Source organism: Mus musculus, chromosome 7 (assembly GCF_000001635.26).
Source record: "Mus musculus strain C57BL/6J chromosome 7, GRCm38.p6 C57BL/6J".
Lineage (NCBI taxonomy): Eukaryota > Metazoa > Chordata > Mammalia > Rodentia > Muridae > Mus > Mus musculus.
This window is the reverse complement of record NC_000073.6, coordinates 136,597,795-136,728,874: the sequence shown is the minus strand read 5'-3', so window position 1 is coordinate 136,728,874 and position 131,080 is coordinate 136,597,795. Positions and strand designations below refer to the sequence as shown.

General features: G+C 43.6%; 2 long non-coding RNA genes and 1 pseudogene across 3 annotated transcripts; 2 read left to right on the top strand and 1 right to left on the bottom strand.

Annotated features, from left to right (window-relative positions):
• Nucleotides 1-18,270: 18,270 nt before the first annotated feature.
• Nucleotides 18,271-60,920, top strand: Gm6249 (predicted gene 6249). The gene is made up of 6 exons (NR_046021.1): nucleotides 18,271-18,711; nucleotides 19,789-19,902; nucleotides 20,029-20,509; nucleotides 22,299-22,404; nucleotides 43,085-43,201; nucleotides 58,866-60,920. It is a non-coding gene; the product is annotated as a predicted gene 6249 (long non-coding RNA).
• Nucleotides 48,431-51,784, top strand: Gm29978. 2 transcript variants are annotated; one of them, XR_378583.2, is made up of 3 exons: nucleotides 48,431-49,100; nucleotides 50,255-50,412; nucleotides 50,554-51,784. It is a non-coding gene; the product is annotated as a predicted gene, 29978 (long non-coding RNA). The 2 variants fall into 2 exon arrangements; XR_378584.2 differs by having other exon boundaries at nucleotides 50,255-50,706; nucleotides 51,494-51,784.
• Nucleotides 60,921-70,604: 9,684 nt separating the features above from the next.
• Gm5904 (predicted gene 5904) lies at nucleotides 70,605-71,666 on the bottom strand (annotated as a pseudogene).

Below are 131,080 nucleotides of genomic sequence, written 5' to 3'. Positions count from 1 at the left end.
ACTCACAAACAGTCATTGTAGGTATTTAAGGTACGTAGACTATTGTTTAATATACACACAGCTATTTTGATGAGCCCTTTAATACAGATAAGGAACATGTCTGTTTCCACGAGGGGGTCTTCTCTCAGCAAACGTCAAGCATACCACAAACTGCTTCTTCCCCTGTCTCCTCATGTCACTGTGGTCTCTGGAGCTGTTCCTCATCCATGGAAAACGTGAGCCTGTTGACTGACCTTGCTCCATCATTTCTTCCCTTTGGTCCCAGTGGCTACACACCTGCATCCACTCAGTTTCTGAGATAGACATTTTAGATTCCTTCTATTCATGGGTGTCCCGGTTTGACTTCTGTTCTATGATAAACAATATGATCAGAAGCAACCTGGGGGAAGAAAAGGTTTATCTGGATTGCATGTTATAGTCTGTCATCAAGGGAAGTCAAGGCAGAAACTCAAGGCCTGGAGGAACACTGCTTTCTGGACTGTTCTCAGGCTTACATTTAATTACCTTCCTTAGAATGAGGCCTACTTGCCTAGGAATGGCACCACCCTCGGTAGGTTGGGCCCTCCTACATTAATTACTAATCAATAAAAAGTCCCAACAGGCATGCCCATGGGCCAATCTGATGGAAGCAATCCCACAGTTGAGATTTCCTCTTCACAGGTGTGTCTAGTGGATAACAGCAGTTGGCCATCACAATGGGGCCAGAGCTTGTTTATTGCTCTTAGACTTTGCCCTCCAAGTTAATCTTTGCTGTTATAATGTCCCTCCTCTTTCAGGGTTGAACATGATTTATATTGATGTAGATGTATACTCCATTTTCTTTCTCTATTCATTGTGTGTCAGTCAGTTAGGTTGTTTCTATATCTTGGCTGTTGAGGATACAATAGTGAGACTAGGGTGTAGATTATTTAAGTGAAGGCTGGGCTATTTATTTCCTTTGTGTAGTCAACAGAGCTAGTTTTCCTTTGTTTTCTCCCTAGTATCCCTGGATCTGATTGGTGAGGCCATAGACCAATTAAGAGTTGGCTATCCCATGTCTACTTTCTTATTGACAAAGAAGTGACTGTGTAGATTGGAGGCCTGTGTATGTCATATTTTATAGTTCTTACAGGCAGTTTTTCTCTCAGGGTATTGTTCCTGGTCACACTGTAGTCCCAGAGAACAGCAGCCTGCACCTCTCATGCAGCCTCCCCAGGGATCCTCTAGAGACTAAGATGGCTTAATTATGACCAAGGAGCTTCTGTCCCTTTGGATATACTTGGCCTTTATTCTATTTAATTTTAGTGCCTGTCACACAGAATGTGCTAATATTTTTCAGTGTGTGTGTGTGTGTTTCAGTGTGTGTGTGTATGTGTGTGTGTGTGTGTGTGATATGTGTGTGCTCGCTTGTGTGCAGCATGTGGGTACCCACAGAGGCCATTAGAGGGCATCGGTTCCCATGGAACTGGAGTTAGAGGCAGTTATAAGCTGTCCATTGTGGATCCTGGGAACCCAGCTGTGGTCTTTTACGGGAACAGCAAATATTCTTGACCCCTGAGCCACCCCCAAAGCCCTACGAGGTATCATTTTTCTCCAGACTTAGAAGTATCACAGAGAACCGGGACCAGTCGTATATTTTTCCTATGAAATAATTTAAAGATCCATTTAAACATCATGACTGGGAGTTGGGCTAGTTATTAGTTAACCTCTGAAGTTGTCATCTGATCTCCTCTTTGTTTTCTACTCCAATCTTGACTAGTTGATATCAATAAGCTATCTGGTCTTTTTAGAAAGCGGTATAGATAGCCACGGTGATAAACATCTATAACCTAAGATCTAAGGAAGCTGAGGCAGGAGGATCTCCTCCAGGAGATAATTCTAGGTTACTGTGATTGAAAAACAAACACTTCAAGATAACAAAAAAGTAGTTTAAATCGCACGAGCTCAGCATCTTTAACAGTTAGTTGTTTTGACATGTATTTATGATCACTATAAATGTTTCATATATACATATATATGCTTATATATGTACCTATGTACAAATACACATACATACATCTCTGTATTCACCATTGATTGCTGAGATGAGACAAACTCTGTACCGCTTTCCCTGCCTAAGGCTCCGGTCCACTTGCCTGTCATAAGCAGCTTTGGATTTTCTGGACTTTATTACTGAACTGGTGTGACCTATCTGCCTGCCTTTTAAGAATATTGTGGCTCAGCCCTTCTGTTGGATGTCACAGCTCCCACTCATGTTGAAGACCTCCCTCCCTCCTTCCTAACCATCACCAGCTCACATGCCACCTCTTTCATGCAGCTGTCCCTGTGGTCCAGATGGAATCAATCTCAGGGCTCTGTACTTCTCTACTCTAGGAGGTTTCTTTTTCTGCTTTGTTATGGTTCCTACCATCTGTCTCCCTCATTGGGAGGTAAGATTCTTGGAAATAGGACAATGTGCCCTTGTTCTTTCTGTGTGCCCCTGGGCTTCGGGCCTAGATACTTGCTCACTAAAAGAATGGTGGAAGGGTCTCTAGGTGTCCCTGATCATTCCCTCACTGCAATGTCACTGCCCTGTATCATTTCTGAGCCACCTACACCAACCTAAGGGACCCATGGACCTGCATGGGTTGTCAAGTTCAGAGAATGATGGAGACCATACTTAATGTCATTTATTCTTTATTCACCCTGCTTAGGGGACTTTTCTTCTTTCCTTTTCACATGCAGATGTAGGGTATACCTGGGTGGGTTGTAGATATGGGTGCAAGTGTGTGTGCACACATGTGGAGGCCTTAGGACCCTTCCCCCACCCTTCTCAAGGCAACTCTTATAAAGGCAAACATTTCATTTTGGTTGGTTTACAGCTTCAGAAGTTCAGTCCCTTGTTATCATAGCAGAAAGCATGGCAGCAGGCAGGCAGACATGGTGCTGGAGCTGCTGAGAGTTCTACATCTTGATCTGAAGACAGCCAGGAGGAGACCATTCCGTACTTCATGGATCCTGAGTATAAAGACCTCAAATCCCGTGCCCACAATGACATACTTACCCAACAAGGCCACACCTACTCCAACAAGGTCCTTCTCCTGAATAATGCTTCTCCCAATGGGCCAAGCATTCCAATACATGAGTCAATGGGGGCCAAGGCTATGCAAACCACCACAAAGCCTCTTACTGACACCCGGAGCTCATGGATTCAGCTATACTGGTTGGTCATGTGCTCCACCTTCCCAGCCCTGGACTTTTTGTTTCGGACTGTGCTTGGATCTTCCTGCTTATAAGCCAGGTACTTTAATGATCCAAGCATCTTTCTAGGCCCATTTCAATGACCAAATCTTCATAGCTGGCAGGTATTCTGACTGCTGTGTAGACAACCTCTCGTTCACTTGGACAAATTTGTGCCATGTACTGGGTGTTGAACTTTTCACCTGCAGTGATGCACTGAGACTCATCAGCATCTCTGGTGTGCTCCCCGGGGGGTCCCGGGGAGTCCTGGGGGGTCCTGGGGGGTCCCGGGGGGTCCCGGGGGGTCCTGGGGGGTCCCGGGGGTCCCGGGGGGTCCTGGGGGGTCCTGGGGGGTCCCGGGGGGTCCTGGGGGGTCCCGGGGGGTACCGGGGGTCCCGGGGGGTCCTGGAGGGTCCCGGGGGGTCCTGGGGGGTCCTGGGGGGTCCTGGGTGGTCCCCCAGTGGTAGATGGTGATCTATGCAGACTTGCTGCCTTGAAACTGTGGCTCAATACATTTGAAAACAAGGGAAACTCCTAGCCTGTCCTTCCTTGAGTCACGATCTGTGATTTCACTTAAGGGCTTGTCTTGGATGGTTGTTTCTGGTGCATCACTCTGGTCACACAGACCTCTCATTAAGCCGAGAAGGCTGGCCGTCAGCCTTTCTCGGAGGACTATCTCCTTGCCTGTCTTGCTCTTTTCTCTCATGTGGTGTCTTTGATCATGGCACATGGCACCTGTCCTGGAGTGTGTGGACATTTTGATAGTTCAGACCACAGCGTATGTTACTGGACGAGGGCCATGTAGACCCCAGGGGCCCGGCTGCCTGTGCTGTACCTGTCCTGTGGCTGATGAGCCTTCACCGGTGAGTGGAGATTGGGAAATTGCAGTAATGACTCCTTTGGTTTAGGCTATTTCGGCTCCAGCCCTCTTTGCTTTGGTTATGTCATCGAGGGCTTTAGAACCCCGTGAAATGAGCAGAATTATCCAAATTTCCATTCGACATTTTCCTTTACAATTGTTTTGACATCTCCATTTATAAATTTCTTTTCTTGTTAAAGCTAGATTGGAAGGGTGAGTTTCTAGACAATTCTTCCCTGGCTAACAGCCCGAGGGCCTATGCTCAGCTTATTTAATTGGAGGGCGCCTTGTCCGGTCACTGTCCATCAGTGATGAGGACTCATGTGCTCAGAGTCCAGGAGCCTACTCTCCCAGGCAGGCATTGCTGGGCATCTTCTTACTGTTGGTTTCTGGGGAGAAATGCAGGCTCCACTTATTTGAGAACCCATCTTCCTCTGTAGAGGGAATGAGCATCCAGAGGCAAAGTGCTCAAGTGTGTCCACGGGTGGCCCTATGACATGCTGCAGAGATTACCAGATGTACCCTTCTATTCCTATGATGGCACCTTGATTTCTGTGGCTTCAACAATCAACAGCTGTATCTCGTGATTTAATCTCTGTCTGTCTCTCTCCTTTTTCTGTGTGTTTACCTCTGCGTGTAGAGTGTGTGAATCGGTATACATGTTCACATGTGTATGTGTATATGTGTAATGTGTGTATACAATGTTTGTGTGCATGTGTATGTAGAAGCCTGGATTTCACACCAGTTGTCTGTCTCAATCACTCCTGATTTACTGAGTCAGGGTCTTTAAGTGAATGTGGAGTGCACAGATTCCAGCCAGTCAAGCTAACCAGCTTGCTCCAGGGATGATCCGTCTCTACTTCTCAGGTACTGAAATTGCAGGTAGGTACCTCTCCTGCTTGGTTTTAGGTGGGTACTGGAGATCTGAACACCTGTCCTCATGCTTACATAGTAAGGCCCTTATCCACTGAGCCATCTCCTACAGCTCTTGTCCTTCCCTCCCCCTCTCCCTCTCTTATCACCCCATCCCTCCCATCCTTCCTCCCCGTCTCACACTCCATCCATCCGTCCTTCCAAATTCCTTTTCTGCCCCACCCCGTCCTCCCCCTCTCTCCATCCCTCCCTCCTTCCATCTCTCTATCCCTTCCTCCCTCCCTTTCCCTCCATCCCTCTATCCATTCCTCCCTCCCCCTCCCTCCATCCCTCTATCCCTTCCTCCCTCCCCCTCCCTCCATCCCTCTATCCCTCCCTCCCCCCCTCCATCCCTCTATCCCTTCCTCCCCCCTCCCTCCATCCCTCTATCCCTTCCTCCCTCCCCCCTCCATCCCTCTATCCCTTTCTCCCTCCTCCTCCCTCCATCCCTCTATTCCTTCCTCCCTCCCCCTCCCTCCATTCCTCTATCCCTTCCTCCACTCATGTTTTGTTTTGCTTTGCTTTTGTTGTTTTTGTTTTGTCTTGTGAGGAGGCAGGGTCTCTCACCACCCAGGCTAACCTCAGACTCACCGTGCAGCCAATACCCAAGGACGGCGTTGAGCTTCTCCTGATATCACCTCTAAAGTGATGGGGTTGTGGGGTGTGCACCACCACACCTAACTGTTTCAAGTGGTGCTGGAGCTCAGATCCAGAGCTTCATGCATGCTAGGTGAGTAGTTCAGGGAGTTAATTCCACGTGTTTCTTTCCGCTACCAACTAGGCCTCCTCTTATTATACAGCTCAGAGTCTGTGTCACATCCTTTCAAATGTGTCCTCTCTTCCAATGGGATGATTTTGCTCCCCCACAAGCTGCTTAATATGTACTCTAATTACGGGAATAGCTGTTGCAATAGGGAAGGAGGTTGGACTGGCTCTAGGCTCACAATAACACAATTGTCTTTCCTGCTGAAATTTCAAGCATTAAATTGGTTCTTATTGCTGTTAGTATATTTAGGAAGAGCGTAGGAAGAAACTGCCTTTTTCTGGCCATGGTTAGTGTGCTGTGATTTTCCCATTATCACAGCAAGCACCTTTAAGGCTATCTCCTCCTGATTCTTTAAGGCATTAATTATTCAAACGAAACAGCTGTGTGCTCCTACTCGCCCAAGAGTCTTTGTGTTGCCTTCTGTCCATCCCTTTTCTGGTGACCTTTCTGATAAATTACACTTCCCAATTCACCACAAGGGCGTTTCACGGTCCCTGTGAGTTTTGCATATTATCTCGGTTTTCACAGCCATCATGAGTGGCAGGCATGTTTACATCTCCTCTTATGCTTTAGGGGAGGGACATTGCCTGGAACAATTGACTTGTCCAGAACTATTTGCTAAGAACGTAGACCTCAGAACTCAGGCATTGAACTCTGTGCCCAACCACCCTGATTAATAAGTCACGTGACACCAAGACTTGCTCAGTACAATGGCCTGGATAGACTCTTGGTGGTAAGACACAGTGGCTGCCATTTGAAGTTACCACATTGACAGCTCTGAGAAGCTCTACGCCGGGGATTTACCAACTGATTTGGAGAGTTTCAAGTCCCCTGTCCATCTGTAGTGTTGTTGCTGGGTGTATAAGCCAGCCTGTTTTCTTGCTAATAGTTATTTTGGTGTATGGAAACTTACACACACACACACACACACACACACACACACACACACGTAAACATAATACTATAGCAGACCCCAGTGCCCCCAGGCTCAGCATGGACCTTTATAAACATTCCAGTTACCGGCCCATCCTCTTCCCACTCTTTCTCACAGTTGCATCAGCAACAGTTCATAAGCTAAGACTTATCTGTTCTTATTTTAGTGTGATGATGGTGGAATCAGGGTCTTGAGCATGCTGGGCAAGTGCTCTACATGTGAAGTACATCCCCAGCCCTGAAGTTTGCACATGTGAAGAATGGCATTCTGACATCTTCCTCTGGCTTGTTGCTTGTACCCCTGGCTCACACAGACCACCTCAGTATGCACTCCTCCCAGTTAGGCCAGACTGCGGCTACCAGAGTGTTCCCAAGCCACCACTCATGACTTCTTTTCATCTTAGAACTTGCTAGAAGGGTGGTCTGCAGGACGTGTCTTTTGGAACTTAGCTTCCTTTGGCAACACGTTCTCCAAAATGGCTGCTGAGATGGACGGTTAGGATGTGGCTCCGTTTCTTTGCCCACTTTTGGTTTGGCCTGCTGGGCCCTGTCCCACAGTGTGCAGTGCTATCCCACTGTGATAATTACTTCGTATCTTTCTAAGGACTAGTGAGGTTGAGAAGCCAGCCTCCTACCTCTCCAGGTGAGACCCACCTGCTCCATTATTCTATTATCTTAATTTACTCGTATTGTCTGATTTTCTATCATCACATGGTAGGAATCATTATATTTGGGGTATAATTTTTGTTTGGCAAACGTTTTGCAAATATTCATGATTTGCTGATGTAACAATGTCTTGAGGTGACTGACACTTACGTAAATGTGGTTCCTCATTTTCTCTTTATGGCATTGACTTACTGTGCTCTGTCTAATAACCTCTCCATAGGCAATGATAACAGATGTAGCCTGTGCTCCTCCTTTCTCAGGCTGTGGTTGTAGGGAGCCAAGATGACTTTTTTTTCCATGTAGGCATCCATGGTTCCAGTACCATTTGTTGAAATTTAATATCCTTTTAATAGTTTGGTACCTTATTGAAAGTCAAACTTGAATACACACACACACACACACACACACACACACACACACACACACACACACACACACACACCTATCTGCTTCTCTTTATTGTCCCCTTGATCATTCCCTAACTCCCATGACCTTACATACCTCAGTTCTCATCGCTTTGGAAAAGTCGGGAACTTACTTAGTCTGGCATTCAAATCATCAGCTATCTTTCTCTTTTAGGCTTTCTTTCTTCCTGTTTTACAGTTTTGTTTTACATTTAAATTATTATTTAACTTTAGAATCAACTTATTAATTTTCTTAAATATTTAAAATTATTATTTAATATTGGTGTGTGTGTGTGTGTGTGTGTGTGTGAGAGAGAGAGAGAGAGAGAGAGAGAGAGAGGAGATGTATATGAGAGGCATCGCAGCTCACATGCACAAGTAAATGCCAGAGAACAACTATGTGCAGTCCATTCTCCCCTGCCTCCATTACATGGGTTCTGGGGATTTAACTCATGTCTCTTGGCTTTCACAGCAAAAGCATTTATCTACTGAGCCATCTCTCTGGCCCTTGTTAACTTTTATGAAAAACAGGACTGTGGACACCCATAGGGCTGTGCTGAACCAGTAATTCATTTGCAAAGATGTGTCAGCAGCCTTAGCCTTCTAATCCAGCAATGCTATTTTGACATCTGTATCTCCTTAAGATTTCTCACAGGAAACTTCTGATTTAATGATAGAGGCTCTTCAGATCTCATTGAGCTTGCTCCTAAATGTCATGTTTTTGAAGTTATTGTGGGTGGAATTATGTCTTTAAGCTTCCATTTGTAACCATTATTGCTAAAATATAGGAACTGATGAAAAGAGAGTCTAAGGAGGCACAGGGTATGTACAACAAGCTATGCAGTTGACACTTGCAAATCACTACATACACTTGTCTACCTGGAAACCCATGTTACCATTACGACCCAGGTCAAGCACCTCACTGTAGAAAGCTTCGTTGCATTCCTTGCGAACTTTTCCATCTCCTCTTTAAGGGTCTATCCCTTTCTATCTCCGATGACCAATAGACACTCCTATCCCTTTAAGTGTCCCATCTGTGGATCCAGAAGAGCATATCCCTTCCTGCCCAGCTCCTCTCACAATGCCCATCATGCTGAATTCAACTACTGTATTGTGTGTGGCAGTGCTGGTTCCTTTACGTTGCTGGGTCATACTTCATGACTGGTTCCTGGACTGCTTTCCTTTTTAGCTGTTGATGAACATCTGGATTGCTTCCAGCATGAGATTATTGCAAATAACCCTGCTCACTGCTGTATAGACACCTTTGTGTGAGCTCATTGCCGTTCCTTTCAGGTAACCGTCTAGGCACAGTCTGGCTAAAGCTGACCAAAGGTGTATGTTTACTATCTTAAGAAAAATCTGAGCTAGGTTCGGATGCTTGTGCATGCTGTATTTCTACCAGCCATGTGGAAAGTTGGGTTGCTGCACATGTTTGCCTGTGGATAGGCTCTGTTGTTTAGCCATTCCAGAGGGTTTGTGGTGGTAAATCACTTCCATTTTCATTTACATTTCCCTGATGCCAAATGATGCTGAGCATCTCCTAATGCCTGTAACAGCATAACTGCAGTCCATAAATCTTCTATGGTGTTGTCTATTAAAATGTTGGGTTTTGTATGTGTGTGTGTGTATACCTATATATGTAGATATACATATTTGGATATAGTCTATATATACATGTGCGTATATACGTGCATACATAGTCTCACTATGTAGCCTTGACGAGACTGCAACTCTTTATGTTTACCAGGCTGGACTTGAACTCACAGGCATCCAACTGATTCTGCCTCCCAAGGGCTGGCATTATAGGTGTGCCCCACCATGCTCTGCTCCTTAAAATCTTTTGCCCAATTTGCAGTATTTGCTGCCCATATATAGAATAAAACTGATTTTCATATATCAACCTTAAATTCTGAAACCACCCACAATTATTTACTGTAGCATCTTTTGTCTTAATTGGTAGATATTATGGGGTCTTTTGAAGAAATAACTATGTCACCTCAAAATCAAATACAGTATTTTAATTTTCTTTCCTTTTAATTTCTGTTTTTAACAGTTTCTTTGAGAATTTTATGCTTGAGCACTGCCTCTACAACACTCCCAGCTCCTGCTCTCCCACCTCCAACTCCTGTCAAATTAATGATCACTTCTTTAATTATTAGTTATATGGATATACATATATATTTATATATGCATATATATCTGAGTCCGTTAACTTTGTTCCCATGTGCACATATCCAGAACTGACCCCTATGTATGTCACACAGCCTATGTATGAGTTTGTCCCTGGAAGAAATTGCTTCTCCCTCTCTCAGCAACTTTCTGAGTTGCTATTCACTTTGTTTGGCTCTTTATCTAGGAGTGGGACAATGTGGAGTTTTCCATTTGCTTTGGCATATTAGCTGATGTTGTCACTATGCAGGTTTTGTTCAGATGAGCATATTGTTGAGAATTCATAGATGCAGCCTTCCTGTTGTGCCTAGGGAATACCATCCATTGGTGTCCCGTAGTCCTGGTTCTTATACTCTTTTCACCCCCTCCTACATGATTTTCCCTGAGCCTTAGTTTTCGGGGTTTTTGTAGATCAGTCAGTTGGGGTACATTTTGACAGTTGTGGCTTTTGTAAGAATAGTCTCCATCTGTTGCAAAGACAAGCTTCTTTGATGAGGGGTGTGGGTATCATGAGAGGTATTTAGAAAACAGGAATCATACCGAAAAGTAGCTGTAGAAGATTTTCCCAATTTCTTTTTTTTTTTTTTTTTTTTTTTTGCTTGAGCTCCCTGGTTAGAAACTCCTGTGCATTGAGCAGAGTTGACCTATAAAAACACTCTTAAGCCATCCATTACCTCCGTGAGACCCACTTGATCTTCTGTCATGAAGGACGCTGGCAGGTGAAGGAGGGTCCTGTTCCTTAGGGGGCGTGATGTTCCCCTTTCTCACGTGTTTTCTAAGAGTGTTTTCAAAATTGTTATTTAAATCAACAATCAGTGTGAAATTTCGTTGTTGTTGTTCTACAACCTTGAGATGAACTTAATTTTTCTTTTCTAGTCTGGGAATACAGTAAATTACATCGGACTGATTTCCAAGGGTTAAGCTGTCCTTCCTTTCTGGGCTAAGCCCCACTAGGCCAGGATGTATTATTCATCGAAGTAATTTTATATTCAACTTGCTAAAATGTTGTTAAGAGTTCTTGCATATTTATTAAATGAGTGGTTTTGGTTTATTATTTACTTCGTAATGCCTTCGCCTTTCCTTTTACCTGTACAAATTTTATTTTCTTGGTTGCAATAGGATCTTCAGAATTGCTTCTGGTATGTAGTGTCATGTTTGGTGTTGACAAAAGATTTTAAATGTTATTTTATTTCCTTTAATGCTCATAGGATTTGGGTCCTACAATAGTTGAGTTGTTTGGCCCCATCAGCCTTTGGATAATTTCATCAGTTTTACTAATCTCTTTAAGGATGGTCTTCTGACTTTAATTCTTTCTATAATTTTCTGCTTTCAATCTTATTGTATTTTATTATTAAAAATATTGTTTTTAACTTATTTTAAGTTTTTGGTTATTTACTTCTTTTTTTCTAGCTTTTCTACACAGAAAGTTAGATTCCTGATTTTGACTTAGAAAACAAAAGCAAACAGACAGACAGACAAATCAACCAACCTCTCCCTAACGTTAGCATTTAAGCTCCATGTCCTCCTCCACACTTGCTTCGGCTCTGGGCCACACATTCAGTATCCTGCATTTTCTTCATTATGTGTGTTGTTTGAGATGCTTTCTGATCTCTCTTGGCTTTTCCTAGTCCTGCCTGTTAAGAGAGATGCTTTCCAATTTCAAATAGTTGAGGTGCTTAAAACGACCTTATTGCTTGTATTTCAAACACAGTCCTGTTGTGTGGCCTATGGACATGAGTCAGATGTTAATCTTTCCACCAAGTCTTCCCAAGTCAGTGTCCATTCTCATGCAGATAAAGGATTCTGTTGCTCAGAGTGCTTCAGTATGTGAAACAGGTCCTATGTTTAATATTTATTCTCATTTTCGGCAGGTGTTTAATAGTTCCCTATGCTGGTTTAGATAAGAATGGTTTCCATAGGCTCATGGGTTCAAATGCTTGGTCATCAGGAAATGGCACTACTTGAGAGGGGTTAGGAGGTGTGGCCTTGTTGGAGTAGGTGTGGCCTCATTGGAGGAAGTGTGTCACTCCTGCCTATCTGTTGACAGGTTGGCCTGGTGCTGTTATGTATTCAAACGCTAAATACCAGTTCTCAAGATCTGGTTGCCCCCAACAAGCAGATCCAATGATGCTGTGTAAACTTTGTTCATCTTATTCTCAGACTGGTTAAATAAATATGGTTGACAGCAATTACTGGGAGAATAGAGGTAGGAAGGGTTTACCAGGCTGGGAGTTGCAGGAAGGGCCATGAAGAGGAAGAAGCAGGAGAGAGAGGAGATGGTTGAATAGGAGGTCTCCATTAGACATGATAGACATGGCCCAATGAAATGCCCTCAAAGGACAGACTAATGGAGCAGAAATAACCCAGGCTAGTATTTGGGGAGCTCAGCTGGGAATTAATAGTCTAGCATATAGAAAGATAGATTACGCCCAGTAATTGTGCTAAAGCTGATTAAATAAATTGTTAGGACTTTGCCTTCATGATTGGTGAGGGGAAGTGATCAGATCATATTAATAACTATGGAGTTAATAACTTTTAAAGCAACACTTGCCATCATACTTCCCACCATAATGAGAATGGACTAAACCCCTGAAACTGTAAGCAAGCCCCAGTTAAATGATTTCCTTTATAAGAGTTGCTGTAGGCAGGGCACAGTGGCACACGCCTTTAATCCCAGCACTTGGGAAGCAGAGGCAGGCAGATTTCTGAGTTTAAGGCCAGCCTGGTCTACAGAGTGAGTTCCAGGACAGCCAGGGCTCCGTAGAGAAACCCTGTCTCAAACAAAACAAAACAAAACAAAACAAAACAAAACAAAACAAAACAAGTTGCTGTGGTCATGATGTCTCTTCACAGCAATAGAACAATGACTTTCTGTGACTATGTCTAGTGTAATTATTTTAGATATGAAGTATCTGGGTCTCAATATTCCTTCAATTTCAGTCTTTACAGGACTAATTTTTGGTTGGAGTTTTCAGCTCATTTACAAGTTTTATGTGGTCAGGTATAAGTCTGATATTTTGCTATTTTTTTTCCTGCTTGTTCCATCTGTTTGGGGAAAAAGCTGGGCAAACCTAAACATTGCTTTTTGGTGGTTAGCAGACAGTTTGCATGCTTGGTGAAGGTTCAGAGGGTGGCTTACAGTTCTGGTGATTGGAAGGTGGCAGAATGTGAGGATCTCTGTGCAGCTTGTGCTGAGGTTGTGGGTGGGCAATAGGAAGGAGAAAATGTCAGAAGCTTGCTAAGAGAGAATAATTATTGAATTTATTATGACAGTCAAGAAAGCCAGCCGTTTAGAAGTCAGTTCAGACTATGAGTCACAGTAGCTGTCCCTTGTTTATTCTTTTATCAATCGTTAATTCCACAAAGAGATGAGTACCCTTTGTGGCAGAAACAAGCATGGCCCAGACCCATAAAGTCAGGAGACTATTGCCACTGGCAGACAGGAAGGCACGTGTGCTGCACTCTCAGCTAACAGGTAGATGCTCATGAGACAGTGGGAATGGCATTTCCACAGGAACAGGTCACAAAGGCCCTGGGCCACGAGGAAGTAGGAACAACACATCGCAGCCAGAGTGTGCTCAGTTCAGTGGTGTTGGGGTGATGTTCAGGTGCACAGGATGGTCTGTGAAATGCTCTGAAGCCTCCAGAGAACAAGGCAGTGAGCGACTTTGGCCAGATGCAGAGTCTGTGGTGGGGAAGAGAGAAAGGAGAGGGGACTCCTTAGCTTTGGGTAGGACAATGCTGGGATATTCACAACTTGACCAAAAAGCCTGTACCAATAATGAGGGTGCTACAGAACCGTTGATTGATTGATTGATTGATTGATTATCCTTGTTACAGTTCCTCCCTTACCAGGGTTTCTCTGATGTATATTAAATATAACTGATAAAATTGGGTTAAAATGGATGATCCTAACTTTCCACAGAACGAGTCATTGCCAAATTTTCCTATAGTCAACTTTATCTCTGTTTGAGGGAAAATAGGTAATTAGAGAAGACGAAGCTCCGCCTCCAGGTTTTAGAGTGGATCCCATCCAACCGTGGGGAGGCCCTCAGCAAAAGCCAGATGTTCTAATACAGACATAAGAGGACAAATACGAACGAGGGGTGCTGCAGTAACACACTGCAGGCATCCTTCAGGGGAGGGGTATCCACAGGGCAGGGAGGGGGTGGTACTGCAGTGACAAGCTGCACACAAGGGGTACCACAGAAACATACTGTAGACATCCTTCAAGGGAGTTAGGGGGAAAATACCGTTGCAAAGTTATCCTATGAAGGTCAAAGTTGTCCTTCCAGATGAACTAGCAGAACCTAGAAATATGTCTGTAGGTCTCCACCCACAGTGTCAGACAATCCAAGAAGAGTAATGGGATGTTGTCCATATCTGAACACTACTACGCCTGGTACCTGTTCTTGTCAGAGAAAGATGCAAAGACAAGTCCCATAAGGAGTACTCCCTGTGCACTGGAGGATCATACTTCACACAGGGGCTGTGATGCTGGCTAGAAAGGGTGAGATCCAGCGTAAAGCTGAGGGAAAGTGTGGGCAATGGAGAAAAATCAGAGCTTCTTAGGGTCAAGAAGGAGAATGGAGGTAGGTTTCTATTGCTTTTCTTCCCATTTAAATATTTTCTAAAAAAAAAAAAAAACAAAAAAACCCCCAAAAAACTATGCACGTTTTTTGTTGTTTTGTTATGTTTTTTGAGACAGGGTTTCTCTGTGTAGCCCTGGCTGTCCTGGAACTCACTCTGTAGATCAGGCTGGCCTTGAACTCAGAAATCTGCCTGCCTCTGCTTCCCAAGTGCTGGGATTAAAGGTGTGCGTCACCACTGCCTGGCTAATAAACAGAATAATGGGCTAGTTGTTTAAGTCACCCTTGGCTACATAGTGAGTTGGAGACCAGTCGAGGCTGCATAAGACCTTGTCTCAAAATCACAGAAGAAAATAAAAAGCCTAAGTAAAAAACAACTCTAAAAAGGAACAAACAGGTCCCAAGTTTGGGAAAGAGACAACATTGTGCCCTCCCATGGCAGGGTGAATTCCCTTTGTTTGTGTTTGGCTTTGGGTCATTTCAAGGTATACTGGCTGAAGTTTCATCTTCTTCAGTCAGCCTTCTGCAGAGGTACTAATAGTTACTGTTGTCGGTTCCCTTCGGGTTTTCTCCTTTAAGAGTTAAAAAGTGTGTGTGTGTGTGTGTGTGTGTGTGTGTGTGTGTCTGTGGGGAGAGGTACATTCTTGGGAAACTGCAGACAAATTCTTAAGTTGGAAATCACATTGCTAAATTCTTTAATATAAAAAAATAATGCTTTAAATTGTACTTTGGACAAGATGTCCATTTTTTTTGGCTCAACAAACAAACCCGAATTGTTTTTAGCTTTCTGCTCTGGCAACTCACAAAGTTTTGCCTAAAATCCTTGGAGATTTGCTGGAAAAGATTTATTTATGTGCATGCTGAAGAGGAAGCCAAGACCCCGCCGCTCCACACATTTCAACACTCCTCTAAATTAAAAAGCTGGAGAGGCTGAGTGGGGGAGATGCCGGTTTGATTTTCTGTACTGAGAATGCGTTCATTTCCAGAAAGCAAAGCACTGGGATGGAGTGACCCCAGAAAGCTCAGTGGACACGGCCGGAGCAGGAGACTGGCTTTGTCTGCTCTGAAGCCCTGCTTCTTCTGAACAAGTGTTTCACACACAAGAGGGTCCAGCATCCAGGTTTGGTGAGTTAAGCAGACAGAGCCCAAACCACCTACCTCCTGCACAAGCACACAGAACCACCCCACCCCCCCAGACGTTGCAGTGCCAGAAACGTAAAGTGACTGATAGACTATGGCTGTTCCAAATATTTTATAGCTCGAGTGCACGGTTAGAGCGGACAAAGAACACCTGCGATGAAGCGTAGAAGAGGAGTGGAGAAGGGAAGAGGGGTGGAGAAGGGAGAGCTGAACGAGTTGGAGACCAGCTACGATGTGAGAGCTGGGCACAAATGCCCTGTATCCCTACATCCTAAGACAAACAAACAGATAACAAAAACCTTTACACATTCACATTTAATACTTCAATGCTGTTTCTTCTATGGAACGCTTCTTTATTAAAAAGACAGAAAAAGGTTGGGGTCAGTAAGATGACTCAGTGAGTGAAGGTGCTTGTCTTCAAGTCTCAGGGTCTGAATTTGATCCCTGAGACCCACAAGGGAGAAAGAGGAACCAATTTCTACAAATTGTCCTCTTGCCCACGCACGCGCACAGTCGTGGCATTTGCGCGCGTGCGCGTGCACACACACACACACACACACCCCACATGTGTATGCATAAATGAATCAGTCTTGTAATAAAACTTGAAAAAGGGTTTAGATGAACCCGTGACCATGTATGCATCTCTGCAGTGTGATTCCTCCCTGCGACTGTATCTATACTGTGGTACAGGTAAGCACCGAGCAGCTAAAATGCATTTGGACGTACAAAGTGTTGCATTCATCGTTTCCTAACTTGAAGACAAAACAAACAAACAAACAAAAAAAACCTTTCAAGTTTTGTTTAATTTCACTGTGCTGCATGGCAGGTCTTCCGCAAGGCAGACTTCTTTAACACTCACGTATGCGTGTGGCACCGTCAAGAATCCCCGTGCCCTCAGAGAGCCCCACTCTGATGGCCCAACTGCTTTGACTGATGGTCTCCGTGGTAGCAAATTTCCCCTGTGCTTCTGTGATATAACCACTCTCCTAATCACTGCGCTTTATGTTTTTTATTTACACGTGATCATGAATACATCAGAGTGAAACGGGTAGAGAGAAAATCATTTCTCCAAGAACCGGAAAACAACTGCTCATCTTTATTCTCCTTTTCCTGGCATGAGGGAGTGGGGCCTTGGGGTGCCGATGCGGAGTGGGCACAGAGGGCGGACTGAAGTCCTGTGATGCTTTTCTAGAGTTATCTTGTCAAGGACCGTGTTGGATTTGAAAGCTTCCAATTCCATGGCATGAAAGGCAGCAATGTAGCACTGTGGGCGGCTTTGGTCCATAATGAAGTTATTCTAGATGTCAAAGTGGTCCACGGTTTGAGGATAAGTACCAACTGCTCTCTGCCACTCCCAGGAGTGAGAGAGGCTTCCATGAATCTGTTTTGATCTGGACAGCCGAGGAGCACAGAAGAGTGGCCCAACAGCGCTGGTTTGAATGTGCTTTGCTTCCGTGGAGGAGATGGAGATGATATAGGCAATGATGTGAGCCAAAAGGTCGGACATTCTTTCTCAAACTTCAGCCCAGAGTTCTTACATTAAACCCTATAATCAAGCACGTACCGTTTAAGAGATAGTCAAGATTCTTTTATAGGCAGCCACTGTGCCTGGCATGGTGGCTCATACCTGTAATCCTAGCACAGGGGCGGCTGAGGAAGGAAGACTGTTGCATGTTCAAGGCCAGCCTGTGCTTACATGATGAGTTTTATGTCTGCTTGGTTATAGACTAAGATTCTTTTCTAGCCCCATCCCCCACCCAGCTCATCCTGCCTGGTATTAGTGGGTGTGTTGACTCATATTTGTGATCCTAGAGCTTATAACAGGAAGTTGCAGTGGGTTCATAAGTTCAAAACCAGCATGGGGAACATAGTGAGAGCCCTGTAAAAAACCAACTACCTTGAATATCTACCTGAGGACTGGCTGCTGACCTTGTGGGTTGGCTCAGGTCCTTGTTCCAATCTTCAGGTTTCCTTGTGAAATAGGGTGAAGGTGGGGTGCTGATCTAGCAGAAAAAAGAAAGAAAGAACGAAAGGAAGAAAGAAAGGAAGGAAGGAAGGAAGGAAGGAAGGAAGGAAGGAAGGAAGGAAGACCATGGGCATGAAAAACAAACAGAAAATAAAATAAGCCTCAATGAAAGCATTTAATTGGCTCATCTCACCCTAAACTTTTTGTGGCATGAGCTTTAAAGCCTTCTAATTTATGACCCAAGCTAGAGACTCATGAGAGTAGAAAGCGTGGGCAGAAACCAGAATTTTTGGGGGAGAGCTGGGGTGTGGGACTGCTCTGTCCAGGAGGAAGGCAAGCAGAGGGAGGCTCATGGGGGCAGAAACAATGAAGTAGGGGTGGGGCCTGGGAGGAGGAGGAGCAGGAGCGGTGGTGATGAGAACCAGAAGCCCTGAGGCAGATGGGGTCCTGTTCCCAAGCCAGCTGATGTGGACTACCCCATGTTTCTTTAAAGGGTCAGGGTAAGGAGACAGAAAACTATTCCCCACAGACCCTGTTATATCTTTGGAACCTGCTTTTGTCCAAAAACAACAAATGGCTCCTCTGTGAATTAAATACCACTGAGAGGTTCCGGATTTGTGACTTCCTCAAATAATTTCTTGAATCGCCTTACAACAGTTTTCAAATAGCACATCCTGGCCATCCCAGGCAAGAGTGCTAATGTGAGGGCCAAGAGTTTTGGAGTAGAGGCCTTGATAGCACTAGATAGCCTGATTGCTGAGTCTATTTCTACCAAAGGATAAGGCACACATCTATATGGATACCGCATAAAAACCACTCATGGAGGTACAGAGGGAGGCTCTTCGCGATTGCTTTGATGCTACGTGACGAGGATTATCTGCGCCAAATCTGCAGAAAAGGAACCTGGCAGATCATGTTCCTTAACCAGATGCGAAGAAAAGTCAATGACATAGAAGGCTGTGGACCACCTAGAAATGATGGGGATTGGCTAAGTAGAAGAAAATTCATGTGGCAGCCATGGTGGGAGCTGAAAGAGAAGATTCGCCACAGTTGGGATCTGTGTGTTCCGTCCAGGAGGAAGATGTCTTGTGGATTCTGAGGAGAGCCGTGTGAGTGGTCACCATCGATAGACAGTGGTCTAGATGGAGACTCAGACCCCAGGCAGGATCAACTGTGGCTCCCTAGGCCCTTGCTACATCGCACAGTGAGGACCTGGCCCACTGGGCCAAACTATCTATTTGAGACTATCTTCACAGGAGGCCTATAGTATATCCAGTTTGGAGGCTCCTCTTTCCATCACACCAGTAACTCACGGTCTACCCGTGGTGTGAAGCAGCTAAGTGGGATATTCCAGAAGTGAAGTGTTAATACAGTTAAGAAAAGCTTATAAGAGAGTGTCGCAATGGCTGCTCCTTTTATTATTAATTGCTGCTGTTTGCCTCTTATTGTGACTAATTTATAAATTCAATTTTAGCATGCCAGCGTATTCGGACGAGGGAGCCAGAGGCAACAGCCTGACTACTGGGTCCAATGCAGTGGCCCTGGGCACAAAGCAGAATTGGAAGGGACTCTGTGACTACTGCGGGCTGTTTGGCACTGCATTTCAGGCAAAATGACTATGCAAGAAGGTCACTTTTTAATTTTTTTTATTTTTTTGGCTTGTTTTTCTATTTGGGGCAGTGCTGAGGGTGGGATTCAGGGCCCCTTGTTTGCTATATCCCAGGGCCAGTTTTAATTTTCAAGCTTAACTGGATCTGGTAGGTCTTAAAGATGTGTCCTGGGATAGAGTTCCACTGGCCAAATTGATTTGATAGTAAGCCAAAGGAATGACAGTAAATGCCTGCCTGGTCCTGTCAGAAGAAAGGTGACATGCTGATGAGTGAGAAAATGACAACAGGTTGCCCTGAGCTGTGGAGTCTGACTCCAAACATGAGATGTTATTCAAATCAGTGCCTATGGTTCTCCATGTAGCCGAAGGGAGACATGGGACACTCATAGCCACTGCTCTGCAACCCCCCTGTTCGGTTGCTGTGGTGGTAGAAGCTTGATTGGTGGCGCCTTCTCTGTGGTTCTTTTTGTGCCTGGTCCGTCTGCTGAGTCAGAACTGTTTCTTGGTTTCAGTTGTCACTTCTTTATGGATGGCATAGGCCTTGCTGAGTTTTTTTAAACTGTGCTCTGTGTCCCAGGGCTGCTACACTGACCCAGGAGCCTGACTGGCCAGTGTCATCCTCTTGCTGTCTTTCCCAGCCAGTCTGCAGCTCCCCAGAGGACCCACTGTTACTTATCTCCTGGGCACCTAGGTAGGTATCTTTGGAGTCCTCTCCAACCGGTCCTCTGGACTCCTGCGTGGTGGCACACAGGCCCTGGCACTGACCTGTTAGTCACAGGACCCATGTAACCAGCTCTTCCTTTCCTTCCCACTGCAGTTCCTGCCTGCAATATCCTTCAGCTTAGACTGACTTCATTTCGTGATATCCTTTACCCAGAGTCCTTTTTTTCACACCTCACAGACCATCACCAGAGGAAACAGGCCGAATGCAGTCTTCAGGCAGGGAAGTTCTTTTGTTCTTTCTCATGTTTTTGATTTTTGATCAGCTTTGGAATAGGACTCTGGCTCAGTGTGTGTTACACTTTAATTAATTGGTCTGTATATGCATCTCTCTCTCTCTCTTTCTCTGTGTGTGTGTGTGTGTGTGTGTGTGCAGGTGTGATGCAAATGTGTTTTTGGTGGCTGGAAATTGACACCAGGTGCCTTCCTCAGTTGCTCTCCACCTTATTTTTTTCAGACAAGATCTCTTACTGAACCTGAAGCTCCTTGATTCAGGGGGTGTGGCTGGCCAGCAAGCCTCAGGGATGCCCTTGGCGTCCCGGGTACTAGGATTAGAGGCACCAGCTTCCACATGAGTGGTGGGTACTGGAAATCTGAACTCACAGCTTCATATTTGTGTAGCAAGGGATTTCCAAATTGAGCTATCTCCCTGCCTGTCTTTATCCCCTCCCCCCACTTGTTTAGTTTAACACATGTGACCCACAGAGCCGAGGCCTCCCGGGGAATCTTGGGCCACTTTTTGACTGCCTGTCATGAGCTCATCTTCCCTCTCTGCTTTCTTGGAAAGCCACATCCTAGGAGTTACTGGACACTGTCAGTCAGTGAAGAATTTCCAGTCGTTCCTAGGCATGCTTGCTTTTCCTCCAGAGCAGGCTTCCAGAACCTTCCCTAGCATTCCTCCTGTCATTCCCACCCTGTGTCACATTTCATTACTTTTCACTTCATAAGAGTTTTGTTTTTCCTCCTGGATTTTAGATATGTGGAAGACAGACATAGGCTTTAACTCCCGACCACAGTGTCTGTTACAGAACGAAAGGAAGCCTTGCTTTGGCTTGTTTGACTCCAGCAGCTACACTTGGCCATGGAGAAAACAAAACAAACAAAACTTATCGACCATTCCCTTGGAAATAGAAGCTTATTAAGTCGAGGGATATGAGAAGGTGTGAACGCTCAGACATATGGACGCTGAGGTGTCGTTGTTGCCAGAGCTGGAAAAGATCCACACCGCGGTTTGGTTTAGTTGAAAACACGTTGTCTTTAGGAGGCTGTAAGATTTAGTAAAGGCATAAGTTGATTTTTTTTTCCTAGGCATACATAGATGACTCAACTCTTCCAGGAAGGCAACACTCCTTGAATGGGATTACACATGTGCAAGTGTTTTCGGAGACTTGAAGCTTCAGAAACAGATGGGGTTATTGCTATTACTGATAACAGCTCCCATCATTAAGCAGTAACCTGAGAAAGCAGAATAGAGTGAGTGGTGACATCATGCTATTAAAATACTCAGCTCATCTTGGCTGGAGAAGGAGAGGGTATCCCCTCCTCTCCCCACCTCACCGCTCCCATCCAGCTCTCCCACTCCACTCCACTCCAACCCACCCCTGCCCTCCAACTCCCCTCCACCCTACCCCTCCTCCATCTTCCTCTCCTCTTCCTTTCCCCCTTCCCTCAATTGTCACTTCTTGGAAAATGATTCTTGACAAATATGATTTGACCAAGCACAAGAGTGTGTTTGTTACCATGCAGAGATCGCAAGGTGAGGGGTGGGCGCTGTGGCCAGTCTGCTCTTGAGGACTAGGCTTTGGGAAGGTAGTTAGCTGAGTATTGCTTGAATCTGACAGAGCAAACTGTTGGCGACCACTCTTTTCATTAGTGTTTTTTTTTTTTTTTTTTTTGTTTTTTTTTTTTTTTTTTTTTTTAAGAAAGTTGAAGTTAGCTTAATAATTCTGTGAGCTGAAGGGGCAGCTCATTATCACACTACCGACACACTCTGGAGAAACAGCGTCATTAGGGAGCAAGAGCCACTGAAATGTAAACACGTGAATAATTTACACTTGCAACTGGTGTTAAATAAAATGTTTTAATCTAGACAGAGATCTGACAATAAATATTCATTTCTCATTTTCAGTGAGTAAACTTGATCTATTTTGAAAAGCTTTTTCATTTGATTTTTTTTCCCAGACAATAATGACAAATTTGACATGGACACATTTGGGAATAAAAATCTCCCTCTGGTCAACACAAGCATGGAAAGTTATTATGAAAATCAAAATTTGCAATAATTGCAAATGCTGTAATTAGTAGCCATTTTGAGATTCTTACGTACTATTACCCACAATGCTTACCTTCTCATTTCCATTTTCTTAGGGGAGGTGAAGGCCAAGAGGAGGTGAGGAACTGTCTCTCCAAGTGCAAGCTGATGGATGTTTGCCAAGCCTGAAACACTGCTAAGGAGACAGAGGCATTGCCTTCTGTGAGTAGCCAGGGTTTGTGTGCACATAAGGCAGAGGGCCAGAGGGGACAGTGTGATGTTAGATTCTCAAAGCCAGAGAGACCATGTCTGCTGAGCTGTGAGTTGCTGGGCTCCAGTGACTGTGGATTCCCAGCTGGCCTGCTTCTCCAATAGGAGTTCCCTTCCCACCACATATGGCATTTATATCTCCTGTCAGTATGGGCAGTGGTTCTCAACCTTCCCAATGCTGTGACCCTTTAATACCAATCCTCATGCCATGGTGACCCCAATCATAAAATGATTTTGTTGCTACCTCTTAACTGTAATTTTGCTACCATTGTGAATTGTAAAATCTTATATGCAGGGTATTTGATATGAAATCCACAAAGGACTGCCTCCATGCATAGGTTGAGAACCACTGGGGTAGAGTAAGGCTTCTAGTGCTGCTTTTGCATTTTGATAAGGGACTTCTTTTTCTCCTCCCTCCCTCCCTCCCTCCCTCCCTCCCTCCCTCCCTCCCTCCCTCTCTCCCTCCCTCCCTCCCTTCCCTCATTCTTTCCTTCCATTCATTTCTTGCCTTGTTATGTAGCCCTGATTGGCTGGCATTTATTGTCATACCCCAGGCTGGCCTTGAACTCACAGTAATCCTCCTGCCCCAGCCTCCGAAACACTGGGATTGTAGTCATATATCGCTACATTTGGTATCAAAGGTGGTTTTCTTAAAGTGTAGTTTATCCATCACAAAATTACTCTTCAGAAGTACGGAGTCCAGTTGTTTATTGGTGCATTTGCAGAGCTGTGTGACCATTACCACAGTCTAGTCCTAGAACCTCCACACCTCCTAGGACAGGAGTCCAGTGACATGGCTGCTCCTTCCCACCATCTCTGCACTTGTGTATATGGTGACTTTCTTCACACCTTGGTGCTTACGTGGACTTAGAGGAGAAGGGGCAGTGAAGCACCCAGTCAGGTTGATTCCAGCATCGTTCGCCATGGTCAGGAGAACTGGAAGCATACCACATGCCTGTCACTGGATGATTTCACAATGAAAATGTGATATATTCAGTGAAGCATTATTCAGCCATTAAAACAACGAAATCCTGTCACTTATGACCACATACATGGAACTAGAGATCATTAGCTTAAGCAATTTGAGCCAGGCACAGAAAGACAAGTATCACATGATCTCACTCATGTGGAATCTAAAAGGGCTGAGCTACTAGAACCCGAGTACAGGAGAGTAATGGGCAGAGGCTGGGAGAGTGTGGGTGCAGGGTGGGAACAGGATGACGTGATGGGGGGGCTGAGTTCCAGCTAGACAGGACAAGGATATCGGGAGTGTCATTTCAAAGGAAGGGGACTGTGAACAACAATAATCTACCATGTATACCACAAAGCTAGAAGAAAATGATCCGTGCTTGAGGAGAGAGAAACATTCGACCTCATGTAGCAGAACACAACAATCCATAAACGTATATTTCACGTTTTTGCTTATCTGCTCAGTCACAAGCTTGTAGGATGGAGAGTTGGCTCAGCAGTTAGGAGTGGAAGCTGCATAGGACCCAAGTTCAGTTTTCAGGACCCGTATCAGTCAGCTCACACCTGCCTGGAACTGCAGCTCAAGGAACCCAACTCCTTCTCCTGGCTGTCACATGTCCCAGGAGATATACACATGTTAGCACACGCCTAAAAATAGTTTTAAAAAATCTTAACATTTTGAATCTTGAAAGGTCTCAAACAGGAGTAAATTTGAGTATCTGAAAGCTCGTTATGGAATTTGGAGGCTTGCAGTCTTCGGAGTGGATATGGGTCTTGAACTCCCATTTTGTCTAGGTGCCTCAGTTTACAGCCCAGGCCACTGACCAGAGAGCCACCTGGTGAGTAAGGGGACTAACCCCAGTTACCTTGACCCATTGGGATTCCAGACCATGGATGGAGGTTCCCCAGACTGAGGGAGACCCTGGTCCAACAGAGACCTTTGGATTTACTTCCGTGCTTTTGATGGACTGCAGCCTGACAGTGGTCCTTTAGGAGCTGATTCCCACCATGCTTCCTTCCCACCATGCTTCCTTCCCACCATGCTTCCTTCCCATGGTGCTCGGGTTTGGTAGACTTGAGGGAATGTTAGGTTGTAAGCACTGATGGCTTAGATCAATGTTCGCTATCTTCTCCTGTCCTCTCAGCTCCTAAATCTTGGTTTCTTCTTAGTTCTATGTTGTCTTCCTCTCTTGAGTCAGGTCCTTTTCAGGCCACACACACATGATGATAAGCCACCAGGGAAGTCACCTCGTCAGCCCTGGACATTCTCAGGACTAGGATAGGAAAGAGGCATGGCTATCTCCTCCAGACCTTTTTGGAAGGAGGCAGTGTGGAATCACACGGCCAGAGTCTGTTCTCACTATTCAAGCCACAGAATATTTGTGACCCAAATTAAACAAGCTAGTTTCCAAACAACGCTCTTTCTCTAGTTTGAGACGTTTGTTTACTATCCAAGACCAGATTACAAATTGGCAAATAACTCAACTTGTCTCCAAAGCGGCATGTGTAAGATCCCACTTAAAGGGCAATGTGTTGCTGTAAAGAGTCATGCCACTTTCAACGATAGTTCAGACCGGTGGATCCAAGCCACACACACCAATCGTGATTAGATTATGCAGACTAAGTCAACTGTGGTTTACCTGAAGGTGATGCACTTAGATCCTAAGACTTAAAAAAAAATCCTTTGATTGAAAAGTCAATAACTAAAATTGTCTCCTCTATATTTCCCTATTGATATTTCCTGTTAATAAATAAGCATAATCTTCACCGTTATGCTAAAAATATTTTATTTCTCATCTTCCTAAGCCAAAGAAGGATAAACAAAACCATGTTAATTCTAAATGCGTATCCGAACATCAATAGTAATCATATATCAGCCATAATCAGCACAATCTGAAAAAAAGAGACTATTCATGAAGCTATGTAGAATATGAAAGATCTGAAAGATGTTAGCTAGAATAATATAAGAAACCAAGAGAATACACTGCAATTTTTTTGCCAAGAAAATAACAAAAATAAAGCTGAAGAGACAGAAGACTTTTACTTGTTCTGGATAGACAGGTGTAATACAGATGAGGTGTATTCTCTTAGGTAAATTGCAACATATTCAAAATATATTTTAGAGCATGCTCTATTTGATTGGCAGTTGAGTGTTCATTAGATTCTGGTGATAGAGTCAAAGTCCCCAACTAGCTGGAGAATGTACCATACTCAGTGCTGCTGTAGACTGGAAATGGCTTTGGGAGAGGACTGTGACAGTGTAGCTCATGGGAACCTTACAGGGACCCATAGTCTAGTCCAGAGGGATGGAAACCTCTGTTGATCTAGACAAATGCAGAGAAAAAGTCCTAGCAGTGAAGAGGATCCTGAAGAACATGCTCAGCAAACATCCTCAGCTCGACAGGATCTAGAACCATCTAGAAAGCAAACCTCTGTGCATGGATGGGAGGGAATTTGTACTTTGGGTTAATTGAGATGAAAAGACCCACTCTTAATGTGGGTGGCACCATGTCATGGTCACAATGTGGGAATGAACAAAACGGAGAAAGTGTAACAGACCCCCAGACCTTAGCACAACTGACGCCATGTTGGAAGCACCATTCTGATCTTAGAGCCCAGCATGTAGGTCCCAACAGTTGCCAAAATGGGAATAAGGATCTAATCCACCAAAGACCTGGTCCATAATGCCAGGATCCAAGAAAGTCCCTAAATTACTAACCTTGCTTTTTTGGCTTCTGTAGTTCTGTTTCTTGCTAAATGTTCTTGCTAACTGAAGTGTGTCAATCAGGATATGGGGTTTTTGTATGTAAAAGACAAAAAGCCTTGTGAGGATTAGGGCTGTGTGGTTTGGGCAAGTTCCCTTGCTGGCAATCTAGACTTTCTATTAGGCTTTAAGAGTCTCCAAGCACTCTCTAGTGGGGTTACCTGGCAACCGAAGCAAGCTGAACACAGCATTTCTCTCTGCTTCCTGACTGCCGATGCAATGTGACCACACATCTCAAGCTCCTCCCACCATATCTTCCACCATGATGGACTGTACCCTCAGAGTGTGAGCTCAAATAAATCTTTCCTTCAAATTAAGTTGTGTTATCAGGCATTTTGGCAAGAGAAAGTAGCGAATCCAGCATCCAGACTTCACAGCTCCAGGAGAGCCACATCCCGAAAGCCATGTGGGAAACTGGCATATGGAGCAGCGACTTCTCAATGCCAGGCTTGCTTTGATGTGAGAGAAGAAACTCGGATGGACATCATGATTTCCATGCTGGTGACAAGAGGAACCAAGGCAGGATGCTGGCTCAGTGACCTGCTGGCTGCCTGCTTGAACTGGATTTGGAACAATCTGTTCCCAACAGGCTGGTCAAGCCATTAAAACACGGACAACCTCAAAGAGACATGACTTAACTCTTTTACAAGAGCCACGAAATGACTGTGGCATGTAGTGAAGATAGGACCATGGGCACAAGTCTGAATGCACTATTCAGAGTTAGCTAAACTTAATTAAGATAACGACTAGCACTTTGAAAGAGCAGAAAAGAACAGAATTATTAGATCTGAGGACGAAGCAGAAGAACAAAGCAGGAAGGGATGATAAAGGAAGATCTCACGTAGGATTTAGAAGGAAGAAAGAAAACTTTCAGACACAAAGACTTAATTGCAGGAAATGTGGGAATGGGTATATCTTTAAAAGACTCGGAGAGGGAACAGAGGGGAGGACAGGGGGGAAGAAGTGAAGGAAACCTGATGGAAATCAAAAAAGAAATCAAAAGGAAATGATAAATAAAGGAGCTGGACAAAGGAGATCCAAAATACACTTAACGGGAACCTTCAAAGACAGAAGCCCGGAGAACAAAACAAAATGTGAATTAAGATTTAATAAAATGTCCTGAGATAAAGGGAGCCTTTACACATTGGAAAGGTCACTCTGCAGATGAACAAATTGACCCAGAGTGGAAAACCCCTAGATGTGGCCTATTAAAAGCATTGGACTTCAAAGATAAGAAAAACATCCTTTGAAAGCCTAGGCAAACTACCCCAGTAACTTATAAGGAAAGCAAGGGAGACTAACACCCCTGTTCTGGGAAAGTATTTTATACAAAAGAAAGAAAGAAAGAAAGAAAGATAGAAAGAAAGAAAGAAAGAAAGAAAGAAAGAAAGGAAGGAAGAAAGAAAGAAGGAAAGAAAGAAAGGAAGAAAGAGAAAAAGAGAGAGAAAGGAAGAAAGAAAGAAAGAGAGAGAGAAGAAGAAAGAGAAGAAAAGAAAAGGGAAGGAAAGGAAAGGAAAAAAAAAGAAAAAGAAAGAAAAGGAAAGAAAAGCACTATTTTAAAGACTCTCAAGAAAAGAAAACTCAGCTGAGGTTGCTAGAGCAGCCCAGCTTTCCTTCCGTGTAAAGGCCGTGTATAAATCATGAGAGCACGCCAGAACTCCAGGGCAAGGGCTCCTGGGAGACTCTCCTGGGCAGCTGTTGGGAGGTTTACCTTAAATCACAAAACCATCAGGAAAGCAACAACACAAGGTGTTGGAGAAGTCACTGAGAAAAAATGCCAGAAAAAAAGAGAAAAGCGAGGAGAAACTAGTTGTCCCTCAAGAGGAAGTGAACACCATGAGCCACTGAGCACAAAGACAAAGAGTACTGGTAGCTGATGATTCCATGGAGGGGAGGGAGAAAGAGTAATATTGGTAGCTGATGATTCCATGGAGGGGAAGGGGGGAGAGACAGGAAGGGAGTGAGGTTGTAGCCCATGTCCATAAATGGAACACAGAAACATTTTCTCACCCTCAAACAAATTTAGCCACTCAGAAAACAACTTGATTTTTTTTTTCTGTGTCCCAAGCATGTACCAGCCTAAGAGATACCGTTTTGGTTTCTAATTGGTTATCCTAAATCCTGATTCTCTGGCCAAACCTAGGTTGGTGTGACTGAATAGTCCCATGAAAGAGACCTACTATACCACAATATTAAGGAAACATTAGAGTAAATCTCAAAGATTTCCAAAATAACAGAATTTAAAAGAAAAAAACAGGAAAATAAAAAAGAATCCTGTGATGGAAGCCTTTGTCTGTGTGCATCTGTAACAATTGCATACACGTCTAGTCACCTCCATGCATGCAAATGTCACGTGTCTGTCACATTGCATGACTTTGCAGTGTGGAACTGGCACGTTATCATAGCAAAAAAAAAAACAAAAACTTCAACTCAATGACCTAGAGAAAGATGACTGATGTGTAGATAAGCCAATCACAACTCAATTCTATAGCCAAGAGGTATTTCTGGTGTAGAGCAGGAGAAGAAGGTGACATGATGCTGGGGAGAAATGCAAATAGAATGAGAAAGAAAGCAGGCACAGCCAGCCTTCCTTTCCATAGGTAGGGTGGTAGGCACTCAAGCCAGTCAGGACCAGAATTCATGGTGAGGATATAAAAGTTGTTAACATCTACACTCTGGACTAACAGAAGATAGGCAGACACGCTGAAGTAGAAGAGATCAGGCGTGCAGGAAGGGTTTCTTTACCCTCATGGATCTAAAAAGGCTGAAGAGCAAGTAACCAATGGCTGGAGCTACCCTTGCCCACTCATCTCTCAGAAGACCTGACAATGTAGCAAACAAAACTGGCTTTCTCATGGACCTCAAATTCTGATGGGAAGTACTGTCTACCCATGCGTGAATTTCCCCAAAGTGTCCATATATCAAGCAAAAAAAAAATCACCTCAATAAATTAAAAAGTATAATGCAGGTCACCCTTGTTGATAGAAAGCTATAAAACTGGAGAAGGACAAAATGGATGAGAACAAAATAAACAGGCTTCTCTACCTGGAAGAACAAAGCCAGCATTAAACAGCCCCTGATCAGACATGAGACATAAAATTGCAAGATTTTAAGACTGGGGAAGTGTCTCAGTAGTTAGGTGCTTGCCACACAAGCATGAGGACTGGGTTTGAAGCACCAGCACCCATGTGTTTTTGCTTTTGTGGGTTTTTTTTTGAAGTCAAGAAAGGCACTGCGTGCCTGCAATCCTTGTGCTGGGGAATCAGAGAAGAGAATAAGAGAATCCCTGGGGCCACCTGGCCAGCTAGAGAATCTGGGTCAAAAAAGGCAGTGGAGAGCAGCTGAGGAGAGCGTTGACTAGCAACCTATATGCTCGCTCACTCCCTTCCTTCCTTCCTTCCTTCCTTCCTTCCTTCCTTCCTTCCTTCCTTCCTTCCTTCCTTCCTTCCTCCCTCCCTCCCTCCCTCCCTCCCTCCCTTTCTTTCCTCCCTCCCTCCCTCCCTCCCTCCCTCCCTCCCTCCCTCCCTCCCTCCCTCCCTCTTTCCCTCTTCCTGTCTCCTCCCCCCCCACACACACACACCATACGTGCCTACCTACATGCACACACTCACAAAACAAAATAGCTTTTTTCTCCATTAACTTTTATGGAAAAGTTAATATATAAGAATCTATGGGATTCAGTTAAACCAAAGCTCAGAAGAAAAGCTTCTGTCCTTACATCACCACACATTAAAATACACAAATTAAACACGGGACCCCAAAAGTCAGAAAAGACCACGAGGAATGCCAAGAAGTTCCTGAAGGTGTATGATGCTGCAGAGAGAAGGAGCACTCCTGCATCCTTGATTGAGAGGAGCACTCCCACATCCTTGATTGAGAGGAGCACTCCCACATCCTTGATTGAGAGGAGCACTCCCACATCCTTGATTGAGAGGAGCACTCCCACATCCTTGATCAGAGCAGTTACATAGAAAAGAGATGTCTCAGCTGAGGATGTGGTGGAAACATTGGCACAGGTGCCATATAATTTGGCTTTCCCATTTCTTCTGCAGACACTGGTGTTCCAGGTCTCTGCTTTTATTCCCTCAGCCTGTTGTGGAACATCCAGTATGTTTTAAATCACCAACAAATTACTTGGAAAAGTTTAAACCCTTTAAAGAAGTTTAAAATATGAATTCATCAGTCCAAAATTGCCCATTGTGTTGTCTCCGAGAATTGGCATTATGAAGCAGCTATTTCCATGGCTCTTTGTCTCACATCTATTCTTGGAAAATACGTAAAACATTCTGGCTATTTTGTGGGTCTTTTCTGTGGATGCTTTTGTTTCTGTTGTTCAGATTCTCTTTGAGTGTTGACATACTTTTTATTTTCTCAATTACATCTTAACTCCCCCCTCTCTTTGTACTGTGGACATTCCATACAGCAAAGTGGGGGAAATCATGTGCATAGCTCTTAGCCTGTGATGAGCAACCACCTAGAGGTTTCAGGAACCAGTGTTTCCTAAGCCTGTCTCCACTGGCAGCTCCTTTCTGACCTCTGGGCTGATCATTCTCTTGGCCTGACTGTGCCCTTCAACAAGTCTCTCTATTTTCCCTGCCCCAGTTTTGCCACTTTAGCTTTGGATTTAGAGTCAGATGGCATACTTCATTTTACCCTTGTTTCTTCAGAGGTGTTCATGTGCCATACTGAACATGGCTGTCCTTGATTCATTTCTGAGGCCAAGCAGCCCCTTTCTGTAAACATTTCAAGTTCTTTCTCCTGTTGGAAGGCACATGGACCACGTGACTTTTGGGACATGGAAAATAAAACGTGCGTGGCACAGATTTCAGCTCCGTTTCCTGGTGTTGCAGTGAGCAAGTTCCTCGAAGAGCAGAAGGGCTGGACCACAGGACTGTGCTTGTATGTGCATGCATGGTACACCGAGCTTCCAGTGACACCACCGTGTTGGTGATAACAAGGGCGGCTCTTGGCCTCTGATTTCTGTTCTTCATCATCTCAGAGATTCTCAAACTCTCAGACCTCTTGGGGTCCAGGTCCTTTTAGTGTATCAGCACTTGGCCTGCCTTGGTGAATCTCTCGGTTGGATTTTGCACTAACTGGTGCTTATCAATCGGATTAACTTTCTCTACATCGAATGATAAAGTTATCCATTTCTTTCACTGTTTTCAGGGGATGGATTGCTCTACGGACCTGAGGATGGCATCTCAGACAGGCTAGCCTCTGTTTTTGACAGAATGACTTCTTCATGTTTACTTGATGGATTTTAAATTATCTTTTCTAACTTCTTGAGACTATTCCTCTTATGTTCTGGAAATCCATTCAAAGTTCTCCCTGTCCCTCAGAGGACAGCGTTACCCATGCTCACGGGGTTTTCACATGCAATGCTTTTATTATTAAGCATTTTTAATTTTGGTTTTTATTTTCTCTTGCATTCATAACTTATTTAGAGGTTCTGTCCCACATTTTTTGAGTAGGTTGACATTTTGGGGCCAGCCTTTGGTGGTTTGTTGCTAGTTTTCTAGTGTGGGCTCAGATGTGCTGTGCTTTCTATATTTGTGGGAGGGGTCTCTGGAGTTTTCTTTATGCATGGAAACATGGGAATGCTTTGAAATAAATATTTCACAATTGTATCAAGGATTCACAACATCCCCACGTGTGTAGACAAAGTATTCTACACCTTCCCACTGGACTCAAATTGACCTCCTCATGTTCTGCCTTGTTGTTTGCTCCTCGTGTAGTTTCCAGAGCACCCCTGGATGACACTTCATGGCTGTGAACAATTTTCTCCTGCATTACGTGTTTTTAAAAAACATACTCTGTATTATACATTTTCTATATTCTATAATATACGTTATTGTTTTCTGTTTTCCTTGGTTTTATATACTTGATAGTATAAATTTATTACTAAACATATAATGTATTTCTCAATATGCAAGACTTGTAGTTTTAGCAAAAGAGTTTTTACTTTTTACAAAATATACTTTCTCATCTTAGATATCCCTTTTCTCTTGATTTTGGCCTAGCCTTCAGTTCTGTCTTTCCTTAAAAACACATGGTATTCATACTCAATCTCTATTCCTCCATCCTTCTTATCTCACTGGTATAATACTCACTTTAGTTATATATTAGTATCTGTATATCTGTATCTTAAAAAAATAACTCCAACTATGACTCTGTTATCACAACAATTCCATCTTTTAAAGTCACATCCTGGGGGTATTTCTCTCAATATTATTTCTTATACTCATCGTCTTTTTCTTTATCAGATTCATTTTCAGAGTCACAAAAGCTGATCTTTGAAAGGCTGGTGTACATCCTGAATGTCTGCAAGGATGTTCATTTTGCTTTTCACGTGTCTCACATCTGAATGTGAGTGAGATACACTTTTGCTTGGTCCCTAAGTGTTGCTTGGTTCCCTGAGCCCTGTTCCTGAAACCTAACTGGACTTTCTCGTCAGCACTTCAGACGGATGATGGAGATTTGTTGCCACCTCCCTTGTTTTTCATTTATAAAAACTTTAAAATGTATTCTTTGGCAATTCCATACACAAATACAATGTGTTTAGATCATACACACTCTCACCTTTTCTCACTCTGACACTGCTAGACTTACCTCCTATAATCGTTCTCTCAAATTTATGTCCTCCTCCTCCCTTCCTCATTCTTTCCCCCTCCTCCCTTCTCCTTCTCCCACCCCTCCCCTTCTTATCTTTCCCTTCCAGTTCCTCCTTTTCATCATCCTCTTCTTCTTTCTCCTTTTTCTATAAGTCTTTGATTATTCTTTTCTTGTACAGAACATGATAAGCTCTTTCAATGTGACAAAACTCAAGATGTTCTGAAATGTTCTTTACTAGGTAGGTGATGGAGTCTTGTGCGGTTTCAAAAGTTCACTCATGAGTTTCACCTTTGATCTTTTAGAGTTTTTGGAACACTCTGTTTTCCATTATCCTTGCTTGTTATTTAGCTTTGTATTTTTATTGCTTAGGTTTTTTTTTCATACTGGACATTATATTAGAGTCTGCTTAAAATTAAAATGATTCAGAGGTCTCCTGTAATATTTCTGAGTCCCATAATTCTACTTATTTCTAGCGTTTTCTCTGCCCATCCTCACTGCACCCCCCCCCCCATAGCTCTCTCTTTTATGCTGTTTTCTTTCTATACAGGGAGAATCACAGTCACTCGCTTCAGAGCTGAGCAAGTAGTCAAAGGGACAGGCTTGCTGCATGTTGTCGTGACAGTGAATGGAGATTCTGATTTGAGACAAACTTCTGTGATGCTAGGCATGGGTGGGATTAAGGGCTCAGCCACAGGAGCCTTTGTGTGAGCAGTGGTCTGAGAAGCTTGGCATCTAAGGGACTCATTCGCAGGGCAGCACAAGTTCCCTGAAGCATCTCCCAGCCTCTTTAGCCTGAGGTCCTGATTGTGAGAATCTCCTTAGCAGATATACCACTCAGGAGAGCTATACTTTCTACTCTGTTAACTCTGCTTTCCAGGCTGTGGCCTGGGTGTGCAGTGGTCAGAGATGTGCAGGGGCTGAGAGATCAAGGATAGACCCCTCACTCACCTAGGGTCTTGGCAGATGCTTGGAAAGGCTGGGACTCCCCTTTTCCATGCAGCCCCAGGTGTCTTTTCTACCAGGTCCTGCTAGGTAATCTGTTCAGGATGTCTGCTGGCTTTCCTCACATCACCTCTTAGTTATGGTGAGCCAAGGCCTACCCCTTCTCCTCTTCTCCTCCCTTCTCCTTCAACTTACCTAAATTCTAGCTTCTTAGAATTTACCATTGGTCAATTTCCATGTGTTCTGCATTACACTGGATTCTTCTTATGTTTGGATCTATTGGTGTGTTTTTTTTTTTGTTTTTTTGTTTTTTTCCAAACTGCCAGGATTTAAAAAAAAATCTATGTCATTTCAACAGGATTTGAAGAGGAATGAGAGACTCATATTCAGTCAATAGTTTAATCAGCACAGCAATCTGAGCATTCTGTCCTCATCTTGAATAAACAATACTTGTTCCTTTAGATAATCAGAAATTCTTGAGTACACACACACACACACACACACTTTAAAACACCTTTGCCTCTGCTGTTTTCTATTTCATTTCATTATATTTTCTTTTAAAGGAAAGTACTAAGTGTTTTTGCATTCTTATTTATTTACATATGTTTAAGATTTCCCTCTATCCTATTTATGCAGTTTCATTTCCCCTCCTTGCACCTGATAGCAAAGGCAAACTCTATTCAGGAAGGAGTTATTGGGGTTTTGAAAAATTAGGTTGGAGAGAGAGATGCAGGGGCTATGGAATTATAAGTGACAATAGTTTTCTGGCCACTCTTGCCATAAAATTGACTGCATGATGTCAGTGGTAGACCATAAAAATCCAAACCAAACCAAGCAAACAAACAAACACCTTCTAGGCACGTTGGTGAGAACTTTTCTAGATAAGAGTGAATTAGGGTGGGACAACCTACCCTTACTGTGTGGGCAGTACCCTTTATGGGCTCAGGTCCCAGAATGTATAAAAAGGAGACATCAAGCTAAATACCAGTGTCCCTTTCACTCTGCCTGATGACTATAGATCCATGTGACCTGCCATCTCACTTTCTAGCCACCATGCTTTCCCCACCATGACAGACTGGACCCTTGAACTGTGAGCCAAGATAAAACCATCCTTTCTTGAATTGCAAGTATCAGCTCTTTTGCTGAAGCCATGGGAGCAGTAGCTAGTTCAGTTGCTTTGGCTCCGGAGAGCCTAGCTGACACCAGCTTGTGTATAAAGAAAACTTTACCAAGTTCAGCTCGCTCGACAAAGTGCCCAGAAATCTGTCTCCCTCAAAAGCACTAGATGACAGTATCTAGTGTGAGTAGCAGATTAGGTCAATGTCTCTCAGTTCTGAGCTGCTAGCAAAAATACCAGCACCTGGGAAGGAAGGCTGGGGTGGATCTCTGTCACCTACCACTCAGTCCTGGAACCACAGGGCTGTCCTCATCCAAGTCTCTTGTCAGTGCATTCTCAGACTTTCCCCTAACTGCACTGAAATGTTCTCTACTTTCTCTGCTTTTTTCAGATTGTCTTTTTCTTATTGACTCGTAAAATCCCTGTGTATTAAGACTATTAATCTTTAACCATGTTATTCTCTGTCTCCTCCAGATTCATTTGCCTATCTTATCTGAAGACACAAGTCATCGAGTCCATTCACATCTTCTCAGCGATTTTTCTTCTAGTTTGGCACATTCATGTTTTCATTCATTCATTAATTTTACAAATCTATGGGTATGAAAACGACAGACCTCATTCCCTCTTGTGGAATTTATAGCTTGGAAATGTAAAACCTAAAGTCTTAAGTTTTTTTTTTTTTTTTAAACTTCCATATTTGTTTAGTATATACTTGCTTGGTTACCTTTATCCATCTGGAATTTATTTGGTTATACCATATGCCAATATCCTGAGACAGATTTATTTAACGAATGTGCATATTTCCTCATGCTATTTATTAAACGTGGCTGTTTGTATACTCATTCCTTTCCTGTGGTCTCTGAGTCGCCCTTTAAAATGGAAAAGCCATTAGTTAAATGAGAGTCTTTGTGACAGCGAAAGCTTCCCTCCATTGTTCTTTGTCTCCCAACAACTTTGTAGCTGTTCTTAGTTCTTTCTTTAGAACATAAATTTTAGAGTGGCTGTCAGGTGCTAAGCTGTGCCTATGGATGACACTCGTCCTTTCCATTGGCTGGGAAACAGTTCCTTGTCTCTGCACCTAGTCTCTCATGGCGCTAGCCTATAAAATTTTAGTCCCACTCAGAAAGTATTTGTAGTCTTCTTACTGTGAATTTAATATGTCTTGTCTGAATTTTGCATCTTGTTTCTTACGAGCGTTATCTTCTCCAGTGATATCTGTAAGTTACCAGTTTTCTTCCTATAGATAACTTGATCTGACTGTTAAATATCCATATTAATCCTGAGAGTTTCTGTGCATGTGGCCATACTACATTGATGATAATAGCTCTGTGGTTTTTATTTTCCACATATTTATTTTTGAGACAGACTCTCCATGGAGTTCAGGCAGGTTTGGTAATTGATGTGTGCTATGTTTGAGGATGGTTTTGAACTTATGATCATCTTGATTCTGCCTCCAAGGTGGTGAGATCATAGGACAGGTGTCCCCTTACCATGCTTGCCAATCACTCTCGATTTGTTTCATGTTTGAAAATGGCTATATGTTGCTGTGTCTGAGAACTCAGAATACTATGTCTAGTGAGTAACCATTTCATGACAAAACAGGGAGGTTGGGCTAATGTGCTTATTTTCTACTGTTTAAGTGTTTGATCCATAGAAATGAAGGAGTGTGATTGTTAGGGACCAGGTGTGTCTTCTGCTTCCAGTCCTCAGTGCTGGTTGATCCTATCTTGAAACCCTGTGTCTTCTTTGCATTTAGAAATGTCTCACCTCTTTTCAGTTTCCACTTTGCAAAGTGAACCAGGGAGACATTATAGACTCTATTGTTTCAGACTATTGACTCCATTCCTGTTGACATTGGGTGGAAAACACGCTATCTGTTATTACTATGCCTTTATTCCCGTCTCAACAGGAACAAAGCCATTCTTATTGTACTAAAAGGCAGCTTTTCTCCCTTTGCAAATGGTTGGCAGGGCAGGAACAGACAACCAGTGCAGGAATTCCAAGTACATATGACAATATTTTCTGGTCTTATGACCCAAATTCAAGCCACATTGTCTCCTAGTCTATCCACCTTTGTAGGTTGTAATGGTAAGAAACTGCTTGGGTTTGATTTCTGCTGAGCAGTTTCTGTCTTTGAATGGGGCTGGACAGCTATAATGGGTAAAACTAAAGCCACTGTCTTCCCTCTACTAAGCGGATCCAGGAGGAGCTGCTCTGTGCAGTCGCTGGTTGTCCCAGGTCATAACACTGGTGGAGGCATCAGGGACAGGTGGGACATCTTTTCGCAGGAGACAGGCTGGTGGGTCAGATGGAAGCAACCTGTCCTTGTTCACAGGTTGCTTACCAGACTCTTCCAGCTTTGCCTGCAACATCCGCTACACACAACCAGAGTCTCAGGTAGTGCCATATGGTTTTGTTCTTCTTAATGCAACCCTTCAGTAACACCACATATTTGTTTCTCAGCCTCTTAGACAGAGGCCCATGGCTGTAAAGAAAATACTTCCAGGCAGTCTCCGGAGAGGAGCTGGTGTGCGACCATTTCATGATAAAAGGGACTATGAGCATCAAGGCCCCATGCACTCACTTCCCTGGCTCCCGTGCAATCTTGTTTGATGCCATGTTTCACATTGGGAAGCAGATCCCTCCTCTGCTTAAAAATGAGGACCAAACACCCAGCTTCTTGATCGAACCGATAAAGCCAGCCACAATAAAAAGAAACAATACATAGCATTCATTATACTGCTGAGTGGGGAGTTTGTTTAAGACTTGGGCCCTAAATGGTCTTTCATCCCAGGATGCAGGGTTTGTGATGATGGGAGAGAGCCAGCTCGTCCGTCCCTTATAAAATCAGTGCAAATACGAACAGAATAAAAATGGTTAAAGGAATCTTGTTACAGATTCTGTTTATTCCACAAGGATTTGGGGACCGGCCGTTAGTCATTAGGCAATGACTCTATTTGGGGCTTGTTCTTGGAAAAGGTGCCTCTTATGGAGGGAAATCAAAGGTTAAAGAAGTAAACAGAATTTAAATATAGTGAGTTTTATTCAGTTTTCTATTGTTTGACTTAACTGCCTTCTAACGGAATAAAAAAAAAAAAAAAAAAAAAAGACAAAAACACAGCCTGCTGGATCTAGCCCAGGGTTAGGAGAGGCAAGCTTTGGAATCTTGCTGGGGCTTATATATAAAATATTGTTTTGATTTGGGGTCCCATGAAGTGCTTTGGGTTTCAAATTACCATAAATCTCAAAGACTTCTGCCCACTTGTGCCCCTGATGGGCACCCCGGCTGCAGGTAACAGGGCCATGATTAAGAGAGTGCAGGATAAGGAGGAGAGGGAGGGGGAGCGGGAAGGGGAGGGGGAGGGGGAGGCACCGGGTTTTCTTTGGGCACCTCGAGGAGCTCAATGTTAGCTCAATTATTGGTTTTCTGAAATATGCCCCCGTGCTTTATTCCGATCAGATTTCCTGCATCACACAAGCCTCTGGTGGATAACGGGACAATAGCCCAGAATAAATCTGTCCTTGAAATGTAATCTCCACGCCTGTGTGCGGTTAAGAAGAACACACCTCCAGTCCTCTGATAAGAGCTGTAGATCTTCCCTAACTGAAGTGGGTTTTGTTCGTTAATTATCTGTCATAGAAAACTCGCAAACAGGCAAATGACTAGGCAGTTGGTATTTATCAGCATGTTAAAGTAGTGCTCTCGCTAGCCCAGTGCGATGAAATGCTAATTTCTTTAAAAAAAAAAAATCCTCCACTGTGGTTGTTTTGGGAGCTAGGAGTCCACTATCTGCCCTTCCTGGTTGTAGAATTTCTAACATCATTCTTTTCAAAATCTCTAAAGCTTTGCGGTGGTGTAGTATGTGGACACAGCCCCCACCCCTGCCCCCGCCCCCGCTCCAGCAGCTCTTGGCATTTTTTTGTCCCCCTTTCCTTTTCAGCTTCAAGAGGTCCCCATAGAGAGGAGGTTAGTAGATGACACTGGACTCAGAACTTTTTCCCAGTGATGGGGGCCACGAAAGCAGGAAACAGGGAACACTTCTGCTGTGTACAGAAATGGGGGGGGTCGCCTGTCTCCTGAACGATGGGGTGTGTTTGTGCTGAACGTGAGCCATCAGATAGAAGTCCTATAAAAATAGGATGGCTCTCTGCACTGTAGCCTTGGCGGGGCAGGATTTCCTAAGTCTTTCTCTGTATAATAGCCAAGGGGGGAAAAGCCAGCAGCAATTCACAGAAGAGGTGCAGGCAGCCTGCGCCTTGTTTATGAGGAAACAGACCATCTTGAAGTCACCTTTTTCCTTTCTTTCTAGAAATCGTATTGTCTGGCTGAGGCCAACCCTTCTGATCTGGGTGTGTACCTCTTGGAACAGACTCATATCCTGAGGAAGTATCCAGGAAATGTTTATTCTTTATTTCAAAATTAGCTTTTTTTTTTTTAAATCAGAACTTCTCATTAGAAAAGAAGCAAAGAACACAGAACAACATGTTAGATAAAAAGTTACCGCCTCTCCCGCGAGTCCCCATCCATCTGATTACCAGGGGCAAAGCTCTGGTCCCTAGAGGTGTCCAGTGCTGGCTGCTGCCTCCCGCTGCAGTCTTGCACGAGAGAGGAAACGTCACATACATACCACACTAGCCCCTGCTCTTCCTTTTTGACTAACATTTCTTAGATTGTTGCTTTTTATCTATTTATTTAGTTAGTTTTCATGTCTCCCTGTGAACTCCACCCATCGGTAAATAACGTTTTTTAGCACTCAAGACTGATATACTTAACGTGAATATAGTGATATTGAGTTATTTTCAGTTCCCATTCTTATAAAAATAGGCAGGTAAGAAAAAGCAGCTCCAGGTCTGGCAAGAGAGCTCAGCAGACAAAGCCACACAAGCGTGATGAGCCAAGTCAGAGCCCAAGAACCCACATAAAGGTGGAGGAAGAGAATCAATGTCACCAATTGTCCTGTATTGTGCTGCGGCACAGTGTACTCCACCCCTACATCATACACACACAATAAAAAGTGAAGAGGTTTGAAAGCTAGTACTTAGGAACTTGGGTTTTAGGGCAAGCAGTGTGTTCGGCTTGCTCAGTTGCCACGGGACTCTCCTTCCTTTTTGGTTTCTGCATCTGCGGCATTGTCACCAAAGAAACATCTGTCATGTGGCTGTTGGCTGTTGAGAGGATGACACTGTGAAGTGTGAGTGCTAGAGTAAGCTGTGTGTGTGAACCAGAGAGAGACAGGGAGGGGTGGGGGGAAGGGAGGGAATGAGGGAGGGAGGGAAAAGAAGGGGAAGAGCATGTTTGTATAGTAAGGAAGTACTTGTGAAAAACTAAGTCTTGTGGTAGAAAATTTAAAGCAGTGTTCGCAGCTGACCCTATGTGGTCGCTGGAACAGTCCAAGGGTCTCTTTGCAGGACCAGATGTCCCACAGCTTTGGCCAGGGACGATAGTTACCAGTGGCTGGTTTTGCCCCGCCATTTGCATTCATGCTCTTGTAGTACTTCTGCATCTTTATTGAATTACCTCTCTTGACAGCTCGTTCATCTCCTTAGGCATTTTACCTTTGGGTCTGCCAAACCCATGGACAAACACGTGTCAGACACCCCACCCCCACAGCCTCTAAAACATCCCCTTAACCTGCCATCAGTGCCTTTAGGAGACCTCCAGATCTTTGCGCCTTGACTTGTGTAGGGTCTAGAACTTGGCCCACCCTCACAGAGTTTTCCACATGTTATGTTAGCTGGCATCATCAGTTGCTTCCTTGTTTTATCTGTTTAGCTTTTGAAGGAGAAAAGGGGACAATTATAACCATTTTAGGCATTTCCAGTTTAAGAAACTCATGGTTCTTTAGGAACCATTATAATTCCATTTCAAAAGCCCAAGTGTTTGGCCCAAGTGAAGTTAATTCTGGTGTGAAGCAGAGGCAGTGACTCAGTGCTGGCTGGCTGCCCTGACACCCTATGGCCTCTTTCCCCTTCACTGCTTGGAATGGTTCTATGCAACATGGAAATCCCTGTTTTATTATTTCTGGGTTCTATTATTTTCTGTATATTTACTTAATTATTCCTATGTCAGAATCTTACTGCCTTTTTGTCCCCAAGAAAATGATTTTTAAGTTATTATCATGCTACAAAAATTGAATTTTGTATTGTCTCATGAATTTAACCTCATTGTATATAGTAGCTCAAATGGCTCAAAATAGTTCCAATTTGCCATATGTCTTGAATAGAATCCTTGTATACGGCTGTTTTAGAATGATGCTTGAAAGTTCTGAAGGAATTGTGATTTTTTTTCTAACGCATTAATTTGGGAAAACCTTTAAGTGTTCAGTGTCCACACTGTGTTCTATTTGTTTATTTCCTCCCAGCCATCTTGACTGAGCCTCTTCCTGGCTTCCTCCTGGCTAAGTTTACACCTGAGAGTCTCACCTGGATTCTTGCTGCTGTTTGTGGCAATGATGTTTTTGGTCTCTCTGTTTCTGTGGAAACAGGACTTCTTGAATAGTAATTTCATAGCCAACAAGCTCCTACAACCGGCATATTCCTAGTAGTTGTAGTGCTTTGATGAAATGTCCTCATCAGCATAAAGTAAGGCTGGCCCCTTCCCTCGCCCCATCCTACCTAGCCCTTCTTCCTGCAGATTGTTTTTATTGTTTGAATTTTTTTCTTCTAAAGTTACATGCATTCAGGTATCTATTTTTCCCTTTCAGGAGTGCTTTCAGATACATACTTTAAGATATAACTTTTTTTTCTTATTCACTGTTGAATATGATATTCTTCTAATTCATAATAAACTAGTAAGGGAGATGATAAATAATAATAAACCTCACTAATTTTCTTTGATCTTTTATTTCTCATTTCCACTTTCCTCTACTTTGTGGATGAGCAGACCTTCTGTGTCTGTTGTTTGAAGATTACTTACCACTTTTCCTTTCTTTCTCTAGGAAAAAACAAGGAATAAAGATCAGGCCACCAGTTACTTCTTACATGGAATCATAGTCTAAGGTTGGCATTCCAAAACATGGCAAGACACACGAGGCTGTGCACTGTCTTTCTGGTTTAGTGCTGGCTTCTTTAAGCATCACCACTGTGTGTTTTGGTTTCTCTTCACCTGAGGAGTACATGCATGTGTATGAAGGCAAGGCTAAACCTTGGGTTTCATCCCTCCCTTCCCCCTCTTCTCCCTTCCCTCTCTTCTCCCCTTCTTGTTCCTCTCACCCATCTCCCACCCCTAATCCTTTCACTGACCTGGAGTGGACTGATTAGAGTAGAAGACCCAGGGACCTACCTGTTTCTGCGTCCCCAGCATCTGGATTGAAAGTGGCTGGTTAGTACAGCTGGCTCCTCACAAGGGTTCCGGGAGCAAATGGAGCTCTTCATGCTTCTAAGGCCAGCCCATTACCAACCCAGCCATCTCCTTAGTCCCCTTAAAGAACTGTTTTACGTTTTGAATTCAGTCACCCCCCTGGATGTATTTTGATGTTGACAGTCTTGTATACCTCTCAGCCAATGTGTTTTCAGAAACTTGATTTCATATGTATTGGGGACTCTTTGAAGAGTCAATGGTAGACTTTGGGCATGTTGGGTTAGACTCAAGGATAGCACTCTGCTTGGTTCCCATGCACTTTCATTTAGCTCCACATGGCCCTCAGTGCTCCTGAGTAGCATTTCGTAAACTTAGGGGGGAGCTCTTCAAGTCACTATCAGTAATTCATCCAACCCACAGGTTGCTTCTGCTTGAGGCTTGCTTCCAATTGTCCATTGGAGCTATGCTGTGTCTTTGAGTACACAGAGAGGCAATCACTAAAGTGCTTTTACTGGGTAATGGCTTCTTCCTCAATGGAGGAGGAAGGTTGGTTGCAGTAAGGAATTAAGCAGATGGATTTAAGGCCATCACTCCTCGGTTCTTTTGGCAGGGACAGTGCCCTGGATCATTCTGATGGCATCGTCACCAAGTCCTTCAAGGCTAAAGGGGAACAGAAGAGCAGTCAGAAGAATATGACAGGAGAAGACTCTACTGCCCATTGCTGGGTGTAGAGGTGAAAGATGCGGTCATATGCCAAGGAAAGCTTGTGACAATCGCAGAGACAGCTTCTTTCCTATAGCCTCAAGGAAGTCAACCGTGTGGACATTACATCATCAGCTCTGAGAGGCTCACATCTAATTTCCAGCTCACAAACTTGGAACTAATAAAGATGCTAGTTTCGGCTGTTTTGTGTTCTTTATTTCAGCTGCAGTAGGAAGGGAGCATTTGGGTGCAGGCACAGAGAAGCTGACTTGTAGCTGGGTCTCTATGCTGGCTCTAACACCTGGAAGGGTGCCTGTTCACATCTGGGCTGGATGCAGTGGTGAGTAAATGTGTGGGTCTTGGATCTGTGTTCAGGAGTGCTTAGTGCTTGGTTTCTCAGCTGTTGTACCTGCTGGGAGGAGAGGTTGATGGAGGAAAGCTATCCTCACTCAGCCTAGACAGGACCCAGCACCTTTGCTGGGAGGACTAGGAAGATCAGTTCATCTCATCTCATCTCATCTCATCTCATCTCATCTCATCTCATCTCATCTCATCTCATCTCATCTCATCTCATCTCTGGATGCTTATTCATCTCTAAAACCACCAAAGGACTGTGTGGGTGAGACTGGATAAGGGTTCTGGTATTCATATGAGTTTCGGCATACATGTCTGTAGTTGGGAGTAGAACATCCTTGGCACAGCTTTGAGTGTTATCACTTTTGTTTTTGGCTTCAAAATTCCTGCTTGATTATCTAACGCTAATAGTAGCTCAACAGAAGAAACATGCATGAGCCTGTTCACATATGTGCACGTGCATAGGGGCATACATATGTGCACACAATTCCGCACACACAAGTACATAAAGTCACAAGAGCACATGCAGAATACACACATGTACACAAGTGTATATTTGTACATACCTGCACACACATGCATAAACAGGAACCTGCAGACATGCGTACACTCACTTATACATGGGCATCCTTAGCGTTCTAGCAGCTTCCAGGGTTTAGATCAGCCACAGCTGAGCTCTTTGGCTGCTTGCACACGGAGCTTTTCTAGTGTGCTGTAGCACTGTAAAGCCAGAGAAGCCTAACAGAAGCACTAGACAAATCAGATATCGTCTAGTTTTTCCTGGGAAAAATGACCACCCAGTTGCACATGTCCTCTCCTTTCATCATTGCAGGGTTTTTGTTTTTGTTTTTTTAATTTGCAAGATGTAAGGCTGCTATGCTCACTTTCACCTAAGAAAACAGGCTAGTTAGTCTCAGTAAGGACTGCAGCTTATACACTGCCTATAGTCCACTGTAATGCAGTGTGCAAATCCTAAGAACTTCATGCACACCATTGCAGAGTAGGCTGGCATCCTGGCTCTGCTAACCATAAACCCACCATTCATCATCCATCTATATCCATCCATCTACCACCAACTTTTCATCCACCATTCACCCCTACATCCATTACCCATCTGCCCATCTGCCCATCTACCCATCCATTCACCATCCACAGGTCCATCCATTCATCCATCCATCCATCCATCCATCCATCCATCCATCCGTCCATCCATCCGCACATCTACCCTCCCTCCATCTAGCCATCTAGCTATCACGTAATACTCAGAAAAGAATTCAGGGGCCAAAGAATATTAAAACAGTATGGAAATGGGCACAGTCATGGGATCACAGCTCAGCAAATTCTTCTCTGAAGATCATGGTGATTTGTTGAGGTTTGTTTCTCTTGATATCATCCTTTGATTGTCTGTAGCCTTGGTCCATTCTGAGTATTATTCTATGGTTGTTTGGTTGCTTGTTTGAGGGTAGAACCTTACCTTGAAGCTTGTCCTCCAGCATCTACCTCCCATGTCCAGGAATTACAAGCTTGTGTTTTGGATATAGTTATGAATGCGTGGAGCTACTGAGACTTGAATCCGGGGCCTCCCAAGTCATCTGTCAACTGAACTATGTTCTCAGCCTCCTGCTATTGCTCCGGGGTCACTCTGAAAGCACATCTATTCTACTGTGATACCATAAGCCTTACTGCTTACTACCGATGGTGTGAAAATTGATTTTAGCATGGAAAATATATCTATTAGTCATATATATTTGTAATGACCATGTCTTACTGATGGTTTCATGGCAATTGGCATTTGAAATGTGACTAAATGGAGCCCACTTTCCACTAGTAGCAGGTTGCTTTCAGCTCTGTATTCCATCCAGGCTCAGAACTGATGCCTACTCTGTGGGGTGCACAGGAAACCCCACTGTCAGTGGCAAGGGCTGGAGAGAGGAGCTTTCCAACTATGAGATGATGATAGCTCATGCAATTGTTTGTGTGTGTGTGTGTGTGTGTGTGTGTGTGTGTGTGTGTGTACACTAATTGTAAACTGCCATTTAGCTGAAGCCTCTTGGCAATTGCTTGAGAAAGCACCCAGTCTGTTTGGTTTTTGAGACCTTTCTGGATGAAATCTACAAACCAGGTGATTGCATGCATGCTTACAGTGGCTTTGCAAATTAGCATATCTTGCAGACATAGCAGCTCATTAGAACAACCTACATCCGTCTCTAGAAGTGAGCCTAAGCTGGCATCAGTATTCCACTTGTAGAATAGAAGAGGTAGGGACTGAAAGTGAGGCTATTCATGGCCACATTAGCACAATATGATTCTTTTCTGCTTAGATGAGACATTGTGGACTTATCTGGGGAACTCATTGGAAATATTTTGACCATTACAAAGATAGATTTTTAAAAAAGAACTTGATAAAAAATTTCTGAGTGTTCTTCATCCCACAGGAATGCTGAGTGTCTAAGAGAGCAAGATGTCATCACCTCTTTAATTTGGACACATCTTTCATTCAGGACACATCCTGGAGGTGGTTCCTGCTCCCCAAATCACTTAGGAAAAATGTTGGTTAAGAGTAGACTAACAGGTCAGGTGGCATCAAGGCGACTCAATATTTCTATTTTGTGTGAGTGCTTGTTTGTGCATGTGTACATGTGTGTGTGTGTGTGTGTGTGTGTGTGTGTGTGTGTGTGTGTGTGTGTGCAATGCACATTCATGTGCATACACATGAGGACCAAAGGCCAGCCTTAGGGGTTTTTTTTCTTAGTTCAGTTTTGAGAGAAGGGCTCTCAGTGAACCTGGAGTTCATTGATTCAGCTAGATGGGCTGTCCAGCCAGCTCCAGGGAGCCTCCTTCACAACACTGGGATCACAGGAGTGAGTTGCCACATTTTATGTGGATGTTGAGGATCACACTTGGGTCCTCCACGCTTGTATGGTAAGCACTTTAACAGCAGGAGACTCTGCTCTGAAGAGCAGCTGCTCAGCCCAGGGTTTAAGGAGGTTCGTTAGTTTTATCATTACTGGCATTGCGTCTTTTTAAAGTTTTATCTTTTCAAATATAGTTCCACTGTTGATCATGGTCATGTTCATTTTACAGATAGTTTCTATGGTGCCAAGAGGTAGTTAACATTTTATTCATGTTAGGAGAATAACTTCAGTTATTGAAAGAAAGAAGGAATGTTTAAAAATAGGAAATCATTATAGAGAATAATATTATGGCTGGTGCTATTTATATCTACCTCTGTTAAACATTTTTCTATAGAGGATATATGCCTTTGTCGTTAGGAAACTATACGTTCTCTAAACAGAAGCAAATTGATGGGCTCAGAATGTGCTGGGTAGGCAGGGGACTGAGAAGGCAGAGGACTGATGGGAAGTGGATGTTACTAACAACACCTCACTATTAAATGCAGTGTGTGTCTATGGAGCTCTCCAGTTTTCCAAGGTTGCCTAAACCTTTCTGGGCATGAGAAATCTGAAAGCCACTTAAGCTGTGGTCTTTTAAAGATTGTGTTTACTTATTCTCAAAGGAACCTACAGCAAAACGCAGTTGTAGAGTTTCGACAAATGCTTAGAATCAGGTAACCACTAACGACACCACGATTGATATAAATACAACCTGCCCTCCTGTGCTAAGTCCTCTCTAGCACTCCACTCCAACCAGCACTGACCTGCTCTGTCCCCACAACTGTGCCTCTTCTAGAATGTCACAGACATGGAACCCACTGTTGTGGCTATAGGTGAGGGGTGGGGGGAGGCTGCTGGGTCAGATGGTTTGTGCATTTATCTTTGTAGGAATCCCTACCATGTCTTCTGCAGTGAATCCACTAGTTTGCCTTTTCCTACAGCTATGGGAAAGCCTCCACGGCGTCATTCTCATTCTCCTTCCTATGTCATTGTTTCCCGTTTCTTCCTTCCTGGTAGATCCTGGGCAGTTTTAATCTGTGCTCCTCCAGCAGCCAAGGATATGGATTATCTAAGCATATGTTGATTTACTCTCCATAAACCATCTTTGCTGAAGAGTTAGTTCAAGATCTTGCTAATTTGTAAAATCTGAGATGTATCTTTTCTTGCTGTTGAGTTCCAGAAGTTCCTTACAGATCCGGGGGTGTACATTTGCACACATATCATTTACAAATATTTTCTGGAGTTGATGGTCTGTCCTCTCAGCCTCTCAAGGTGAGAATGAGGTGCCCTCAAAATGAGTTATTTGAAGTTCGTGTGTGTCCTTCTTGGACCTGAACAGAGACTGCCCATGTGAGAAGAAACAGCTGACTGTGGCAAAGGAGGGAGGTACCATTTTCTCTTAGCAGTGGCTCAGAGGCAGACTAGGGAGGAGGGAAGATGCAGGGTGCAAGGGAACAGATGCCAAGTATGCCCTACCTGGAAATAGTCAGATGTGAGAGGTGGGTGAACTGGTGCGAAGTGCTCAGTGTCACCATCTACAGAAGCATGTGTGACTTCTGTGTTGGAAACATTCGTTTCAGAGAAGCAGACGGAGCCCACTGGCACAGTTTTGTTTTCTTCCTTGTGGTTCAGGCTATGTGTGCTGCAGGCTGCAGGATCTCTTGGCCATGTATTTCTTCGATGACACCTATAGTGAGGGAGGTCCCGCTTGAGAAGCTAGAATGCAGGGACCTGGTGGTCCAAAGAGACCACCAGGGTCAATCAGTGTTGAGCAACATGGCTCTTATTACCTAGAACTTCATGTACTTGCTGCTGTTCATGCAGCCTTCCTATCATCATTGTCCACTGGACTGTGACCATTTGTGACTAGACACAGTCTGTGTTTGGCCAGAAAGATTGGATTCTGGCAGTGGACAGACAGCAACAGGGACTCATCCTTGTCTGTGTGGATGTGAGCTATGGAGGCTGCCTACTTCCAATCAGGAGGTTCACAATAGTGGCTTTATAGGCCCCTAGACACCCCCATCCCTGCAAGGATAACCCAATGGCTGGAATTTAGCAGAAGGCCCTGGACAGTGGCTCTTCCTTCTGTCTACCTTGGGCACATCGTATCCATCCTTGCCTTTCTTCTATGTGGCACCTCCCTAGAAAATATTTGAGCTGTAGTCATCTGTAAGTGAAATGGATAAAAAAATATGGGATTTGAGGGAACATTTTACCTGAAGACTATGATGTGAGTGTATTTGAGATGGTTACAGCAAGTTATTCCCACACCAGAGGGTCAATAAACATGGAAGAACAAAGCCCCTCCCAGAAGCGAGTTGTTTTGTTTCAGACATAGGCTCTTGCTTTATTGCCAAACTAACCTTGAACTTCCAGGATCTTGTCTTCCTCCTACCTAGGCCTCTCATATATAAATGTTCTGTGGCTCAATGTGGACCCCATGTTTGTGTTCTTTTACAGAGCTTTCTTGAAGGGAGGCAAAGGATAAGGCAAGTGGAGACCCCCAACTCTAAGACACAAGGCCCCAAATTAGCTCATGTTATCCTACTACCCATGTCCTCCAAATGGTAACGGGGAGACCTCTGTGACCACAATATGTGGCAGGCACAACTCAAGGGAGAAGAAACGTGTTTTATCTCTTTTCTTTGCCAGCCTTGTTTCTCTTCAATAGACCTGGTGGGAATGGCCATGTGCTTGAGAATTTTTCCTTCTCACTTCTGGGCTTTCCCATATGCCCTCCTTTGTGCGTCCAGCCCCATCTCGCCTGGTTGGAAGGTCAAGTGGCTCAGAGTGTTTTGAAGAGAACTGCCAGGTCCCAAGAAGCAAGGCAGACAGTCACACCTGACTCAGGCTCGAGACACATTCCCAGTTCATTTTAGAAGAGATGCCTCTTTCCAGGGACAGAGCTCAGGTGTTTCCACATCTGAAGCCCCCTCACCTTACACCTGCCCCTGCCAAGTCCTGACTTTGCCATCTGCTTTCGACCAGGTATGACCAAAGTGTGAGAGCCTTAGTGTCGCCTTTACTCACTGCTGCCTTCAGGCAGAGACTGGTGGCTTGTTGAAGCGTTTGTTTGTTTAATTTTTCTCACAGGAGTCTTTGGGGCAGCAGCACTAACCCAGGCAGCAGACAGTTGGGCTGGCACCCTGGGGCACTGTGCTCCTCTGAAGGCTTCGGGGCTTGCTCATTCCATGGGACTCAGGCAGCGTCAGAGCTCTGGTGTCCGCTAAAGCCAACGATCCCACAGTGCATCTCACACAGATATTAATGGCTTTATTCCGACTTCCTGTGCTTAGACACATGCACCTCTTTTCCCCGCAGATCTTCTGTTTGGCTGGATGGCTACTTTGACTGCCAGATTCGGAGAGAAAAAAGCCCATAAAATTCACAAATGTGCAGTCACATGTGCCATTTCTGCCCAGCCGCATCTAGAGAATGACTTAACTGTGGGCACTGGGGCCCGCCTGAGCTTTTTGATTGCTTAAGACTCAGCTTTTCAGAGCATAGAATCCTCCCAATTCAAAGTCTGGTACAAAGAGCCGAGAAATTTGGTTAATGAAAATAACACATCTCAATTCTGTTGTTGAAACTTGGACTTGCTTTTGAATGGAACCCTTGTCACAATTGTACCAGCCAGGAGGGCACTGAGTAGAAAATTATGCCAACCTCCACATGGCTTGACGATAGCTTAAGCTAAACCGTATCTGCCTTTGGACACTTCCTTTTCTCATCTCTTTAAAACTCTAAATCAGAAAGCCCTAACCCGGGATTACAGAGGATGGGTCAGGAGTTACATCTTGTGACTATTGGACTATGTTAGAGGCCCCAGTAACTGCTCAGGCCACCTGCTCATAGGCTTTAGTAAAAGATGGATCTCACAATCCCGGGACGGTTTCTTACATGTTTCTCACTATGCTTCAATCCTGGTGTGCTAAGCCTGTACCACCCACAAGTTCTGAGGTGTCTTTGTAGTCTGCCAGGCACAAAGCAGAGAATGCTAGCTCTGTTCAACTGTGTCTACCAGTTATCCATGGGGAGGGATGGACATCACCAATTCCCCAGTCCCAAGAGCAAATGTCCCCTAAAAACTCCAGTTTCCTCTGAACATTTATTTCTCATTACATAGTAATTTCTTCTTGCAGTGATATTCAGATGCTCTATAGTCTAATGAGTTGAGAGGAAAGCATTGACAGCCTGCACAGCATTCTCTATCACCCACCCGGCCCAATACTCTTGGGATGAAGTTGGCCAGCTACCTAATTTGTCATTCTGGAGTTGTCATTCTGGAATTCCCAATCAGGTATATTGAGGGTCAAAGAAAATGAATTTAGTTATGGAAACACACTGGGTAGGTGACCATCTTGTTCCTGGAGGTCTGTCACTTCCACTTTGCAACATCAAACCCCACTGTTCCACCAAACCCACATGGGATTGTTCACAGAGGGGACCAGGAACATCTATGATGCAGGCCGGTCAGACCAGATGCTGCGGTGGAAGAGCTACTCTGTGCCAGCCGTTGCTGGGGGTGGAAGTCTGACCTTCACTTTCAACCATGTAGGGAGGCGGTTCTGGAAAGGAGTATAGCTCATGAAGGGTAGGTATCCCCATATAGTCATAAATGTGAGCTGAATGCAGTGTCTACATTGCTCAGCTTCGAATTGGAAACATATAGTTCATTCTCTGCAATGCCTCCTCTGTCACATGTCGGGGCCCATTAAAATTTGGGTCGTCAGTTGTCTGTGGCAGCTTTAGCCTTGCCAGTTGCTTCCTTTCTAATATTCTAATGTTTAGCACCCACAAACCCACAGCTTACTCTCACTCACCACGGACGGCTCCTGCCGCTTTTGCATTCCCTGCCTGCTTGCCCTATTTAGATTATTTTTGCATCCCGTCACACTTCTGCCTGCTCTGAGTCCTTGCATGGTTGAAGGAGAAGCTGGGGTGTCACAAGTCACCAGTTATTCTGCCACCAGCACATCCTCCCACTGGGGAAAAGTGTGGTGAATGCTGAGAGATCGGAATGTCCCTACCTTGACTTCTTCCAAAAAGCAAGTCCATTTTGTTAATGAATTTGTAAAGGCTTAAATGTGTTTTTTTCCCCCTTCTTCTTCTCACTGAGACTTCTGTATTTCTTTATTGGATACAAGCATGAAGTCAAGCAGGTAGTGGGCTCAGCTACACCTTCCCTGATCCGGTTGTGAGAACTTGAAACTGCGCAGAGGCAGGAAGCATTCATTTGACCATCACCGTACCTTTGGCAAAGAGAGGGGGGCAATTTCTGATGGGTCAAACTCCTGCATGCAAGCAGACAGTTTAACCCTGGGGTCAGCATTTGTATTTCACTTATTGGACTGTTAATAGATTTTCTTCATTTGTGCCAGACGTGGCGAATGTGTGCAGTCACTGGCCGGCTCCTCCAGTGCGGGGGACCCGGGTCCACCTGTAAGGAGATGGTGGTACGAGCTGCCGGAGTCGCTGCTTCCTGACAACATCCCAGCTGTAGACCAGCAATCGCAATCCTCGGGTGGCAGTTTTAATTATCGGCACCGCGATACCATCAGCAAGTGTGTAATTACGTGTCAGTTTCCTGGCTGTTGGGTATGAAAAGTGGATCCAGCGGAATGATGATCGTGGAAGCTGTAGCCTCATATTTAAACAATTCAAAATGTGTAACTGGCAGTGTCATTAAACAGAGAGAGCCTGACCCCAGCTGTCACTTACTTTTCCTTATGCAGATTTGTTCTTGCTGTCTGTCAAAAGAACTCCATGGGCTGAAATGGGACGGAAGAGGTGACATAATTCTCGGAGCAAAGAGGGATGCTCTCTTTAACTCCACAGAGGCGTTTTTTTTTTTTTTTTCCTAAATAAACACGACTGCCGAAATTGTAAACAAACCCAGACCATTACAGGAAATTATATAGACTTTTGCTAGTAGATATGCAAAGGACAGAATCAGACTTCTACCATTAAAACATGGGAATAAAACCCGCCCTTTGCCAGGCTCTGAAGGAATAAGTGCCATCACAATTAGAGAGATTTCTTTCTGAAGCAGAGAATAAAATGACCTTTTCTGTTTTAAACTAAACTTTTGGGTCTAAGATGGAAGGAATGTAGGACTTATTTTGAAAGTGCTCAGAATGAACAGTGGGAAGTGAGGGTGAAAATATTAAAACTTCAGTGTGGCTCAAGTACAATGGCTTCAAATAAATGCCTTGCCTCCATTGGGAAAGCTAAACCACACAGGCGGAATAAATGGAGGTAAACCCAGGCAAGAATGGCTTTCTAGGAAGTCTGGAAACCTGGAGTAAGAGCTGAGGAGCACTCTCACACTGCTCTGCAGCCCACCTGGGCAGCTGTTCTCAAAGTCCCCCTTTTACTTAGCAGGCCTTAAAAGGTGCCGGGCCACCAAGGGTTAAGCCTGCATGCATGCGAGACTTGAATGGGAGTTTATAAAGTGAACTAGGGAGGTTAAGTGTGGGGTTAAACTAACACAATGAGCCGTGAGCACAAAGAGCAACGTTTCTTTAATTTTTAAAATGTTTTCATTTCTCATAATAAACTGAATGAACTTGCAGTCGCATGTAAACATTATTCTGTGCCCTGAAGACACTGCAGTTTACAGCGTTTGGAGCCCAAATTGATTCTAGAAGCCAGAATGAGACTAAGTACAGAGGAGCTGTGGTCATTGCGGTGCCGCAGAGGGCACGAAGTCACGCCTCTGCCTCTGGTATCACATTTGGAAGTGTACACACACACACACACACACACACACACACACACACACACACACACACACAGACACACTTGAACACACTCTTGAAGGTAAAATTACGGACTTCTCACAGGCTAATGGAAGCCATATTAATTGCCACGACACATTCAGATTTGAAGTCATAAATACATACATATTAAGTCCTCTAAGGATTAATTTGTATTTTATCAGCTGTGAAAAGGGTGATTTTTTAAAAAAACATATCTAGACTTAAGAGGTGGCCTTATTAGGCATTCATTGAAAAACAAATTGTGCATATATTTTGTAAGAAGGTTTAAAAAAAAAGAGAGAGAGAAAGAAAAGAAAAACCTCTTCCTTCTCAAGAGCTGTGCAGGGCAATTGGGGAAGCAATTAGTGTTTATATACTAGGCCGACAGGACTTTGGAAGTCTCTGACTATAGTGTAGTTAAACAGGAAAAGAATGATGAGAAATGTCACGTGGCTGTATCCATTTTCTCACATCCACATGTAAGGGACTTCCAGGGTTGCAATGACGTGTTGAAGGTTCTTTGTCATTTGCTGGTGGAGTTTGTCTCTCTCTTGTCTTTGTATTCATGCCCTAGAGTCTTTTCCTTGATCTATCCTAAAGGGACTATGGCTCAGGTTCCATGGGAAGTTGAGCTCAGCCCTCATGGGCACAGCTCTGGCCAGGTCTCTGGCTTTGGGAGTCTCTCAGGGAAACTGGACAGAGAGAGTTCCACTTTCCTAAACTCAGGTCAAGGGAGGAACAGCAAGCTTGGCTCCGAGAACCCTGCTCCAGTTTGCATGTTTGCTTCCAAAGTGGCTCCTCTCAGCGCTGCCTGCTTAGCTCATTTGCAACCAGGAAATGTTAAGTGGTCCAGCTAGCTAACTTAAGGAACCGAACCAGGAGGGAAATAAATGTCGCTGTCCTGTGCTTCCTCCAAGGGGCTGTCTTGTTTTATTCGAGAGGTCCCCAGGGGAGAGCACTCTCCCAACTTCTTTTGGAAGTAGCGTCTGCCATCTAATAGATCTTATTGTCAAATGCCTTGTTAAACTTTTACAAGGATGTGTGTATGTATCCCACTCAGCAGCGGTGAAACTTGAAATTCTGTCAGGGAGGCACAGTCACATTGGTCCCCCATGACTTGTTCTCTGGTTGATGGGGAGCAGCTTCCTCTGATCTTTCCCAGAAAGCAACATGACAAGACTCCCTCCTACCCCCATACCCTTGCGTCCCCAGCTGCACCCACCATACCCAGGATAAGGTGTCTTGGGGAGTATGGCAGTGGGCTGGTGTTTTATGCCCCATGAATTTTACCTTTCAGGATACATGTGTCTCATGCTTTGCTATAGAATTGTGTATATTTGGGAAGTCATGAATATATACTTGCTGCTGCTCAGCTTCTATAGCTTCTATGTAGCTGTTCAAGTCACTGTTTGTTCTGCAGATGGTGTTGTGCAAATGGGGTTAATTTAAATAATTTCCCCTGCATCTTCACTTGCTTCGGAACTACAAAGGTTTTGCTTTGAAAATGAATAGCTACTCCTGGTGGTCCTCCCCAGACATGGGCTGCTTCCCCAGACTCTCTTTCTGCTGGTGGCTCAGATGGCCTTTGACTAATGAGGTGACCTTAAAAGAAGCAGTTGCTGAATGTTCCTTGTGACTGGCCCACGGTGGTGACAAGTGTGAACCTGCATACAGAGCAAACGGTCTCAAGCAGTCACTACCTATGTCACTGGCTTGCCAGTAAGCTGGTTGCTGCCAGACTCAGGACCCAAGTAATTTATATTACCACGAATTAACGGGATCCAAGCTAAGTGTTAACTGCCCATTATCACTTGTCACCATGGTTAATAGTCACCAAATACTGATGACTTTAAGCAGAGGTGCTCTATTTTTCCTTTGTAGAGAGATTATAGCTTTAGAATTAATGAGTTCAAACTCTGGTTCTCTGGAAAATTCCTAACGATCTATACAAAAAGACCTGTGGCACATCTGACTTATTGATAAGTTTCCTGGAGCTTATTTATTAAACAAAAGCTTTACAGTAAAAACAGAAAGAGGGGAAGAAGATGGTTTTTTTTTTTTTTTTTTTTTTTTTGGAAACAGTGGACATTCTCAGAGACTGGCTACAGCAGCAGATTTTCAGCTTCTCTGAGATCTACAGGCTGAGTGTCCTGTAGGTGTGGTGCAGGCGATACTCCATGGCCACAGCTGAGGTTGCCCAGGGACATCTAAAGCGGCGAGGCAGAGGCCAAAGTCCCATCAAGAAACTTACGTAATTTACTCTGCTGGCCTTGAATGTCCTTACATCCTCTTGTCATGCCTTCACTACCCATGCTGGCTTTTGGGGGAGGTGGGTGGAGCGTCTGAGAACACTCCTTTCCTCTGCCTCCCAGGAAAGCCCCAGGGGTCTGGACGGCATCTGTCTGCTCCATTTCTCTCTAGCTCATATAGAATTTCCTTAACCTCCACCCGTGTCTCCAACCCAGCGAGCCCATCTTCCCACACTGGGACTGTGGTTCTTCCTAGTGAAGTCTGATGCAGGTATCAAGAGTTTAGAAGCAGGTGGCTGATGGGGTCTGAATGGACACTGATCATTATCCACAGAAGTTGGTCCCACTGTTCCTGAAAGCTGGGGTCCATGTACTGGCCACTGGGGAGCATTGTCAACACAGGAAACAGTTTGTTTCCTTAGACTGAGAAGACACCTCAACTACATTTCCTCTTACCCATGTTCTGTGGGATTCAACTCACCTCACCGAAGCATGGATGTCATTGGTGATCTGAATAGCATTCACCCATGTGAACCAATCTTGTCCTGAGATCATGTGTGCGATTGGCTACACAGCTTTGAATGCAGGATTGACCAGTGCAAGCCTCAAGCACCTAGAAAATCTAGGTGGCCGATGGGTCCATAGGCCCTGTATCTGCAAAAATATTTCATGCTGAACATGTGCAAAATGTCTTTTCTTGTCACTTCTTCCTAAATAATTCACTATGCAAACTATTTACATAGCATTTACATGTTATTAGGTATTATATGCAATCTAGAGATAACTGGAAATGCAGGGAGGGAGGCGGTATATGTAAATCTTATGATGTTTTACATAAGCACCCGAGCCTCTGCACTTTTGTATCCAGGGGGTATCTTAAAACTAACCCTCATGATACGGAAGGAAGGGATGGCTGTGTATGCTTGGAACTGTTGCAAGGTTTGCTCACTTTTCATGTGGACCTGACATTGGATGCTGCTGCTGTGCCTAAAGACAGTGCCTGTTTTGAGCTACACATCCTTTTTGATTTCTGCATCAAATAAGACATTAAGCGCCAGTCTGTGAGATGCGATGGGATCAAGCCGGGTCTCTTTGGTAGCCATTTGCACACCACCCTTATTCACTGCCTCTCCCGTTCTGCTCATGTGCCATGCGCTTCTGCAGGTAGGAAGCTTGAGTAGCATGGTCTGCGAATACTGCACTTTATGACTTCAATTCTTTGCGTGGGGCAGTTAGTTATCAACCAACACGGCAGGAGAGACACTGTACTGAGATGGAGTCACTGACTGACTTTCTTTACCAGCTACAGTATTTAGAAATCAATGTCCCTTCTTGGAACTCAGAAGCTATTTTGTTTTGTTTTATTTTGTTTTCTTGTCTGTTTGTTTTTGAGCAAATGAAGTCATGGTCACCACAGGCAAGATAAGCATCCAAGAAAACACCACCAGAAAGGCTCTTCTAAGCATGCTTATTCTGCTTTGTTTATATTTTGTGTATGGCAGTTTTGAAATCTATTGTAGTTTTTATGGTTGCAATGGACAAAGAAAATGGGTGCTTCTTAGAGGAAACTTCCCAAGTTGGAATTTCCAAGTCTGGAAACTCTTTGGTTTTCATTCATTCATCTGAAAGATATGTACAGCTTTATTTCCAAAGCTTGCCATGTGACAGGTGACATGGTTGGGGTTTGCTAGAAGCAGGTTTGCTTCTCTAGCTTCCCCATGTGTGGAAGTGACCTATGCCTGAGCTCACTGAGAGTGCTAACACAGTTCTTACTGCATCACCAGCCTGTCTGGGTTCACCTTCAGCTTGGGGCTGCTATATGCGCACCAGTTGGAATGGTATAGGAGAGCTTAGCCTTGCTCTGAGACCAGGTACAATATGGATAGCCAAGTCCTAGACTGACAGCCCTGAGATGGAGAGTGGAGCCTGAAGAAGAAGCTGAGTGTAGACATTCAGGTCCAGAGAGACTCCATTACTGTCACTAACTGGACAGTCCTGGTTGCTGGCTGCATATCTGAGCTACTTGGGGGAGTGTTAGAGATGATTTGTTTGCATGTGAGTTTAGAAGAAACTGTGGTTGGTTGCAGCCACAGATGTGTATGTGTCTTTCTTTCTCCAGGGCATATGTAGAAGTCACTGAGGTGGAGAGAATATGAAAGAATTGTTTTAGCCCTTTAAATAGGTCACTTGAAGTGTTTGATATCAATTGTTTGGCTATTGCCAAACATCTATCTGTGTCTGTATATAAGTGTGTGCATGTGTGCTTGTGCATATGCGTGTGCATGTGTGTGTTCAGGCACATGTATGGAGACCAGAGGACAACTTCTATGGCGGCATCTACCTTGATTTTCGGAGACAGGTGTCTTTTTAGCCCAGAAATCACTAAGTAGGTTAGACTGGCTGGTCAGAAAGCCCCTGGTTCTCTCATCTCTATCTTTCCAGCACTGCAATTACAAATATATGCCTTTATGCTTACATAAATATACATACAGTGTGTGTGTCTGTGTGTGTGTGTGTGTGTGTGTGTGTGTGTGTGTGTGTGTGTGTTGGAAATTGAACTCAGGTACTTGTGGCCTGGCTTTTGCAAAATATAAGAATTCAGCCTCAAAGATCCAAGTTTGAGAGAGGTCTGAGCTGAAGTCATATATATGAGAGACCACATACTCAGAAGACAAGCCTGGCACCTACAGGCCCACGTATGAGGTTGCTGGGGCTCCAATAGTGGAGTAATTGTGGATACAATGGGTGCTGGGGAACTGTTCCTTCCTTAGCATAAAGGGTGAACTTATGTTAAGCAGCTCCACCCTTCCCCCACCCTCAGCAGTCTGAGGTGCTCCCCATCCGCTCAGGGAAGTGAAGGGCAAGAGGACCAGTGTTCGCACAGAGCTGGCCTGAGGCAGAAAGCTCAAATCATTTGTGGGATCGGGCACAGAGAGGACTGTGCTGGCTCGTCGGCATGCTGTGTAAGGTCAGGGACACTTTCCCTGAGCCAGCAAAGTAAAGCAAGTCCTTGTCACTTGAGGCGTAGCCCATGCTTCAGAGAGGCCAGCAGAACTTGAACAGCTGTTCAACAGGAGCAGCAATCAGGAATGACAAACTCATCTTTTCAGTTTGTGGAGTGTTGGCCAGTGCTGGCTTAGCATCATGAATGCCTTAGGGCAGTAGGGTGTGCAGGAAGGACAGACTTGGGAAGCAGGTGGAGTGGGACGGTACATCCATAGGAGTTGTTAGGCTGATGCAAATGATATACACAAATTACATTATGAAGGTGAAAGGTAGACCTGGGAACTGGCTGAGGGTGGACATTATCAGCACCTGTTCACAGTCATGTGTGATGAAGGAATATGCTTTGCTCACGTAAGAACAATTGATTAATAATCAGATGAGGACTGGGGTTGGAACTCTGTTGGTAGAATAATTGCTTAATGGTCGTGCAGCCCCGAGGGTTTGCATAAACTGGGTATGGTGGTGCACACCAAAATCCCAACACATGGGAGGCAGAGGCAGAAGGTCAGAAGTTCAAGAGTTTGTGTGGCTACAGTGTGAGTTTAAGGCTAGCCTTGGCTATAAAAGAATCCATCTAGAGAAGTAGGAAGTGGAGGAAGAGGAGGAGGAAGAAGAGGAGGAAGAGGAAGAAGCAGCTAGATGCCCCCAAATTTCTTCATATTTGTTAAGAAAATGCATTTTTTTAAAAAGTGTGTCAGCCAAATGCCAACAAAACCATCTTGCTTTTTCCTTTGCAGGAGCTGACACTGTCTCCTTGCCTACCTGTCTGAATTTGGTCCAGGTTTGGTGGCTCAGTGACCAGTCCTATCAACGGCCCAGTGCACATACTTAAGAGTGTCTCGGACCTGCCCGCCGATTTCTCTACGGTTTCTTATGAATTTCCTCCAAAGGAACCATAAATCCCAGCAAGTTCAAATGAGCCACCATGGCCACTCCATCAGCCTCATAGCACGTTCAGTGAAACTGAGTCTTACAGAAAGAAGTCTGCTGGTGAGAAGCTTGCCAGCTCCCAGTCTTTCGCCCGGCGCTGCAATCAATAATGTATTATTTCCTTCACCACCATGCCCTGTACTTTCCCATTTTGAATTAGTCGTTGAGTGTAATATTGGGTAGCAGCCATCCATTTCTGCTGGCCTCTGACGTGTGACCACTCGAAGTCTGACAGCTCTGGGGGATTGGATCTCTTTGTGTTTGGCCAGAGAGTTTAGGACAAATCTAACTGATCCATCTTAACCTCACCTCCAATCCCTGATTCAGTCTGCCTTTTCTTCTGCCCTCATCTACCTCTGTGGTGACCCCAGTCCCCAACTGGAGTGCAGGACAAACTGTTATCCAGTCTTCCTAAGATTGTCCCCTGCAAATCCATCTTTCCCTCACTGTGAAGAGTGTGTACTTTCTCTGCTGTACATTTTACCCCTTGTTCTTCTCTGCTGTCTCATGGATTCTGTAGTCTTCTTCACACACTTTGCAGTGCTTAAACTGTAGTCCTCCAGGACAAGTTTCATAACTTGTTTCCTGTGCATTGGGCACACAGAAATGAGCTTCTCACCCCTCTGACACTCCTGTCATGTTTGGGTTCCCTGTTTGAAGGCAAATTACTCTGCTGCAAAACCAGCCTCCCGAACCCCAGTTTTACCCAATTTCTCTGCTTAGATCACGTGAGCCAGAATTATTGTGCTGTTAAGGTTTATTTACTTTGAATTTCAGTGTTTTATGAACATATATTTGATACACAGTAATGAAAAGTGACACCTCTTGTTATTTATGGCTTGCCTCTTGGAGCTCCCCCCGCCCTCTGCTTGCCTTTCTTGGTAGTTATTGCTGTGAGTGGAGCTGGTGTTCTTTTGAGCAGGTGAGATCATTGCTGGCTCGTTGAGGAGTGTGGGCTCTAGAGCAAAGAGCAAAAGCCATGCTTTAATAGGATGCAATATTGCCAGGATTCCTTTAGCTGCAGAGGGCTGAGTCCCTTTTAACACTTTATGCCACAGTTGGGGTTCCATAGGATTGCTCAGAGAACTTGGCTGGACCAGAGATGAGCCATCTGTCAATTGAGATCTTGCCTGTCCTCTTCATCTCTGGATTCTGTTTTCTTTCCTTCTTTTTATTTATTTATTTTTTAATTAGCTTTCATAGCAACAGGCTTCCTTGTAGCATTTTCTGCAGGATTTCTCCATATCACTCCAGCCCCCATCTCCCTACAGTTCTTCCTTAGTACTGATCCTAACCCCAGCCTCCCCCTTCCACTGTAGAGTGCCATATGTCCTCTTGTCTTCTCTACCTCCCTCCTCCTTCCTTTAATTCCTCTTCATCTTTATCTCTTGGGCCCCATCGCAGTTTCCTGGCCTTTGTTTCCATCTAGACACATGTAGTTGATAATTAGAGGCTAGGTCTGCATGTGAGAGGATAGATGGCATTTGTCCCACTGAACCCAGGTTACCTCAAATAATATGTTTGCAAAAATATCCATTTTCCTGCAACTCTCCTGATTTTTGCTTTCTACTCCACTGGCTTCCTCTGTAGCTCCTTTCCCCCATTTTTCACAGGAAATATGGCTGCCAACACCTGGAATGTTATTCTTGGTGAATGGAGAGCAGAAGTCTTCTAGTTGGTTCTGGGTCAAGACTACTGTAGGACTTGTAAGATGGCTGGGAGGCCTGACAGTAATTGTATCAGGGCCTATGAGAGAAAGATCAGCTTTGAATATTTCAGAGAGTGAGATTCATGGGAGTGAGGGGTCTTCAGAGAGTCTCACAAGAAAATCCTGCTGAATAAACCATATTATGGTCCTTTCAGATAAGAAAGAAACATTTTTTTTTTAACCATGTAAGATGTGTGTGTGTGTGGATGGTGTGGGTGGTGTGTCCCTGATCAGGGTTGCAGATGCCTGTGTAGAGGCTAGAGGTTGGAGTCTGGTCAACATAGGGTGTCTTCCTCAATTTCTTTCTTCTACATTGCTTACTGACTCTGAGTCTCTAACTGAACATGGTGCTTGCTTACCATTAGGCTGGACTGGCTGCTGAGGTAAATCTCCATGATCCTCACCCATGTCTCTGCCTCCCAGTGCAGGGAGCACCAGCCGTGCTTCCATCTTTATACCAGTGCGGAGGTTCGGAGTCTCAGGGCCCCATGCTTGAGCAACAAGCAGAATTTATCCACTGAGATAGCTCCCAAGCCCCATCTCTTATGCTAAGCAGGTGCACCTAAGGACCTTGTCTTTGAACTGCCTCTGGATCTTGTGACTTGGATTAGCACATCTATTTGCATAGAGTCTGTAAACCATTGCATAACGCATTTCATTTCTGCTAATGGCCCCTGCTCATTATCTTCTCACTTGATCTAGTCAATAAACAACAGAATATATTATAGCAACTCCTGAGAAAAACCATGTCTTCTCTCATAAAATCTTAGAAGGGGAAACTATTACACCTTGCCATCATAGATCAGACGCAATCCTGTGTTAACCCAATAGGTGAATGTGCCTGACTTCTTGGCTTCATCGGATGTTAAATCGATAACAAGTCAAAGGATTCCTCAGAAATTATCATGAGGGCTATTGGTTCCTGATTTTTCCCCGAGCCTGCTCCCTTTTGGAGCTCCCACCTGTGCCTGGATCTGTGCGAATGCATGTGGACCCACACCTGTCTGTCCAAGGGAACAGAATAGATCCGATCATGTTTATACTTGCCTGATGTGCTTTGCTTCTGAATTCTAAGAGGCTGTGATTTTCCCTCCTTTTAGACAGAAGAGACTGGCTTCTGCCCCCTGCCCTGGGCTGGATTAATGCTTAATGATGGCGTGGGAGGAGGAACAAAGTCGGTGGGGTGTGATCACGGATTAGTCTTTTCAAGCACAGCTAACCCTTTTGTCCTCTGTCTAGCTGTTCACCAGCCTCCTGCAGGGCTTCCTGCGGTGACTACTTGATAAGAGTTCAGATTCTTCTGGCCCTGGGCAACAGATCAGATTCCTGGTGGCCTGTGGACAAGGGCCAGCTCCAGGGACCACGACCTCCTGGTGATGGAGCCTCAGGGACCAGGTGGTAGAGAAAGTTGGGATTCCTGGGCCTGGGTCTCACTTTTCTTGTAGAGTTGGGGCATGGAAGGTAACTCTGGGTACTCCTTTCTAGCAGCAAAGACACTGGGGAATCACAGGGAGCAGGTGTGTGTAGCTCTTGGCCCCCTGGGAGGAGAAACTCGGGAAGCCTAATATCTTTTAGGAAGGTTTGTACTTAGTGAGCGACCTGAACAGGGCTGATACTCCCACTTTCAGGAGGGCCTTGGTGTTTGGATGTGTGGGTGGGGCAGGTGAATTGTGAGGCTGGTGTTCCTCCACTGCTGGACTCTGTGAGGTCCACTGTAGTCATCAGGGGAGTCTAACACCTGTCCCTTCCTCATGTGGCATTTGGACAGAAAGCCAACTGACACTGACTGTCTCCTTGGTGAGTTTAAGATGTTAGTATGGGCTCCAGGAGGGACTCTACCTTTCTTTGGTTGCAAGCAAGAGAGACTATGACTGACCCTAAAACAAAAAGATCATTTTATAGATAGATCTGAAGGTCGGAAGAGCTCAAAGGTTAGAAGAAGATGGAGTTGGCAAGCAAGGCAGAGCCTGCCAACCTGGATACCAGTGACAGGCGGCTGCCAAGCTGATGCCCAGACACCACAGATGGACAAAAGAGGGGAGGCTCCCTGGCCTTGTCTTTTAGTTCCTGGCAGGTTGGTGGCTGAAATCTCAGTGCAGCATGGGATGTGAGAATGTGAGATGTGCTCATCAGATATCCCAGTGTTCTCTTTCACTGCTTCCTTTCTTTTACTATGGCACTGAGAACAGAACAACTTAGGCTGCTGTGGGCTCTTGGAATATAGCTTTGTAAAATAATCCCTACAGGATGGGATCTTCCCAGAACGCCAACTGCTTCATCATTGCTGGATTTCACCCCTGTTTACTGTGTCTACAAGCAACCCCTGCCACTGGTTGCTGTGTGACTTGTGTGGTGTTTTGCCTGCCTCTTCCTCCAGCCCAGGGTGGGATTGGGCTCCCTTTTTTTTTTTTTTTTTTTTGCACTCATCTGCTTCCCAGTGTTTCTGGCTGAGCTGTGGACAGATGGATGAATAGAAGGGAATGTAATGTTGGGGGATTATCAAACAATCCAGTCTCAGTGGAAAAGGAAGTAGGAGAGCTAGTTTTCAAGCAAGAACAAGTATCATTCAACTCCACCTAGTGATTTGATGATAGAATAATTAAGTGACTTATCTTTACATGATACATATTTAAATAAATAGGAGCCATTTATCATATGTCATCATTTTGTCTAGAACACATATGAAAAGATTTGTGCATACCAGCACGTTATGAAACAGGACAGATCTTGAAACAATGGCCTCAATTTGAACTTGCAAATGCTTTTAATTTCAAAAGTATTTAAGCCAGCCCCTTTCATAAACGAAGTTACAAGCATTTGGCAAAATAGAGGAGTCACCGAGTTGGACAAATATTTTTCCTAATAGTTTGGGTTTTTTTCCATTCCTTTAAATATCAAGTAATAATGTTTTTTAATGTTTTTGTAAACATGGGATGTTTTAATGCCTGAGAAGCCATGTGTCATAAATAAGCTTTATTATCTGCCAAAAAGGATGAAAATATAACTTTACATTTCTGTTTTAAAGTAATTTTAGTGCCTATTAGCTATAAAGTAACAGTTATATATAATTTAGAGTATGTAGTCACTCCAAACAACTTGACATTTTCACACAAACACGGCGGCGTAATAATAGCCCTGGGATTTCATTGGAAGTATGCAGCACTACAGGATATTAAAATAACTTATGGCGCACTGTAATTCTTGTTTTGTATTTGTCCAAGTAGTTGTGAAGCAGGCAATAAAGTAGTAAAATGAAAGGCTGGGCTGTAACTCCAGCGCCCTTGCTTCTTAAAGTTGCAGGCGCCCTTTCCTCTGAAGTGTGGCTAAGTTGCCTGGGTTTCTGTGCTGGCTTTCATTTTTTTCTTCCTCTGTCATATAAGCTGTCATGGTGACAGGCCCTTTGTCTTAGACTATTCCTGAGGACACTCTCCAATGACTTCTTGAAGGAAGTCTGCTCTTGTGTGGGTGGGAGTCCTGGGCTCTTCCAGGGGAGAGGGGGAGGGTGTTACTTGTTGCTTCTAGGAGACAGTGTGGACTCCTATGAGAGTTTGGCTAAAACAAACAAGCCATCGAGTGAACACAGCACCCCACCTCACAGGAGTGGTTTTAAGTCTATAAACAAGGCCTGTGGAGTATGCATGTAAATGAGGCATAGCAGTACATCTCCTTCGGCCGGCCGGAAGGTCGGTAGGATTCGCTCTGTCTGCTTGGAAGTGTATCTTTGAAGAAGGGAGTGTTGTGTGACTACTGTAAACCAGATGTAAGGACACTATTTAATGTACTTAAGAAAAAAAGCGGTTTTCTGCATCACTCACAGGCTGACATATCATTATGCTTGCCTCATTAAAGCATGTCCAACATTATCCTCTCACTGGCAACCTGTCCCACCACATGTCCTTGAACAGAACGAGAAGGCATTTCTTTAAACACCCACCCTTTAATCGTTCCTTTGCGTTAATTTTCATTGACTTTTGCCCATTGCATGGCTCACAGTATCATTTGGATCCAGCAACACACACACACACACACACACACACACACACACACACACACACTCAAAAATGAAGATTTGTTCATACTCCATCCCTAAATATTATTCCTGAGAGAGAAGCTAAGGAAAAACATAATTTTTGTGTGGTTCAAGGTGGGTACCATTTATAATCTCCATATTGCAATTAAAACCACTCAAGGATTTGACTTCTGTTCATTTTAATTGAAGTGGTATGTGGGTAGGGATTAGGTGAGAACACAGATGTGCAGAAAATTAATATGGACCCGGAGAAATGTCTTTTCTCCATAAAAGGGCCGACCAAATGTTCACAGATGGAATTTGAGAGGACCCTTATTGAGTGATCCGGTAGGACTCACTTGGGTCATTCTGTGGTGGCTGAACACGCTTTTCATTGGGAAAGACACACCCCTTCCTTTTCCTTTCTAAATTATTGCTGTACTTGATTAGCTAATGTCATTAATTTGCATCAGTGCACCTAAATGAAAGTGAAAACAAATCAGCTCAATAAACGTGCTTTATAGACGACGGCTTAAGGAGGTGGGTCATCCTCAGCTAAAGGATATTAATTAGAGATATTAACTCTGGTGTCAGCTGAGATGTCAGGGACAAAAGTAAAGCAGGGAACTGAAGGCAGAAACAGTCTGAAGGGATTCTAAGATGCTTTTGTTGTGGTTTGGTTGCGGAAGCGTAGAACCCCAAGTCCTTCCACGTTGGGCAAGTGTACCACTGAGCCACATGCCCTGTCTTCCTTTCACTTTTTATATTGAGGCAGGGTCTTACAGAATTGTCCAGGCTGGCCTCACTCTCACCCAACTCATCTCACCCAGTCAGACTGAAATTGCAGTAATCCCACCTCAGTCTCCATTTGTGAGTAGCTACGGCCACAGGCCAGAACTGGAGGGAGCTGCCGGAAAATGAAGGGCTTGGCAAATGGGAGACATACTGGGGAGACTGGGGTTGGGACAAGAGTGCTCTGCAAAGGCACTTCTGCAGAGTCTTCTCATGTGACTGCGTGCTAATTCTGACTGTCACATAACAGGTGTGCAATAAAACATCTTGAATAAACAGGAAGATGAATTTGTATATTACATTTTTAATTTTAACACAGATTTCCCAATATCTTTAAGTGAATAATGAATGGCAGAGAGCACATCACCTAAAACTTGAATCATTTAAGACTTCACAGCGTGATACCTCAGCCTCTGGAGAATTTCACATGAAAAGAGGAAAAAACTGAAAATTAATATAAAATCCCATAGTTTCCAATGCCAGTTAATTCTTAAAGTGAACCTGGTAAAAATTTGAAGGTATGGAAATTTAACATCAAATAGAAAGCTGGTGGGGACCACTGTGAGTGCCTTTCTCAGAGATGCCTCCCTTTGCCTGATCTCTAGAATTCAGTCTTACGACACAGGCCATGGTTGGACTCCAGACTAGTACTCTGAAAGGCATCTCGGGGTGGGCCTTAGCAACCTGCCCTTTCTTCATGATGCGTCTCCCACTCCAAAACACATTCAGCCAGAAGAGAGTTCCCCTGAAGGAGATTATCTACGTGTGATAGAAAGTTTTTAAAAGGGTTTTTCTTCAAAAGTCTTTTTAGCATTTTAAACCTAACTCTTTCTTTGTGCATGCGTGCATGTTCTTGTGGTATATGTGCTCATGTGAAAGTGGATGTGCTTGCCTGCCTTCCCTTCTCCTTCCCTCTTTCCCTTCCCTTCTCCCTTCTCCCTTCCTCCCTTCCTCTTGTCTTTCTCTTCCTTCCTTCCTTCCTTCCTTCCTTCCTTCCTTCCTTCCTTCCTTCCTTCCTTCCTCCCTCCCTCCCTCCCTCCCTCCCTCCCTCCCTCCTACTCCTCCTCCTCCTTCTTCTCTCTCTCTCTCTCTCTCTCTCTCTCTCTCTCTCTCTCCTTCTTTCCCTTTTAAGACAAAGTCTCTCACTAGCCTAAAACTTAACAGATTAAGTTAGGCTGACTGACTGGTACCAGGGATACCAGTCTGTCTCTGGCTCTCCCAGTGCCGGAGTTACAAGCATGTACTACCATGCCCAGGATCTGACTGGAGGTGTCTTGCTTCACTAGGACTTTACCAAGGGAGCTATTTCCCCAGCTCTAAAACCCAACTCTCAGCTGAATTGGAAGGGCATGTTCACATGCAGAGACAATAGCCATCCAAAACCAGAAATGCAGCCATGTGCTTTGCTTGGATAAGATGAGAAGATTGTGACTGTATTTTTGTGACCCAAGATGTGGGGGCAACTTCTTGGCTAGTGTCTGGGCTACTGGGCTAATTAACTTTTCTGTTAATGGTTATCTTTTACCCTTGAAAAATACAAATGGTTCTGATAAATCGAGATCTAACCTGGCATAATTATGAGGTCTCGAATATCTCTTTTATGAATTTCACAGTTCTCCCAAATTCTCAGGTTGAAATATCATTAGCTAAGACACAGGGGTCTGAGTTGATCGACGTGACATTGGCAGAAAGGATGAGTTCAATTCCAAAGGGATCATGGGAGTTAGAAAAATTCAAAAATGATTTATCATCTCTACTGCATATTTTGCTAATTGGATGAATGTTTTAATTTGATTTTTCTCCCCCCTGAAATTCTATCAGATGAGATCTGACAGAGATGCTCCTGCTTGCCCGCCGTCAGCGAGGACCTGAGAGTTCTTCCTTTCATAGCTTTCCCAGGCAAGTCGGTGTTCTTAGATCTGAATCAGGTGATGGGGAATTCAGGGCAGCTCATGTCCCTACAGCTCTAACACCCTTCACTTTGTTCTTTGTTGTAGTCCTGACTGTCAGTGGTCCCTGACACTTAGTTATACGCTGTAGACATGACTGATTAATAACACTGCATGGTGACTTCCTAACTTCCCAGAGTCTACAACACCTGTTTCTATCAGGACGACATTCAATAGCGAGGGAGAGTAATTAGAGAAAACTTTACTGTGGTCATGGCCCTCGTAAACATCTGTCTACATAGCTGAAAAAATATGCCCAGCACAACACGCTGCTGTGGCCTCAAGTGGACACCTCAAACAGGTATTTGTGGATCACCTGAGGCCAGCCAGAGTCCTGGGAAATGTGACCACCTCAGCTCTGAACTCAGTTCTGCAGCGGGGGTAATGTGGTCTTTCCTGGTTGATTAAAGAATTGAGGATCTAGCCGGGCAGTGCTAGTTCATGCCTTTAATCCCAGCATTCGGGATGCAGAGGCCAGGCCTGCCTGGTCTACAAAGTGAGTTCCAGGACAGCCAGGGCTAAACAAAGAAACCCTGTTTTAAAAACCAAAACCAAAACCCAAAGCAACACCAAAACAAAATAAACAAACAAAAAACCAAAACAAAGCAACACAAACCCCCCCAAAACTGAAGAGCTGAAGAGCTGAGGTCCTTTGTCTATTCTCCTCTTCAATGGCTCCTGTCTAAAACTCCAGACAAAGCAATTATTCTGATAGACTCACGTGTTTCCTCAGAGAGAATCACTAAGGACACACCCAATGTGCCCTTCTCTTTGACCTTGGTATCTTGGAGGTAATCTTTCTCAACCACAGTGTTAATAGTTGGGATAATCTAGACTGCATTCCAGCCAAAAAGCAGTGTCTGGACCCCAGTCGTAGTGTGGGTAAGATGCCTCTTTCCCTTGTTAAATGCCAAAAGGCTAGAGAAAGCTCCAACATTAAGAAGGCTGCTCTTCCAGGGGACAGTGGTTGCATTCCCAGGCCACACATGGCAGCGCACAACTTCCTGTCACTCCAGGCCCAGAGAATTTGATGTCCTCTTCTGGCCTGCAATGATCTTGTATGCATGTGATGCACAGAGAGACACACATTGATAAAACAGTAAATGAATCTTAGAAAAAAAACATGCCCAGGATCTGGACTGCTACAGCATCTCCTCTCTGGAACTTTGCCAGGCAATGAGACAGGACACAAGTGCTCACTTGAAGCTTTTAGGGGAGATGAACAGCAGGCTACTTTTGCCACAATCTCATTGGCCAGAGAAAGTCATGTGATCAGACCTACTTTATGGCAGAAAGAAGATCTGTGAGACTCTGTGCTGAGAGATGTGGGGAGAGGGAGAGGGAGGGGGAGGGGGAGGGGGAGAGGGGGAGTTTGGAGCAGCCCTAGGCTTCTGATGTAAAGTTTTCTTTGAATCTCTCAGGCACTGACCTCTTGACATTGTGACAGGCCTCTGCCATCTACAAAAATCCGTGTTCAAGAACTTCCCAACTAGGTTTTAAAAGGTGCTAAAATTATCTAAAAATGTTTTTAAGTATGTTATGTTCTGGGCCCCATGGATTGGACATGTATTCTTATTTGTTTGTTTGTTTGTTTTTACATGTATTCGTTTTTTTTAAACTTTTTTTTTAATTATGTATTTTCTTCAATTACATTTCCAATGCTATCCCAAAAGTCCCCCACACCCTCCTCCCCACTTCCCTACCCACCCATTCCCATTTTTTTGGCCCTGGCATTGCCCTGTACTGGGGCATATAAAGTTTGTGTGTCCAATGGGCCTCTCTTTCCAGTGATGGCCGACTAGGCCATCTTTTGATACATATGCAGCTAGAGTCAAGAGCTCCGGGTTACTGGTTAGTTCATAATGTTGTTTCACCTATAGGGTTGCAAATCCCTTTAGCTCCTTGGGTACTTTCTCTAGGTCCTCCAATGGGAGCCCTGTGATCCATCCAATAGCTGACTGTGAGCATCCACTTCTGTGTTTGCTAGGCCCCGGCATAGTCTCACAAGAGACAGCTATTTCTGAGTCCTTTCAGCAAAATCTTGCTAGTGTATGCAATGGTGTCAGCGTTTGGAAGCTGATTATGGGGTGGATCCCTGGATATGGCAGTCTCTAGATGGTCCATCCTTTCGTCACAGCTCCAAACTTTGTCTCTGTAACTCCTTCCATGGGTGTTTTGTTCCCAATTCTAAGAAGGGGCACAGTGTCCACACTTTGGTCTTCGTTCTTCTTGAGTTTCATGTGTTTAGCAAATTGTATCTTCTATCTTGGGTATCCTAAGTTTTGGGCTAATATCCACTTATCAGTGAGTACATATTGTGTGAGTTCCTTTGTGATTGGGTTACCTCACTCAGGATGATACCCTCCAGGTCCATCCATTTGCCTAGGAATTTCATAAATTCATTCTTTTTAATAGCTGAGTAGTACTCCATTGTGTAAATGTACCACATTTTCTGTATCCATTCCTCTGTTGAGGGGCATCTGGGTTTTTTCCAGCTTCTGGCTATTATAAATAAGGCTGCTATGAACATAGTGGAGCATGTGTCCTTCATACTGGTTGGAACATCTTCTGGATATATGCCCAGGAGAGGTATTGCTGGATCCTCTGGTAGTACTATGCCCAATTTTCAGAGGAACCGCCAGACTGATTTCCAGAGTGGTTGTACAAGCCTGCAATCCCACCAACAATGGAGGAGTGTTCCTCTTTCTCCACATCCTCACCAGCATCTGCTGTCACCTGAATTTTTGATCTTAGCCATTCTGACTGGTGTGAGGTGGAATCTCAGGGTTGTTTTGATTTGCATTTCCCTGATGATTAAGGATGTTGAACATTTTTTCAGATGCTTCTCTGCCATTCGGTATTCCTCAGCTGAGAATTCTTTGTTCAGTTCTGAGCCCCATTTTTTTTTTTTTATTTACAAAGGATTTAATAACACTCTTGAGGAGAGTTTGCCCTAGGTAGGAAACAATATAGATAGACATAGACACATTGTTTTCTTCCAATAGTTACAAAGTTAGTGCTTGAAAATGCAGGAGGTGGGGGGTCTAAAATCCCAGTAGTAGGGAGGAGGAGTGAGTTCATGGCCTAGGATACACAGAGAGCTACAGTCTCCAACCAAAACCAGAACAGAAATCCAGCCGCTGAGCAGAAGCACTATCTGATGGGGAACTCAAGAGCTAATAAGCAGGTTTTATGCAAGAGGGCATGTGTGTGTGCCCCCACGCTTGCACACGCACACAAGCGCACCCCTGTGCATCACATCGTTATCCAGCCCCTACCGCTGCCTCAGTAGCGCCTGTTCATCTTCTTGAACTTCTCATAGTGGTAGTCATCTGTGGCCTTTTCATTAGCAGGACGCTTGCGGTTGGGAGGGGACCGTTCAGGCTCTGGCTTTTCTGTGTCACCCACTCGCAAGGGCCGGGCTCTGGGCTCTTCTTTGTTTCTTCGGATGGGTGCATCGAGCTCCTCGTGATAAAATCGGTTGTGCTGCACATAGTTCACAGCCATGTTGGTGGGCACAAAAGATGTCTCGCTATCCTTCTTCTTGTTCTGCTGCTCTGCCAGCAGCTGGGCCTTGGCATCCTCTGTGGAAATGATGTTTTTTATTTTAGCGTCTATGCCCAGGTCCACCTCAGGGATGCCACTCAGCATCTGGTTGGACAGCATCTCCTCAGTCTTCTTGGCAGAAGAGACTCGGATATTCTCTGGCAGCTCATAGGGGCAGTCCTCAGCATTCTTGGGCTTGGCCTTCTGTTCCTCTTGCTCCACAATCCCCTTCCTCTTCTTCAGCCCCGTCTCAATGTACTTCATCATGTCTGCATCTTCGTCCCTCCGGTTGGTCTCTGCAGCAAACGATGTCCCCAGGTGCAGATCCTCCTCTTCACTGACCTTGTCTTTGCCCTGCTCCTTCAGTTTCTTCATGTCCACCATGACCCCTGTCGCCATTTGGAAGGGATCATCCACCAGAGTAGTCTCCTCTTGAACCTTCTCTCCTATCAGCAGGGCAGCCACACCCATTTGGCCTCTTCCACAAGTTCTGCGCCTCTCGGGTTTCTTCCAGTTTTAGCCGAACCTCCTCTGATTCTTGTTCATCCTCCTCTGACTCCGAGTCAGCCTGGCGCCGGCGGAGTGTTTTCCCCCTGAGCCCCATTTTTTAATGGGGTTATTTGATTTTTCTGGAGTCCACCTTCTTGAGTTCTTTATATATACTGGATATTAGTCCCCTATCTGATCTAAACAGTCCCATACCCCCTAAAGAAATAGAAGCAGTCATTAATAGTCTCCCAGCCAAAAAAAGCCCAGGACCAGATGGGTTTAGCGCAGAGTTCTACCAGACCTTCAAAGAAGATCTAATTCCAGTTCTGCACAGACTATTTCACAAGATAGAAGTAGAAGGAACTCTACCCAACTAATTCTATGAAGCCACAATTACTCTAATACCTAAACCACAGAAAGATCCAACAAGGATAGAGAACTTCAGACCAATTTCCCTTATGAATATAGATGCAAAAATCCTCAATAAAATTCTCGCTAACCGAATCCAAGAACACATTAAAGCAATCATCCATCCTGACCAAGTAGGTTTTATTCCAGGGATGCAGGGATGGTTTAATATATGAAAATCCATCAACGTAATCCATTATATAAACAAACTCAAAGACAAAAAGCACATGATCATCTCGTTAGATGTGGAAAAAGCATTCGACAAGATCCAACACCCATTCATGATAAAAGTCTTGGAAAGATCAGGAATTTAAGGCCCATACCTAACCATGATAAAAGCAATCTACAGCAAACCAGTAGCCAACATCAAAGTAAATGGTGAGAAGCTTGAAGCAATCCCACTAAAATCAGGGACTAGACAAGGCTGTCCACTCTCTCCATACCTATTCAACATTGTACTTGAAGTCCTAGCCAGAGCAATTAGACAACAAAAGGAGATCAAGGGGATACAAATTGGAAAAGAGGAAGTCAAAATATCACAGATGATATGATAGTATATATAAGTGACCCTAAAAATTCCACCAGAGAACTCCTAAACCTGATAAACAGCTTCAGTGAAGTAGCTGGATATAAAATTAACTCAAACAAGTCAATGGCCTTTCTCTACACAAAGAATAAACAGGCTGAGAAAGAAATTAGGGAAACAACACCCTTCTCAATAGTCACAAATAATATAAAATATCTTGGCATGACTCTAACTAAGGAAGTGAAAGATCTGTATGATAAAAGCTTCAAGTCTCTGAAGAAAGAAATTAAAGAAGATCTCAGAAGATGGAAAGATCTCCCATGCTCATGGATTGGCAGGATCAATATTGTAAAAATGGCTATCTTGCCAAAAGCAATCTACAGATTCAATGCAATCCCCATCAAAATTCCAACTCAATTCTTCAACGAATTAGAAGGAGCAATTTGCAAATTCATCTGGAATAACAAAAAACCTAGGATAGCAAAAACTCTTCTCAAGGATAAAAGAACCTCTGGTGGAATCACCATGCCTGACCTAAATCTTTATTACAGAGCAATTGTGATAAAAACTGCATGGTACTGGTATAGTGACAGACAAATAGACCAATGGAATAGAATTGAAGACCCAGAAATCAACCCACACAACTATGGTCACTTGATCTTCAACAAGGGAGCTAAAACCATCCAGTGGAAGAAAGACAGCATTTTCAACAAATGGTGCTGGCACAACTGGTTGTTATCATGTAGAAGAATGCGAATCGATCCATTCCTATCTTCTTGTACTAAGATCAATTCTAAGTGGATCAAGGAACTCCACATAAAACCAGAGACACTGAAACTTATAGAGGAGATAGTGGGGAAAAGCCTTGAAGATATGGGCACAGGGGAAAAATTCCTGAATAGAACAGCAATGGCTTGTGCTGTAAGATCGAGGATTGACAAATGGGACCTCATGAAACTGCAAAGCTTCTGCAAGGCAAAAGACACAGTCAATAAGACAAAAAGACCACCAACAGATTGGGAAAGGATTTAACTTTTTATTGATTCTTTGTGAATGTCATGCCACGCACCCCAATCCCACTCCTTCCCTCATTCCCCCACATCAGCCCTCTGTCTTTGCAGTCTCCCTACTCGAGGAAAACCAATCAACCAATCAACCAACCAACCAACCAACCAACCAACCAACCAACCAGAAACAAACCCAAATGGAAGCCAGGCTGTGCCACACAGTATACCTTTTGCCCAAATAGCTTTACTTATAAATGTTCATCAAATGAGTCACTTGTCTGATTTGAGGCCTCTGGTTCTGCTACACCATCAATACTGGATCCTCAGCAGGACTCCTCTTGGATATGCTGTTTCTGCCCTGTGTCACAGAGACCCTGCAGCTTTGGTTCTGCAGGAAGGGCCCCTTGACACAGTCCAGCTGTTCATAGATGGGTTAGATGTAGGGGTGGGCCAACTCAAGGAAGAAATAACTTCTTCAGAGGCCAAATACACATATGTGTGTTTTGTCTGTCTCTGCCCATGAGTGTACCTGGCATCTACAGAGTCCAGAAGAAGGCATCATTGGATCCCCTAGAACTGGAGTTAGGGATGATTGGGTGCTGGGAGCTGAAGCCATGTCCTCACTACGATCAGCAAATACTCTTAACCTCCTAACCATCTCTCTAGCCCTGCTCCCCATCCCCATGGAACATTGACAAACACACACACTTCTTAGACTATGAAATCCTCCAAGACCTTTCCAGCATGGCCCTGTCTTGAAGGAGGCAGAAGTGGAGCTTGGTTAGAGGGTATCTTCCTAACTTCCTTCCACGTGCCCCTGCTGTGTTGGGCAGCTTGGTACGAGGTTCACAGAATCTCAAGAATATCTTCTTCTTTTCCCCTTTGACCCCACTGCCTTGGTGCAGGCAGGACGATGTGCTTCTGTCTGTCAGAGCTAAAGAGCTGGGAACACCCAGAATGTTACAGAAGCAATGCAGCCACACCAGTGGGATAAAGCCCTGTTCTCCAAGTTCTTGCTGGGCTTTTGTGTTATGCAAACTCCCATGTCTTTCCCTCTTGTCTTCCTTCTCCCCACCCAATCTCAGAATGCTGAGGTCAAGACACTTTGGGAAGAAGAGACAGCCTACAATAAATGGCCAGAGGCAGAAGAGACCACCAAGCTCCAGGCATGAAAGGGTGGGTACTGTCTGTATGGGTGGCACACAAACTGAAGGTAACATCAGTGTGTGGAGTAGATAACCCACCTTGGAGCTAGCTGGTGGCCTGGGCTCTCAGTTCTTCTGCCTACAAGGCTGGATGGCCCAGGGAAGGTTGTAGAATTCTACACTGCTTCCCCGTCTCATTCCTTCCCCTTTATTTTAATTCTAACATTAGTGTCCAGGCCAGAGCCAGCATGAACCATGACAGCAACTGTGGGGCCAGACAACCCAAGGACACCATGTGAACTCATCAGCAGTGGGATTCAGCAACTATCAGGCTGAGCATGTGTCCAACAGGCACATGTGCCACACATGATTCTCTCCCCTGGAAGTTTCCAGTTGAGGACAGTTCCCCAAATTCTGTCAGGTAGAGAAACCTAGAAATTTGGTAACAAAAATTTCCATAGATGCAAAGTGTTTTTCTGCCCTTAAAAATAAACCTGCAGTCCCTACTACTTAAGAGGTTTGAGGCAGGAAGATTACAAGGTCAAGGCCTGCTTGACTATAAGGTAAGTACAGGGCCTGCGAGAAGCTTAAAGAGACTTTTGTGTCAAAGCAAAAAATAAAACGAAGATGGGGTGGAGGTAGGGGTGGTGTAAGTATGGCTCTGTGGCAGAACATTTGCCTTGGATGTGCAACATTCTAAGTTCAACGCCCAGCACCACCAAAGGGAAGTAAACACGTACACTGTAAACCATCTGAAAGCTAAAAAGAAGACAATAGCCCCACCCGTGTCAGCCTCTGGGCAGCAAGGCCATCTTCTACTCTTTTAGTGCAGGGGCACTGCCATGTTCTTCAATGCTGAGCCATCTCTCCTTGGAGTGTAGGTGTGTGCCTGTGTGCCTGTGCGCATGTGCGCATGTGCGCATGTGCGCATGTGTGCATGTGTGCATGTGTGCATGTGTACATGTGAACATGTGTGCATGTGTGCTGTTTTCTCTCCTGGCCTTCGCACCTGGTGATGGATTCTGTTTCCCACTATGAAAACCTCACAAGTAGAATCCTTACCACAATTCTAAAATTCAGAAACCTTGCTAGAGGAGACCATTTACCTAGTTTTGTCATCATGAGTATTGTTGTGATAAGGGACACGGCACCAAATTGTTCCCAATTGCTGCTGTATGCTCCTGGGAGAGTCCCCAGAAACAGAGTTCCTTGTTCAAAGGTTGTGACTTATTTAAACTATGCATGAAAACCACGTTTCACAATGATCACATATAAATTGATCTTCCTGGAGATACTGCCAAAAGGCTAGATCGTACATTATAGGATCCATGCTTTGTGGTTATTTAGATGGGTATTTTTCAAAAGATTATTATTTTTAAATTGTGTGTGTGTGTGTACCTATGTGTGGGTGCCCATGGAAGCCAGAAGGGGGTATCTGATCCCCTGGAGCTGGAATTTCAGACAGCTGTGAGCTGCCCAGTGTAATGTTTACCTTTGAGCCATCTCTTCAGCCCTCTAGGTCTGAAATTTTTGATGTCAGAGAAACAGAGATTTCATTAGGACACATGACCAAGTGGCTTTCCTCAGGGTGAGTGTTTTCAATCCTTGGTTTATTCATTAATCAAGATGTTTGTTTTCTCATTATTTTTAAGACCTTTCTAACAGGTTAATGATATACTCCTGTCATGCAGCTTATAGATTTGCCTCATGTCTTTTGCCTCTTGCCTATAAGATTCACATGTGAAAATGTTTTATAGAATTCTTTGGACTTATGTTTTTTGTTATAACACACGTTTTGTCCCTCAAGTTCAGACACTGATATTTTCTTCTTCTTTTATAACTTGCATCTTACTTTAACACATCTGCCAGAAATTTTACTGTCTGCTGAGAAGGAGGATGCTCCATCGTGGATCTGAAAGGTCCCCAAAGGCAGCTGTATTTGAGCGGTGGTCCATAGCTCATGGAGCTGTGGGAGGCTGCTGGACATTTAGGAGGAGGAGTCTGGTGAGAGGAGGTGTGGTCACTGGGAGCCCTTCCTGAGCAGATGATGCTAACCCAGCACTTTCCTTCTTCCACCCACAGTGAGGCAGCAGCCTGCCCCGCCTGGTTCTCTCACTACATGGTCTTGCCCTGCTGTGATTTTTTTATAAACTAGTTTTGAGGAGATTGGACATGTTGTCATAGTTTTGCTAATGATTTTCTGTAATAATGAACATTGTGATTTTGTTTCTGCAAATATGTTTCTTGGGCCCTTGGTAGGTTTTGCAGTTGATTATAAATACTTTTGTTAAAATTACTCTTGGGGATACTGTCTTTTCTGTTACTCTTGCGAATATAGGGGAAAGATACTGATGTCTACATTTAGTCTACATTTATTTTTATCCAGCTGTCTCTGACCCATATTGTTAACTGCAATAATTGTATGCCTACTGCCGTCTCTCCTGAGGCGGGCAGACCACCATGCAGACTAGGCTTTCATTTCACATTTCCTCATGTAGCTCCTTTCTTGTCTGAAATTGTTGAAGTGGTGATAGAAAGAGACCATTGTTTCTGATTTTGTTAGAAATGGCTTGGGAGTTTTCATTATTCATGAGTGAGTTCTGCGTGTTTATCGTACCCAGGAAGGATGCTTTTGTTGCTGCTTTATCTACATGCTTCTTGAAGCTCTTTTTGAACTAAATATATTTTTCTCCTTTAGATATCTTAACTTGATTGACCATATTACCTTAATTTCTAAGATTGAGCCATCCTTGCTTTCTTGGAATAATTCCTGGTTCATCATTCCTAAAAATGTATCCAGTTTCTGTTTTAATTTAGATTTCCAAAACTGCTATCATAGTTTTCTATACAAATTAGTGTTAGTCTTCCTCAAATATTCATATTTTTCAATTTCCTCCCTTTCTCCTTCCAAAAGGCACGCATTTGAATGTTCTTTGATAGATGCTTTTATGTTTTTTAATTTTTATTATTAAGTTGATACAAATAAAATCACCCAAAGAAAGGTTAGTTTCAACAGGTCTACATGGCCTTTCCTTCTTCTCTGGAGGACACCAAATCACTAATGTCATTAGATGGTATGATTTAGGTCCTTTGCAACCTATCTGTTTGTCTCTACACCTGTGACGTTCGGGACTTAGAATCATTTTGTCTTATAAAAAGAGATTTCGGTTGCTGCTGCACACATTGAAGCCAATAATACACTATGACTATTCTTCTGGGCAAGTGAATAACACAAAGCAGGTACCCAAGGAGACAATCACTGTCTGTCCGTGGGAAATGGGTCTGAGCATCCCTCTGAAAGACTGTTTCCAGTTCTCTTTCTCAGATAATACTACACCTTAACAGAAACAACAAAGACGTGCACTGGAAGGTTTGCTGTACAGAGTGACTTTCCGGTGTTTGGCTTTAAGAGGAAACACAATTTGACTCATGGTTCCCAGTCCTTGCTCCACTGTGTGCTGAAAGCACCAGGCTACAGAGAAGCCTGTGCTCTGTGCAAGGGCAGCCAGCTCTTCTAGAACACTCGCTGGCGCTATGTCTTAGAATGTTTCTCATCTTCATTTTTTTTCTTGATTTTTTTTTGTTTTTTCTTTTTTTTTTTCTTTATCCTTCCTGTTCAGAAGACAATTTTATATTCCTTTATGTGTGAATACTCACACTGGACTGTCATGTTCTGCAACCTGGGCTGGAGTCCTGATGGCATGTCTTGATATTTTATACACCCTCCTATCTCTCTCTGTCTTTGTGTTTCTCTGTCTGTCTTCCCCCTGCCCCCTCCATTTCCTCCCTTCGGGTTCTTTTCTTCTTACCTCCTTTGTTTTTCCCTGTGTTTTCTCAGGTCACATGAGTTTGGACTTCATTTCCTTGGTAATGTTCAGCTGTCCTATTCTGGGTTCCACTGAGGTTTATAACAGGCAGATGATCTTTCTGAGATGAGGAAACATTTGTGCTCATACAGTGATTGTCCTTTCAAGATGCTTCATGCTGCCGTTGTTATTCCTTATGGGAAGAAAATGATGGAAAGAAAAGAAAAAATGGAAGGAAGGGAGGAAGGAGCCTCAGCTCACAGCCTCCGTTGTTCTGAAAAGGAGCTGAGACTAGGAGGGGGCGGTGCTAGGCAACACAGGTGCAGTGTAGTCCTCAGTGACCAAGGGTGCCATTGGTATGGCTCAGTCTACCATGCCCACATCTCCTGTCCAAGCAGGCAAAGCAAACCCAGTGCTCCAGACAGCTGCTGCCAGTTTGCATGGCTGACAGCCACTTATACCCCTGCCTCTGCGCTGGGTGGCACAACCCTCACTGCATTGGATACTGCAGTTCACACCCAGCCCCATCATCTGTGGCGTTACTCCACAAAGGACAGCTGCCCTACATTGTCTTCTCATGTTCTGGCTGGTATCTGAGGGAGCTGCCCACTTTGGGCAGATGGACTCCCTCTCATGTATCTGTATGTGAGTATATGTATGTATGTATGTGTGTGTGTGTGTATATATATATATATATATATATATATATATATATATATATATATGCATATATATGTATGTGATATATGAGACAAAGGGTATACTTGTATGCCCTTGTACTTATATGCCTACAGATGCCCAAAGTTGATGTCAGGGTCTTTTTCAATCTCTTCTATCTTATTTTTTGAGGCAGGGTCTCTCAATCAACTGCAGAGCTTGCTGATATAACTAGTCTTGCTAGCAGCTTGCTCTGGGGTCCCCTGCCTTTACTTTCTGAGACTGGAATGGCGTGTGAGCATTTGCATGGGTACTTGCAATGCACATTTTAGCTCTCACACTTCTGTGGCAAACACTTTATTCTGTGAGCTGCATACCCCATGACCCTTCCAGCACTTTCTTAATCCATTTGAATTTTTAGTCATTCTGTGGTGGCTTTAGTGTTTTCAAAGTCACTTTGTCCATATTTTTATGGGCAAAAATCATTAACAAATATTTTAGAGAGTACTGGTTTGTGATAATATACTATTTTCGAGACAGGAGGGGAGACAGAGACTGGTTACATACAGATTACAATCCAGACACAGATTTAATTAAGCCATAAGGTTAAAATAGTGGGACATTGAAAGCACCCAAAACATGTTGGATGAATAACAAGTACAAAATGTCTTGAACTTGCTTACCTCTGCCCTTTCCCCTTTGTCCTACTGGGAGGAAGGCAGACTACGAATCCATTGATGTGGGAGGTGGGATGTCAGCCTGGCAAGTGCATAGGTATCCAAGGCCCAGACTCCGATCCTCAAGCTGGCAATCCTGATGATGGCAGACACCCCAGAAGTCACCATGCTCAGGGGATCTGTGATGGAACTTGCTTGAAGAATGACAGTAACTGCAGGAATGAACATGGGAAGCACAAATGAAACCATTCTGGGTTTTAACATCCCCAAAGTTTGGAGCCTACGACACTCATTTTTGTCTAAATAAGGGATAACATATAGCTCGTCATGTGGGTAAGCACTGGGAATAGAGAACTAAGCAGGCTGATGGTCAGCCAGCATCCGATAAGAGCATCCGTGTTTTTAAAGATATGGCCTTGTAGCTCTTACAGGCAGCAGTTAGATAAAAGGAAGGATGGGAAACAAGACCTGCTCCCCTGGGATTGTGATGACAACGTAACAGATGACTCCAGATGACAGCGGGAGAGCAGGAATGGAAAGAAATTATATTAACAAACTGTTGTTCATGCTTATAATGCGATTTAAGCAGCCAAATAACCAAGCCTGAAAGACCAAGTGTTTTCCAAGATGATTTAGAAGGACCTTTGCATGGAGGATGTCAAGAGATGATCTGATGTCTCCTTTCATTTCGGGGACGGCTTCTTGGCATCCGCTACAGCGGCGTGTCACACGTCATCATGGAAGCATTTTAACATGTGGCCAAAATTGATGTACACATCTCAAAACACGGCATCATTCAGGGACAATTCCTATGTATGGTTGTTGCCAATTTGGATTACAGTTGCAATTAAAAAAAAATCAATATTGTCTGTCATCCTTTGCAGAATTGGAGCAAATAGGTTCTCGGGGTCTCTGGTCCAGCCAGACAGGGCCAAAGTGTTAACAGCTCTTAGAATAGAGGTGGGGAGGTTTGAGCAGCCTGTGCAGGGCAGGTAGAAACACATAGACATATGTTCATGAACATCACACACATAGACACATGCAAAAATTCCAATAGTATTTTCAAAAAGACTTCTAGAGAGCTTGCAACATCTCACAGTGTTTCTCTCACTTTAAATCAGGCCACAAAGTAACGAAGAACAGTTAAATAGTTAAAAACAGATTCATCTTCATTTTTTAAATTCAGGCGAGAAACCAAAGTACTGAATACCGCCTTCCAGCTGATGGTTGTAGAACTGTGTCTCATCCGTAAAGGACATGACCTTTTGCACTCTTGATGCCCCTTCAGCATCTTTGGGAGGATTCCTTTCCCTTACTTAGAAGTCAGACTTTGATTCACCACTCACATCTCTTGCCATCAGCCCTGAAAATGACATAAAATGTTATTTTTAATATATTCTGAAGTTTATTAAATTCTTCTGGGTTACCAATTTGATCTCTTTAAAAAACCCACCCTCCCAGCACTGCTATGGAAAGGCCAATTGTTTACCCGCAAGGTTCTTAACGCTTGGCAGGACTAGGGAGCTCCTTGTTGTGGGACCATCCATGCACCGTGGGATGCAGAGTATCACCCCTGGCTGCTACCCACTAGATCCCAGCAGCATCATCCACCGCAAGAGTAACAACAAAAACGCCAACAGCTGTTGCCATCTACACACCAGAAGGGCAAACTCCCCCTTAGTTGGTTACTCCTAGGGTAACTTTGAAGCTTTTGGAATACAGTGGATCACACATGTTCTCTACCCATCCCTGCACTGGAGTTCATGGTACAAAAGTAGCACAGAGCTCCTCTGTACTGTTTGCCTAGGGTTATGGATTATGGACATTTTGACCATTTGAGTTTCTATTCTTGTCATATTTATGTAAGCACCCATAATACACAACAATTCACATACACGTGACAAACTTGCCTCCTGTATGTATATACATACCTCCTGTATGTATATACATACCTCTTGTATGTAGCCCAGGCTAGGCTTAAACTTACTCTGTAACTGAGGTTGCCCAGAAACTTAGAGCAGTCCTCTTGTGGAATTACAGGGAAGAATTGCCTTTTTTGGCAATATTTTTTTCTGGAGCAAACTGAAATATCTCCATTGTTCCACTCTCTTCAAGGTACGTTTCTCCAACGTAAGAAAATTCTGTTATGCAATGTTATAGTTGGGGTGTAACATGCCCCCACAGGCAGCATGGTTTAGGGAGGTTATGCAAGCTTTGGGAGTGGATGTGGAGGCAGTGGGCTTTTAGGGGTGGTGGGCCTTAAAGTTCTCTTCCTGGACTTATTGCCAGTCCAAACCCTGTTTCTGGTTTGTTTGTTTGTTTGTTTGTTTGTTTGTTTGTGGATAAGGAAGTGAGACATCCCAGGCCAATATTCTTGTCACCATGGAGCAGTTTGCTGCCCTGGCTTCCCTTCCATGACAGACTGCATCCCTCTTGCAACTCAAGGAGAGGTAATTGATAAACACCATTAGCATAATTATCAAAACAGGGGTTTTCATGCCAATGCAATCCATTTCGGCCTCCCATGGCTTCCCTGATGTCTTTAGACTTCATGTATTCTCCCGGAAGTGGGTCTAACATCCCAATGATGGTCTGACATATTCTTAAGGAGTCCCTGGACCTTCCTTAGTCTTCATGACTTGAACGCTTCTGAAGAGTTTATGTGAGCTATTTTTGTAAAAATTGGTTTTTCTCTGATACTCTCTGAACATATGGATTCTATCTTTGCATGTTTCACAGGAGCCCTGCTGCTGAGATGTGTCTCAGTCTCAGCCCATCACATCAGGGGACACATGAGATCAGTTTGTCCCATCACTGCTGATGCTGAAGGAATGCTGGAATGGTACCTTCCAGAGTCTCTATCGCAGACAGAACTTTTCCACCTATAATAGATAATTGCTGAGGAAACAGTCAGTCAATGCCAGCATCTTTTTCTTCATCAGAATCTCAGCCCTCAGTTTGGGGATCTGTTGGAGCCTGAACCAGGGATTTGTGGAACAGTTGTAAATGGCCTGCATTTCCTCTCCACAGCATCTGCCTGTGAGAGAAAGTTTTCCTTTCTCCCCATTTACATATTTATCCATTTCTCTGAGTACAGGCTAGTGGACTCTCCTTTTAATCAATGAGGTTTAACTTAACACTATCATCATTTATTTTGTGGCTCAGATTTTTCTGGGTTTGCCCAATAGGAGACCCTCCAAGCTGCCTCTGGGTTGTGTTTCTGTCATTTCCCAAATACTTCTTGATTTTCTGGCAGGAAAAGCTGTTCCAGGCTCATCTTTTTCTACTTTTTTCCCTGGAAGCTGCCTGCGGCCTAAAGAACCCTGATTCTTTCTAGTGAAAAAGAACACTTGAAAACCTCCCTCTGTGTAGGCTGTGTGTGGTTGGTGACAATTTTGAAAGAACTGGAGCAAAAAGTTAGGTAGGCTACTATTGTAAGCCACCAGAAACATTAACAACATTCAGTGAACAATAAAGCAGTGTAGGAAACTCTTCTCTCTTGAAGTTGCTTGAATTGAATTGATTTCCATCTGGAAATGACAGGACCAGACGACTGTGGCTTTGGAGTGGTGTTGGAAAAGTCCTCAGCCTAAAGCCAGCCACCTTCAGCAAGGCTGGGAGGAGGAGGCCAGTGATGGTCACAAGGAATGACAAAGAGCAAAGCGTCCCGAGCCTGCTGCTTGGCTCGGAAGCTTCGGAGCTTGGCACAGTACTGATGTCTTAGGGATCTCAGACACTGAAGGTAGGGTCCCCAAAGAAGCCTGCCCCTCACTAATTGCTTTCCAGTGCATGAGAGATTGCAGGGTCTGCTATGAGGTCTTGGCTTCAGAACACAAGCTAGTGAGTTCCAGGATCAGTTGGCAGCTGGAGAAAGAAAGAAAAGAAAGGGAGAGAAAGAAAAAGCACCTCCAATCATCTGGAGAGTCAGCACCGACGTGGTTCCTGAGCTCCTGGCCCAGCGTCTAAGCTGAGGCGCACGCGGGGTGGAAGCATCACCCAGTTAAAGTGTTGGCAGGCTCCTGGAGACATCTTCTCCTGTTGTCTGGTTTTGATTGCAGTAGTTTGGGAAGCTGGCAAATAGTTTAGTTTTGTTCTGAATACATTGGCCCAGAGCCTAAGCTATTCTTTCTTTTGAGCCATTAGAACTTGGACCAGCCAGCTAATTCATTGAGATAATGTACGAACTCCAGAAACCTCAATCAAAAAATATTAAATATACAATGCTGGCATTTGATCTGATTATTAAAGCCACTCTTACAAACAACAAAACCAGCAGATAAATGTCTGCATGGAAGGTTCCAGTAACAGCATCTTCTTATACTTTTTAGGTCAAACCATGTTGGTACTTCAGGTGGAAAGGCTGGGGTTTCTGGGAGAGTTAGCTGGATGGGATGTAAAACTCCACTTTATAAACATGTCCAGAGACACTCTCCTGTAGCTCACTGGGAGAATTGCCTATTTCACCAGGCACCCAATTGAAACATTGGCTCTTCCTATGAGGAAATTCGTTGACAATTGCACTCCAATGAAAGATACTGAATTAAGCCCAAAGGAACATCTTTTCTCATGCCATGAGAATGTTTTAAATGCCAGTGATGGTGTGTAGTGACCACGATCAATTGATCAATTTGACCACAGACCTATGTTAGCCTAAGAATGTAAACATTTGTTGTGAGCAGTGAAAGTTGATGTCTTCCTGTGCAAAACAAACGAGTAAAGAAACAAAAAAGAAGTAGTAGTAACTCCATGAATGATGCTCTCATTGTTTCCTTAACAGGAAAACATCTTAAAGTCCTGCCAACAAACCAGATAGACACTTTTTGGGTTATGAACATTTGGAAAAAGAGAATAAAATACTGAGTATTCTGAAACTGAGAAAGAATTAAGTTGGTAATTCTCACATTGGTATCATTTTTATTGTTATTTTTCCATTATTTAAAATAACTAGTCAGAAAAAAAAAACCAAAAAAACCAAAAACCTAACAACTGGCATCTTTCCGAGGATGTCCCAGAGATCTAGAAAAACCATGCTGGAATCCACAATGTCGCTACTAACACAACTGCTACTTCCATACAGACTTTCTTCTTTATATGAAGTTGATGTCAACTCTCTGGCTATGTTACAGCTGACTCCAATGAATCACAATGCTTTCTCGATGACCAATACAGGATATGCTTGAGCCTTAAAAAGAGACAAAATGCCAACGAAACAACTGTCTGATGGTGTTGTAAGTTCATGATTTCATTTGTATTTAATTCAAAGTAACCAGACAATTGGCAAAGGTATGAAAATTCCCTTAGGACTACAGAATTTTTATGTTGCTTAAAAAGCTTTTTGTTTTCCATGAATATTGGAGAACTTTGGGGATAACCTAGAATCTGTTTTTCAAGCATACCATGAGGGTAAACAAGGTTGTGTGGCCATTCACTGCTCACTAATGTGCTAATCTGACAAGCATGGATGGCAGACCACTCAAAAGCCAGTGGCCATAAGTGGACTCTTCTGAGATGTCAGGTGTTTGACTGGTGGTGGAGCCAACTTAGTACACTAATATCCTGGGAAGACAACATGACACCATAGAGCAAGTGGTGTCTAGAGTGGGAGGGAGAAAAGCCTATGAGTTATCTACTGACTACGGAAGAGATGGCAGAGAGTGGGGCAGTCAGCTACCTCAGTAATTCCTACCCCAGTGGGAAACTAGATAGTCCCTTGTCTTATTACAAAATGATGCATGATTGTAGTGCCAGGGGCTTGAGATTGTGCCCACCATGTGTTGTTCCTTCATGTGCTCATGTAAGAAGAGAACTGGGTATACGGGAGAGTCAGAAAGTAATGATATACACCTTAACAAACTTCTCTACACTGTCAATGGTTTGATTCAGTAAGAGGCTCTTTCTCCTTCAGTCTGAGTCTGGCTCAACTGGCTGGCACTTCAAAACAACTCAGAGTTGACTCAGGGACCTGAGCAGCCTTGACCTTGTGTGTCCTTCCTACTTACAGTTGTGCTAGCATCAGCCTTTAGTCAACGAGAAGACACAGGTGAAGAAGAAATGCCCATGTGGAGGATATGGAGTAAGAAAGGAAAAGGCATGTGTTTTTAGTTGCTTCAGTATGGAGGTGACAAACTTCACCTCCACTTACATTCCAGTGGACAGAGTGACCTGACTCACCTTCAAAGGGTGAAGGAGCATATGAACTTCACATGTGCAGAGGTGACCATGAGCAGACTCTGTCACTGCGGCAACAAGGATTAATTATTAGAGTCTTGGTTGCTGTTCATGTTGTGGGTCAAGGACTTTGCTGTCACTCTCCTCGGGAATATACGAGGTGTTGACGAGCCATTCGTGAAAAGTAAGCACAGTGTGACTGAGATTCTCTTAATCTGAGTGTCTACGGAAGACATTTTTTCTGAAGAATCAGATTAGACACCTTTTCATTGTGATTTGGGTCAAGCTGAGCCTTTCTGCTAGTGGCCCTGCTTCTTAACACTGGTGGAAATCCTGAGCAGAGAAGATAGAAGAAAGCTTGACAGAAACGACAGAAAAGGGATAAGGCTTGCAAAGGAATGTGCCTAGAGTTGACAGCATTGGAAGATGATACCATTGGGTTTTTGGAAAATTCAAAAAAGGGTGTCTTGAGCAGCAAAGAGCAGTGTTAATCATAAAAGAAAGTGACTGATAAATGGCATTAGTTTAAGTTAAAAATTGTGTTTCTATGTGTGACAAGAACTCTACATGAAAGACTCTTAGAGAATTTCTACATGTTAGTAAAACACGTCTGCCAAGCAACTTCACAGAAGTAGACAGAAGATTTAAATAGGTGTCATGCACAAGAGATGATTCAAATGACCATCAGAAGGTGCCATGCATAAGAGATGATCAAATGACCCTCACCTGCACTGGCCATCGGGGGGCAGAAGAGACAGTAACAGTGCAGATGAAGGTAGGGATAAATGGAAAAGCCAGCGACTGCAGAGAGCAGCGAGGTCCAGCCCATTGGACAGCTGTTGGGCTCTGTGCACACAAATCTGAAAGTACGTGCTGTGATCAGCAGTTAAGCCTGTAGGTCTCTGTCCATGTGTGCAAAGTAACATGCGCTCATAAACTTCAAAAAAGACTTGTACAAAGATTTCTTAGCAGTGTTATCTATAGTAGAAACAAGAATGGGTATCGATAGTCAACTGGAGTATGAGACAACCTTCAAAATGAATGGGCTTAAATTGCCCCAAACCACAAAGGCAAGTCACAGAAACTTCATGGTGGTGGCCTGGGGGTAAGATAAGCCCCACACCACAGGACAGGTTGAATGATTCTGCTTGTATAACTTCAGAAATGGCCATTTTTTGTTCCCTGTGCTTGCGGTTGATGAAGGTCGTTTTGTCAGCCAGGTAGAAAGCTGGCAGACATCCCACTGTTTTATGACGCGGAGGCTGACTGCCTGGGAAGATCCACTTTGAAAAAGTCACACCACAGCCTGTGCTTATGATCTGTGTGTATTTCAGTATCTAATTACTGTGTTAATGTGAACTGAACTCTGAAAACATGTGATCAAGCATGTGAAGAATTTCATGAAAAGCAAGCTGTGCCTGTAAGTTGGTTGTTCATGCTTCTAAAGATGTCAGCACTGGCAACTCTTGGTTGGAGACCAAGGTATTTCACATCTTTTCATAAGACCCCATGTCTGTCATCCCAGTGTGATGCAGGGCATGAATCTCGGCAGTTTCTGGATACCCTTGGCTTATGTTGTATGTCATATCATTTCATTCAGTTTGTTGTTGTTTACCCCTCAATATCATTTGTGTGTATGTGTACGTGTGTGCATGTGTGTGTGCACTCACTTGCATTTGTGGAGTGCAGATGTCCACACTGGGTGTCTTCCTCAAGCACTCTACAATTTATTTTTAATCTTTTTATTGTTTGAGAATTTTGAAACACATACATTTTGACCAAATCCCTCCCCAGTCGCTCCCCTCTAATCCTCCGCTGTTGTCTCCCCATCACTTTCCCTCCTGATGTCATGTGATCTTTTTGTGAACTCTGGGAGTCCAGTTCGTGTTGCCAGTATATGCATGGATTATTTTGGAGACAGCCTTTCACCGGAAGCTTGCCAATTCTGCTAGATTAGTTGTCCAGTAAGTTCCAGGATCATTCTGGCAACTGCCGTTGGACTGTTCCTGCTATATCAAAATGAAGGCAACAGGGAACTCTACACATATGTACTGACGAAGGGTCTGCATCCTTAGAAGACCCGAGGTCATGATAATATCACTTGCATTGCATTTTTGATAGTACTCTCCATAGGAGCTCTTCTAGAGGATCATTGGAGGAAAAACCCTACCTAGGAGATATGATCTACCATTAATTTGGGAGGCAAATGGATCACTTTGACTCATGAGTATGCTACCCAGTTCATAAATGTTCATGCAAATTCTTTAAAATCTACATTATAAAACCCAGTGGTCTGTTCTCTCACCTTTGGGCAACCCAGTCCAGTGTCTTTTTAGAGTATTTGCTTTGCCTTGCTAAGTGAACTTCCACTCTGTCTACTTTTCTCTCTCCGTTCCTTCAACAAGACGAGATCCTAGGCACTCCCACAGCATCTTGAGGAATTTGTTATCCCTGGGGCTCTGGGGGGCCTCAGCTGTCACGGGCTGGCCAAAGTCTTGCTGACTCTAGACATTTGTTAAACAGTAATTTGAAACTTTATCCCCACCTCTACCAACAAAGAACCGGGAAAACGGCACAGACTAGCACATTCTGGGAGATAGGAATTCTTAAGTGCTAAAGCTTTGCCAGTTTGCATGTGTGTAAGGGCTGGGAGAATAACTCAAGCTTTTTTTTTTTTTTTTTTTTAGGTGTTTTATGATCCTCAGCCTTTTACCAAAGCTCACAGTAGAACAGCTAGCTTATTCTATCACACTCTGAGCATGTAATATGATACCTGCTCCTTAGGTACCAGGGGATGTCTGGTTATTTTGAATACTGCTCTCTTTTCTTATATTTATATTGTCTTTTTAAACTATCTGTTTGATATGTGTAAAAAAAAAAACTGTACCTAACACACATACTACCAGTAGTGTTTGATCATATAAAAACCCTAACCCCTAATGTAAGCCATAGCGCTACCCAAACTTTTCCCTATGTGCACTCCCTGTCCCATGAACCCTCTCCTTGCTACAGAAGATCATCTCTCTAAATGGAAAGAAAATGGAATTGTAAAGTATGGTTGTATTAGAAATGTATGCATGCTTGACAGTATATTATTTAGCTCTGCTTATTCTTAGGTCTGTAAAAATGATATCACTCTGTGCGGTCTTCTGGGACCAGATTTTTTTTTCCACTCCCCATTCCATTTCTAGTCCGACCTCTGGTATAAGTAGCTGCAGTCCAGTCATTTTGTTTCTTCAGAATACTCCACAGTGTGAATATGCATCCATTTATGTATCCCATTTCTGGCCATGGACGTCTGAGAGCTTGTTTCCAGATTTCTTGTTATAAGCAGAGCTCTGGTGGACATTCGTTCACAAGTCTCTGGGGCACCCACGCAAAGTCCCATGGCCCTTGTGCTGGGAAGTGACTTCTGTGTTGAGGGACCCTCTCGTTATTCTTCTTCCTGTTTACTTATAACCCTCCTGGCCTTCCTCCTTTCTTTTTCCTTCCTTTGGTCTCCTGTCACCCTCCAGAGGCCACCTGAGTGCCTGTGACCTCCTCTGCATGCTCTCCGTCCAAGACTGTCCTTCTCTGCAGTTCTGGCCTGGCCCCTTGTGAGTGCTCTAGCAGATGCTCTTTGTCTGTTCTGATCCAAGCCTCCCCCCACCTCTGGGTTCCAGGAGGCCAGTGATGTGGAGTAGCCCCGTGCCTTTGTCATGCCTGCCATGATGCAAGCAAAACTTGCAGAAAAAGAGTTAACTATGACTGGTGGTCAGAGACCATTATGATATGTCTTGCTTGGTGGATAACCTGGTGACAATTCTGTGGTTGCAGGCTTCCTGGATGAGAGTCATGCAAATCACCCTTCTTGGGCAGATTAAAGAAATTTTGGTTTTGCTGATGACATGAAAAATAGACAACAACAAGAAGATGATGGTGGTGGTGGTGATGATGATGATGATGATGATGATGATAAGGGTGGTGGTAGTGGTGATGGTGATAGTAACAGTAAGCTAGGGTACAATGTTTGCCACTGGCCATTCCTATCCACATGCCTTTTAGCATATGAACTTTTAACTTAACAGCAGCCCCATGAGGCAGATATTCCCATGTTCTCCCAGGCACTGGGCTACTGAGAGCTTAAAAGTCTGTTCGAAATGACTCAGTTTCTCTTGGAAGAGCCAGGCTTTACTCCTCTTTCTTAACATCTGTATTTCCTCTTAGGACCTCACTCTACCCCTTATGCATCACTGACCAGTCATATGTGACCATCAAAATTCCCTGCATCTGCAAGGACCCAAAGAACCTGAGATACAGACTCTTCTTACAAAAACACTAGAGTCTGTGAGCTGAATTATTTACCATTTAGCTAGAGAACTTCTGCAGAGCATGGGGTATGCCAATCAGAGAAGAGGGCACAGCTCCATTGAACCCATGAGTCTTGGGATAGTGAGAAGGATTAGAAGTTTTCCATGTAACTCTACTGGTGCTACACTTTCAAGAACCTGGGCATGGGCCCAAGGTCCTCCCTCCAGCTCCAGGACCCTGATTTAGGGGAATTTTAAAATTTTTTTGTTAGATATTTTCTTTACTTACATTTCAAAAGTTATCCCCTTTCCTGGTTTCCCCTCTGAAAATTCTCTATCCCCTTCCTCCTCCCCCCTGATCACCAACCCACCCACTCCTGCTTCCTGGCCCTGGCATTCCCCTATACTGAGGCATAGAACCTTCACAGGACCAAGGGCCTCTCCTCCCATTGATGACCAACTAGGTTACAACTCTGCTACAAATGCAGCTAGAGTCATGAGTCCCACCATGTATTTTCATTGATTGGTGGTTTAGTCCCAGGGAACTCTGGGGGTACTGGTTAGTTCATATTGTTCCTTCTATGGGGCTGCAAACCCCTTCAGCTCTAGAGGAAAATTTTAAGACCTCCAGCTTTCCTGACCTTGAGTTGAACTCCCATGTCCCAAGGACACAAAGATGAAACTACTTGAGGTAATCTGTTCTTCACATGCTAGATAGATACAGGTATTATCCCTCTAACTTAGAAATGTTTGCAGAACTATTTTCTTTCTAAATGACAGCCATGGACGTCAGGAGACAAAAGGAAGAACAAGGCAGGGGAAGGGAGGAAAAGAAAAGAGAAGACAAGAGAAAAGAAGAGAAAAAAGAAGAGAAGAGCGAGAAGAAAGGGGAAGAGACTAGGAGAGGAGAGGAGATGCAGAGTAGTTTGTATTTATGGACTTCCATTGCTGTGACAAAATGCCTGACAGAAACAAGTTGTAGAAGTAAGAATTTGGCTCAGAATTTCAGAGGGCTCAGTCAGAGTTCACCAGTTTCTTGGTGAAAGTCTACAGTTAGGCTGGACACAATGTTAGGGAGCATGTGGCTGAGCCAAGATGCTCACCTCCTGGTGGACGGGAAACAGAGAAAGAGAGAGAAGGGGTGGGCAAGATGAGCCCAGGATAAAATGAAGTCCCAAATAATATGCCACCAAAGGCCTCTTTCCTCTAGTTTGTCTCCAGGTACTGAAATTTCTACCACTTCCTAAATCAATGCCACCAGCTGGGGGACAAACCATCCCAATTCAATCCCTCATGGGGAGAACTCTTTATATCCAACCATAATTATTCAAGGACAATTTCAAAATGTTGGCTGCAGATATGCCTACATTGCGTCAAGTTCATGAAGGTCCTGTCACTACTGAGTCTGGACATGCAGGAAAAGTCCAACATCTCAGACCAGATCATCAGCGTTTTCTGCTCTATATGTGTGTAACTGCAGTCTGTCACCATGGCTCTAATGCCCTGTTGCAGGAGGCATAGAATTTCTAGACAGTTTGAAAAGAAGGAAAGCATAAAAATAAAACGGAAGACGCTGCCATGCCTGTGCTCTTTGGTCAGACACACAGGGAGTGATGGCATTCACCAGAAGTCCCTGGTCGTATGTTGACGAGCAGCTTGGGTATGTGGAGGGGCACTTCCTCTTTGGTTCCGGATTCACTGGGGTCCTCGATAGAGGCACAAGCATCATGTCTCCCAGCCCCTTTCCAGCTCCATCCCTGAAAAGGTGTCCTTAGACATTGTTCTTGTCCTGAGTCCACTGAAGCTGGCATCCAGTGTCTTTATGTTATAGCCATGATGATTCTTAGATGATTTCACTCCCCACCCCCTACTTTCCACTTGGTTCAGTTTCATGTTAATCTTTTCTAATATTTTGGACTTATGATTATCTAGCTCTCCATTTCCAATTGCCCATTAGCACAGCAGAGGGGACCCTGTTTTATGAACAGCAGGCCATCGTTGAGATGGGGCCCAGGCTGCCTGTCCAGACTGCGCCCAAATGATCTTCCCATCTCCCAAGGAGTTCACATCACATTACATTTTCCTGCCCACTAAGCTTTTAGCAACTGGATGTCTCTGGCCTCCTGATTTTTAATGCAGCCAGCTCAAGCCATCATGATCCTTGCGAGTCATCTGTGATGTATTTCTTGGAACCCATCGCTCCATGGCATTCTGAACTTCCTGCTCAGGACGAGATGGCAAAAGTCATTAAACACTAGCAGTAAGGGTATTTTCACTGTAATAAAGTGTTAATTACTTCCACATGCTAATCGGGTTGGGGGAGGGTGCTTTTGCTATTGTTACTCAGCCTAAAATAATTTCCACGTGGTAATTTTCCAGGATATCAGAAACTGAATAATTATGCACTAATTAAGAAAGTAGGGCCTGCTCTAGGAGTTAAGACTGCATTAATTTTAATGTTTTTACAGTCCTTTAATTGGGGAAAGGGCTGTAAATTGGGAGCCTATGCTCTGTTCCTCCTTAAGCAGGCCTGCCTCTGCAATCTGCCTCCTATATACAGCAACCCAAGGTCAACGCAAGTAGGCAAAATCCCTCTGCTCTTCATCGGGAATGGATTGGTGGTGAAGCCTGCATCGATCACTCTGACAAGCATTTAACTCTCCAAGAACGCCTGCTCTCACTTCTTAAATTATTAATTGCATTAAATACATTTTCATATTGGGGATGGATTGTTGCAAACTGTTTCCTGGTAGGGAGGTGCTGCTCTCCCACCAGAGACACCTCACCTTCTGCTGCTGCGCAGAACCTGGAGGTAGGCTGGCAAAGCTCACACTGGACTATGCCCTTCAGCCAGAGTTGGCTGGAGGAAGCCACCAAATTGGGAGAAGTGGTTTTTCCTAATGTCAGGCTACGTGCTTGTCTGTCTTGTGTGTTGTCCTGTTCTAGATTGTCCTTGTGACTTGCATGAGGTCTTCAGGTGGGGAAGAGTGTGTTTTTCACTGTGGACTCTCCCTGGGGAGGACACCTGAAGTCCCCCACCTGCCCTCTAAACTCCCTGGGGCCTCCAGTCTCTTGAGGGGTTAGGTGCATCACCTCTGAATGAATATAGGCCTGGAAGTCCTCTACTGCACTCTACTGTGTGTTGGGTATCTCATAACCCTGGTGTATGCTGTCTGTTTGGTGGTCCAGTGTTTGAGAGATCTCGGGGTCCAGATTAATTGAGACTGCTCATTCTCCTATAGGGTCACCCTTCTCCCCAGCTTCTTTCAGCCTTCCCTAATTCAACAACAGGGGTCAGCTGCTTCTGTCCACTGGCTGGGTGCAAATATCTCTTTCAGCTGCTTGTAAGTGAGTGTGGTGGTCTGAATGCACATGACTACAAATGAAGCATTGGATTGGGTCTTCTAGAGCTGGAGTTAGAGATGGTTGTTAGTCACCCATGGTGGATGCTGAGAATCAAGCTCTGGTTCATCGTAAGATCAGCCAGTTCTCTTAACTGCTGAGTCATCTCTCCAACACCATGAACATTCATTTTAGTGTGGAATATTTTGGTTATGGCCATGGGGTCATTTAATTAACCCAAAGAGTCTTAAGTCCTCCTCCCCCATCCTCCTCCCCATCCTCCTCCTCACCCTCCTCCCCACCCTCCTCCTTTTTCTTCTCTTCTAGTTTCCACATTTCCACTTCCATTCCTTTACTGACAACCAGACTGCACTTTTCTCACATAAGGTAAATTTTATTTTATTTTTTTAAACTAATAATAGATTTACCAACTGAGCTGTCGAATGAGATCCATTCCTGGGAATGGAAGCTAGGAGCTCCCCAAATGCTAATCGGGACTCCACTGTTACGTTACACATCTAGCCACCTCACACAAATAACCCAATAATGCACGTCTGTGGTCTAGACAAGCAAGATGGAGACAAGCCCAGTTCAGTGGACAGCAAGAAATAATAAAGGCTGAGGCAGAAATCAATGATAGCTGCTAAAACGACACATAGCAGCAATTGAGGTCACTTCTTTGCAGAGATCAACAATATTGATGAAGCCGTAGCCTCACTAACCAAGGAAACAGGGAGGACAGAATGGGACATGCCCAGGACCGTAGTCAGCTCAATTCTGTGCACATGAGGTGCATTTGTAAAACATTACTAGATCACGTGAGACCCACCTGGAGGCAGGGTGTGAAACTAAGCTGAGAGGGGAGTCATTTTCTCTGGCTTTGCATGGATACGTTGTGAGTGCTGGACTCACACCAGCCCCTTTAGCTGGCTTTGCATGGGTACGGTGTGAGTGCTGAGAGTCACACCAGCCCCTTTAACTCATCTTGTCACACAACAGTTGCTCCTTGCTCCATGGACGCCTTGAAAATGGCATCCTGTCCAGTGTCAGTTCCTGGCCAGCTACCTATGATGCCTGATGTTGGTGTTTATACTCTGCCTTGTAGAGAATCCATTTTTGGAAGACATCAATCCCGTGGCATGACTGCTCCCGTATTGTCTTACGTGTCTGGCAGAAGGCCCTGTGAAGAGTGTGTGATAAATGGTTGCTTAGTTGAGTAGCTGAGTGAATAAATGAATATAGTCATAAAAATATAAATGAAGAAAGAGAAAGGTGCACACCTTTTAGTATGCTTAGTCAAGAAATCCATTCATTACCCAGGGCTCTTTTGGTTTTAGGGTCAATGGAAAGAAAATTAAAAGTAAATGTATTAACGAGAAAATGAGGTTTGGGGTTTGGCAGTCGGTGATCTCATTCGACAGCTAAGTTGATAAATCTATTATTGGTTTAAAAGCAGAGAGAGGCCAGAGGAGACAGTTCTTAAAGTGATTTCTGTGCAAGCACGAGAACCAGAGTTCAATCCCCAGGAAGAAGCTACCCGTAATAGTATACACTAAAATCTCAGAGCAGGAGAGGCAGGCACAGGAGATGGCTGGAGCTCACTGGCCAGCCATGCTAGTTACTTGGTGATTTCTAGGTGAGAGACTATATCTCATTAGAGCAAGGCTGGAGAGATGCGTCAACAGGTAACAGCACTGGCACTCGTCCAGAGGACCTAGTTTAATTCCCAGCACCCACAAAGTCACTCACAGTCCTTCATAACTCAAGTTCCATGGGAGATGCTTCCGTCTTCTGGCATCTGTGGACACTATAGACAGCTAGCGTACAGGCGAAAACACTGAGAGCTATAAAATAAAAATAAAGGGGAAAACAAAACCAGGACGGGCAGAGCCCAAGAAATGACAGCTGTGGTTGGCCTCTGGCCTCTACAGAGTCATTAGCACGTGCACGATTCCCAGTGCACAAGCTAACTCTGTCACACATACGTGCACACATAGCTAGGCACAGCCACAAAAGTAAGGGTGGGGTGGTAATAAAAGAGCATTGCAGACTCAGACAGGGAAGAGCCAGGGAGTGATTTAAGAGTACGCTCTTTACAACCCGTCTCCAGGTGGGTCTCACATGATATGGTAATGCTTTACAAATGCACCCCAGGTGCACAGAATTGGGCTAACTATGGTCCCTAACATGTGCCATTATGCCATTCTTTGACTACAACCAGACATATTGTATGTATGTATATATGCATGTACATGTATGTACACCTCCCTGGCCTTGGGATTGTAGACAGGCATGTAGTACCACATCTGGCTCATGGGTATAAATGTTAAATTCAGGTCCACATGCTTGATGAACTTGACACTTTATACACCGAATCATCTCCCAATTCTGTATTAACAATATCTTCAACACCCACAGACCGACTCAGGCTTGAGGTGGAAGTCAGAGTAAGAAAGCAGGTACATCACAGAAATGGATGTTGACTAACATCAGTGAGGAGGACGCAGCAACTGCAGAGAGGAGGCATGGGGACAGGGGACAGAAGGAGGTCACCCAGGGCTCAGCAAGGCACCTGGCAAACACCAGCTGTCATTTTGGTTCCTAAGGGAATCCAGAAAGAGAAAGTAGAGCCTGGATGGTTTCTGAGGAAGTGGGTTGCCTAAGGACTGGTCAGCTCCAGCTGGGTGCTGCCCAGGGAACCCTCCATATACCACTAAGGGCAGTGTAGCTGGACGGGAACATACAATTCTTGCTCAGACTCCAGCTTTGTGTTGTACCTGTGTGGCATCATTTCACAGACTAAGGCACTGATTATCTACCAGGACAGATGCTGTTCCAATCTGAAAGGGGTGGCATGAAATTCTAGTAGCAGACTCATCTGGAATTCACACCACATGCTCCTTGGTGAGCATGCTCTGTTGTGTGGCATGTTAGTCTGGAGAGAACTTTCAATGCCAGGATAGTGCCTCAGTGTCTCAGGGCACTGCTGCTCGGTGCTCTTGGAAGCTGGACTGGACAGAGGAGTTCAAGACTTGATCTTCTACAGAGTGCTCTTACAATGAAGATACGCAAAGTCAACCAACTAGGAGAAATATGGCTATTGCTGTTTCAGTTGTGATGTCATGGGGTCATGGACAGGTTTCTTCTATCTGGAGAGAGGGATAGGGAGGGAAGGAGAGAAAGTCTCAGGCAGAATGAATATGGACTAGGCAGATTGGAGATTGCTATTTTTTCTAGTGGGAGGGTTTGTTCCAAGGGACAAGACCAACCACCCCTGCACAGTGATAAAAGTCTAGGTTTCTCCTTTATCTGGCTCCCCCTCCCCTCCTTTCCCTCTTCTTTCTGTTCTTCCTTGTGTATGTCACAGGTTTGTGTGCACACAGGTTTGTGTGCAACCTTGGGTTTTATTCCTCTGGAGTTGTCTACATTGTTTCTTACAGGTACACATAGATTAGATGTGGCTGACTGCCCCACAGCCCCAGTTCTAGTCTCCACCTCCTCAGTACTTGGATTGTAGGCAAGCATGAAACACCTCTAGCTCATGAGTATGGATATTAAATTTGGTCAGCATGCTTGTTCAGCTGACAATTTATACACTGAACCATCTCCTAAACCCTCAAACTTCAAACCAGGCATCTGGCCCACGCAAGATCAAGGTCACCTTTAGGTCTAGTATTCTATGTGTCCTTATAGTCATAGCTTGCTACCTCCCAATCTCCCATCTCTAACATCCATGAATAATTTCCACAGTGGATATCACACGAGGCAGAGTGTGAGCACATGCTTTGCTTAAGAAACAGATGAGGTCCCGGGATCCCTGGAAAATATGGGTTGAACCTTCCTTGAGAGACCATGTTGGCTGCTGTGGATCTGGGGGAGGTTGCAGACAACATTTCTGGTCCAGAAATGGTCAGTGACTTTGATTCACTGAGCAAATCAGTCACCCTGGCCAAGAGCCAGGCCAGGTCCTCGGGCTGCAGTGAACCTGAAGATGGCAGCAGGGCACAGCACGGAGGCAGCCTTGGACCTGTGCCCACCCTGGTTAGTGAGAACCAGCTGGGAGCACCTGAGGCCCCCTTGGCAGGCTTGCGGATGCCTTTTTAAGAAAAGGCATGCTGCCAAACACAATGAAATATGCAATTGTCCATCTGTTGCTCAAATTAAATTTTTTTCCTTCCAATGCCAAGAACTTCCCTAACTACTGTCCAGTGGTCTATCCTTACAATTCAGATGGGAGGGGGGATTAAGTAGGTTATTATGTGAGGGAGCGGTAGCAGTACTTGGGGGCAAAAACTTCCCTTGTCATGAAGGAGAAAGAGGTAGGACTCTATGTGGGTGCCAAGAAAAAGATCATCTTTATAACAAACAAACAAGCAAACAAACAACAACTTGAACCTAATAATCACTGTGTTTTGCTGAAAATAAACCAGAATCCTATGAGGACATTTTCCTGCTTCATTGAAGGTGAGTTCACCCAGTCTCTGCAGACCCTCCCTCCAAGGACTTGACACTAGTCTGGTCTGTGTGATTTCCTATTACTAACAAGAGTATGCACAGAACACTCTCATGCATAACATTTTTGTTTGTATGTAAGGATTTTCTTTTTCTAATTTCTAAAATAAGATTAATTACTTATGTCATACTTCTTAACACTTTGAGCTCCTAATCTTACTTTGTCTATTCCAGTCACCTTTTCTGTAATGGGTCTCCCTCCCCCTCTCTCTCTCCTGTCTCTCTATCTTTCTGTGTGTCTCTCTGTGTCTCCCTCACTGTCTCTGTTTCTCCTCTTTCCTCTTCTCTTCCTCCTCCTCTTCCTCCTCCTCTCCCTCTTCCTCCTCCTTTTCCTCTTCTTCCCCCCCTCTCTGTATGTGTGTGTGTGTGTATGTGTATGCACACTCATGCTGGTCACATGTGTATTTGCCTGGGAAAAGCAGAGGACCCATGCACTTTGAGTTTGAGGCAGGGTTCCTCACTGGTCAAATAGAACCAAATAGAATAGACTGTCTGGCCACCAAACCCCAGGAATCCATCTGTCTCTGTCTCCCCATTACTGGGATTACAAACACATGCCACAACATTTGGGGACCCAACCCAGGTACTCAAGCTTGCAAGGCAAGTACATTACTGACTGAGCCACCTCCCCAGACCCCTTACCTTCGTGTCAGCTATTTCCCCAACTTGCACAAATTGCATATTCACCAATGGAGAATGATTTTGAACATTGAAGGAAGTCAGGCATGCCAAGCAGAGGGTCAACTCTCTGATCATTAGCGATTTCCCAAAAAGCTCCAGCAAACAAGAATAAAGGGGAGGATCCTGCTTCATACCAGTAGTGCCTGGTTCTCAGTACAGCCTAGTGTGGCATCCAGAGTTCAGAGGAAATGCCTACAAAGAGACTTCAAGGATAGATCAAATCAAGCTGAACCTGTGGCTAGGAATTCAGCTCCCTTCCCTAACGTGGGTCCTCACTCATGGAATGAGCTCACTCAGGATGAAGAGCTAGGCAGGGCATTGGGCCCTGGAAGAAAGCTTGGGCAACATGAGTTCTGAGAGCACACGGGGAGGTGAAATAAGAAGCTAACACCAATTCTCTTCCCGTGCTGCACCTGAACCAGGAAACCTCAGTTTATTAAAAACCACTTTCCTTTTCTTCCTAGTCTATCATTGCTATTATCCTCTCTTCTTTGACACTACTGACAATTCACATCTCTCCCCAATTAAAACATCCCCCTTATGGGTCGGACTTCCTCAGCAGTGGCCGATGTTTAATAGAATGGAGGTTGTGGTTGACCCTGCTCACTCCAGCCCAGAGATTTTTGTATGTTGGGTTTGTACCCTGCAGTGTTTCGGTATTCATTTATCATTGCTGATAGGTATTTGGTGAAAATGGCAGGATTTATTTGTGATGTACCAGACCATGTTATATAATCTATGTAACCTGTGACACAGTGGTGACCTGACTCCCCAGCTTCTGTTTTAGATGCATGTTATTTCTTTCTCTCGAGTCGGGTGGTGGTGATTCTGGCCATCTCCCCCCCCCCCATAAGTTTAGAGAGAAAACATAAAGCTTTTTCCTGTACAAGACAACGTTAGCCTTGGTCTATTCCATAACTGAACTATGTTCTTTTGATACGTAATTTTTCCCAGGATTTTTGTTAGTACACGTTACACAAAATAATGGGCACCATTGTGACATTTCACATCTGCACATAATGTGCTTTAATTCCACTTTTCTTCCATCCCTACAAACACACACACACACACACACACACACACACACACACACAATTATTCTCTTTTTTTGATTGTTTTTTTTTTATTACGTATTTTCCTCAATTACATTTCCAATGCTATCCCAAAAGTCCCCCACACCCTCCCCCCCCCACTCCCCTACCCACCCATTCCCATTTTTTGGCCCTGGCGTTCCCCCGTACTGGGGCATATAAAGTTTGCCTGACCAATGGGCCTCTCTTTCCACTGATGGCCGACTAGGCCATCTTTTGATACATATGCAGCTAGAGTCAAGAGCTCTGGGGTACTGGTTAGTTCATAATGTTGTTCCACCGATAGGGTTGCAGATCTCTTTAGCTCCTTGGGTACTTTCTTTAGCTCCTCCATTGGGGGCCCTGTGATCCATCCAATAGCTGACTGTGAGCATCCACTTCTGTGTTTGCTAGGCCCCGGCCTAGTCTCACAAGGGACAGCTTTATCACAGTCCTTGCAACAAAGGCTTGCTAGTGTATGCCATGGTGTCATTGTTTGGAGGCTAATTATGGGATGGATCCCTGGATATGGCAGTCTCTAGATGGTCCATCCTTTTGTCTCAGCTCCAAACTTTGTCTCTGTAACTCCTTCCATGGGTGATTGTTTCCAATTCTAAGAAGGAGCAAAGTGTCCACACTTTGGTCTTTGTTCTTCTTCAGTTTCATGTGTTTTGCATCTTGTACCTTATATCTCGCTATACTAAGACAATTATTCTTAAAATGCCTTTGCTAACTCAAGGACTGGGCACTCCTAAATCATCCCCTGCTACCCCAGGCCCAGTTGGAGAAGTGGCCAGTGGCCACTCACATAGCTGGTTGCTAATCTCACATATCGGTTACTACCCCAGGTCCTGATTCTCTCTCATCCTACCCACGCAACTCTCAGTGCCCTGCCCTGTGTTCAGTCATTGGCTCTTGGCATCTTTATTGATAGATCAAAAGCCAGTTGAGGGCAAGGACCTTCAGCATCAGCATCAGTAAGCACAGATTCCCAATTAAATCAAAACACCAGAACCATTCTCTACATGTCCTTATTGTCTTTATTTATTTATCCTCCAGCTTCCACTCACGAGAGCAAGCAAGCCATAGTTATCTCTCTGAGTCTGCTTTATTTCACCTAAGTGGAGCATATTCAGGTCCCTCTGTTTTCCTGGAAATAACATGATTTTAATCTTCTCTGCTCCTAAATGACAGTCTGCTATGTATATGGACTTCATCTCCTTCATCCATTCACCCATTGTCACACACCTAGCCTGACTCCATATTTTGGCACTTGTCAATAGTGCTGATATACACGTGGATGTGTAGGCATCACTAAGATACACTAATGCCAAGCCCCTTGTGTACAGTATCAGGAAAAGATGTTGACTATTATCAAACTTCTTTTCTACATCTTATGAGATGATCATATGGCTCATCACCTTTGTAATGCACCATTTATTGATTGTCAAACGTGGGACTATCTTTGCATTCCTGGGTGACTTCTACTTGATCATGTTAAATAATCTTGTTCATACGCTATTGTGTTTGTTTACTAGCATTTTATTAAGAATTTTTCATCTCCTCCCATTAAGGTTATTGGTTTATAGTTCTCTTTCTCTTACTTGTTCTCTCTCTCTCATATATATATGTATATATATGTATATATATATATATATATATATATATATATATATACACACACACACACACACATATATATATATACATACACACATATACATATATATACATGTATATGTATACATAATGTGTGTATGTGTATGCATGATATACATGTGATTATATCTGAATATATATATGAATTATTTGATAGTTTTATACATATATGCAATATATTATAATCATATTTATTCTCATTTCTCACTTCCAAATTATTCCCTGTAGATCTCTCAACCCATACCTCCACACTTTATGCTATTTTAAAATTATACATATGCACTGTCTTGGTTTAGATCCCCCCCCCCTCCCCCGTGGAGAGACACTATGACCACAGCAACCTATATAAAGAAAAACATTTAATTGAGAGCAGCTTACAGTTTTCGAGGTTCGGTCCATTATTTTCATGGTGGGAAAGAGGGCAGAGTGCAGGCAGACATGGAGCTGAGAGTTTCTCTGTCTTGAGCCCCAGGCAGCACTTGCTGGGGGAGGGCTTGTGCTGATGTCCCACTGAGAGCTGAGCACTCAGCCACAGTTCTCAGGACTGTGACCGATTATGGCTGCTGTTTCTTTGTTGGTTTGGTCCTTTCTAATTTTATATTTTTGCACTGACTTCATAGAATACGTTTGACTAAAATCCTGCATTTCGACTCTTGAAACAAGTGAAAAAGTTCTTAGCATTTCTTGGAGTGTTTTTTGTTTGTTTGTTTGTTTGTTTGTTTGTTTTTCCCAGAGCTCAGCAGTGAAGCTAGCTGGTTCCAAGATGTTGTTTGAGGTGATACTTCACTGTTTGCTATTGGTCTGTTTGGGTTTTCCGTTTCTTCAAAATTTAGCCTTGGTAATACATGTTCTCAAACTTTGTCCATTTCTTCTGGGCTATAAAGTTTGCTAGTGTATAGATGTTCATAAAAATTCCATACCAATCTGTGTTTCTGTGGGTTCAGTTGAAATGCCTTCCTTTTCATCTCTGATTTTATGCAATTGACTGTTCTCTTCCATTTTCTTAATCTAACAGAGGATTTGTCAATTTTGATGATCTTTTCAAAAAGCAAGCTTTTCATTTTGCTCATCTTTGGCTGATTTTTTTAAATCTTTACTTCATTTATTCCTGAGAAAGCTTTCAGTTTCCCCCCTCTTCAGTATAATGGGAGCTTCCTTGCCTTATTTTATAGCTGATATTATAATTTATTTGTACTTATTTCCTTAAAACAATTTTGGGCTTGTCCCCACTTCCAACTTTTTCTTGTTTTCCTTGGGATGTAGTAATAGGCTCTCTTTTGACTTTTCGAATACAGGTGTTGATTTGATGACCTTTATCTAATTGTTGCTTTTACTGTGTCCCATGGGATTGGATACCTTAGGACGGATTGTACTAGCTCTAGGAAACCATTAGATTTCACCCTTGATTTCTTCCTTGATACACGGTCGCTCAAGAGTCACTTGTAAATTTGCCGTGTTTGGCTTTTTGCAGATATCCAGTTTATTTGATTGTGATTTAAAAAGATGCTTGTACCATTTTGAGTTTTCAGAATCCATTGAGACGTGTTCTAAGTTGTAGTTCTAAAATGTACCCTGAAGCATATTCCATGGACTGATGAGAAGAACGTGTATTCTGCAGTTGCTAGGTGGATTGTTCAATCCTTGTGGCCAATAGTGCTTCTTAAAACCTTCTTTGTTGACCGGTTCTATCTGGATACTCTGTCTACTGCTGAAAGTTGGGTGCCTGGGTCTCTGGTTACTACTGTACTGGATTTTACCTCTTTTTAAAATAAATTTTGTGTGTATGAGAGTTTGGTCTGTGTTTATGTATGTGTATAGTCTGCAGACCTGGTACCCGTAGAAGATAGAAGAGGGTGTTGGATACTCTGGAACTGGAATTACAGATGGTTATAACTTACCATGTAGTTGCTGAGCCTCAACTCAGGTCCTTTGCAAGAGCAGTCAGTGCTCTTAACCACTGAGCCATCTCTCCAGCTCCTGGGATAAAGCTCTTGCTTTAGGCCAGTTGATATTTATTTTATGTATTTTTATGCTTTAATTTTGCGTACATCAATATGTTTGATCATGCTTTCCTCTTGCGTTGTTTATCATTTAGCAATGCCCTTCCTTGTCTCTTTGCACTGCTTTTAATCTGTAGACCTTTTTTTTTTTTTTATCTGATGTGAGTCTGGCTTCTCTTGCTTTCATATGGATTCCACATGCATGGAATATCTTATTCCACCCTGTCATGTTGGGTCTATGCATGACCAAATAAATTATATTTGTTGTATATTTGTTTTATATTTCACTGGTCTCCGCTCTCATTACTATTTTCTTTCTTCCCCTGTCTCAGAATTACTTTGCTGGTTTTTTCCCCCTTCTTGAGAAGGGTGCTCGGTGCTTAATTTTTAGCCTTTCATCTTTCTTTTGATATGTAAATTTCAGAGGACAACTTGTCCTCTGATTACTGGCCACGTACTTCAGTTTTATCATCAATTGAGACTAGTATCCAGTCCATAGTTATTTGCATGGCTCCTTTTCAGGGGATACTTTATTTCCAAGTGGTCACGTGTTTTCAGCTCTATTTATTATTGTTTTGTAACTTAAGCATGGCACGGTCAGAGAACTTACTCTGGGTGGCTTTAATCCTTGGGAATCTACTGAGACTTGCTTGATGGCTTGCCATCTGGTCTACTTTAGCAAATGCTCCATGTGCACTTGAAAAGAATGTTTATTCTGACACAATTGAGAACAAATTAGGTCAAGTTTTTTTAGTCCTGTTCAAATCTTCTATCATTACCGGGCTTTGCTCATTTAGCTCGTTATGTAAGAGAAGTGTGATCATGTGTTTGTCTCTTTCTCTGTTTATTTCTGTTGATTTGTGTCTTGTTAATTTCAACACTTTGTTATTGGGTACATACACATTTGTGCCTGCTGTTCTTTTCAGATGAATAGATTCTTTTAAAGGATGATAAAACCCTCCTTTGCTTTGGTAATAATTTCTGTTTCAAAACCTACATTTTCCTATATTGACATATAAATACAAGCTTTCTTTTAATTGGAGTTTATATAGTATGATATTTCTACCCCTTTAACCTTATTTTTTGTGTGTTCTAATATCTAGGATATGTTTCTCTTTGTCTTTAAAAATATCTTTTTATTCTGTGTGTATGAGTGTTTGGCTTGCCTATATGTCCGTGCCTGCAGTGCTGACAGAGGCCAAAAATAAGGTACTGGATCCTCTGGAACTGGAGTTACAGCTGACTCGTGAGCTGTCAAAGTGCTGGGAATTGAACCAGGGTCCTCTGGAGGAACAGTCAGTGCTCATCACCACTGAGCCATCTCTCTGGCCCCTAAAATATAGTTTTTAATGCAGCACAAAGTTAGTTCTTTTGAGTTTCACTCGGTTTGTTTTCCATTCCATACAGAGACTTTGTCCAGTTAAACATTACAGAATGCTCATGTGCTAGGGTGTGACCCGACACCCTTACAGATGCCCCTTTGTATACTAGACTTCTTCCTAAAACTTTTTAATATTTTCTTTGGCCAGTTTTCCTTTCCTTTCCTTTCCTTTCCTTTCCTTTCCTTTCCTTTCCTTTCCTTTCCTTTCCTTTCCTTTCCTTTCCCTCCCCTCCCTCCCCTCCCCTCCCCTCCCCTCCCCTCCCCTCCCCTCCCCTTTTCTTTTCCTTTTGTTCTGTTCTAAGTACCCAGGAGCCATCTCATGCCATACTGTTTAAGCCACGGTCCTTACAATTTTCCCGAGTCCACCATCTTTAAGCTCCCTTAGGGATGTCTCTCCAGCTGATTCTGAACAGGGCTCATTTCTCACAGCCTACCGTGAACACCTTTTTCATTGACTCTCCAAGTTACCTCTGAGTGACTTTGAACTCCCATGTTCCTGTGAACCCCATCTCTCCATCACTGCCCTTCTGAGTGAGGCAAGCTCTAGACAGGCATTTCCAGCCGTCTGCATGGTTACCTTCTCTCTCCACACACCCTCTAGGCACACGCTTCCCACACATCTTCCCTCCCACTACTCTAAGCCTCACCCTCCTCAGAGGCTCTGATCTCAGTAAAGGACATCACACTTGAGTGGCTTACCTTAGCCAGGGACTAAGAAGTCACATGAGCCCACCTTCTTCCTGGACTATCACTTTCTTGGTGGAACTGCTAACCCACCCCCTAATTTCTTCCGTTCTTCCCTTTCTCATCAGGCTTCTCTGAGGCTATTGTTGGCGTTCTGTTCAGTCACTGTCTCCCTCTCGCCAAAGGTGCCATGGAAACAACATCTCTCTTGCCCTGCCCTGTACCTACTCCTGCTTCGAGCACTGAATTCACCCTATGTGCTTGATGTGGGCTGTGATGTGCTCTCCTGCAGGGAGGCCGCAGTGTTTTGCCTGGAGAGCTCGCCTCCTTCACCTCTACATCTCTAAGCTCCTCCCACTTCCTTCAACTCTTCACTCACGCCTCACTTTTTCTATGATGTCTCTTTCATACTGGAAAGATTTATGTGTCTTTGCCCCCTGCACTTCCAAACATAGTATATATTTCTTTGTTATGACACAAAGAAATTGCATTTTAATTTAAAAGCATATATAGTATACTGTCTTTTTTTTTTCTACTAGGTCCTACGTCCTGGTTCTATTTTCTTTGTGTTATGTTCCCAGTATGCAATACAATGCATGGTGGGTGTTTGACGTTTAAGTGACTGTTGAAAGACCAAAAAAAAAAAATATATATGTTTACATGTTTAACGCTATTTTCAGGGTTTTTTTTTTTTTATTGCCAAACAGGCTCAGATATAATTTGGGTGATATAAAGCATCAAATGTGGATGCGATGTTTGATGTTTGATGTATCCCTCACATTTTTGAGTTGTTTACATTTCATCATTTTGAAAAATCCTTTATTGTACATGTATGACAAATTTTCTGACTGACTAACACCATGACTTGATGGTTAGTGTGCATGTATATGCATGTGTATATGTGTGGATGCATATGTGTGTGTTGGTGTGCATGTGTATGCATGTATGTGTGTGCATATGTGTGTGTATGTGTGCCTTTGTATATGTTTATATACATATGATCCTTTGTGTGTGACTGTAGGTATACACCTGCCTTGATGTGCTTGTAAGGGTCAGTGGTTGGTCCTCACCTTCTTGTTTGAGATTAGGCCTCTCTGTTATGGTTTGCAGCTCCATACACCAGGTGAGCTGACCCACAGCTTCACTGGGTTCTCCTCCCTTCACCTCCCATCGTACCATATGAGCAATGGGATTACAGGCACTCACTATCATTCCTGCCTTCCTATGGACTGATGGTGAGTTTTCTGTTGTTATGATAAAAAAACATGACCAATAGAAAACAAAACCTACTCCTTAAAAACTACTCAGAGCAATAAGGGTCCTTCTGGGCGGGGAGGCATAAGGGCGAACAGCGGGCACGGCAACAGGATAGGAATCTGAGAGAACACATCTTCCAACTCAAGCAGGAAGCAGAGACTGAGCAGAGAAGTGGGACAAAACATTAAACTCTCAAAGCCTTCCCCTAGGGACTTTCTTCAGTAAGGCCACACCTCCTGAACCTCCCCAAGCAGCCCTGCCAAGGAGAGACCAAGTATTCAAATGGTGGAGCCTATAAGGGACAAAATCATTCAAATCACCACAGCTGGATTCTGGGGATCTGAACTTGCTATACTAAGTACGTTACCCACTAAACCATCTCCCTAGTCCCTTGGTGGCTTTCAAGTTATGATTTTCATCTGTGTTTTACTGATGGTCTTTTGTAGACAAAGAATACAAAGCAAAGAATCAATGAACTCTTTGACCAAACTATAGTTGGTAAGGAGCAGATTTTAAATGGCAGACCGCAAACTTGTTCACTTTAGTCTGCACTTTCCCATTAACGGGTTTTATTTTGGAGTCACAGTCCTTAAATCTCCTTAAGTCTATTAATTGAGATAATGGTGGATGGCAGTCCAGCAGTTCGTGTATCTTTCTACTTGGTTTATTGTCGATAATGGAGTTTCACTGTGACAGTAATCACGGTCACTGTCTAATGAGCGTCTGTCACTGGGAGAGACATTGATATCTGTATTTGTTACTTCATTCAAGGCTTCCAGCCTTTCAGGAGTAGTTTTTTTTTTTCCCTCATGCTGAGGGACAATGACAATGACAACTCGAGTCTCTCCACATTCTGTGAATTGCAGGCTGACAGAGCCATTCTAGATGTGCTTTGACCCAAAGCCAGGGGCTTCCTGGAGGAATACAACTTCTATTCTACCATGCCATCCTTCTTGGGCGCATGCTATCCCTAACCTCCACACAGAGCAGACAATGACACTGCCCAGTGTTTAATGGAGGCTCAGACAGGCATGCCAGCTGTAGAATCAAGGGCAGTGACTATGTGTTTAGCTTTGATGTGTGGTCACATCAAGCACGAAGACTCAAATGCCAAAGTTTGCTGTGACTGAAAATCTTCTTGTGGCCATGGCATCAGGGCTTGTTTTGGAGGTGCTTTTCAGCAGGCTCAGAAATATGTCATTATTAGCGTGACAGGACCCCAAGTTTTACCAGGGTCAATGATGGAAGGATGCTATTCTTCAACAATTCAAGTAATTTCTCTCCAGCAGAGAGGACTCTGAAACAAATGGGTGCTAGCTCTTTCTCCCTAAAACAGCTTGGTTGTGGATGAATCAGGGCGTATTCTGGCCCTACCTCCTGGGGATGGCTGGAAAACATCCTATAAGTTCCCACCTCTGCTCCCTCCACCAGTGAGCACATCTGTTGTTATTGAGTGGTCGTAGAGTGGCTGACTATCTTCTTTGTCTCCTCTCTCATAAGACTTTGGGTTGGCTGGAGAGTGGGAGCCATGTGGTGAGGTGTTTAATTTTTTTTTTTTCTGGTGGATAGAATAGCTCACCTGTGGCAGGAGGAAGTGGGGCAAGGTTTGCTTAAAATATAAAGAGATGCTGCCTGCCAGGAGGGGCTACTCACACCTGTCTGCTAGTCTGCTGGGAGGCATTGTGATGCAAGTGACATTCTCCCACTTCTAGATGTCCCTAATGGCCATTGCCCTCTTCGCTAAGCCTGCTTAGGAGGAAAAAGGACCTATTCCCTTTTTGGAAAAGTATCTTTTCCAGGGTGGATTATTGTTTGTTGGGTCGCACTGAGGGCACTAATCCTTTAATGTAAAGGATGATTAGGGCGAGTGGTAAGGATAAAATGAGATTAAGAAATAAGGCTCCCGACTTAGTTATTAACAGTGAAATTATGAACAGAATCAATAAGACCACACCATATAATAATGAAGCTAAAAATATTGATGACCCTGCTAAGCCTTAGTTTTACACTAATATAAGCCGCTACCTGTGTAACTCAGACAAAAATGCCTTCTTGGGCAAGTATGATAACAATAGGCTTGTGAAGTTGAGCCCCAGACAGCAAGTTCAAGGCCAGCCTGGGCTGTACCAGGGTCTCTGTCTCAAATAAACAAACAAGAAGATGGTGTACTTATAAAGATCATGGATAGGGTTGGGGTGTAGCTCAGGATGGATGGTACAGCACTTGCCTTACATGCACAAAGCCCTAAGGTCAATCCTCACCACTACACAAACCAGGTATTGTATTGCGTGCATATAACCCAAGCACGTGGGAGGTTGAGGCAAGAAGATCAGGTCATCTTTCCTTTGCATAGAGTTAAGGGCTAGCTTGGCGCATAGGAGATCCTTCAATAGAAAGCAAGTGACTAGATGTCTTTAATGGTTTTGGAATGAAAATTATAGGATTAAAACCTATAAATTTATGTTTCTTAGCATATGGCAGAAGAGAGGGTACCAAGTTTAACTTCAAAGGTGTCATTGCTGTATTCGGGTTCCAAAACAGTGCAAGTTGTCTTTCAATATCTACTCAGGTGGCTGTTGTTTTCTGAGGAACTGTTGGTGCTGGGAAAGACCAGGTGTGACAGAAATGCCTCAAAGGGAGTCAGACCTTTAGTGGAGAGAGCACGCCTAGAACCAAATGTTCTCTGGCATTGGCAGCAGGGCTGCCATGTCCTCAATCCTGGGACTTTATTTATACCCTGAAAAAAACTCCAATAAAGTGTCATTGTGAGCGTCATATAAGCCCTGCAAGTAAAGAACCTGTTGCCTGGTCAGAGTGATCATGGGCATCATGAAAAGAACACGGTCACTTACGGTATGTCCTTGCAAAGAGTGACAAAGGCCTAGCTGGGGAAGGCTGAGGCTCCCGGCAAGAGGAGCTACAGGCCTGGCCTTTGTTTTCTAATTGCTTGCATGAGTTTGGGTTAAATCTCGTTTTCCTCTTTGGTAAATTGGAGAGGTTTGTCCTGGATAATCACTTTTATTGCTTTAATATAATACAGCCCAACGATTTTAAGAAAATTCACACCTCCATAGTAATAGCCACACTTGGCATGTTTAGTGAAAATGAATAAGGAGGTGCTTAAAAAGAGGCGCTGCTAGGCCAGTTTGCAGTAATTGAGGCTATTATAGGTAGAGATGAGTTGTACAGAGAGGGGGCTTCTGTTGTTTTTCACTTCGTAAGTGAGAAGCACCCTTTTCCAGAATTTTTGCTAGATGACAGCAATTGGATTTTAGATGTTACCAATATTTTGTGACAACAGGTCCTGTGTCTCAATCAGCAGGTCCGTTGCTTTCTTCCAGGATTTAGAAGGATGCCCACTACCAGTGAGGTAGGAAGCCATAGTCTTTCATTATCCCTGCCTTTGACCGCACAAACTACCCATCCCACCCTGGGAGGAAAGGCTGAAGAGGCAGGTGAAGTGCTTGCAAGAATGTATGACTAGACTCAATTTGATGTGAGGATGATGGAAATTTACAGGAGAAGAGTTCAAGCTGTGAAGAATTAGAGTAAGTGCGCGAATTCACTAACAGTTTGTCTCTGGGAGACCGACAGCCATTGCATGCAATGATTCAGGGGGAGGGGGATATCTGGCCAGGGCATTGCAAAAGGAGACTGTGCCAGAACCTTGGAAAATGGTGTGTACAGACATAACAAATTTAAAGGAGGCCACTCAGAAGAGTCTTGTTAGCAGAATGGCATTCCAGAGATGTTTTTCTCTTCTACAGGACATAGTTTTGTTTTGTTTGTTTTTTTTTAATCACTTGAAAGTAAGACTTGTAAGCCCAACTACTTCCAGAACATGTTAAGTGAAATGGACCAAGGGGCATTCATTCCTAAAGAACTCTGATGACTCTCTGTGGCATTGTCTCTAAGAGCAAAGGAGCCTCTGCTCTGACTGGTAATTCTATCGCTAGCGTTTCAAGGCATGGGCGTTCCATGGTCATGTCACAGGAAATGATTCCTATCCTTTTAGTGTCATCCAGGTCAGCCATAACCGTGTCACTGCAGGACGATCTTGCCTGCTTTCAGAGGAGTTATCCTCAGCTAGAGAAGAATAGAATAGAGATAAGACTTTGATGGTAAGAGTATTGTTCTGAAGACAGATACCCTTCTAGAAACTCCCAAATACAATTTGCTTGCCTTCACCTGAAATTTAAAGGGACACATCATGGATTCACTATTAGAATCCAAGCCAGAGTTCCACATAGATACTGCATAGGTACCGAATGTCTCTTGTTATTTGTAGCAGGTACAAATCTCCAGGAACCACTCAGAGCAGCTTCCCAGTCCCCTCGGTGGGGGTTTGTACGGCTTGTTAGGAATGCAGCAGGGTGCGGTGGCTCATGCTTGTAATAGAAACCCGAAGAGGCTGAGGCAGGAGAGCACTCTTAGCTGGAGGCCAGCCTAGGCTACAGAGTGAGACTCTGTTACAAAAAAATCAAAAGACTGAAAACGAAAAACCGTAAGATTGAAAATGAAGAACCAGAGAGCAAGTAAGGGAGACCATAGGGTGGGGGTCGGGGAAGGCAGGAGTGGGCGTGGGGTGGGGAAAGGCAGTGGTGGGGTGTTCCTGAGGCACTCTTTTCCCATTCTCTTGAAGCAAACACACAGAGGTATCCCAAATACCAGGTGCTGCGGAGAGCAGGCAGGAAGTTAGCGGAGGCAAATGACCTAACCTGGAGCACGAACATTTTCCAACTGTTTCCCTTTGCTCCAATTTCCCTTTTGCCGTCGCATTAATTAGAAATTTAGGTGAATGACACCAGCGCCCCAATTTTTTATATCTGCCAGGAGAACAATTAGGCATTAGAAGTAACAAATGGTCTAACCCGTGTTGCCTGTTGAAAAATTTCAGGCAACATTATTTCTAACAAGAAAAGAAAAGAAAAAAAAAAACAAGAACAACAACAACAAACAAACAAAAAACAAATAATAGTTGTTCCGGCCAATTTTTAGCATCAGCAGCGTCAAGCTAGCAGATGCAGCTTCACCCTGGCTCCTTCCCTGCAGTCATGCTTCACTAGGGTGTGCTGACTCCGGTGGGTCCCCACTCCTTTAGGTAAACAGTTATTTACATGAGCTGAGGCATTTTTCTTTGGTGACAATTTCTAATTGTTCAGGCAACCGAGGGTGATATATGAAACCTTTGCAAAAAAAAGGGGGGGGGGTGGCTTCACCTGTGAAACAAATTACTTAAAATTAACTATCCCTTCAAAAGAAAGGCAAAAAAATCCAAGGCGGACAAATGAGACCTTTCTCGTGCACATATGGTAAGTGCTTCAAACACATCCCGGCTGGTCCCCGCTCCAGAGAACAGTTCCTCATGATGAAGTGGAAGAGCTCCTGGCTCATTTGGGGGTCTTTTCCATGCCAGCATTTGCCTGTTCTCTGGTCAGAAGGGATCTTGCTAGGCTGAGCACCATGCCTTCTCTCCAACACTTCTGGCTTCACCACTAACTCCTTAGCTTTCACTTGGCCAGCTTAACCCCTCCGAGGAGGCAGAAGTCCATACAGGGCTCTGCAAAGCCTTCAGCCCTTTGTTACCCAACTTGGCTCATGATCTCTAGCAACTTAAAAAGTCAGTGATGGGACTAGAGCAATTAAGAGCACTGGCTACTCTTCCAGAGGACCTGGGTTCAATTCCCAGCATCCACATGGTGCCTCACGACTCTCCAAATCCCCTGTTGCAGGAGATCCAATGCCTTCTTCAGACCTCTGCAGATACCATGACTGCAATTGGTTCACAGACATGTACACATTCACAACACATATATATGAATACATGAGCTACTAAGCCTATCAGTGGGCCACGCCAATACTTCTTCCTTACTGGGTAGACTCAGGTCCCCAACCTTGACCAGGACAAAATATAGTAAATTAAAACAAAACACCTGGGACTGGAGAGCTGGCTCAGTGGATAAAAGCATTTGAGGAACTGACTTTGGATGCCCAGCATCTACATAAAAAAGTTGGCCACGATCATACACATATCTGTAACCCCAGCAAGCCCTGTACCAATGGGGTGAAGACTAGATGACCCCTGCTTTTGCTGACTGCTAGCCTAGCTCCAGGATCAGCAAGAGACCCTGTCTCCCATGACTAGGCAGAGTGGCAGAGTGAGATACTTGATTTTCTCCTCTGGCCTTTGTGTTCTCACAAACAGCACCTATAGACACACATGCACACACATAACCCCCTTTTCACACACACACACACACACACACACACACACACACACACACACACACACCAGGAATCACCCACACATTATAGTATTTTGCTTAGGGTCCTGGGACAGATGCATCTAAAGCTGCGCATTTAAAAATCAAGGTCGTATCACTACTGTAATGAAGTAATATAATAAATTCATAAAACTACTGTACCCCTTCCACTAACTGCTGTGCTTTCTGCAACTTTAGAACATGACCTTGTTTGGAATCAGGCCTTTAAAGCTGTGATGAGTTGAGCTGATGTTGTGATAGAATAGGGTTAACCTCATTTAGTGTAACTGGCACCCTTAGGAGCTGGGATGAGGTTCACTCAGCAAGAGGATTCAGTGAGCCTAGATGGTTGATCAGTGTGGCCATATGAAGAGACACACAAGGAGCAACGCACTGTCTACTGTTACTCATAGTGAAAGAACAGACCATTAAGGAGAAGTCACTGTATGTCTGTAATGGTTAATCGTGGCTGTCAAGGCAAACTTGACAAGGCAAACCAATGGGCACCCCATGAGAGGTTTTCCTGATCTGATCATTTGAAATAGAAATATGCACCCTAAATGCAAGCTACATCTTTGTGTCAGCCCAGATAAAGGAAAAAGAAGAAGGAAGATTTTGCCTGCTTGTCTTTAATCTTGTTAGCAAATTCATCTACTCCATTGCTGTCTCTGCCGCATTACTTCACTGATATTAGAATCCAGATTCAGGCTTTCAACATGGACTGGAGACCAGCAGCTCTGTGAAAACCAACAGGTTTTTGGGGATCTGCTGAGCCTTGAGCAGCAGACCAAGGCACCTGAGGCACACAGCCTTGTAGACAGAGCACCTACTGTGATCTTGGCCTGTCTGCTATGTGACCCTTGTTAGACTACCCAGACTGTAGTGTTTAATTCAATTGAATAAATTTCCTTTTAATATACATTCATTCCTATAAGCTCTGTTTCTCTTGAGAATACTGATTAATGTAGTGTCTCATACTGGACATAGGAAACAGCACATAGAGACATCTCATTTGATGCTAAAGATTTATTTTGTAAAGATTAATATTTGTTCTTGTTAGCAATAACAAAGTGTTGCTTAGCTACTTCCTTTGGACTGAAACATCCCCCCTTAAAGGAGGAGTGAGGCTCATAGATTCTGAAAGATGAGGAAACATGCAAAGATTAGGAAGCTCATAAAACATACAAGCCTCATGGTACCTAGAGAGTTACAAGGTTCATGAAGGAAACTCTTTAGCAGAGGTGTCTGAAAGCTGTCCAGGGAGTTCCAGGATTCTCTCTGCCTTCATAAGGTCTCTATCTATGCCGAGGTGGACTTTTCAGTGGCATAGCTTCCTGTGTCACTCATACTTCTGTAAGTGTTCCTTTACCCATAATTCGATAGGTAGCTTCTCAGCCATGCTTTTGTGAATAATCTCAATGAAATCATGAGTTCTCCTTGGTAGACTAAGGTAGAAACATTTCTTTTGGTCTGGGCTGAATAGATTTTTATAGGCTATTTCTTCAACACGGGCACAATATTTATGTAAGGCAGTCATCTTTCCACCTCCTTTGCTTGTGTCCTGTTCTCTGATAGAATAGATGACAGAAGACAGAAGACCCTGATAACTATTTCAAATGGCCATCCTACAAGTCTTAGTGAATCTTTTTTTAAATATAAGAAAAATGACACAAGAAGAGAGAAATGAAGGAGATAGACTTAGTAGTATTTGCAGTTGATATAGCTCCATTTGTGACACTTTGGGGAGCATGTGTCACGGTCACTAGATCAATTTCATTTAATTAGAAGAAAAGATTTAAACTAAGATAAAGGAGTTTTAGCTAAAATTAAACCAATGTCCATAAAACAGTGGGGCTTTCTGTAACCCAAAATATCCTGGCACAAAGAGTTTATTTACAATGATAACAGAAATGACAGTAATTATAAAAATCAGAACAAGCTTACAGAATGTCCTGGGGAAGTATTTAAAAATATAAAAGTTTGCCAAGGGACAGGGGAAAAAAGGCCTCAAATGGATAAGAAGAATAATGTCCCTGCATGGGAAGATTTAGTGGCGCAGATGTCAACGTTCGCCTAATTTATCTACAAATTCAATGAATATCCAATTCCAGCTCCCCTGGGAGTGGGGGTGGAACTTAGCAAAGTGTGGCTAAAGTTCATCCGGAGAAATGAATGGCTGAGAAGAGCCAAGGAAATTTTGAGAAACAAGAATAATGATAGAGGACTTGACCCAGCAGATATTAAAATATCAGGGTGATTAAAACAATGTGCTTTGGGTGCAGCAATCAATAGAACAAAGAAAAAAATTCCAGAGCAGGACACAAGTAATTTAGTACCTAATAAAGCTGGCATTTGGGGGTGTAAGAAAAGGATCTATTATTATTCAGTAGGTGGTTTGGGGCAAAAGTTTGGAGAAAGGAAAAGCCCAACTTTATAATTAAGGTTGTAACTAAAAGAGAGCAAGGTGCTTGGAAATGTAATGTTTTAAAGCTGAAGGGTAGATCTGTCTCAGTACTTACAAATACCTGGTTAGATGTTAATCTTTCTGTGGCAAGAGCTTTTAAAAGTGTGGTGTCATGCCCAGTATGATGGCTGTATCTTTTTAATCTCAGCAGTCAGGAGGTAGAGGCAGGTGGACCTTTTTGAGTTTCAAGCCAGTCAAGGTTACATAGAATGACCCTGTCTCAAACCAAACCAAACCAAAACAAACAAAACAAACAAAAAAACCAATGTAGCATCATCATAAAGACAGAGGGAGAAGGATTTGAACTTATGAAAAATGCACTTAGATTTTAAATTATTATTTGAACAACATATTGTGACACAATGCAATGTACAGGTCAAATATTCATAACTTTATTATATATAAAATTCAGATCACTACAGGAAATATGAAGTGTAAATTCCCAAAGTCAGAAATTTATCCTGTATACATCAATGTTGCCCTTTGCCATGGTGTCTTTGTGGGGAATGATGATATACGTTGTGGACTCTCCCTTGTCCACCTCTGTAATTTTCATCGGAAAAATCAAACCACTCTTTTTATCAGTGATATTTGAGAAGAGGGGCTGAGACTTGTTTTAAGATTGGCAAGACAGATGTTGCATTTGCTGCTCTGAACACATTTACGAAAGAAATGTCTATGGACATTATGGGGGTGAGATTATGAGCGAGTTTAATTTTTAATTAAGCTCTTCTGTAGTTACAATGACAAGCTAAGAAAAGAAAAGAGAAGAAATGAAAATGGCTGATAGGTTAAGCCTTAACCTTGACCATTAGGAGAGCACAGACACAAAGGAAATACTGATTTGCCAACACATTTACATATGTAAAATTTTACTTTAGAAAACATTACCATGATATTCTCTGGTCCTGGGGGGTGGGTAAAAAAAGAGGCATCTCTGAGGTGATGTCAGAGGACACTGTCAGTCTAGTTAGCAACTTCAGTGGTGTTTTAATCCCTACTTTAAGGTTCAGGAATAGTTACAGATATTTTTGAAGACTTCTTCTCTGAGGTTTTTACTGTGGTATCTTTGGTGGTGGCCGCATGGATAAACAGTGTCTCTCTGTGGTTTTCCTCTACCAGGAAATGTTAGGCAACCGCTCTAAATTGTTGAGGGGGCCAAGTTGGGACAACTCTCTGCTATAAAATATTTAGTATAAAATTTAGACAGCAAGACAGTCTAAACGGCTGGATTCAAAGATTAATTTAAAAAGTGGGAATTCTTATAGAAAAAGACAGGAGCTGCACCCAAGTGTTAAAATGGATGTTCTGGCTGGTGAGCTTGGGAGTGGTTTTGTTTTACATTCCTCTATTTGCTTATGCTTAAATTCCTGCAAACTAGATTCCTGGGTGAATTCTAGGGAACAGGCCATCTCAGCCGTTTTTGTTTTAATATAGAAACTTTACAAAGCACTTTTTCTGTTCTGTGTATAACATTGCTCCTTCAGTTGGCAGGTCATGATCCTGTTGAAGGAACCAGGAATGAATGGCACATCTTAACCCCATGGAAGAACATGAGTAGCTCCACCTGGGATCCGTGAGGGAACCAGAGACAAATTTGAGCTCAGTTTCCCTTGGACAACCTCAAAAACAATGTTCCCAGCATCAATGGACTGGCTGTCTAAATTCCTCAAATATTCTATAATTCTTAAACTTGCAAAGCCCAGGGGGATGGAGGGGGCGAGAAATGGGGTAGGCATGGATCTTACCTGCAGTTTCTCTTCCTCCACAGGCATGATCAAAAGTCTTAGAAGAGTCCGCCAAACCCTGTCTTCAGATTCATTGCAACTAACCCATTACAAGCTGCCAACCCTGAAAGCCCACGTGTCTCTGCTCCTATCTCTTTTCCTGGAGTCTGCTGCTGTAAGGCTCAGAGAGAAGATCAAAGAGAACCCCATGTGATGATCCTGTTGAAAGGCAGTCTTTCTCCAGGCCACTGGTAATAATTTCATTATCTCCAGATTTCTTTGAAAGGTGGCTGAGTCTGGCTGGATGTGCTACAGAGAACACTTAAGAAACCAGAAATGGGCTCACAACCCCACCTTCTCCTGTTGCCTGATCCCGTGGCAAAAGCTCAGGCAGCAGTTTGACTCTGCCAGCACCTGGACAGAGGCTGCATCTCAGCCAGGGTGTATGCATGTCCTCTTTGTTTGCCTGGAGTCTGATGGGTCCAATCCTCTGCCTTTAAGGATCTCTCTAACCCCTTGGTCAACTCTCCTGAAGACCTGGAGTGGTTGCTTGTCTTCGGTGTAGATTATTTCTTATTTAATGCACCTCTATCAAAATCACCTTGCATCAAATTCACCCTCTGCATTACCTTCATTAATAATAAACCTTTTCCAACATGCACACATACAAATACGTGCACACATATGCACAGATACATACACACGAGTGTTTTTATTGTTTCACTCACGTGTCTAACACTCTTAAAACAATATTCCAGGAAAAAGAAGATCGTTGTGAGACTTAGGGGAGGATCTGTGCAGCAAAGGCTCAGCACATTTCCTCACATTTCCTCACCAGCTTCACCTCACAAAAGGTCCTTCAGGGACAAACTTAAGGGAGGGTGGGCTCCAGGCTTCAGGAAAGCAGGTTCATGGGGCTGGTTTTGTCCCAGGAACCTGCGATCTTAATGGGTCTCTAATCAGGGTGAACTGCTCTTGCAAGGTGCTTGGCAAATGTGCTACTTGGTCTTGCATCTGGTCAGCTTCTCCAGTCTGCCTTCTGCTGAATAATTGAAGCCCGTTTTAGCTTCCATTTTGTTGTTAATTTCATGCCTTATGCTAAGTCTGTATGGCATGCTTAATCTTGTCAAGAAATCTCCACAAGGTATTTATTACTGGCAAACTTATTTCATAGGTAATTGCATCATACTTTGAAAAAAAACCTTGTATTTTATGCCTTTTTGTAAAATAATTAAAAACATCATTTTAGTTTTGATCTTTAGGGGATTGGAACTATATTTAATCATGCAATGTTTTTTTTATTATTATTATTTTTGTTCTTGTGTTGGAGCAAACAGGCAGGGTTTTTATCTCCCCTGTACTTGCAATAACATATTATTTGACCATGAATCACTTTAACGGATTGAAACATAAGCATGTGAATTGAAAAATAGATACATTAGTCAAATCAATAAATAAATATGAAAATATATTTCTACGATGAAAAACCATCTTGGCTACTGTGTCCTCCAACTTGGACAGAGAGAGCTGAAATATGTGGCCGTAAAATATAGCTTGCCATGTCAACTAGCCAGTGCCTGCAGCCTAAAAGGAATTTTGAGCACTGGGTAAGTAGTATTTCATCAACAAAATCATAAAATAAAGACATTAAAATGAAGGGATGATGGAGTGTTGCGGGACGTTTGTAAAATCACCCTTCAGTCTGAGGCTGGAGTATTTTAGTATTAGATACCACAGACTTTTCATATAAATTTGCTTACAAATAGCATGCCCTAACAAGCCACATTACCAGGCTGCCCCCATAGCAAATATATTTCTACCATTGCTGCTAAACAAACTCTACTTGCACTCTACGGTACAGTGAGGGTACAAATAAATAATTCATCTCTTGGTCTAAAACACACGAGTCTTACAGTCTTCACGGGGCGTGTTTGTCTTTGTTAATTAATGACTTTGAAGTCCTTTTAGGCATTCAGTGGCCGGCTCCTCTGTTTTTATGTACTTCCCTTCTTGTTCTGTCTTTCCTGCATGGACTCCCCTACTAGCCATAATCAATGTTCAATCTCTAATTTCATAAGATAATAAAGTGGGTTGCTATTACCAGCTCCATTGTGCACCTTATCAGTTATCTGTCAGATAACTGTAGAAATATAATTAGCATGCACGATTTTAACGAAGACAACTGAGAAATAAGGATTTTAAGTGACTTGCCTTTCTCCAAAAGTAGGTACAAAACACACTACGGAAACCTGAATTTGCATTTATTTACATATAAGCTTGGGGTTTTTTTTTTTCTTCCTGTACCACACAACATTCGTTAATGAATTGCAATTGCAAATTGCTGTAATTTGTTGTTTGATTATATTTTTTATACACGTTAATAAGATTAAGCGGTACTAATTAAAATTTGTGGATTGTGTTGGATGGGAGAACTTTGATAGAACAGATATCAAAGCTGGAAGGAGAATTCTAGATGGGGGAGTAGATGAATATTTGAGAGATCTTGTGACCCAGGTGCCCCCTTAGTCATTCTTCCATGAAAAAATATAAAATGTTCAGAGAGGGCCTCATAGGAAATGGGGAATGTGTTCGTTCATCTTCCCAGGAAGCCCCATAACCCTTAGCGCCTTGGCCAAGGGACATTTCCAGTGTCTCCACCCCACAGGACCAGAACAGTGGGGGCAGCTTGCATCTCCCTCCAGCTCAAAGCAGAGGTACCCTCTTGTTCTTGGCTCACTCAAAATGGGAATCAAGGAACACCGCCAACTGGGATTTTAAAGTTATAAGGTTTTGTGATGTCACCTCCATGTTCTCCAGGGTTCCAGCATGCAACAACATGGGACCGAACCTCTGCCTAACGGTGAGCTATTTGAGACAAGAGAAAGTAGGATGCCCTCCACAGAGAAGGTAAGGCTCAAGGGCTCTGAGACACGATCCAAGTAAGAAACCCTTGAACACCAGCCCCAACCTTTACCTACTGTCAGTACCTCGGTTCAACATCTGGCTTCTAACCAGGTAACCTTAGCAATTACAGCTAGCATCTCCTTCCTGTGCCCTAAAGCCAGCCCTGCCCAGCAGGGGTGGAGACCCATACATAGCACAGCTGACCCACCATCCAGCGACCAATCAGGAAAGCTGCATTTGGGGGTGTTCATCTCAGCATCCCGGGTCCCTTTGTGCCAGTTTCGATGAACACTTTTTATGAAGAGCTTTATCTTGGACAACTGATGAGGGAGTCTTGGATTCTTTCTTCTGTGCTTTCCTCCGCTCCCCGGCCTACCCACAGTTGTTTCTTGTTATAGTGAAGCCCACCCACATGCAGGTTGTAGAGATGGGTGAATAAAAGTCAGAAACAATTCGAGGTAATTGCGGTGAAGGCTTTGTAGAACATCTGCAGATGGGCTGTGTTTGTGGAATGGACCAGAATATGATTTTGGAATCAATAGCTCAAACTTTCTGCTCAATTGATTTTTTTTTTAAAGTGGTGATGGTGGGGGGTGGGCTACAGTGATCTACAGAAACCTTTTTGAGTCAAAATTATTTTTAATCACAGATATGTCAGCCCTGTTTAAATGCCAAATGGGGAATACTGTACGCACATAAACATTTAAAATAATGCCAGTAAAAATTATAGCAACTCATTGTACAGACCACCCGGTACCAGCAACTGCTGACTGCTGATGTTGAGCTCCGAGCTATTTCTGGGTTAGCATCAAGCTTTATTTAATATAGTGACCTCCACATACTGTTGTCATTAAAGTTACTAATAAATGTGATTTAATTTTTAAGTGCAGTAAATTGTTTATTGTACAGATGCGTGTCCCTCTTTAGAGGAGATCTTAGGGTCATTTCTTACACAAGGCATCTTGCACTTGGGGAGAACCAGACAGGCAGCTTGAGTTGTATTTCTTGTGTCTGTGTCCTCATTCCCCAAGTGTGAAAACTTTATTGCTCATTATCTACTGAGCTGTGATGAAGTGACGGATGATTTATTGGGAGCCAAAAACTGTGTTTCAATGCTCAACATTTTTATCCTTTTGTACTGTGGTCTCGCCAGCCTGGCTCCCCTAACTGCCCAGGCAGGCAACAAATAAAAGAAACTCCACTCTGGAGGGGCCAGGCCCCCCTCATAAAGGTCTGTATTGCTGCTCTACTCCGCTCCTAATTCTATTCAATTCCCTTTTGTTGCTTAAATTTTCAATTTGTTTAATTGAGCTGTTTGACAGTAAAATTCAGAATTCCATGCATTTTAGCCATTCATATTAAATTCCCCCCACCCTCTGTAGAGTACAGTATTTTTATTAATGTGCTTTATAGGCCTGAGCCTCAATTTAAATTTGATGACCTCACAAGCATGCAAAAAGACCTGAATTCTTATTTCCTTTTTTTTCTTCTTCCTCAAACTTAAATTAAAATGAATCATTGTAAACCAATGGAATAGTGTGGTTTCTTCCCTGGATTTAATGAGTTCAGGGAAGGAACTGGGGTTGGGAGGGTAAACTGTGCCGAGCTGGTGTGGCCATTCGAGCTTCTCCGTGTATTTTCATATTTTAATAGATGACATAGCATTGAGCCAAAGGGAGAGTCAGACAGTTCAGAAAGCAAGTTTCTGTTGAAAGCGGCAGGTGAGGTACCCTGTGGTGAGAACACTGCACCCTCCTTTACAGGGTTCCATGTTTATTGACATTTAAATAGCCTAGCACCTCGTCCTTTAGGATTAATAAGACACCCAGAAACCCATGCAAAGAATTTGAGGTTTACTAAACTTTAATCCGTACGATTTAATAGCAAGATCTGAGTCATTATGCGTATGCAGAATGCCATCTGACTTTACAAACACTTTTAAGCGATGAGTTATGTGGCAAGAGTGGTTTGGCTGTGTATCATTATGTCCAGGTAAATGCCAGAATGATGACATAATTGGTAGTTGGGAGTAAAATACAACCCCTGTAAAATGTTACTAAGGTGAATGCGGAGGGATTGTAATTCATTATACAGAGACGTGGTTCCCAGGCATTTATCATTTTATGAAGTACAGGCTCACTTGATCTCGCCAGGCCTTGTTTTCCTTTTTTCCCTTTGTTACTTCCTTTGGCAGCGTAACACGTCCTGGTTTCAAAACTGCTAATTCCTTTCTCTTTAACCATTTTCCAGGGGACCCCAGTGGATTTCAGCCTCTTGTCATGCACTAGAGACTAAGAATTCTGTAAATGCTAACTCCTGAGGACTGGCCCTAATAAGAATGATAATCCACCAATTTCAGACAATGATAAATTTATGACTTTGGATTAAAGGTCAGATGGCTATTGGAGACATTAAAACAGCCCAATTTCATAATGCCCCAGCATCGTAAGGACAGACATTTGTGCACTGTGCTGCCTGTTAGCTCCTGCTAAAGACATACAGTAATAGTTTGGAAGTAGAAAAGCCTATTTCCTACCTGTGCAAGGTGCTTTCCCTTAGCCCTGGGCGACTGTTTAACTTCTAACCCCCCTGTTCACACAGCGAATGTGCATAAAAGTACAATATACCACATAAGGACGTGGGTTTTGCAACATTTGCTTTATGCTGCTTGCTACAGAACCCATTACTCACGTTTGCAGACACTTTGTGCTGTCCTAAAATAAGGAGCCATTTTCTCTAAATGGCTACTTTGCTTTAAATTCATTCAATTTCAGGGTGTCTTGTCCCCACCTCCAACATCAATGGAGCACCTAAGTAAAACAGAGTCTGGCACAAAATAGCTTTGATTAGGATTTTGGTTTGATCACATTTTAAGGGGGCTAGTGAGCTCTCCAGTGTCTCTTCTGGACAACATCAAGTCATGTCACTTCCTAGCTGTACTACCTTCTCTCTGGGATATGCGTCCTCCCCTCCAAACGCTGCGAGCCATCCCCTGATACTCCATCCATGCTTGCTGCTTCCTGCGCAGTCCCAGCTCTAGTCCACAGCAGTTGTGATAAGCAGACATTCTACATAACATTTAATGAATGGTCTCAGAGAGTACATGCTCTCTTCCATTCCTGAGGCCTATTGCTGCAAGTTTAAGATGACCACTCCACAGAGACTAGAGTGTGGAAGGGATGACAGGTATGTGGGTCTCAGGTATTTAAAAAAAAAAAGAGCCTTTTTCCAAGCAAAAGGGTGGAATGTCCAAGGAAGCCTTTAGTGATCCTTTGGGACCAGGGAAGGTCTGGTCTGCCTAATCCACCCCCATGGAGCTCTAAAGTATTCTGTGTACTTATTTCCCTTTGGGGGATCTTTTCCCCCAAAGACTGTCCTCTCAGTTCCAATGATAACAAATGACAAAGTTGATGGGTAACATTGTCTGGGCAGAGACTGTAACAATAATGGTCTTCTTTCCATCCCATCTCGAGTCTATCCAGAATCTAGGTGGTTGGAAACCTAGAGACCCTTAAGGAAAGACAGTGGGTTTTCCAGGGGAGGTGCTCACTCTTGAGTTGAGAGAAAAATAACAACCAATTTTTCAAGTTACAGATGAAGCTCATTCTTTGAAAGGAAATAAAAATGACCTTTATCTAGTAATTTCACTGGATGAAATCCAAAGTGAGGAGGCTCTCTCCTACGTCTGCATCCACTCACTCACTCATCAGCTTTTAAGGTTCAACAGAAGAAGCACAGGGGAATAGAGAAAGGCAGACGAGACTGGGTAGACTGTAGATGCTTTTAAGAGATTTAGAAGATGCTGTAAATCTCCTTGTATCTTCTAGAACCTTCAAAAACCAAACCAAGGGCTGGGGGTGTAGCTCAGATAATAGAGAGATGGCCTAATATCTGTGAGGCACTGAGTCCTCTCCACAGCACTAGCACTAGCTATAGTGCACTGCACTAGCTATAGTGCAGGTTTGCCACAGAGTGAACTCAGATGCAGAGCCTTCTGCAACCTGAGTGATTGAACATGACTCTAGATGTCTGACACCTTTATGCAGTTTGTGATGCTAGAGAGACTGCACAGAAAGTATGATGTTTCTATCAAACATTGTTTTCCTTTGTTTCTTTTTTATTTCTCTTCTACCCCAGAAATAGGCATTTAGTTTCAGTCAGTGCCTATAATATTGTCTATGTTCTTACCATAGTGGTCTAGGATGAAATGCTTGACTTCATTTGTTCTAGATAACCAAGAATGTTCATGATAAAAAAGAAGTGAATATATATATATATATATATATATATATATATATATATATATATATATATACCAGCCAACTGGTCAACCTCGTGTCAAACTATAATGTGATGTCTACATTCTACATTGCTTGCTCCTAGTGCTACTATTTGGAAGATTGTAGGAAGTAAATGCTATCTTAGATAACTGATGTGTGGTGTGTGTGGTTTTAAGCTGTGGGGCTCAAAGGAAGCTATAGGTGGTGATTTCTGGGTAGAAAACGGAAGTGAGGAAAATTCAAATAGACACAGGTCACTAGTCAGATGCATTTTTGTTTTAAGTCTGAGAAGCCTACAAGGTTAAGAGTTACCTTCTATAATCCAGATGCAGTGGCTCATAGGTGTAATCCCACACCCTGATTTCTGAGACAGGAGGATTACCATGGGTTCCTGGCAGGCCTGGGTTATAGAGAGTAAGGAGATACTGTCTAAAAACAGAGTGAAACAAAGCAATCTCACTGCAAAAGAGCTTTCTTCTCTCACTGTAGTTACAGCCCCATCCTCCATAGAAGCAGGATGGGGCTCTCTTGTCTGTCTTTTGCTATCTGTCTTTCTTTGCGTCCATTCAGGGCAGCTGAGGGGCCACCTCCAGGTGTGTCTGTAAGAAGAGCTTACAATACTATGTTTGGTAATACTTTAGTGCTTGCTTGCTTTCCTACTTGAATCATTGCAGGAGAAGATGTGAAACTCTTGGGTGCATGCTTCCTCCACCAGGGGACTTGGGGAGGTTGTCTACGCCTCCCAGCCTAAACAGGACATGGTTCTTTTCCACTGAGAGGTTCTTAGAGAGAACAGATCTCCTTTTCCATCCCCCAAGGAATCTTTCTCCTTTTGGAGAATCGATGACTTACTTGCCTGTGTCTCGGTATTGATCACTCAATATCATTTTTCTTGGTCCACAGTGTACTCTTTCTGTTGTACATTCAACTTGCCTTATATTTCTGGAAAGTCTTCTTAAGTTATATCTCAAAGTTTTGCTTCTTTTCTCTTTCTGAGGCTCAGCTTTCTGCTCTGGGAAGTCATTTTTTGTGCTCGCTGGGGATGGGTCCTGACAGATCCTGTAAAAGGCTTGTTTCTCCGATGGTCTTGTTTTCCCACATTATGTTTCTCATTTGTACTATTATTGTTATGCTGTGTGCTTTCTGGAACTGTGTCTCTAAAGTGTAATTATGCTGTTAAATTTTTGAAGGTGCGTGCAATGTGCTTGGTAGTATTCATCTGTTCCATGGGAGCCTCTGTCTTAGGGAACACCCTTCTCACAGGCTCCCCTGCTCATCCTCTGCCTTTTAAAGATGAGATTTAAATATATTCTTTGCTTATCTGCTTGGTTTGTTTGTCTTTGATTGTTTACCTTAGGGGCTGGAAAGACGGTCCAATGAATAAAAGCACTTGCCAGTTGAGTTCTATCTCTGTAATTCACATGGTGAAAGGAGAACGCTAAATGTAACGAGTTGTTCTCTGACCTCTGTGTATACACTGTGGTGGGTGTGCACACACATACACAAATGCAATATATAGCTTTAAATTGCTAGTGGAGATAGGGTCCGGGTGGCATTCTGTCAAAGAATACCCTTCCTTGGCTATCATAGGTCATTTTGACACTGGCTTAAGTTCCCCGTAAGCAAGAGAACAACACCATCAGCTTCCTTATTTTTCCTCTCCAACTAATGGCTGCCTACAAAACTACATAGTGGATGCCTTTCTCATCTGCCCACCATCTTGATTTCCCATAATGCTAAAAAGGAACCAGGGAGAACTGTTTAGAAGCTGGCACAGTTGATGATTTTGCTTCTAAAGAAAGGATCACAGAATCTGCCTCAGGTGGAGCATTGCCAGTGGCCTGCCTGGTCAGCCCCGGCCAACAGTCCATGTCCACTCTGTTCTTTCCTGTACCAGGCCCTTCCAGTGTGGTAGTGTAGGGTTATAGGGACATTACAGTAGGTGATTTCCCTAGTGAGTAAGGAAACATTTTTATCTTAACGGAAAAATGTTTAACCTGGATATAAATAGTGGCAGGTAATTTGGAATTAGAACTCAGGGGTAAGGAATTAGGATAGTGCAGTGCTTTGGGTTTGTTTGTTTGTTTGCTTGCTGTAGTTCTTTTTGTTTTGTTTTGTTTTTTGGTAAATGCTTGAACAGCTTATAAAGTCCCAACATGTGGATCATTATTAGTTTAATTTAGTGTCTGTGCTGAATGGCAACCATTGCTGTGAGTGTACTCCATTTCATCAAATGACTCCATAATTCAGCTACTCATTGGACAAACATGAAGGTACATAACCTACCAGGCTCTGGTTTCAGTGCTACTTAAAAAACAAAAACAAAAACAAAAACAAAAACCCAGTGTATGAAAAATCATTGGTGCATCTCTACCACCAAGAGATATATAGTGAGTAAGTATGTTAGTTAGAGTTTAGAAAAACAAATCAGTAAGTGCACATGTGTGTGTGTGCCTGAGTGCACACGTGTGCTTGAGTGTGGGCTCCTGAACCTTGGAAAGCTGCCCAAAGTTGGATTTCCAGTTTTGGCCCAACTTCTTACCTCATCTTTCCTTCCACCCTGGGACAGTCTGCCCCATGATCCTCCTGCCACCGTTCCTCACTTCAGACCCCCCATAATTTTGCATATCTTAGTCTTCCCTCTCAAGAGTCCTTCCTTATCTCCCTGGGTAAATGTGAGTTGTTTAAAATTCCAGAGTAAGGCTCTAGAATCCTTTAAGGCTACTGAAACCAGCATTGGCCATAGCCACTTCCAGGCTCCAGTGGGTTCTTCTATTCTCCTACAGACTCTTTCCTGGTATTTCCTCTCGTTAGTCTGGTAAGCTATGAACCCTATGTTATACAGGAGGGAAACTAGGTTTGGAAACTGAGCTGGCTGGAATTCAGATATCCTCCTATGCTAGCTATGTCGCTTAAGTGTTATTAAATATCTTTGAGGCCATTTTTTATTGATGAGAGTGGCTTTATGCTAATATCAACAGAATAGCACTGCATCAGCCTCCCCCATAGACTGCAGGCTGGGTGAAGGCTGGCCGCAGGGTTTTCTTCTTCATGCTTACATCCACAGCATCGAGTGTTGTACTTGACATATGGTAACTAGTGTGTAAATATTTGACGGAAGACTTAATTAATTCATGAGTTTGTTGTAAGCAGTGAAATCGATAATTAACATGAGGGGCTTGGCATGCGGAAGCTCTTACTATGCGCTAGCTGGATGCATATAGCTCCAACTCATGAAGGCTTTTGGAGGCCGGCGACTAAGTTTGCTTCACTTTGTTCTCAGCTCTTTCCACACATAAATGCCTGAAGCCATTGAATCTTGTGATCATTGTAGCTGAGAACAAAGCTCCGGCAGAAAGCAAAACAAATGAGGTTTCTTCCTTCTTGGAGCTTATGGCCATCCGTGTCCAAATTAGAGTACCAGCTAACCCCACAGCCATTTAGCATCCATATTTAATAGTAAAACAGGCTAAAAGTTTCTGTTTATTGATCATTTGTTATGGGATAGCCTTGGGTATTTTGTTTAAAACTATGGTATCATAAGGGTGATGCTATGAAGAAGTTGCTGTTTCTGTTCCCTAGAAAGAGACTGCAAAGTGGGGCTCAGAGAGGTTCAGAGTTCTCTCAAGGGCACACAGCTTTGAGGAGTGAAGCAGAGATGAAAGCCAGGGCTAATAATAAGCTGGAGAGATATTCCACCTATGCAGAAAGTTGAATGACACAAAGATAAGTCTTGAGGTACAGTCTGTCCTGGGGTCCTTAGATCCAAACCCCAGGTTTCGGCATGGACCTGTTTGAGTGGCAGGTGGCTGTCGTATAAAAACCTGGGCTTTGGAATCTGATAACCTTGACTTTTTTCCTGAAATCACTATGAAACCTTGGCACATCACTTAGCTTCCACCATCTTATTTCAGCAACAGCCCTGATTTGTCTCATTGGCTGGTGAATGTGCTGAGCACAGTTCTTGAAACAGAAAAATTGGCTCCTTTCATTCTAATGGGAGCTGCTCATTGCTGGGAGCAGCTCTGGCCAGAGGCACCTGCAGGTGTCCTGCTCCACTGGACCACCATGCCTCGTTCTTTCAAACTTGCTTCTGGGAGTTTTGGAAGATTTCGGAAATCAAAATGGAGGAGAACAAAAACCAAACCTGTGTCTGAGAGTAACTGTCTGCTCTTGTGAACATCTCATGACATTTACCCAAGTTACCATTGTGGGTGATCTGGTCAGAACCTGTTTCTTTAACACTCTAGCTCCATTCTCTCCATCACTCAGGAGATAAACTATCTCATCTCATGGGCCTGGTTTTGTCTAGCCTGGAGACCTGCCTCTCAGAGAAGATCCATCTTAATTACCCGTTGACAGCATGCTTGCTTCTCTTCCCTTTGGGGTAAAAGTTTGCAAAGTTATTTGCAGATACAAATTGACCATCAGCCAAATCATTTGCTAAGCAAAGAGTGTTGCATCCCTGGCTCTACCACTTCCTCAATGAGTAAGTTTGTAGGGGAGATGGAGGAATCTAAGGACATGCAAGTGGCCTGGGTGACCACATGAAAACACTGTTCTGTTATAGATAATGGAGACTGGTAAGCAAGTCCAGTTTGCACAACATGTTTTAGTGTTGAAAAAAAAAATCCTATGCCTTAGGAGAGCCCAATGCCTAGCATATTGTGGCAGGTGATAACTCAAGTTCTCAGAGGGTGTTTGGGCAAATACTCAACACCTCTTTATTTGAGTTTTCTGATATCACTTGTTATCAAGTCCCCAAATGTCTCCCTCAACTCATTGTTGGTGACACACAATGGCAGGGGATCATCTCCAGCTGCTACTTGCTTACTATGCTACTCCTATGGCTTTCTCTAGCTTATCCAGTTCCTCCCTCCCTCCTGCCATGCTGCACAGAATCCTATGGCCGGTAGTAAGTTCAGCTCCTTTTTCACTACTCTGTCTCTAGTATACATATTGATGCCATCAATATATTCCTCTAGCATCCTTGCCTTTGATCACTAAGTCTGCACTGAGTGGTCAAGGGCAAGAAATAAAGAGAAGAGAATAGAATTGTTTGTTGAACCCTGGCTTTTCTATTTGAGCTATTGCTGTACCACAAATAATCTGAACTTCCTCCATTCATCCACGGAGTCAATGCTTTCCCAGGATCTCATTCATTAGTCAGTGGGCAGTTTTGGGAACAAAACATGGAATGCACTAAAGTGCTATATAAAACCAAATTAAAAGTATCTTTAGTACAAGTGCACTCCAAGTCTAAGTTACTCCAAGAAAACCTGATAATTAGAACTCTAACTTGTTCTGACGAAACAACCCATCCTAGGAAAGATGTTTATTATAACCACTCTAATCACTCAGGCATCTACGAATGTGTTTCCACCACACAGAAATACTTCAGAACACATGCTACTTCTGAGAAGCAGCTGGGGGTCCAAAGTGGCCGTCAGTCTCCTCATTCTGCCCCAGCTTTATTCTGCTCCCTTTGTCCTCTATCTTCTTTGTTCTTTCTCTCTTCTCTCTGTAAAGTTGGGTTTGTTTGTTCTAATCTCAAGCACACACACACACACACACACACACACACACACACACACACACACACGCTTCTGCTTTAGGGTCTTCCTGCAAAAAGTATGTATATGGTTACTCTTTTAGAGTCTTTGTATCTGCTAGTGTGGGCTATGGATAACTAGAAGACTGGACTGGGACCAGGGCATGCATTTATTTATTTATTTATTTATTTATTTATTTATTTATTTATTGGTTCTGAAAGCTAGTGTCTAAGAGCAAGGTAACAGCAGGTTTGAGAGAATGAGTATGGCTGCCTTCTGGAGGTTATCTTGACATGATATGGCAGAGGGGGAGGAAGATGGAAAGGGGGAGGGGATGGGGGGGAGGGAGATTGTTCCTATATATCATTTATAAGGACCTAGGACATGTGTGCTATCAAGAAGCCCAACCTCATGACTTCTCTAACCTTAGCCACCTTCTAAAAGTTCCGAATGCATGATATTAAGGGTTAAGGTTTTAATGTAGATATTTAGAAACAATGCAATGCCAAGTCTATAACTATTATATCTTGAAAAGTATTTTTACCTTAACATGGGGGTAGTGTCATGACCAAACAAAATTGTCAGAAAAATCAAGGGCAAAATAGGTTTATGAAAACATCAAAGCCTTTGTGTTTTGTGTGTGCTGGGACCTGAACTAGACATTGCCCATGAGAGCATAGTTGTCTGCTGTGAGCACTGTAGTCATCCTGTGTCATCTAGCGTGTACACCATCATCATCCTCTCTGAGGACCTTCATCCCGAGCCCTGGAGTCCCCTAAGCAGAAAGGGAAGGCGCTCAAGTTGCATGTAGTGTGGCCTCAAGGGTTTGCTTTGCCAAAGGTAGAGTTGGACATGAAATGATGGAAACAAACTGACTGAACTCACTTCTACCCCTGGTCTTTCTCTTTAGCATGCAGTTCCCTGGACGGTGAACAGTAACAGTGAACCCTATTAGAACATCTGGCTTTACTTAGGAATTTTCTGAACATCCACACCAAAGATGCCGCAAGTTTTACTCTAGGAGGCTATTGAAGATTTAAGGGATTCCCATATGTTCTGATTAGTTAGGA